The sequence below is a fragment of the Podarcis muralis genome, chromosome 5 (assembly GCF_964188315.1).
Source record: "Podarcis muralis chromosome 5, rPodMur119.hap1.1, whole genome shotgun sequence".
NCBI classification, from domain to species: domain Eukaryota; kingdom Metazoa; phylum Chordata; class Lepidosauria; order Squamata; family Lacertidae; genus Podarcis; species Podarcis muralis.
The window spans coordinates 98376715-98480807 of NC_135659.1; the positions used below are offsets into that span (position 1 = coordinate 98376715).

Below are 104093 nucleotides of genomic sequence, written 5' to 3' on the forward strand. Positions count from 1 at the left end.
CCTCCCCACTGCTTCCCTTCACCTGTGTGAGATCTTCCCATCATAATATATTTTTTTCTAGTTGCTTTAACCAAATAGAACATGAAAACTGTTAAATTATAATTATTTCTTTTGTCCTTACATGCTTAACAATTGCCCATTAAGAGTTCTGCTTTAACACAATATTTCTTCATGCATTCCCATTCGGTGTAGAATTTTTGATTGATGCAGAATGGCAAGTTAAGGTTTGTGAGTTTGCCGAGATGGCAAAAATGACTGAGTCTGCCATTTTCTTGCAGCAGAAATATCAACATAGATTCTGCTTCAGGGATGGGGATCCTTCTTCTGACTGAGAGCCACATTCTCTTCTGGGCGCTTTTACTCTTACACAAGAGTAAGGGAGAGGCAAAAACACTCCAGGAATGTGAGAGGCATATCTGAAGAGGGGTGTGGCCTGGGAAGGATGTGCAAACTTGGGGTGCAGTCCCGAGTGGCCCAAATTTGCTCACCCCTCTTCTACCCCATGAAACTGCCACCCGATCCTCACAATTTTTGGTGGTTTTGGTAAAGCAAAACAACAACCTCTTGTTACTCGAAACATATTCAATAAACATACAAGACATAAGTGGCTGTAGGTTTGAATAAATAAAGTATACTATAAAGGTAAAGGGACCCCTGACCATTAGGTCCAGTTGTGGCCGACTCTGGAGTTGCGGCGCTCATCTCGCTTTATTGGCTGAGGGAGCCGGCGTACAGCTTCCGGGTCATGTGGCCAGCATGACTAAGCCGCTTCTGGCGAACCAGAGCAGCACACGAAAATGCCGTTTACCTTCCCGCTGGAGTGGTACCTATTTATCTACTTGCACTTTGTGCTTTCGAACTGCTAGGTGGGCAGGAGCAGGGACTGAGCAATGGGAGCTCACCCGGTTGCGGGAATTCGAACCGCCGACCTTCTGATCGGCAAGTCCTAGGCTCTGTGGTTTAACCCACAACGCCACCCGCGTCCCCCGAAAAGTATACTATACATTGTATTAAATTGTAGATTTCAACAGCAGCTACTACTATGCTATAAGATCCACTGTCCTGTGATATCATATATGCGTTTGTACTACTGATGAAGCCCAGGATGGCAAAACAAGGCTAATATTCCAGAAATCCTTGTCTTAGACTCTGTGGAACTTTAACAATTTTTCGTGTGGATTGTTGGACTCTATGAACAGAGAGGTGGAATGGACACTTACACATATATGGACCTTATGCATGAACTGATTGGAGAATGAACTGAAAAAAGTCTTCTACTTTTTTCGTCGAACTTTGTGAGCTACTTCTGCTGAAATCTACAATTTAGTACAATGAATAGTATACTTTATTTATTCAAATGTACAGCCGGTTACGTCTTGTGGGTTTTGGTAAAGCTGCTAAAATGAAACCAGTTGTCCGAAGAGACCTTTTTGCCGTTTCCTCAAAATCTGACCCTGCCAAACAGGGATGGTGAGACAGTCAGTGGCAAACATGCTGGCTCTGGGTTCAAATGCTGCCGCCCACACTCTCTGACGTTATTCAGGCAGTGACATCAGCAAGGCTTGTGCAACTTTTCCAGGAGATGCCGAGATCCCATGAGGCAGTTCCTGCAACAGCTGAGAGGTGGGGGAATCCCCGAAGCATGCCCATTCTCCAGAAATCAGGGCCCCGAGTCTTGACGTAGGGAGGGAAGGAAGGCGAGACTTGAGGGACTGAGCCGCCCTGTTCAGGGATCCAGCTGAGAAAACGCTTTTGACCATGGCCCAAAGCATTTCGGTGTCTGAAGCGGAAGCTTAAATGACTCTCACAGTGGTAAATCATAGAACTGTAGAGTTGGAAGGGTCCCCCAAAGATCATCTAGCCCAACCCCGCGCAATGCAGGAATCTCTTACCCAACGTGGAGCTCGAACCCACAGCCCTGAGATAAATAATTTTTGTTTTACAGCATTTATGGGGCAGATTTGAGGGTAAACCATACACAGCACGGGTCTGTCCTTGTGGCTCGTTGGAAGTTGAAACTGCTTCACATGTACTATTACGTTGTCGTCTTTATGAGGATATACGTTTGACTTTTATTACACCTGTTTTGCAAAAGTCCAGGAAAGAATCAGAATACCATAGTTTAAAACTACTGCTAGAGGACAAGAAGCCCAAGACTACATTAAATGTAGCTAAATTCTGTGCGTCTGCAATCAATCGCAGGAAGCAAGTGGTATCCCATAATGTCCAATCCCCTAAACGTTAATTACAGGGGGCACGCTAACAATTAATTTTAATTTTTATATTTAAATCCTTGTTATATTCATATTGTCCCTTGTATTTCTGATATTTTTTATGATCTGTGATATTGTGTGTGTTGACGCTGGTCTGTGACCGTATTAATAAATTCATTCATTCATTCATACAGCATTTATGTATTTCACAACATTTATACACCGCTCGATTGTTAATAAGAAGTACCACGAAGCGGTTTACAAAATGACAAAACCATAAAATCAGAAGAATTATGAAGCGTTAAAATTGAAATGTGGAAAATATGGAAACGACGAGGAGAAGCAGGACTGAAATGTGGAGATATGCTTCAGAGATCCAGACCGTGGGGAGCTTCGAAAAATTAATAAATATAATTTGGTCTTTTTTATTTTAGTTTCTTATTTTAATTGAAGTATTATGATTCGATATATTAATTGGATGTTTTTTTATTGGGAAATTAATAAAAATGATTTTAAAACAACAAAAACCATAAAACCGGGAGTGGTGGAGTGGTGGAAATGGAAACGCATTAAAACATACACAAAGTTAAAATACTAACACACACACACACACACACACACACACACACACACACACACGTAACACTAGGAAGAACTTTCTGACAGGAGGAGCTATGGAATGGACTCCCTTGGAAGGTGGCGGACTCTCCTTCCTCCCTCCAAGGAGCAAAAGGTGACCTACGTGGTTCTTCTCCTCTTCCTTTAATCCCCACAACAATCCTGTGAGGTTGGCGAGGCAGAGAGGCAGTGATCAGCCCAAGGGCACACCCAGTGGCAGTTCCACAGCCGGGTAGGGATTCGAACCCTGGTCTCCCAGGTCCTAGTTTGACACTCTAACCACTGCACCACGCTAGGGCTTGCTAAGATATAATTCTGTTCCACCTTAAAAGGGTACAGGCATGACTGTTGCGTGTCACATGCCTGTTTACTTTCAGCACAGTCTCGCTGGGAACTTCCGTTTGTATATAGCTTTTGTGTTACTGCTGTTTTGCTGGAGACGAAGGGAAGCAGACATGTTTTCCTTTGTTCCTGAACTATGCTGAATAAAATGCTGTACATTATGCTTACACATTTCTCTGACCGCCTCTTCTGCTGCAAAGAGGTCTTATCTCTGCTGGTTTGTGTGCTCAGAGTCTCTAAATGTATCTGAGACTCGTGTCGCTGATTGATGCTGTTCCAAGGGAGACCGGCTGCCGGCCTGGGCTGGAGCCAGCTGGTGGCCTGCCTGATGCCCCCGTCTTGCTGGCAGCATCCCAACAGGGCTGCCATAGATACTGGCAGACACTGGGGAGGGCAGGGGGTGAGGCTGAGCCTGCGGCTGCTTATGGGTGTGGGTGGGTGATGCCAGGAAGGGTGCCACGCAGACTTCCCCTCTGGCCTCTCCTCTTGTGCAATGCCAGGGCTCGGCTCAGCAAATGGGCTCCTTCGCTTGTCGGGTGGGCTAATAATAATAATAATTTTATTATTTATACCCCACCCATCTGGCTCCACAGCTCAAGAGTGCTGAGAAAGACTGCTCCCGACTATTATTTGTATCATGTTCTTTACCTGCTTAGAACCTTTGTAAAGGTAAAGGTAAAGGTACCCCTGCCCGTACGGGCCAGTCTTGACAGACTCTAGGGTTGTGCGCCCATCTCACTCAAGAGGCCGGGGGCCAGCGCTGTCCGAAGACACTTCCGGGTCACGTGGCCAGCGTGACATCGCTTCTCTGGCGAGCCAGCGCAGCACACGGAAACGCCGTTTACCTTCCCGCTAGTAAGCGGTCCCTATTTATCTACTTGCACCCGGGGGTGCTTTCGAACTGCTAGGTTGGCAGGCGCTGGGACCAAACAACGGGAGCGCACCCCGCCGCGGGGATTCGAACCGCCGACCTTTCGATCGGCAAGCCCTAGGCGCTGAGGCTTTTACCCACAGCGCCACCCGCGTCCCTTTGTACCCAACCCTTAATCCAAAATGGGTTCCAAAATTAAAAAGAGGCCATCTTTGTCCACGCGCGCACACACACACACACACACACACACAATCCATAAGACACGACACAAAACGGAAATCGGATGAGGAGAGAAGAGCAAACTCAGACACCGGTTCTTAAAATTAAAGAATGATTCTTATAATGATGACCATCTGGAATGGGAATAATAAATTAAGTACTTACTAAGTTGATTATAGGCACGTGGGTGGCGCTGTTGTCTAAACCACAGAGCCTAGGACTTGCTGATCAGAAGGTCGGCGGTTCGAATCCCCGTGACGGGGTGAGCTCCCGTTGCTCAGTCCCAGCTCCTGCCAACCTAGCAGTTTGAAAGCACGTCAAAGTGCAAGTAGATAAATAGGTACCTCTCTGGCGGGAAGGTAAACGGCGTTTCCGTGCGCTGCTCTGGTTCGCCAGAAGCGGCTTAGTCATGCTGGCCACATGACCCGGAAGCTGTACGCCGGCTCCCTCGGCCAATAAAGTGAGATGAGCACCACAACCCCAAATTCGTCTGCGACTGGACCTAATGGTCAGGGGTCCCTTTACCTTCTAAGTCGATTATTATGATTATATAGAAACATATTTTAAATTTTACACAGTCAAATTCATTGTATGCCATATTTGTGCATAAGCAGTTTTGCACAGTTCAGTCCTTTTCATTTAAACACAAAGAATTAATTGAATTGAGATCAGTGTATGCTAAACTAAGTATTTCCCCCATGTTAAGATACATTTCTAAAACGTTCGGGTTTCACCTCTCTCCCAAGACCACATCAGTCTGCAACGTATCTTGAATTTGTTCGTTGCGCAGAGTAGGATTCAATCAACTGGTTTCAAGTCTTTCTTGACAACCCTCACCAGTTGGAAACTGGACCCTTGGGAGCTGTGCGGCAGTCAGTAGTTCAACCGGTGGAGCTCTCTTCAACTCTGGGCTCCCTGGATAAAGAAAAATAACTCCTGTTGAACTCCTGTCACACACAACTGTTAAAGGCCAAGAAGACAAAAGCTGGGTATCTCCATGTCCCTTCGAATCAATGGAAATCTATGATTCCTGCACTGCCGGGGGTTGGACTAGATGACCCGCGGGTCCCTTCCAATGCTACAATTCTACTGGAACAGGGTCGCAGTGGGATACTGCTGCCCTCTGGTGTCCCAAGGCTTGCATTGCACGCGCTTGTTGATGGGAGCACTAGGCTGGAGAAGGGGAAGGGTTAACGCCAAGCCCCTTGGGAGGCCTGGAAGCGCTTTAATTGCTGCTAATGAAAGCGAGCAGGTGATAATTAGTTAGGGACTCTGCTCCAGCCCTGGAGGCTAAAAGCAACAACAATCCTAATTAACACCAACAGAAAGACCTGTGCTGTCTGATAAACACACACCAGCATCGATACCAGAGGTGGCCCAGTGGATTTATCTCTGGGGAAGGGGGGGTGTCAGAGCAAATGCACCCCCTAAACCAGTCTAAACCTGGACCAGGCATGGGGGACGTGTGGATCTCCAGATGTTGCTGGACTCCTCCCAACTCTTCTTCGCCCTGGCAAACAGCATGGGCAGTGGCAAGGGATGATGGGAGTTGTAGTCTAAAGCTTCTGGATTGGAGTCCTCACTTGTTTGTAGGTCCCCAAGACCCCAGATTTTGCTGTTGAGGCAGTCAGGCTCTGTCTATCCAGGAAAATTGTGGATCCCCTCAGATTGCTGTTGGGGTCTCTCAAGAAGGTTATCCTGGCATCATCTCCTGTCTCGGCCACATCCACACTGGCTCGGTCATGGGCGCAGAATGGAAGATGGCAAGATGCTCAGGGATGTGATCTATGGTGTAATAAACAAAAATCTGCCCTTATTCCCTTATGGGGGACACAAGAGCCCTTATAGAGTCCTTTGTAGGTTCTCCATCGGTCGGAGAAAATAACAGAGGCCAACCAGAGAATATTGAGAAGCAAAGCAGCTCGTAAGCCTGGTCTTTATTGAACTGTTGCAACAGGGTGATCCCCTCACACACAGGAAAGGAGGAGGACCCAGAACAAAGGTGTGCCCGCCCTTATATAGACATTTTAAATTGCCCGCCCTGGAGTCCAAGACCACCCCCCAGATACATCATACCTACATCACAGAAGAGGCGGTCTACAACAGAAATCTGAGTGCATTGTTTATCTCCTGTCTGGCAGGTTACCTGTTAATGGTTGGATTACCTGGGGAGCCTGGCCAGTCTTTTGTAATGATAAATGCTTAGTTCCTGAGCCAGGTCACAGGCTCACCCTATTCCTACACAGACATACCCTTCAGACAGGATTTGTGAAGGAAAAGACAATGGGGAGGCTTTTCCATTTTCCTTTGACCTTGCAGAGAAATATTTGAGGTCAATGTGGGAGGGACAAAATGGTTTCAGGACAGGTGGGGTTTCAGACATGTGGTTTATATATGCAGTTATGAACATTTATTATATATTTATATATATATATATATATATATATATATATATATATATATATATATGCAGGTTTTGGTGTCCTCGGGTATCTTCCCGTGTAAAAGTTGGGGTGTCTAGGCGACGTTTCGACGAGGTCTCACTCGTCATCTTCAGGCTGGTGCTTTCGGCTTCTTGTTACTGGAACAGAGCAGGATCTCAGTGTTTGAGTTCCTATAAATACTGTTGAGGAGGTGTGGCCTCCAATGTTCTGGGCAGAGAGGAAGTTCCCAGGCTAGTGTGCCTTTTCTTCTTTTGTTCCTTAATTGCTTGAGGGATATCTTGAGTGATTTCTTGAGTGATATCCTGAGTACCACTTAGGTGGGTCATTAGGTGTGGATTAGTTGCTAAAGCCTTTGTGTCTTGACCTCTTGAACTTTGTGAAGAGTTTTTCTGAGAAGATGGGTGTACTACATTTAGTTGTGCTCTGGCTTGGCTTCGTGTATAGGGGCGAGCTGTGGTTTTGTGGCCTGTGCCAGCCAGATCTGTGATCTTTCTTGACGTCCTAATCTACAAAAAACCTGATGGCTCCCTAGGACACACTATCTACCGGAAAAAAAACACACACCAACCGCTACTTACATGCACAATCACACCACCACCCTGCACAAATAAACTCCGTAGCCAAGACTCTCATCTCCAGAACCAAACGCCTGGCTGACAAAGACCACTTGACAACTGAGTTACAGAATCTCTCAAATGTGTTAATTGCCAATGGATACCAGCAAAACAGGGTTACGAAGCTAATCCAAAAAGAAACACCCCCCAAAAACCAAGACACAGAAGAAAACAATGGCATGGCCCTCCTTCCTTATATCAAGGGCACTACAGATAAAATTAGCAAAATCCTCCATAAACACAATATCAAAACAGCCTTTTGCGCCAACCAAAAAATAGCCAATATCCTCAGAAACCCCAAGGATAAAATCCAGTTGGAAAACCAAGGGGTCTATGAAATACCCTGCAAAGTCTGCCCAGCCACGTACATTGGACAAACAAACAGACGAATAAATGCACGTATCGCAGAACACAAGAATGCCGTCAAAAAAGAAGAAAAAACTTCCTCTCTCTTCCAACACATGAAAGAAACAGGACACGAAATTAATTTTGCAGATTCCAAATTGCTCTCTAACATGGAACATCACCACAAGAGAATAATCATGGAAGCCATCGAGATAGAGAAACACCCTCACAACATGAACAAGCGTGACGACACATCCCGCTTGCCAGACATCTGGAAATTAGCCCTCCCCACAAAAACTGACACCAGATCCAGAGGCACACAGAACGCCATCACCAATCAACCACACCAGACCCAAACCCAGACCCTCTCCACAGATAAATTACAGACACCATCCAGTAGCCAAACCATGGTGGCACCTCCGGATGCTGCACCCCCCTGCAATCCCTACACAGATCTGGCTGGCACAGGCCACAAAACCACAGCTCGCCCCTATACACGAAGCCAAGCCAGAGCACAACTAAATGTAGTACACCCATCTTCTCAGAAAAACTCTTCACAAAGTTCAAGAGGTCAAGACACAAAGGCTTTAGCAACTAATCCACACCTAATGACCCACCTAAGTGGTACTCAGGATATCACTCAAGAAATCACTCAAGATATCCCTCAAGCAATTAAGGGACAAAAGAAGAAAAGGCACACTAGCCTGGGAACTTCCTCTCTGCCCAGAACATTGGAGGCCACACCTCCTCAACAGTATTTATAGGAACTCAAACACTGAGATCCTGCTCTGTTCCAGTAACAAGAAGCCGAAAGCACCAGCCTGAAGATGACGAGTGAGACCTCGTCGAAACGTCGCCTAGACACCCCAACTTTTACACGGGAAGATACCCGAGGACACCAAAACCTGCATTCCTGTACCCGTGAAAATCTACGAAAGCATATATATATATATATATATATATATATATATATATATATATATATATATATATATGACCTTAATTTTTTTATTTCAACGGGGAATTGGTTTCTGGCACTGGGCCTATTAAGAGACCAACTCTGCACTCCAAAGATGTCTGCAAAGGACACATGCAGAATCAACCTCGCTGTGTGGGAATTCCTTGCAGATTCGAACCCTGCTCTCTCAGGTCCTAGTCCCACACTCGAACCACATCACACCAAATTGACTCTTGTTTCAAACACCTGAGGTTTCCACCAGTGAAGCCCCAAATATATGTGGATGTAGTGCAGCTAGTTAGATTGTGGTGTTAATAATGCCAAGATCCCAGGTTCGATTCCTGTATGGGACAGCTGCATATTCTCGCATTGCACGGGGTTGGACTAGATGAGCGCCAGGGTCCCTTCCAATTCTACAATTTGATGATTTTCTCCCTGCCCCCAAGACAGCAGGACAAAACAGTGTTTTGGAAAGTCGTTCCTCTGACATTTTAGACAAACTCTTCCTTGCTGCCATCGTTTAAATGTTTTTAACACTTGATTGCTGCCCAGAAGCCAATATTTGTAGTCTTTGTTTTCATTTCAATTCTTAAGTCAAATCTGAGCATAAAAGGTGATTCTTTCCACTTTGGCAACAAATGAACCTTTCAGGTATCAAAGAGAACCTCTCCTTTCTGCACAGGAATTCCCTTGCTATACAAAGGAGAAAGAGGAATAGGAATAGGGAGAAATATTATCTGTTCATTCCTAAACTCAATATATAAAGCCCGTCTTTCAATGAATTTGGCTTGTTGGTTATTACTGAAAGCTTTCCTTTTGTGTGTTAATTTTGCCATGTGTGTTGTCTCCCAGATTTTTCTCAACCAGTTCCCTCTATCCTCATACAGGATTTTTAATTTTAATTTTATTTTTTGGTGGGGAAGCCTAACCTGGATCAGTTGCGCCCTCTGTGGGAATTTCCAGGTATGGCTTCCCAAAGGCTGGTTCAGCCCATTAGGAGCTTCCAGCAAAAATAATGGGGCGGATGGGAATGGGACCCCAAAACATCTGTAGGGCAGCCTGTTGGTGAGACGGATCTCCATCAGGGAGCGAACATGACTGCTCTTGCAGTGGCCTAGCCAATTGCAAGCCCAGAGTTAATGCTGGAAGATACTTTCCTTGATTCAACCAGAGATCATTTCTCTCCTGCAACTTATTTCCACACACTTGTCTCTATCAGGATATGTGAGTGCAACACCTATGCACAGGTGTGACGCCCTCGCGCTCAGGATCCGTGCGTGCAGAGGCCTTTGAAGCCAGCTGGAATCGCACCAGTCAGCAATTTGGCAGCAGGGTGGGCCCTCTGCCTTCCGCCCCCTCTGTGCCAAACAGCTGCTTGGGGGGGGGGAATCTCGCTTTCTTCAAAGGCTGCCTGCAATTCAGTCGCAGCTGCTGAGCTAGAATGGCATGGAGAGAGAAAAACTCTTCTGCTCTTATGAGAGAACTCGTGGCCATCCAGTGAACCTGAACATCATTGGAAGATTCAGGACAGATAGACGTCTTCACGCAGCACAGAGTTAGCCTATGGAACTCCCCTCCACAGGAGCAATAATGCCTATTTATTGATCTGCTTGTGCAAAGTTTAGCTGGAGGTTTGGTCATTACGGGGCCTTCATTCTGATTTGCTGGTGTGCTGCTTACCCAACTTTCTGATCATCATGTGTTCATCCCACTCTTTTTACTGCATTTCCCAACTGCAGAAAGTCCTTTTTTTATTAAAAAAAAAGGTGGATTTGTTGTGCCAAAAAAGAACAGTGCTTTAGCTCACCTCAGTTGTGCAAACCTAAAGTTCAGGTATGCTCTTTAATCCCTTGGCAAAATACTGATAGTGTTTATTTATCCTGATTCCTCCTGATTTACTTGTGCTAAGCTTCCACTGCGGTTAAGCCGCACCATGTCTTTATTGAACATTCATTGTGAGTTGTTTATGGGACCCTTATAGGAAAAGGAGCATTCAACCTGATCTGATTGCAGCGTGTTTCCATTCTCCCAATTTTAAAAATGCATTTCCGCCCCCCCTCACTTTGCAATTCACAAAAACACCTCTCTTTTCTCAAAATGGATTTGCTGTGCTGCAGCAACAGGTCTCTGTGCAAACTGAAAGTTCCAAGATATGCAAAAGAACATGAAAAGAGGCGACTGGGTCAGGCCAATGGTCCATCTATTCCAGCATCCTCTTCTCACAGTGGCCAATCAGAATGCCCCACCATTCTGCCCGGACACTGAGGTCCAGCGCCAAGGGCCTTCTGGCGGTTCCCTCACTGCGAAAAGCCAAGCTACAGGGAATCAGGCAGAGAGCCTTCTCGGTGGTGGCGCCCGCCCTGTGGAACGCCCTCCCACCAAATGCCAAAGAGAACAGCTACCATACTTTTAGAAGACATCTGAAGGCAGCCCTGTTTAGAGAAGAATTTAATATTTAATAGACGATTGTATTTTAACATTCTGTTGGAAGCCACCCAGAGTGTCTGGGGAAACCCAGCCAGATGTGCAGGGTATAAATAAATAAATAATAATAATTATTATTATTATTACTCATTTTTACTCTGAGCTAAAAAGTCCCCACCGCTGTATCCTTTCTTCATAGGGGACTTACTCCACCCCCTTGATAATTTTGGTTACCTTTCTCTGAACCTTTTCCAACTCTAGAATATCCCTCTTGAGATGAGGCCACCAGAACCATCCACACAGGAGTCCAAATGTGGTTGCACCACAGACAGGCCATCTAGAGGGGCCCTAATCTCTAAACACTGGCTTTGTGTTGTTTTAGATGCTGCTATGATTCTAGTGTAAGGGACACGGGTGGCACTGTGGGTTAAACCACAGAGCCTAGGACTTGTCGATCAGAAGGTCGGCGGTTCGAATCCCCACGACAGGGTGAGCTCCCGTTGCTCAGTCCCTGCTCCTGCCAACCTAGCAGTTCGAAAGCACACCAAAAAGTGCAAGTAGATCAATAGGTACCACTCCGGCGGGAAGGTAAACGGCGTTTCCGTGCGCTGCTCTGGTTCGCCAGAAGGGGCTTAGTCATGCTGGCCACATGACCCGGAAGCTGTACGCCGACTCCCTCGGCCAATAAAGTGAGATGAGTGCCGCAACCCCAGAGTCGGTCACGACTGGACCTAATGGTCAGGGGTCCCTTTACCCTTTACCTATGATCTAGTGTTAATGTTGCTGTATTCTTCCACTGATGCTGCCCAGATAATATATTTTTTCAGTACAGGAGATGAACCCGCCTTGCTCCGATTTCCAATCCAGCATCTTCCCGACTTCACACGGCTTCATCCAAGGTCAAGGCCAGTTCAGGTCTGGGCGGAGGGAAGCTTTCATCTTCCTCCATCTCTCCTCCCGCCCTTCACCCCGAAAGAAAAACCTTCCTTCCTCCCACCTGCCTGGATTCTGCAGAAACTGGCCTTGCGGGGCGAAGGAACCTTTCATCCCTTTGGGCGCTGCCGATATCAGAGATGGAGAGAGACGGAGGTCTCCGCACCTGGCAGAAAAGGTTTAAAGAGGCTGCTGGTGGTGGCAATTACCGGGCTGCACTTCAAAAGGCGATGTGTGTGTTGGTGTCCATCCCTCCCTTTCCCAGACTTTTCCTTTTCATCAGGCTGTAACTGAGAAACTGGAGACATCAAACGTGTCTCTGGTGTCATCGTCTTTCAAATCATCTCTCCCCCCCCTTCCCCGGGTGTAAACCGCTCCATCTGTCTCAGGCCGGCCTCTGTGCTGAAGGGAGAGGCCCCACAGCTCAGCTCTCCAGGGTGGGAGAGATTCTCCAGCCTGGGTGACCCTCCATTCAGCCTTCCTTCTCATGACGTTTCAGAGCACAATTCAAAGTGTTGGTGCTGACCTTTAAAGCCCTAAATGGCCTCGGCCCAGTATACCTGAAGGAGCGTCTCCACCCCCATCGTTCTGCCCGGACACTGAGGTCCAGCTCCGAGGGCCTTCTGGCGGTTCCCTCACTGCGAGAAGCCAAGTTACAGGGAACCAGGCAGAGGGCCTTCTCGGTAGTGGCACCCGCCCTGTGGAACGCCCTCCCATCAGATGTCAAAGCGATAAACAACTACCTGACATTCAGAAGACATCTGAAGGCAGCCCTGTTCAGGGAAGAGTGGCTGGGGAAACCCAGCCAGATGGGCGGGGTACAAATAATAAATTATTATTATTATTATTATTATTATTATTATTATTATTATTATTATTACGATGTAGGGCTCAGACCGCGCCTGGTCTTTAACCAGCATTCATCCCAATTTTTATTTCTGGGGGTGTGGGGGCGGCGATACGAAAACGAGCATTATCCTGCATTCTGTTGCAGGAATTTATTGTAAGGTTTGGGGGGGGTTGCCCCTCCAGCAGATATCATGCACATGCAGCCAACTACCAAAATCAGCACAATCGCTTTGTGACTTGTCCCCACAAAACACTTCATCGCAGTTTCTTCCTATCTATTCAAAGGGCCTCTGCTGCACAATACCAAATGTAAGAATTCACTGCTCAATGTATCTATGTACTGGCTCACAGAGAAAACTTCAGAAATTCATATAGACATGTGAGCTCAGCTACTCAGCAGCCCCTCTGCCTGAGGGATAATCCCTGGCATCCTGATACCTGAGTGCCAGACAGGTAGCCATTCCAGAAAGAACAAACCCAGATGAAGACAAAAGGGTGTGATTAACTTGGCTGGGAAACAGGGAAATGTACCTTAAATATCTTTTTTGTTTCACTTGATGGGTGTTTGGTGGAGGGCAAGGGGAACCATGGGGCAGGGTCCAGGATGCTCAGATTACTGCCACCAGACCTTCCCTTTCATGATGCAACCATGATGTATGAGTGATGTAGTTTGGGGGGGGTGTAACATGGGGATTAGCAGCTAATAAAAGTTTGGGGGCTCTTTTGTTTGGGGCTTCCATCTTGTTCCACCTGGTGGCAGGTGGGAGTCCTGTCGCGACAGTCTTCAATAAAGACTAAGCCTACCGGCTGCTGTTTTGCTCTGGTATTCCTGGCTGGTGTCCTTGTTTTTTGTCCAAGGGAGCCCTCAGATTTCTCCATTAACAATTCATCCTGCTCCACTTGTGGGGTGTTTGCACACCTGCCCCCTAAAATCATTCATTCATTCCATGCTACATGGTGCATTGTCTGAACCACACAAAGGCCAGAGTTGTTGTTGCTTTTAGGTGGATTTATTGTGTTCAGGCAGCAGAGAGCGTTTCTCCACTTTAATTGCAGCAACAAATGTTATTATACGGTTGCAGAGCCAGCAAATCTAATTGTGCAACCCGCAGTTTCCAGAACACACTTGAATTTTCCCCTCTGCAAAAAAAGAAAAAGGCTGTCTGGAGGCGACCAAAGGTTTCTGAAATATACTTGGAGTCGGGAGTGGATTTCATGCTCTTTATTCAGCTCATAGTGGTGAGGAGGAATGGAAGTTTCCACAGAATGTCTGCTTTATATACATTATTTACACAATATATAATTGGCTAATTCCGGGATTCTCCTGTAGGCCAATCAGGTTGCGGATTCACTTCCACCTGGAGTTGGATTGGGTGGCTCCTGTGGACCAAATCAGACTGCTGCATTCTGGGTCCTATTGTTCTAGGACCAATCAGACTGCTGCATTCTGGACCCTATTGTTCTAGGATCAATCAGACTGCTGCATTCTGAATCCTATTGTTCTAGGGCCAATCAGACTGCTGCATTTTGGATCCTATTCAATTCAGTACATAACAGTTTCTTTGCAAAAGAGGTGCGCACACACATGGCATGACCGCAGAAGCAACCCATATTGTTAGCAATAAGTTCAGGGGCACTAACAAACCAAGGAGCATCCCATTTGAGAGGCCCTGATCCCCTATACAGCCAGTAGAGTAAAGGTAAAGGTAAAGGGACCCCTGACCATTAGGTCCAGTCGTGACCGACTCTGGGGTTGTGGCGCTCATCTCGCTTTACTGGCCAATTGAGCCGGCGTACAGCTTCCGGGTCTTGTGGCCAGCATGACTAAGCCACTTCTGGCGAACCAGAGCAGCGCACGGAAATGCCGTTTACCTTCCCGCCGGAGCGGTACCTATTTATCTACTTGCACTTTGACGTGCTTTCAAACTGCTAGGTTGGCAGGAGCAGGGACCGAGCAATGGGAGCTCACCCCGTTGTGGGGATTCGAACCACCGACCTTCTGATCAGCAAGTCCTAGGCTTTGTGGTTTAACCCACAGCACCACCCGCGTCCCTAGTCAGTAGAGAAGGTTCTCCTTAAAGTCCCTCCAAAGTCCATTCCACCGTAACTCAGAGCATTTTAGTCTAGCTGTCCCATTATCCCTGTTGAGATATGTCTGGTACCCACTTTCCAGAAGCAGCTGAATACATTTTGTTTATTTATTTTTTTAAAGCTAAACAGGGCTTTATTTTTTATTTTTTTCAAAGTTTTTATTTATACTTTTCAAGTCTATACATATCATTAGTTTTACAATCAATTTAATGGATACATTCAGAAAATTACAGCTTAGTGCAGCTTTACATTTCGGGAAAGGTACATTCATGGATACATTTCAGTAAGGAAGCATTCAGATACATTTTTATACATTTCAGTGATACACTCATATATATCTCAGTGATGGCAAAAGGTAAAGAAGACACAGTGAAATGATACATGAAAAAGACATAGTAGCATACATTCTTACACATTTCAGTGATAGCAAAAGTAAAAAGACACAGCAAAATGATTTATTCTCAAACGATGCATTCATTCTCTGAGACACAGTTCATTTCCTTGTGGGTTTGTTTTAGGTAGAACACTATAATTCTCATATTGGTAGGGTCATTTTCCTTTATTCCCCTCTCTGACACTGACTCTCTTACAACACTTTTCAAAGTGTATCTGAAGAAGTGTGCATGCACACGAAAGCTCATACCAAGAACTAACTTAGTTGGTCTTTAAGGTGCTACTGGAAGGAATTTTTTTGTGTTAACACTTTTCAAAGTTTGACTTCCTTCCCCCTGTTTCTGCGGTTCCTTAAATTGGTGTTTTTTTTAATATCTTCTGCAAATCCAAATTCAGTTAATTTGCTCATTTAATTATCTACTTTAAATTGAATATTTACAGATAAATTGTAAACAGATAAAAACATTGGCAGGATTACGAAACTTCAGGTTATTACAATAATCCTGCCAATGTTTTTATCTGTTTTCAATTTATCTGTAAATATTCAATAAACCATTTTAATTCTTTTATAAAAAGTTTGTTATCTTGATTTCTTATTCTTCCGGTAAGTTTCGCCATTTCTGCATATTCTATAAGTTTTTGTATCCATTCTTCCTTTGCTGGGACTTCTGCTTCTTTCAACTTTTGGGCAAGTAGCATTCTTGCTGCTGTAGTAGCATACAGTACATAAATAAATTTCTATACAATTTAGGTCGTTCTGTCCCTATAATTCCCTACATTTTTGTTTTGGAAAGCTTTTCCACATGGGCAAAAACTTCTCTGTCTTGAGTATTCATTTTGTATTGTTTCCAAACCTATCACCTGTTGTTTACTATCCTATTTTTACCTGCTTTTTCCCAGTAGTGATGTGTGGAAGTGAGAGCTGGACCATAAAGAAGGCTGATCACCAAAGAATGGATGCTTCTCCATTCAAACTTCTCCATTCTGAAGGAAATCAGCCCTGAGTGCTCACTGGAAGGACAGATCCTGAAGCTGAGGCTCCAAGACTTTGGCCACCTCATAAGAACGACTCCCTGGAAAAGACCCTGATGCTGGGAAAGATGGAGGGCACAAGGAGAAGGGGACAATGGAGGATGAGATGGTTGGACAGTGTTCTCGAAGCTACCAGCATGAGTCTGACCAAACTGCGGGAGGCAGTGGAAGACAGGAGTGCCTGGTGTGCTCTGATCCAGGGGGTCACGAAGAGTCGGACACAACTAAACGACTAAACAACAACAACATGCTGTGTTTGTAAATACAATGGAGACACGTGCATAAAGCAATTGATTAATTAACTTTAAGGATCCTTTGCCATGCTACAGAGGATTATGAGAAGGGAGCTGTATTTCACGTGTCTCTTGACCCTTGCCAAGGGAGTTGCAGTTCAGAACATCTGGAGGGCACCAGATTGGCAAAGGCTGCAGTGACAGATTATCTGGGCGTCAGTCCTTCTCATGTGTTCCTTGTGAACTGTTCACCACCCATGAGATGAATCTTTGCTCTTGTTAGTTTCGTTGATGTACAAATGGGTGAGTTGGCCAAACTCCTGTTGAGTGTCACTGTCATGCATGCACTTTGCAAATTGTTATTTATAGCCCCGGTGTTGTCAACAGAAGGATGGCATGCTAATTTTAATTATTTCCTTCTCACAGACTTTTTTATGAAGTTTGAGGTTGGGTGATGATGGTTTTGGTCTGGTGCATGTAAAGTCAAGAGTCTTAGAGTTCTTAGCAGACCACAAGCTGAACATGAGCCAACAGTGTGATGCAGCAGCAAAAAAAGCTAATGCTATTCTAGGCTGCATCAACAGAAGTCTAGTGTTCAGATCAAGGGAAGTCATACTCCTGCTCTATTCTGCCTTGGTCAGACCACACCTGGAATACTGTGTCCAGTTCTGGGTACCACAATTTAAGGATGTTGACAAGCTGGAAGGTGTGCAGAAGAGGATGACCAAGAATCTGGTAACCAAAGCCTATGAGCAACAGTTGAGGGAGTTGAGTCTGTTTAGCCTGGAGAAGAGAAAATGGAGAGGTGATATGATGGTCATCCTCAAATATTTGAAGGGCTGTCACATGGGAGATGATTGTCAGCAATGTCTAGGCAACACGATGATCATGTACATACACAATAGACAATCTTTTATAGAATTCCTTCAAACCATAACAAGTCCAAAATGAAATCTTTAGTCTCAAAGTCTCTGAAAATCTTTAAATGAAGGGAGGTACCAGACTTCGTACGATGAAAGACAAGTTGTGAAGCTTTGTGTATTCAGCAAATATGATGTCCAACACTGAACAGTGATTCCGGATATTGACTACTGTTTCGCAGAATTCTTCGTCAGTTTGGTGGGAGGATATAGAATTGCTTCATAAACCCATCTTATTTCGAATGAATGTATGTAGATGAAAATATCAAATGCTGTGGAACAGTGCTGATGCAATTCCATATCCTCCCACAATATATATATTCTTATGAAGCTGCAGGTTATGGCAATAACCCTGCCAATGTTTTTATCTGTTGACAACTGTCTCCTAACAACTCTCAGCACCCTTAAGAAACTACACTTCCCAGGATTCTGTGGGAGAAGCCATGGCGGTTGAAATTGGATTGGTACTGCTTTAAATGTACTGTGCAGTCTCCAAAGCATAACCCTAGACCGCCATCTAGCGTTGGCATGGAAGCTTTCCTTCTGCATCTGAGCCTTGACGGAGGTTTCGCTACCACCTCCTCTCCTCCTCCTCCTCCTCCTCTTCCCTTGTCACCTGAGGCAGCTGCCAATCTGATGATGTTCCCTGCAAATCCAATGAGGTCAATAGCAAGTTGGGCAACCAAGCAGGAAATCCCTTCTCAGGGTGCAAACGTGAGCCCTGCCACAATTAATCTTGCAAACAAAACAGCAAGGTTGTGAAAGAAAAGAGAACGTCCTTGTGGCGGATTCGTCAGTGGCAGAAGTCGGTTTTCGCCATCGTGGCACCCTCCAGACATTTCGGACTCCCATCCGTCTCAGCCAGCACAGGCAACAAGGAAGCGAGCCCTAGCCTGTGAGAAAGGAATTGCTCACTGTTATCTGTATAGTTAAAGCTATGGTTTTCCCAGCAGTGATGTATGGAAGTGAGAGCTGGACCATAAAGAAGGCTGATCGCCGAAGAATGGATGCTTTTGAATTCTGGTGCTGGAGGAGACTCTTGAGAGTCCCATGGAGATCAAGAAGATCAAACCTCTCCATTCTGAAGGAAATCAGCCCTGAGTGCTCACTGGAAGGACAGATCCTGAAGCTGAGGCTCCAAGACTTTGGCCACCTCATGAGAAGAGAAGACCCCCTGGAAAAGACCCTGATGTTGGGAAAGATGGAGGGCACAAGGAGAAGGGGACAACAGAGGACGAGGTGGTTGGACAGTGTTCTCGAAGCTACCAACATGAGTCTGACCAAACTGTGGGAGGCAGTGGAAGACAGGAGTGCCTGGCGTGCTCTGGTCCAGGGGGTCACGAAGAGTTGGACACGACTAAACAACAACAACAACAAATAAGAAAAAAACTGCCCCATTTCCCTTATGGGTAGGGCCGGATTTAGGATAACGGGGCCCTTTATATGTCCAGCTGTCCTTTGTCCACAACAAATTGTCACTATTTTTTCGTGTCGAATATATGCTATATGGTAATTTATGGACCTAATAGGTATCTAAAGCCATTTGCACATAACAAAATATGTACAGTGGACACTTGGGTTGCGAACGTGATCTGTGCGGCAGGCACGTTCGCAACCCGCAGCGTTCACATCCCACAGCGCTGCGTCTGTGCACGCGCGGGTTGCGACTCGGCGCTTCTGCACATGTTCAAAGCACAATTTAGTGTTTCTGAGCATGCGCGAGGGCAGAAACCTGGAAGTAACCCATTCCGGTACTTCCAGGTTTGGCGCGGTGCGCAACCCAAAAACATGCAACCTGAAGTATCTGTAACCCGAGGTATGACTGTATTTTATCAAAGTAATTGTTGAACTGAAATACAGTTAAGAAGAAGTATCCAGTTTTTTCCCCTTTAATTTTTTTTGTGCCCCACCCAAGAGAGTGGGGCCCTAAGCTATAGCTTGTTTAGCTTATACATAAATCCGCACTGCTTATGGGGTATTCCAGAGCCCCTATAGAGTCCTTAAGTAGGTTCCCTAGCAGAAGGAGAAAATAACAGGAGCCAGCCAGAGACTACTGAGAAGCAAAGCAGCTCGTAAGCCTGATCTGTTGCAACAGGGTCCCACTCACCACACGCAGGAGGCAGGAGGGACCCCGAACAATGGTGCGCAAGCCCTTATATAGACTTTTGAAACTGCCCACCCTGTAGCCCAAGACCACCCCCCCCAAAACATCATACATACATCACTGAAGGAGGTGGTCTACAACAGAAATCCTGTTTGTCAGGATACCTGATAATGGTCACTGGTTGCTTTACCTGGGCAGCCTGGCCATTCCTTCTGAGATGCTAAATACTTAGTCCCTGAATCCAGGTCACAGGCTCACCCTATTCATACACAAATACGCCCTTAAGACAAGATTTGTGAGCAAAGAGACAATGGGGAGGCTTCCTCACTGCAGAGAAACATTTGAGGTCACTGGGAGAGTCAAAATGGCTTCAGGGTTGCTCTCCTGCACTATTCCAGACATGTGGCTCATATACTTATGTATGTGTTTACCTCAGTGTTTCCCAACCTTTTTTGGGCAAAGGCACACTTGTTTCATGAAAAAAATCTCGAGGCACACCACCATGCCAGATGGGGAAAGGTCACTTTTTACTTATGTAAAAAAAAATAAAAAAATAGTAACAGCATAGAAGGTAATGGTAGATGACTGTTAGGGTCTCCCCCCAAATGCAGAATTCTATTAATATCTTCCTTAGCGAGCCGCGTTAACCCCTGTAATGCTTTCTATAGAGTAAGCATAGGGGACACTGGGGGATGTGGAACCAAGGGGGCAGTGGGCCAAAAGAGTTCGGGATCTACTGCTTTAAACAGAAATAAGAGCCAGTGGGTTCTTCCTTTTTTAAAGTATCGTTTCAGCGGGGACAGCAGTCCGGATTTCCAAAAAGCGGCGCTTTTTTGCGTCTGAGCAAAGAAGAGAGAGAGGGGGAAAAAGAGAGAGAGATTGATTTGTGGCTGCGCAAAGGGGGGAGGAGCCCAGGAGTAAAAGTAGGAAGGACGAAGGGAGGGGAAAGGAAAGTTAATAGAAGGAAAGGCGGGTGGGAGAGAAAGAGAAAGAAAGAGGGAAGGAAGGGGGGAAGAGAAGTGGAAAGGAGGGAGACCGAGGCGGGGGAGAAGCGTCTGGAGAGTTGCTCCGAAGTTTGGGGGGCCGCGGGGGTGGGCGCGCGTCCCAGGAGGCGGAGGCCAGCCCGGGCTGGGAGCCGCGCCGCGGCCCGGGGGCGGTAGGCGGACCGCGGCTCCTAGGATGTGGAAAGGGGACGGCGGCGCAGGGGGAGGAGACCCGCACGGCTAGGGCAGCGCGCAGGGGGAGGGGAGCGGGCCGGAGGCGGGCGAGGGGGGCCGCGATCCCGCGCGCCGCGAACATGGCCTCCTTCCCCGCGGGCCCCGCCGAGCCCCCCGGCCGGGGAGGGCGGCGCGCCCCCGCCGCCGGAGGAGAGCAGAGGCAGGAGGAGGAGGACGAAGGCGCTGCCGAGGAGGCGCGCCAACTTCTGCCAACTTCGGCGCCCGCCCCGTCGCCGCAGGCTCCTCCCGGCCGAGAGCCAGAGGACGGCGGCGGAGCAGGAGGAGGAGGATCGGGTTTGGCGACGGCTGCTGCGTCCTCTCCAAGCGCGGGGCTGGCCTCCGCCGCGCCCGATCCTCCGCGCTCGCCGCGCTTCTCGGCGGAGCAGGTCTTGTGCGGGTGCGAGGCGCTGCTGCAGGCGGGCGACCCCGGCCAGCTGGGCCGCTTCGTGGGCTCGCTGCTGCCCGACGCCGAGGCGCCGTTCCTGGAGGCGCAGGCGGGCGAGAGCCTGGCCAAGGCGCGCTGCTGGCCTTCCAGCGTGGCAACTTCGCCGAGCTCTACCGCCTGGTGCAGAGCCGGCGATGGGATGTGGGAGGGAGCTCGCTCGCCGCCCCGCGTGTGCCTATGTGGGGCACGTTACAGCCCCGTGACGTCAACGCCACGCAGGCAGCCAGGCAGGCAGACGGCGAGAGCCCCGCGCTGGGCGGCCTCTCCTCGCTGCCGCCGCCCCGCCTCTCGCCGCCCGACTCGCCCGCCTCCCTCCCACGGCACACCAGGCAACGTCTCGCGGCACACTAGTGTGCCGCGGAACACCGGTTGGGAAACACTGGTTTACCTTGTACATTTATGAGCATTTAATTTATATATACTGTATAAAACCTTAGAATTCCTCTAACATCACTGCTAGTTCCACCTGCCAGGTGGGTCCTCAGTTTGCAGAGACATCCATCCTGCTCCACCACCAAAGGTGCTGATACACTGTACCAGGGGGAAAAACCCCAGGTGGAAATAATAATAATAATAATAATAATAATAATAATAATAATAATAATAATTAATAAACTTTATTTATACCCCGCCCTCTCTGGCTAGAGCTGCTAACACCAGTAAAATTACAATAGAAACATAAGGGGGGGGGGAGGGACCCAATTTAAAATACAGGTTAAAATACAATTTAAAATGCAGCCTCATTTTAAAAGTAGCCAATAAATCAAGACCATAATGGGAGGGAAACATAAGGGTCAGACTGAGTCTAAACCAAAGGCCAGGCGGAACAGCTCTGTCTTGCAGGCCCTGCAGAAAGATGTCAAGTCCCGCAGGGCCCTAGTCTCTTGGGACAGAGCGTTCCACCAAGTCGGGCCAGTACTGAAAAGGCCCTCCTTGCGACCTGGGACCTCCAGAATGTTGTCATTTGTGGACCTTAAGGTCCTCCATGGGACATACCAGGAGAGGCGGTCCCGTAGGTACGTGGGTCCTAAGCCGCAATCAAATCTTGTACCACAATCAAATATTGGTCCACCAAGCAGAGAGGCACTGTCAAGTTCCTTTTGATGCAAGTACATTTCAGTTATTCTTAAGTGTAGAGGAAATGAATTTAATTTTATTGGCTTACATGCGGCATGAATCAATAAAGATTTAGAGACTGACGCACGCAGATTTATTGGAATAAATCAGGAATGCCACTTGTGCGTCCGAGTAATGAATTGGCCTACAAATGCAATATGAAAAAGGCAATTGAAAATGGTAGAAATGAAGGAGGAGCCTTGTCTGACTCTTGTTCCCCACCCTAATTATGCCATAATAAAGATTTGATTGACTTGTCTGACGCACCATCTATCCTTTCCACAAGAGGGGCTTCTCCGTGTGCAGGGTGTTCCACTTGAGGATTAGGGTGTTTTACAAAGTTCTTGGTCTACTCTACAGAGATTGTGACTGATTGCATGGGAAGGAAGCGGTTTTCTTAACTTGGACACTTTGTCCCAGGCTAATAAAGGCTTTTGTGTGCAGAGGGGAAAGAACAAACAGGATGTGGTATTTTATGCCGGATTCAGCTTTCTAAGAAGCCTTTTTTTTTTAAGCCATCTCCCATCACTTAGGTCTGCCAAGATATGCTTTTATTTATGTATTTATTCGGCTTCTATCTGGAGTTTTTCTAAGGACCTCAAAACAGCCAAAGTGAAAGGTTCTCTCCCTCCCCTTTTATACTCACATTGAGCCTATAAGGAAGGTTGATTCATTAATTTCAAAGATTTATAACCCTCCCTTCGCTGATAGCCAAGCAGGGTGCAACGTGCTGTGAATTATAGCAACCATCAATAAAACAAGAGAGCAGTTTCTAAAAACATGACATCAGCAAAGGCGGGCAAACTCTGTAGGTAAACAGATGACCTGTTCATTGAGCATGCAACCTGATTTGCTTGCATAAAACGTACACAGTGCTTGCACTATGCCTGGTCTTCATTGAGCATGTCATTGAAATTCTACTCAATATTGATCCAGAGCAGATTCCAATGTATGCTTAGCAGAGTAAAAACTTAAACACGTTGCAGGATTCCCAAAAAATAGACCAGAGGCAATAGTCCCATGGACTGCAAGAAGACCAAACCTTTCCATTCTTAAGGAAATCAGCCCTGTATAGTTCAAGCTATGGTTTTCCCAATAGTGAGGAATGGATGTGAGAGCTGGACCATAAAGAAGGCTGATGGCTGAAGAATTGATGCTTTTGAATTCTGGTGCTGGAGGAGACTCTTGAGAGTCCCATGGACAGCAAGAAGATCAAACCTCTCCATTCTGAAGGAAATCAGCCCTGAGTGCTCACTGGAAGGACAGATCCGGAAGCTGAGGCTCCAATACTTTGGCCACCTCATGAGAAGAGAAGACTCCCTGGAAAAGACCCTGATGTTGGGAAAGATGGAGGGCACAAGGAGAAGGGGACGGCAGAGGACGAGATGGCTGGACAGTGTTCTCGAAGCTACCAGCATGAGTTTGACCAAACTGTGGGAGGCAGTGGAAGACAGGAGTGCCTGGCGTGCTCTGGTCCATGGGGTCACCAAGTGTCGGACACGACTAAATGACTAAACAAGAAACAAATTAATATTTCATCCAGCAGAGCTTTACTGCTTCTGAAGGCAAATGAGCATAATGGTCACAAATCAAATACATTCAGGACTGGCACTGTCCATAAGAAATCCAGTTGCAGCAGAATTAACTTAAACTTACAATAACTTATAATAAGTCTAAACCTTAACACTACATACAGAACACCACACCAGAAGGAAAAACAGGTAGAAAAGAGTGAAACCCAGGCTCCTCCTGGCCTTATTATTATAGTCAGAGATAACAGAACCAGTTTAAGCCAGCTGTACTCAGCTTCTCTGAAGGAATAACCCAAATATCATGAACCTTCTGATGGCTTCTTTCACACAGAGAAGCTTCCAGAACCCTCTTGGATTAATTAGAATAGGAAAGATCTCTACACATCAGATCAATACTTTCTGCACCAAGATATGCAAGCTGACAGAGCCTGCAGTCAGATTTGCTTGCAGAGAGGTTATTCCAGGCATAGGCAAACTCGGCCCTCTAAATGTTTTGGGACTACAACTCCCATCATCCCTGACCACTGGTCCTGTTAGCTAGGGATGATGGGAGTTGTAGTCCCAAAAACATCTGGAGGGTCGAGTTTGCCTATGCCTGAGTTATTTGACAAGGAGCATCCATCCTCGTTTGCTTGCAGGGTGCCTACACATCTTCCCGTTAATTGTCCATCCATTCCAAACTTTTTAGGGATTCTGTAGCTGCGATTCCTGCATTGCAGGGGGTTGGACTAGATGATCCCTTGCAGCCCCTTCCGACTCAACAGTTTTAACGACTCTATGATTCCCCCCACCTAATGCAAAATGAAGCTGCCCCGGCTGTTGCTGTTGATGGGTGGCACTCAATCACATACTGGCAAATTCAGGTGGAGAAATCACAGTGGATTGAGAGGTCTTGCACAACAAGGACATTTCCCCAAAGGTTTTGCAATGAGGAAAGTCACGGATAGGAGTTGCTTTGATGCAATGTCACCTTACCTCCCTGAAAGCAGTTCAGAACAAATGCTTTTTAGCCAACGTCATCTAATCTCGCTGCAAACAAATCAGGACGAGGGCTCCACCAGCAGCTTGGCTGGAAGCCACCCTTGATAAGGCTTCCAGAATGTCTAGGGAAGAAGTTGTGCTTTTTTATGATCATTATTATTTTTAAAAAATGCATTTTCAAAAACAGGAACAGAGAGCATATTTAACCCCCCTCTCCTTCCCTGTCCCCCTTACAACTTCATACGAAATACAACATGTATACAGTGGTACCTCGGGTTACAGATGCTTCAGGTTACAGACTCCGCTAACCCAGAAATAGTACCTTGGGTTAAGAACTTTGCTTCAGGATGAGAACAGAAATCGTGCTCCAGCGGCGCGGCCCCATTAGCTAAAGTGGTGCTTCAGGTTAAGAACAGTTTCAGGTTAAGAACGGACCTCCGGAACAAATTAAGTTCTTAACCCGAGGTACCACTGTATATACCATATGATTTCCCTTCCACATTTTTCCTGGTTCCTTTTGCTTTTCTACTACTCTACTACTACTTTTTAATCATCCAATTTGTTATCTTATTAAATGCTCTTATCTATTTCATCCCAGCTGGATTTACATGAGACCTGCTAAGCTGTGTATTTGTCTATGGTGGTCCCTGAAATAGTCAATAAATATTGTCCATTCCTCCTTATATGCCTTATCTTCGTTTTCTCTTATCCTGTTCGGTCAGACCAGCCAGTTCAGCATATTTGAACATTTCGCACTGCCAATTCTTCCTTAGTGGGTACTAGACTTGTTCTCCACCTTTGTGCCAATAAGGTTCTAGTTGTGGCGGTGGCGTATAGTAATAAACTCTAGTTTTTTGGGAACTCCATTGTTACCATCCCCAAGAGGAAAATTTCAGGTGTTTTGGGGGAAATTTTTCCCCAGTATCTTTTTCATTCATTATATATCGTTTCCCAATATTCCGTAATTATTTTACAGGACCACCACATGCGAATAAAAGATCCCTCAATTTCATTAAACTTCCAGCATATACCTTTTTCTTTTTTAGACATTTTTGCCAATCTGGTGGGTGTTAAATACCATCCGTGGGCCATTTTCATCTTATTTTCTTTTATCGCATAACATGCCAGAAGATTCATATTTATTTCCCACAACTTTCCCCATAATTCAGAGAAGAGGCGATTTTGAATTCGGCAGGATATTATTATTTTTTAAAAAAAATGCTTTTTATTGGTGTTTCATTTAATACAATCAAAATACAGTAAAATTCAATAATCATTTACCCACATTCTCCCCACACACACACACTCTGCTGAGCATTGACTTCCTTCCCTCACTTCAACAGGTTTTCTTATGTCAGTTACTTTTCCACAGTTCCTTATTGTATCCACTATCGTGATATTTATTTCAGTCCTGCCACCGGCAGGATAAATCCCACAGGGCAGTGTCTGGTGGGATTCACCTTTGGGGTTTATGCTGGCTGGATAGCTCCAGTTTCTTTGGAGAGAACAGCGGATGATAAGACCAATGGCCCATCTAGAGCTGCCATATTTCAAAAAGTAAAAATTCCGAAAGCTGTTAAGTTGCAGAGCAAAGCCATCATAACTATCACCCACAATCCAACCGCTCCTCTACAGCTTAAATGACAGGTGTCGCCAGCATTGTTGACACTTATTAGTGTCAGCGCCTAGGGCTTGCCGATCGAAAGGTCGGCGGTTCGAATCCCCGCAGCGGGGTGCGCTCCCGTCGCTCGGTCTCAGCGCCTGCCAACCTAGCAGTTCGAAAGCACCTTCAGGTGCAAGTAGATAAATAGGGACCGTTTACTAGCGGGAAGGTAAACGGTGTTTCCGTGTGCGGCTCTGGCTCACCAGATGCAGCTTGTCACACTGGCCACGTGACCCGGAAGTGTCTGCGGACAGCGCTGGCTCCCGGCCTCTAGAGTGAGATGAGCGCACAACCCTAGAGTCTGGCAAGACTGGCCCGTATGGGCAGGGGTACCTTTACCTTTACCTTATTAGGTTTGGCTCCCTCTTCGTCCCTTGAATACATAAAGAAAACAGATGTTGAAATGGGGTTCTTTGTTACCCAAGGCCTAAGAAAACATGTCTAAGCAGGCCCAGATGTTATGGAATTAATCCCATTCCCTAATTTCAACCCCTAAACCACCATCACCCTTTGCTGGAAATCTCTCCCTGAGGCCATGTTTGGTTTGTCAGAGTGCGGCTCTTGACAGGTGAGGAGCCTTTGGGATGGTGGCGGCTGGGAGGGTTCCTCTGGACACAGGAACCGCTGGTACCCACAGCAAAGGCAACTTGCAAAATGCCTAGATGTGGTTCTAGCACCGTCCTCCTCTTAAAGCAACTTTGGGGTGTCGGTGACTCAGCCGGGGAGGAAATGTCTTTTGGGAAGAAGAGTCAGCACCGATGGAGACTTACTGGTCCAACCAGATTGGGGGAAAGCTTCGCAACCTGTTGGAGAGGTGTGTCCTTGCCAGGATCCTGCCTTGGTTGGGAGCTACTGGTTGGACTCCTTCCTAGTAAGATGCCCTCGGGAAGCAACAGGCAGGTACCTGAACAGGTGTGCTGACAACTCCTTCCATTCATCCAAAGGTTTTTGGGGAAGACTGCGATCTCACCTCTGACCATGGGGCTCCAGGTGAGTTCGTGAGCGGTGGGACTTAGCAGAATCCGAGGCTCTTTTCATCGTGACTCGAGTCCTGAAATTGCAGTGAGGATCTTTCCGCTCCGGGCTGTTGAGGGCAGCTGGCAGACCAGCCTCCGACAATTACTTAATAGCTGTTGAGGTTGGGAAGGAACATTAATCACCGGCTGTGCTGAATGTTTCAAGCACAAGGTGAGGGAGAATTGCGATTCTGCCTTTGGTGTGCTTTAAAGCCCGCTGGAAGAAGTGAGTTCACAGTGCAATAGCCTCTTGGGTGTTTACTCAGAAGTAAGTCCCGCTCTTCTTCACGGAACTTACACCCAGGAAGGTTGGGTGGGACTGCAGCTTCAGTCCATGCCAGGTGGCTTTAAAAGAGGAATAGATAAATTCATAGATGGCACAAAGCTTTACCTATGTCCAAAGACGAGAGAAAAGCCAAGATGTTCTCAGTTAGGGCATCAGTTTGGGATGTGTGTTGTGTGCTTGACTCTATATTTGGCTCTATATTTGTGCTGAATACATTTTAGACTATTTAATTTGGTACTCCTACCCAAGTCTATAAATTTGGGGTGGGGAGACTTGCTGGACATACCAGATTCTAGGATCTATCTTCTCGTTCTGTCTTAGCTACAAAGAAGAATCCTGTACCTTAGAAGGACGACAATGGCAGAGCAATGGGTGGCTTTGGAAGCAGGAGGTCACAACTGTTGTTGTTGTTGTTGTTGTTGTTGTTGTAGTACCCCCTGCCTATCTAGCTGGGATGCCCCAATGTCATCTCCAGGGAGAGAACCCTGCTTGAAATTCCAGAGTGCTGCTGCCAGTCCGTGTAGAGAATATTGCAGCAGGATGGGCCAATCATCTGACTCAGTATAAGGGAGATCCCTGTGTTGTTGTCTTCATGCCAGAGACTCAGGAGGTCCACCAACAGACCTCTGAGGGTCATCTAGTCCAACCCCCTGCAATGAAGAGACCACGGTTGAAAAATCCCTGACAGACAGCCACTCAACCTCTGCTTAAAAACCTCCAAAGAGGGAGAGTCCGCCACTCTCTGCAAATCCGTAAGCAGCAAATTGCAATGTCAGAGCAGAGTCGGTCAGTCGGGAAAACGCTTCTTTTCAGTTGACTATGTTGCTGCAAACTTTGCCAGCCTCTCTCTGTTCCATCTGAGGGAATTTGGGTGCCTTTTCCCTGTGATCAGCTCAGTTTCCAGCAACGAACCCTGACACAGACCAAGATTTCGCCACGTCCTTTTCTAACCAGAAGTTATTTTCTCATTGGTCATTGTCACTTGCATGAACGTATCAGACATCCAGTCCGGTACGTTCTTTGCCACAGCAGCAAAAGCTGGGATTCATTGGAGCCCAAGACCCGAGTGCAGCCCAGAGCTGGGGTGGAGACTACCAATTTCTCACAACTTTCTTGCAAAACCATTTTTTAAGAATTGCTTCCCCCACCAACTGAACTCCACGTTGGTACCTGATGTTATTTCCTTCAACGCCAAATCCAAAATGTTGCCAAATTTCAAATTTGTGCTAAATTTGTTTGTGACCCTACATCCCCTGCCCCGCAAACAAATAAGACCAGGAGCTCAGCCTTAGCTAACCACAAGTCAAGTAGGAGTTATGAGGAGAGTACTTCTGAGAATGCGCAGAATGCTTTGGAGGATGTGTTAGGGCCAGTGCTGTAGCTAGTTATTCTGTGACCAGGGAGATTTAGGCTTTGCCTAGTGGAGTGAACACTAGGGAACGCTAGGGACGCAGGTGGCGCTGTGGGTTAAACCACAGAGCCTAGGGCTTGCCGATCAGAAGGTCGGCGGTTCGAACCCCTGCAACGGGGTGAGCTCCCGTTGCTCGGTCCCTGCTCCTGCCAACCTAGCAGTTCGAAAGCACGTCAAAGTGCAAGTAGATAGATAGGTACCACTCTGGCGGGAAGGTAGACGGCGTTTCCGTGCGCTGCTCTGGCTCACCAGAAGCGGCTTAGTCATGCTGGCCACATGACCCGGAAGCTGTACGCTGGCTCCCTCGGCCAATAAAGCGAGATGAGCGCTGCAACCCCAGAGTCAGCCACGACTGGACCTAATGGTCAGGGGTCCCTTTACCTTTACCTAGTGGGGTGAAGCAATGCATACAAATCTGCTTTGTCTGTCGTGTGTGTTTTACATGCCACACCAATATCTGAGCGGAGAGGCTCCAGCCAGGGTTCAGTTTCCTTGGAATGAAGGCCAACTGAGACTTTAGGATATATGGTTTTATTTGCACACATATACAACCTGAGCACAAGACGGAGGGTGTCACAGCATCAACACCGCAACAGATCTTGTGGACGCTTCTCTGATTCTGTCGAACAAGCTCTACTCAACTGCTCCAGAGATCTTGTTGAAGGAAGGTGGAACCACATCAAAGAGGCAATCTGCAACACAGCCGGGTCTTCCTTTGGCAAAGGACAGATACAGACCCCCAACTGGTTTGGGGTCAACCTAAAGGACATGGAACCTGTTTTTGTTTTTGTTTTGTTTTTTTACAAAACTTAAATTTTATTGGATGAGAAACCTACAGAGGTATAATCCCAAACCACAACACCTCACCCCACCGGGGTGTACATTTACACAGTGGCGTAGCGTGGGGGGTGCAGGGGGGGCCGGCCGCACCAGGCGCAACATCTGGGGGTTAGGGTTAGGGGGCGCAAATCCACGGGTTAAGGGGCGCAAATCCACGGGTTAGGGGGCGCAAATTACTTGCCTTGCCCCGGGTGCTGACAACCCACGCTACGCCACTGCATTTACAAACTCAAAGCTTTGTTGTAAATCATTGGCAGGGCACCCAGGAAAGTGACATATTCCTGGAAGTTCACCAGTTGGTCCCCATTGTGGTGCAGATCTTTCATTAATGCCTGTATCTCTGCGTCCTGCAGTTTCGGCCCAACGGTGAGCTCCTTCTGTATCAGCTCCTTCAATTCCTTCTTGCTTAGGGTGTTCTTGTCGCCATCCTTGCTGGTGTAATTGTGGAAGGTGGCAACCAGCCGGCCAATAGCTTGGTCAAGAGGTGCTGCCATGGCGAGAGATCAGAAGCAAGATGGTCCAGGGCTGAGTGGCAGGAAGCAATGGGGAAAGTGGTCAACATGGAACCTGTTATCTCTGCAAAGAGGCTCTCCTGAACTTCAAGCTTGCACCCTGCTGAAAGATGCTTGCTGTGCTGAGAAGGGCGATGCCCAACAGATTGCCAGACGTTATGCCAATGACTACTGGCTAGAGCTGCGTCAGAGCATCCAAGTCACTGGGGACACTGGAAACTCTTGCAAAATGTACGAAGGCACAAAGAAAGCCTTTGGACCCGCAGTTGGGAAAACTGCACCACTGAAAACCTTGTTGGGAGAGATCATCGCAGACTGCAACAAGCACATGTAGCGATGGGCAGAGCACTATCCTGCACTCACAGGAAAACACAGCCTCTGTCACAGCAATCTGGATGGAATCCCAGCAGAAGTTCTGAAAGCTGTCTTAAATTCCTCCCTCAGGACAACACCTCCACAACCTCCTCTTGCAGTGTTGGGAGCAAGGATCCATGCCACAAGACATGCGCGGCCGACTCCAGCATCGTGACCCTCCACAAGAACAAAGGTGACCGCTAGGATTGCAACAACAACCATGGAATCTCCCTGCTGAGTACTGTGGGGAAAGCTTCGGCCTGGGTAGTTCTCAACAGATTGCAGTCACTCGCAGACAGTCACAATGCAGCTTTAGAGCTCAGGGGTCAACAGTCTGCATGATTTTCTCCCTGTGCCAGCTAGGGGAGAAATTTCGAGAGCAGAGACACCCCTTGTACATCGCCTTCATCGGCCTGACGAAGAAGAAGAAGAAGAAGAAGAAGAAGAAGAAGAAGAAGAAGAAGAAGAGGAGGAGGAGGAGTTTGGATTTGATATCCCGCTTTATCACTACCCTAAAAGGGGACACGGGTGGCGCTGTGGGTTAAACAGCAGAGCCTTGGGCTTGCTGATCAGAAGGTCAGCAGTTCGAATCCCCGTGACGGGGTGAGCTCCTGTTGCTCGGTCCCTGCTCCTGCCAACCTAGCAGTTCGAAAGCACCTCAAGTGCAAGTAGATCAATAGGTACCACTCCGGCGGGAAGGTAAACAGCGTTTCCATGCACTGCTCTGGTTCGCCAGAAGTGGCTTAGTTATGCTGGCCACATGAACCGGAAGCTGTACGCCGGCTCCCTTGGCCAGTAAAGCGAGATGAGCGCAGCAACCCCAGAGTCGTCCGCAACTGGACCTAACGGTCAGGAGTCCCTTTACCTTTAAGGAGTCTCAAAGTGGCTAACATTCTCCTTTCCCTTCCTCCCCCACAACAAACACTCTGTGAGGTGAGTGAGGCTGAGAGACTTCAGAGAAGTGTGACCAAGTCACCCAGCAGCTGCATGTGGAGGAGCGGGGAAGCAAACCCGGTTCACCAGATTACGAGTCCACCGCTCTTAACCACTACACCACACTGATACACACACCGATAAAGGGCAGTGTGAAACAGGACCGTGTTCTTGCCCCAACTCCCTTTGGCATTTTCTTCTGCCTGTTGCTCTCAAATGTCTTCTGCTCAACTGAAGAGGGTGTGTACTTTCATTCAGGGAATAACACACGTGTGTGTGTGTGTGTGTGTGTGTGTGTGTGTTCATCCTGGCACATCTCTGCACCAAGTCAAAAGTATTGGGGGTCCTTATCCAAGAGATGTTGTTTGCAGATGATGCAGCCTTGACAGCGCACTCTGAGGAAGCTCTGCAGAGACACACCAACCATTTTGCCCAAGCCTGCAGGGAGTTACCACCATCCTGACAAAGACCAACATATATATATATATATATATATATAATACACACACACACACACACACACACACATTTTTATTAGTTTTTTTACATATCATTTTCAACCATCATTTAACATAACTTCTTATCTTATACAATATTTTAGACTTCCGTCAACAACCTCTGATGATTTTCCGTTCTTTATCACTTATTCTGCATTTCTTAATTTCTCTATTACTTTAAATTATCATTAACTAATAATTCTCTTCATTGTCTTCCTTGCAATATTTCAAATAATCCTCCTTACAGAACTTCTTGCAGTCCTACTAGCGTAATCTGTTCATTACAGTTGCTTTTCAAATAGCTCATATATTTACTCCAGTCTTCTAAGAATCTCTGATCCCGCAGGTTTCCAATCCTTCCTGTTAATTTATCCAGTTCTGCATAGTCCATCAATTTCATCCGCCATTCTTCTTTCATCGGTAATTCTTCTTGCTTCCATTTTTGTGCCAATAATATTCTTGGACATAATATTCTTGGGTCAGGACACTGCCATCAGCACTGGTGACCTTGAGGTGCCAGAAATGTCTTGCCTACCTGGGTTCCACCATAATCTGATGGGTCCTACTCAGTGAGCAATTACCCACAAGACAGCCAATGTGGCAGAGTGGTTAGAGTGTCAGACTAGGACCTGGGAGAACAGGGTTCAAATCTCCATTCATAGAACCCCAAAGGGTCCTCTAGTCTTGCAGTGCAGAAATTCCTTGCAATCCCAGGAATCAACCTAATTCACAGGGTTGTTGTGGGGACCAAATGAGGAAAGGGAGAACCATGTATGCCCCTTTAGCTCCTTGGAGGAAAGGCAGAATAGAAATGCCACAAATAAATAATAAATAAATTCCCACTATGTGAATATAAGGAGAGCCTGAGAGTTGCGTCCAACGTGAGTCACTCTCAGAGCAAGGATGACAAACTTCAGTCCTTGGATCTCAGAGGCCCTCCTCTGAGTATGAGCACAGTGGTACCTTGGTTCTCCAACGCCTTGGAACTCAAACAACTTGGAACCCAAACACTGCAAACCCAGAAATAAGTGTTCCGTTTGCGAACTTTTTTCGGAAGCAGAGCATGCTCTGTTTTGAGTGCTACACTTCCGATTTGAGTGTTACGCTGAGGTCTGTCTGTTTTTTATTTTGTGTTTTTGTGGTTCTTTTATTGTCGTTGTGACTGTGTGCAACCCAGTTCAGCTATCTATTGATTGATTGATTGATTGATTGTGTGACTGTAGTATATTGTTTATTCCTTTCATTTTATGGATTAATGGTCTTGTTAGATAGTAAAATTCACGCTAAATTGCTGTTTCAGGGGTTGTTTTTAAAAGTCTGGAATGGATTACAGTCATACCTCATGTTACTTTTGCTTCCTGCAGCGACCTGGAAGTAACAGAACGGGTTACTTCCGGGTTTCGCTGCTCGCACACGCGCAGAAGTGCAAAATGACATCACACGCATGCGCAGAAGCGGCGAATCGCGACCCACGCATGCGCAGACGCGCAGACACAGGTTGCGTTCTTTTCAGGTTGTGAACGGGCCTCCGGAACGGATCCCATTCACAACCAGAGGTACCACTGTAATTCATTTTGTATTACTTTCTATGAGAAAACATGCCTTGGTTTTGGAACGCTTTGGTTTTGGAACGGACTTCTGAAATGGATGAAGTTTGAAAACCAAGGTACCACTTTAACACTGCATCCAAGCCAGAGTTGTGTTTTTCAAAAACAGAAGCTAAGTGTCTGAAGGAGGAAGCGAGGAATCTCCCCAAAGGGTCCCCTCTGTAGTTACAGCCTTCCCTGGGAGAGAGGGAGGGGTCATTCCCCAGACTGGTTGCTAAGTCAGCAGCACAACTGACTCCAGAGCAGAAAATGTGCAGCTTGAGTCTGAGACCACACTCCTGCCTGCTGACGGACACATTTCTCTCCTTTAAAAAAAAAAAAAAAATTATTAACATATAAAACACATACATATACATTTACACAATTACACAATGCACGTACATAACACATTACCTTATTTTCATAACATAAAACACACCTACATTACTCTATATAATACCTACCTATACTATACATATCAACATACCTACACTCCTACCCCACGCACAAACACCCACCAAGTGACTTGACTTCCAGCCGTTCTTGTTACGCTACTTTATATTTCCAACTAGCTTAAACACATTTCATTATTTCTTTAATCTCTTCTTCTATCTTAACTTTACTCTCCTTTCACTCTATTCATTTTCTGGATTCACTCAATATGTGTCAGAAATTCTACTTTTTCCACATAAATTTTGATGTATTCCTTAAAGATAGCCCATTCTTTACTCACTTTTTATACCATATCTCCTCTTATTCTTCGTTAGTTCGGCAATATGGAAGTATTCCATCATTTTAGATAACCAGTCTGTTTTGGTTGGGACGCTACTGCCTTCCCAATTTTTGGCAATCAATAACCTTGCCGCCGTAGTTGCATACATAAATATTGGGCTGAACGTTCTTTTTATTTCCTCTGACATGATATCTAGGAGAAAGGATTCTGGGGTTTTTTCAAATGAAAATCTAAACATCTTTTTCAGTTCATTATAGATATTTTCCTAGAATCCCACTATCTCTTTGCACTCCCACCACATATGTAGAAAGATTCCTGCCCCATTGTTGAATCTTCAGCAGATATCACTACTGTTTTTATACTTTTTTCCCAGTCTGACTGGGGTCAGGCACCATCTATATTGCATTTTCATTACATTCTCCTTTAAATTATAGCATGCCGTAAAATTTGATATCTCTTTTCCACAGCCATTCCCATTGGCTCATCATAATTGTTGTTTAGTTGTTTAGTCGTGTCCGCTTCTTCGTGACCCCCTGGACCAGAGCATGCCAGGCCCTCCTGTCTTCCACTGCCTCCCGCAGTTTGGTCAAACTCATGCGGGTAGCTTCGAGAACACTGTCCAACTGTTGTGACGTGGGGTTTGTGATTTCAGCTCTCTTGACATAATATGCTGGAGACAGTTCTCTAGTAACACTTCTTTATTACAGCAAACAAGACTGAAGACTGAGGAGGGGAAAGCTACATTTATAGGGACAGGGGACTAGCTAGAAAGGATACATTTTGGAGGGAACAATATCAGGCAATCACAGTCCTGCCTTTTGGAGGGAACCAATAAGACGGAGGATCCAAATACAGCAGTTTAAATGAACCAATAGTAGCTGTACCCTCTGGAACCAAAAGGCAGTTACTTTACCCTAATGCAAATACAGACAATAATAATACAGATATAAAATCCTTTGACTCAATACACAACACCAACCATCTCGTCCTCTGTCGTCCCCATCTCCTTGTGCCCTCCATCTTTCCCAACATCAGGGTCTTTTCCAGGGAGTCTTCTCTTCTCATTAGGTGGCCAAAGTACTGGAGCCTCAGCTTCAGGATCTGTCCTTCCAGTGAGCACTCAGGGCTGATTTCCTTAGGAATGGAGAGGTTTGATCTTCTTGCAGTCCATGGGACTCTCAAGAGTCTCCTCCAGCACCAGAATTCAAAAGCATCCATTCTTCGGCGATCAGCCTTCTTTATGGTCCAGCTCTCACTTCCATACATCACTACTGGGAAAACCATAGCTTTAACTAGACAGACCTTTGTTGGCAAGGTGATGTCTCTGCTTTTTAAGATGCTGTCTAGGTTTGTCATTGCTTTTCTCTTGCAAAAAATGCTAAAGATCTCTTTTAATAAAAAACCAGAGGCCTATCTCCTGGGAGTTACAGATTTGGACATTCCACAAAAAATGAAGGGTATCTTTTTATACGCCATGGCGGCAGCAAGAGTCCTTATCGTGGCAAAATGGAAGCGTATTGAAATTCCCTCTATACATGAATGGATCCAAAAGCTGACAGAATATGCCAAATTAGACGGTCTAGCAGAAAAAATAAAGAATAAACCAAAACAGGAATTTGTCTCAAAACGGGAGGTTTTCAAAGAATATTTGAAATATAAATATAGTAGTTTAAACTCTGTTGCAGCTTTCGAGGAACTTCAGTAGTAGTTGCAAGTTAGACATAAGAGTTAAGATATATTAAGAAAAAGTTAAATTATGATAAAAGTGTGTATTGGCAATAAGGAATATGAAATTGAAATAAGGAATAGACGGGAGGTCAGGTCGATAGTGTAAAGACCATGTTTTATTGTTTGTTAAGAAAATTTTCTGTTTATTGTTATTCCTATGTGTAATTCTGTATCTGTGTTTTCTCTTTCTCTTTCTCTTCTTGCTGTATTAATAATAATAATAATAATAATAATAATAATAATAATAATAATAAATAATATGACGATACCCATTCCAGCCGTTCACCAACCTGGGGCCCAAACCACTGCTGCCCTGAGTGAGCCTCTCTTAGCAGAGCAGCGAGACCAGAGTTCTTTGCAGCAGCGATATTTTGAGCAGCGCCGGTGAATCACAGAATTGTAGCTTGGGAAGGGATCCCGAGGGTCATCTAGTCCAACCCCCTTGCAATGTGGGAACCACTGCAGGATTCCAAGCGGCTCAGGACCTTTCAGACGATGGGTTTCTTGGGCGTTTACCCTGAATCGTTTGCAGGGAGGTTAGACAATGCCAGCTGCTTCGCGAGCATTCGCTCCTGATTTGTTTCAAAGCAAAGGCAATCCTACACTTCCCAGGGCATTGCGATTTCACTTTCCTCATAGCGAAAAGTCCAGTGATTAGGGGAAGTGGTCTTGTTGTGCAAGACCTCCCAGTGAGCTATAGTTGCACAACCTGGGTTTGCAGGCGTGTGATTGAATCCCACCTGAAGATAGCGACAGTCAGGAAGTGTTTTGCGATTCTGGTACAGTGGTAGCTCAGGTTACAGAAGCAAAGCTACAGGGAACCAGGCAGAGGGCCTTCTCGGTGGTGGCACCCGCCCTGTGGAACGCCCTCCCACCAGATGTCAAGGAAATAAACAACTACAGTGGTACCTCGGGTTACAGACACTTCAGGTTACAGACACTTCAGGTTACAGACTCCGCTAACCCAGAAATAGTACCTTGGGTTAAGAACTTTGCTTCAGGATGACAACAGAAATCGCGCGGCAGCAGCGGAAGGCCCCATTAGCTAAAGTGGTACCTCAGGTTAAGAACAGTTTCAGGTTAAGAACGGACCTCCAGAACGAATTAAGTTCTTAACCCGAGGTACCACTGTACTCAGGAGATAAGTCTCTGACTTAGATTGAGACAGAACTCTTGCCTAGGCAGAAATGGTATTCTTTCTCACACAAACAATTAAACCTGATGGTGTGCAGTTTCACTTGCTAATTACACAACAGGGCTATGCATATTTGATGCAATCTCCAGTAATTGGCATCCTGAGAACCCCAGTTTTCATTCTATTTCTCCCCTTTTCTTTTTAAAAAAGCAAGTTTCTAATCTCTAATGCCACTGAAGAAAGCATGAAACTGTGAATCAAAGCTTGGCGAATCTGTATTAATTTTGCTGACCAGCGCTGAGGAGTTGCTGACTTGCAGACCTCTGCATTAACTAAGCCGCTTCTGGCGAACCAGAGCAGCGCAAGGAAACGCCATTTACCTTCCCGCCAGAGAGGTACCTCTTTATCTACTTGCACTTTGACGTGCTTTCGAACTGCTAGGTTGGCAGGACCAGGGACCGAGCAACGGGAGCTCACCCTGTCATGGGGATTCGAACTGCCGACCTTCTGATCGGCAAGTCCTAGGCTCTGTGGTTTAACCCACAGCGCTACCAGCGTTCCCTAGAGAGACTACCTTACACTGCATTTAAAACCAAAATCGCATTTGGGTAGAAACTGTTTCTCCGGCGGCTAGTCCTGGTCTTTATAACCCTGGACCTTCTTCCAGAAGGAAGAAGCTGAAGGAGACCATTTCCAGGTCCAGGGTGCGCACTATCCTGTGCTATCTCTGCAGCTTTCTTATGGCACCTGGAAGCATAGATTTGATCCAAGGTGGGAAGAGTGCGCCCAATTCTTCTCTCCACAGTCTTTACAACCCTGGACAGCATTGTTTTTTCCCTGACCGTGCAGCTCCCAAACCACACAGAGAGACCATAAGTTAATACACTCTCCACAGTACAATGGTAAAATGCCATCAACAGGTCCTTTGAGAGATTGTTTTCCCAGAGGATTCTCAGAAAATATAACCTCTGCTGTGCTCAGGTCTTCATCAGGTCTTTTCTCCCCAGGTTAGGTCATCTCTCAACTCCATTCAAACTTTGAGGGTGATCGCCCCCCAAAAAGATCAACAACTTGCCACTGCCAATCATCCAGATTTTCACTTCTAGTTTAGGGTTTCATTTTCTTTCTTTTTTAAAAAATTGTTGTTCATTTTCCTTTTTCATTCATTACATACACCTCAAATTCTTTCCTCCCCCCCAATTTTGTTTATTCATTTTATAACACAAACAGAAAAACAAACAATAAAAACATATTCTTGTCTTATCCTTATTTTTTTCTAAACATTGTTAGCTGGGCTTCCCCAAGTCCCCCCTATCTGATTTTAATTTTACCTCATCTTTAGCAGTTTACATATATCATAATTTCTAACCATTTTTTATCACACTTACTTTAACCATAAAAATCTTCACATTTTATCGCTTACAAATAATTCTATTTTAAAATACACTATCTTCTACTTCTAACCCTACAGCCTAAATCCACTTCCAAAGCTATTCTAAGATTTAAATATTAACATATTTTTTCAAATATTCCTTAAACTTCTTCCAATCTTCTTCCACCATCTCTTCTCTCTGGTCTCAGAGTCTCCCGGTCAGTTCGGCAAGTTCCATCTAGTCCATACATCTCAAATTCTCAACATTTACTATATATTCCTCCCTCCTTTCCCTCCAAGGCTTCCTCCAACTTCTGCTTCTAAACATTTTCTAATGCTAATAATGTGAATGTTTATTTAAATCCTGCCACCAAGTCTATTGACTTTTGTTGTTTCTGCAAATATAATATGAATGGTTCCCAATCTTTTTCAAAGTCTCTGTTGTCTTTTTCTCTTAGTCTACCTGTCATTTTTGCCAGTTCCACATAGTTCATCAACTTCCCTTGCCATTGTTCTTTCATTTTCTTAATTTTGGGTTCAAGGAAACAGGGGTCGTCTTATACAGGGGGCGTCTTATACATGGGAAAATACGGTATACTTTCCCCCCCAGTTGCTCATCAGGAGTTCAGACCACATCATTGCATATTTGAACTTAGGATGAATATTATTTTGCCCGAAGGTTCATCTCATTACACTTCCTTATGCTGAACCTGACATGACATTCAGGCTGCCCACAAACGTCGAATATATTGGGCAACCTTCATCTGTGTCAATATCAAAGACAATCAGCCTTTCGTCATCCCGCCGGAGTTCCTTCGATGATAAATGATGTGGTTGGATTTTCTCACGAGAGAAAGAACACCCCAGAGTACAACACCCAGATAAAACAATCATCACTTCCTTTCTTCCTCTCCGGTGGTGTGACTAGAGATTGGGGAACTGTGGGGGCATTCCACGGGCCCCGGACTGACGAATTACCGTCAATCACTTGCAATATAGGGAAGTCTAGGAATGGCGGGGAAGAATTATAAAGGCTCCAGGAGGGTTGATAAGATCATCAGATAGTGTCCAGATGATCCTTTGGAGCTCAAGACTCTCGTAAGTAACACTTCTTCAAGATTTGCATTCTAGGGTTTCAGGAGGTCTGGTGGCCCAACTGACTGGGTAGCCCACTGGCTACTTGGGGTGGCTGGGCTTCTGAATGTTTGGTCAAGGGAACAACTCCCCTATGGAGAAAGGTTGCAGAGTTTGGGACCTTTTACAGAAAAGGAAGAGGAGACATAGAATCATAGAATCATAGAGTTGGAAGAGACCACAAGGGCCATCGAGTCCAACCCCCTGCCAAGCAGGAAACACCATCAGAGCACTCCTGACATATGGTTGTCAAGCCTCTGCTTAAAGACCTCCAAAGAAGGAGACTCCACCACACTCCTTGGCAGCAAATTCCACTGTCAAACAGCTCTTAACTGTCAGGAAGTTCTTCCTAATGTTTAGGTGGAATCTTCTTTCTTGTAGTTTGGATCCATTGCTCCGTGTCCGCTTCTCTGGAGCAGCAGAAAACAACCTTTCTCCCTCCGCTATATGACATCCTTTTATATATTTGAACATGGCTATCATATCACCCCTTAACCTCCTCTTCTCCAGGCTAAACATGCCCAGCTCCCTTAGCTGTTCCTCATAAGGCATCATTTCTAGGCCTTTGACCATTTTGGTCAACCATATGCCAGGAGTGCTCTGATGGTGTTTCCTGCTTGGCAGGGGGTTGGACTCGATGGCCCTTGTGGTCTCTTCCAACTCTATGATTCTATGATTCTATGGTTGCCCTCCTCTGGACACATTCCAGTTTGTCAGTGTCCTTCTTGAACTGTGGTGCCCAGAACTGGACACAGTACTCCAGGTGAGGTCTGACCAGAGCAGAATACAGTGGCACTATTACTTCCCTTGATCTAGATGCTATACTCCTATTGATGCAGCCCAGAATTGCATTGGCTTTTTTAGCTGCCGCGTCACACTGTTGGCTCATGTCAAGTTTGTGGTCAACCAAGACTCCTAGATCCTTTTCACATGTACTGCTCTCAAGCCAGGTGTCACCCATCTTGTATTTGTGCCTCACATTTTTTTTTTTTTAATAACAGTCTCTAAGATGATGCATGGCAGGCAGAAAGTAGACAGAGAAAAGTTTTTTTCCCTCTTTCACAACACCAGAACAGTTACAGATAGGTAGCCGTGTTGGTCTGCCATAGTCAAAACAAAAAAATTCCTTCCAGTAGCACCTTAAAGACCAACTAAGTTAGTTCTTGGTATGAGATTTCGTGTGCATGCACACTTCTTCAGATACACTGAAACAGAAGTTGCCAGATCCTTCTATATAGTGAGAAGGTGGGGAGGGGTATTACTCAGAAGGGTGGTGGGAATGGGTGATTGGCAGATGGCTGTGATGAGCCTGTTGACGACTCTTAATGACTGCAATAGATCTTACAGGAAAAAGCAAGGGGTGAGAAGGTGAAAAATGGCTTTGTCATGTATAATGAGATAAGAATCCAATATCTTTGTTCAGACCAGGTCTCTCCAGAACAGACGTTTTCAACGAGTGTGCCGTGGTACCCTGGGGTGCTTTGAAGGATGGTCAAGGGTGCCACAGGCACCCTCTTTCCTTCCTTCCCTCCTCTTACGCCCTCTTGCGCCTCTGCCTCCCAAAGGCTTGCAGGGCTGTTTGTTGCAACAGCCCCAGCTACAAGCTCCACAGGCGAATGGTGCCTCTGGGGCTGGCCAGGAGCTGAGGTTGCACTGAGGTATGCAAGGAAGTGGGCGAGGGAGCCCAATCCACCAGCACTTGCTGTTGGGAATAATGCGACTCGTGCAACACATTGGCGATTCATATACACAGAACAATAATTATACATTCTTTATCAACCTTCGGAGAAAAATACAAATCATCAAACAAAGCCACAGAGACTAGCAGACTACCCAACCTAAGATGAACTTATAATGTCTGGTTTCAATAGATTTTTCAAATGCTTAACTCGGTCTTTTAGATAAGTTCATGAGATACCAACAGAAGGTAAGTTAGATGTTATTCACAGTACCGAGAGATGCTAGTGGAGTTGTAAAGGTAAGGTAAAGGGACCCCTGACCATTAGGTCCATTCATGGCTGACTCTGGGGTTGCGGCGCTCATCTCGCTTTATTGTTCTTGCTCCAAATCAATCTTCATCTTCTCAGGTGGTCCATCGTAATTTCATGGAATTAGTTGGAATTAGTTGGCTATGTTGGTCAGCTGTGTCTGCTTGGCCTGCAGAGGGCATCGACTTTTAATTTTTTGCACAATGAGAAGAGTCTTGCTGGGTCATTATAAAATTATAGAAAAGCTGTTTGCACATGAGCTCGGGGTTGCACAATCCATACGCAGAGCCACACATACTCAGATAGGAAGCCTTGGCTCAGTGGTAACTTGTGCTCTGCCAGTGTTATAAATGGATCCGCACCTGAGACTCTAGAGAGCAGTGTTACAATGTATCCCTGAATCATGCTTTTGTTATCAGGATGGTAGACTGCACCTGAGAAAGAAGCTCTCTTTTGGCGTCGAGAAGTAAGACAAGAGATTCTGTTGCATTAACTCAGGGAACAATTGCAGCACCTCTTGCTAAATCCTTTGTTTTAGCTGCAAATCTTCCCACCCTCCCTTATCGTTTGTAACTATAAAGTTAAAAGCCAAGAGGATGATAACTTCTTCCTTTTCCCTCCACCCCCCATAAAAACCAGTCAAGATCTTTCAATGGCCTGAGGCTCCCCTTTAGAAGTTACCCAGACATATTGCTTCAGCTGAATTATTGCTTCCTTCCTTTTATAATTAAGAGACATGATAGCAAGGCATTTTAGGGCAATCTTTATTTCCAGATACGACAGGCACCAGCTATCTCCACTTTCTGGAAACTATTCTGCCAAGAGGAATAGGTCTCTGCCCCTGGGTGTCTGCTCAGTATGGCTTCTAAATTTGCCTGCTATTATTTACTGTGTTGCTTTAAACCGTTCTTAGCTGGAATCAGTTTCGGAAATCCGTTCAACTTCCAAAACATTTGGAAACCAAAGCACAGCTTCTGCAGCCAATCGAAAGGAGCGCCGGATGTCTGGCTCCCAAAAATCATTCGACAACCGGAACACATGCTTCTGGTTTCCGATCTCTCAGGAGCTGAAACATACGAGTTCCAAGGCGTTCAGCAACCAAAGCATGACTGTGCTGCTTTATTGTAAAACAAGCAAGCAAGCAAACCTCAAAGCAGTTTACCCAAAAAGGATAAAACAATAAAAATATCACTCTCCAGAGTGCAATCCTGGGCAGTGTGTCTGGAGGTCCTGAGGCTGGCTTCACTGATGTTGTCCAAAGAAAAGTAGAGCAATATGTTTGGCACCAGTTTGGCTGCAGGAGTTGCTGGAAAGAGGCATACAAGGCACTGTCCAATCAATTTAGGGACTCCACTCTAACCTTGTGTAGGGTTTTCTCCTTGGCTGCTTTCCTCTGCCCTTCAGATAAACTGTTCCCAAGCTACTAAGTACAGTACTTTCTCTTTATACTACTACTACTACTACTAATAATAATAATTTATTATTTATACCCCGCCCATCTGGCTGAGTTTCCCCAGCCACTCTGGGCAGCTCCCAATCAGTGTTAAAAACAGTACAGCGTTACATATTAAAAACTTCCCTAAACAGGCCTGCCTTAAGATGTCTTCTGAATGTCAGGTAATTATTTATCTCTTTGACATCTGATGGGAGGGCGTTCCACAGGGCAGGCGCCACTACCGAGAAGGCCCTCTGTCTGGTTCCCTGTAGCCTCACTTCTCGCAGTGAGGGAACCGCCAGAAGGCCCTCGGCGCTGGATCTCAGTGTCCGGGCTGAACGATGGGGGTGGAGACGCTCCTTCAGGTATACAGGACCGAGGCCGTTTAGGGCTTTAAAGGTCAGCACCAACACTTTGAATTATGCTCGGAAACGTACTGGGAGCCAATGCAGATCTCTCAGAACCGGTGTTATGTGGTCCCGGCGGCCGCTCCCAGTCACCAGTCTAGCTGCCGCATTCTGGATTAATTGCAGTTTCCGGGTCACCTTCAAAGGTAGCCCCACGTAGAGCGCATTGCAGTAGTCCAAGCGGGAGATAACCAGAGCATGCACCACTCTGGCGAGACAGTTCGCGGGCAGGTAGGGTCTTAGCCTGCGTACCAGATGGAGCTGGTAGACAGCTGCCCTGGACACAGAGTTAACCTGTGCCTCCGTGGACAGCTGTGACTCCCAAAATGACTCCCAGGCTGCGCACCTGGTCCTTCAGGGGCACAGTTACCCCATTCAAGACCAGGGAATCTAATACAGTGGTTCTCATCCTGTTCTCATCCTGAAGCAAAGTTCTTAACCTGAAGCACTATTTCTGGGTTAGTGGAGTCTGTAACCTGAAGCGTATTTAACCTGAAGCGTATGTAACCTGAGGTACCACTGTAGTGGCACCTTGATCTCTGCCTGGTAACAAATCATCATCTGGCGCAGACCTGTACAACCTGACAGGGTCTCACTCCCGTCAGCAATCGTGCTGCAGCATTCTGATTCGCAAAGGCAGCTACTGGGTGAAGCGTCACATGCAGGAAAACAACTTTCAATCTGATGATACTGGGATAGAGGTTGTCCCTTAAAAGGCTTCCTGGAAATGGACAGTCTTCAACAGATGATAGAGGTGGCGCCTTATCTGGTCGGCGTCTACAGACCTCCTGATAAGACGGTATCTGCAGGGTGCCTTCTCCTGCAGAGCACAATGGCCAAAGGGCCATATAAGTAGCTGGTTCTTTTTGCAGTGGCATTAACAGGGTAGCAGTAGGAAGACCCAGCGAATTGTTGGACCATTGCCTTCTGCATCAAGGGCTGGAGCTCCTTCCATCTAAGACACCCTCAGCTCCAACACATCAGGCAGCTGCTTTGCAGAAACACGGACAGGTATGCATTCTACCTCCTCTGGCTACAAGTCCATCAGCTGGCAGAATTCTCTCCCCCCCCCCCCCAGAATTCTCTCTCTCCTGTCTTCTGTTTTTGAGCCTGACCAGGCCCCTGTCATCTTGGGGTGACACGACCCCCTCTTTGCTGTGCATACCCTTCTCCTCCTTCTCCTTTCCTTGGCTGTGGCCACATTCACACCAAACATTTAAACCACCCATGATGCCACTTCAAAGCGCCGTGGCTTCCCCCAGAGAATTCTGGGATCTGTAGTTTGCTAAGGGTGCTGGGAGTTGTTTGGCGGCCTCGGTTCCCCTCAGAGAGAGACCGTTCCCAGAGTTCCCTGGAAAGAGAGATTGGCTGTTAAACCACTCTGCAAAATACGCCTCTGTGAGGACAACAGGCATGTGCCATCTCTGTTTTCAGTGAAGGTTTTCTGTATCCTTGCTTTTTGTTGGTCTGCGTATTTTAGCCAGATTATATGTTTATATAATTGAAATTGTACGTCGCTTGGAGGATTGTTCTGTTTTCTTTTTGAGCAAGGGGTATACAAATTTTATGATTAATATAAATTAATAAGCATGTTGACACAGATTCACAGAGACTTTGGGGAGGCACTTTGCACATGGTCAGAGGTTCTCATATCACATTTCCAGGAAGGAACTGTAGCCCTGAAAACAAATGAAACAATTATCTCTTTATGTCATCTTGTGGGGGTATATGCCCTGAAAAGACAGAACAACAAAAAAATATTGTGGTGCTGTTGTTACTTTAGAGGGGAAACTGGTTTGCGGTTTGAGAGGTTGAAGTAATGGAATTTGCCTTTAAAATAAATATCACACCAAGTGTTTCATGTGCCTTCTAAAGGAGTGATTTGCTCACTCCTCTTTGGAAAAAATAAAGTGCATGGGTTTTTAAACAACTTCATGGGAGGTAAATGTGCCGATTCTGCAAAACCTTTACCTCTCTGGGTGCAGCTTCTGGCGCTACTGGTTTATCACTAGATTACACATTCAGATGTGTGTGGGAAGCTGCAGTCTGACTTGCAGCACAAATGAATGTCTATATCAGCTGGGTTTTTATAATTGGCAAAGAAAGCTTTGCACAGCTCATACTTAAACTATGGAACTTTCTCCCCAAAGGGGCAAAAATGGCCACCCACCAAGATGGTTTTAGGAAGATTGGAGAAGAGGGCTATCGATGGCTATTTGCCATGAAGGTTTGCCTCACACAGAGGCAGCAGTTTCTTTTGTTACAAAAGTTGGGTGCCTCCCCCTTTCTCTGCCAAATGGCAGCAAGATCCGAGGGGGTTCCTGGCACTCACATGGGGTCTGTGTTCCTTTGGAGAATTGAGACACGGCGGAGACGGTCGTAGCTTTACGAAAAGTGGTTTATTTATATCTTCAGTCTGCGTGGAAGGAGGTCAGATCTTACAGCATGGCCATTTCAAGAGGGGCTTGCCCCACACTGCAGTGCAACACTTGAATCAAAAACATGTTTCCCAGTCTGCCTTCAGCCAGCCTGCCCAAGATGGATCTCTCCTTTTTCTCTCCCCTCCTTCTTCCCAGAACACCTTGCTAAAGAAACTCTTTCCTGTTGCTTCAAACACACACACCCCATGACCTTGGCAACATCTGTTTCCCCAGGCCAAAAGATTCCTCTCTGATGGCCCATCAACCCCTTTTGTCATGTTAACAGATTTGCACTTCATCAGGCCAGCCAGGCTGGTTTGCATCAGCCAGCCCTGGGGTTCCTTCTCTGGCATGGCTCTGCAGATTGTAAGGTAAAGGTAAAGGGACCCCTGACCATTAGGTCCAGTCGTGGCCAACTCTGGGGTTGCGGCGCTCATCTCGCTTCACTGGCCGAGGGAGCCGGCGTACAGCTTCCGGGTCATGTGGCCAGCATGACTAAGCCGCTTCTGACAAACCAGAGCAGCACACAGAAATGCCGTTTACCTTCCCGCCAGAGTGGTACCTATTTATCTACTTGCACTTTGACGTGCTTTTGAACTGCTAGGTTGGCAGGAGCAGGGACCGAGCAACGGGAGCTCACCCCGCCGCGGGGATTCAAACCTCCGACCTTCTGATTGGCAAGTCCTAGGCTCTGCGGTTTAACCCACAGCGCCACCCGTGTCCCTACGGTAACCTTACTCTTTGCTTTACCTGAACTTTCCAGGCTAAACATACCCAGCTCCCTCAACCTTTTCTCATAAGGCTTAGTTTCCAGACCCTTGACCATCTTGGTTGCTCTCCTTTGCACACCTCCCAGCTTGTCAACATCCTTCTTAAATTGTGGTGCCCAGAATTGGACACAGGACTCCAGGTGTGGTCTGACTAAGGCAGAATTGTTGTTGTTTAGTCGTTTAGTCGTGTCCGACTCTTCGTGACCCCCTGGACCAGAGCACGCCAGGCACTTCTGTCTTCCATTGCCTCCTGCAGTTTGGTCAAACTCATGCTGGCAGCTTCGAGAACACTGTCCCACCCAAAATCTGTAACACCATAATACCCGTGTTTCATATAACACATATTGCACCTGTGCTTAGAGACCTGTCCTGGTTGCTGATTTGCCATTGAGCCACATTCAAAGAGTTGCCATTAGTATAAAGTCTGGGACCAATTTCCCTGTGAGATCACCTTACCATAACTCTGAACTTCTTTAATATGTGGAATTGGCCCAGTTCTGTGTTTGTAAGAACTTGATATTCTGGCAGCTGCGCTTTGGAACTCCCTGCCTGTTGACCTCAATCAGGTGCCTTCACTGTACTCTTTTGCTGCCTGCTAAAAACATATTTGTTTAGGTAAGGCGTCCCAGACATGGAGAAAGAGGCTGAAAATAATACAGTGAGGATGCCTGCTTGAGATCAAGAGGCAGGGAGTTCCAGGTGCCGCCACACTAAATATCAAGTTCTTACAAATGTGGAACGGGTGTTTTGCAGCATCTACATTGGTGTCATCAAAAATATTCAGTACTTTGAGATAGTTCTTGTGCAGCTGTGCTCCTTTGCACCCGTCTTGCCAAATGCAAGGTGGTTCTTTTAAAAATGGAGATTCAGAAGCAATGCAAAACACAAGTGAGTGGGAAGAAGAAGATTCTCGGAGTGACTTGGAAACTACAGCTAATCCAGAATGCAGCAGCTAGACTGGTGACTGGGGGCGGCCGCCGAGACCACATAACACCGGTCTTGAAAGACCTACATTGGCTCCCAGTATGTTTCCGAGCACAATTCAAAGTGCTAGTGTTGACCTTTAAAGCCCTAAACGGCCTTGGCCCAGTATACCTGAAGGAGCGTCTCCACCACCATCATTCTGCCCGGACGCTGAGGTCCAGCGCCGAGGGCCTTCTGGCGGTTCCCTCATTGCGAGAAGCAAAGCTACAGGGAACCAGGCAGAGGGCCTTCTCGGTAGTGGCGCCCGCCCTGTGGAACGCCCTCCCATCAGATGTCAAAACGATAAACAACTACCTGACATTCAGAAGACATCTTGAGGCAGCCCTGTTCAGGGAAGTTTTTAATGTATGATATTTTAGTGTTTTTTGGTTTCTATGGAAGCCGCTCAGAGTGGCTGGGGAAACCCAGCCAGATGGGCGGGGTACAAATAAATTATTATTATTATTATTATTATTATTATTATTATTATTATTATTATATTTCAAAACAGCAAGCAATATATACATACCAAGCATGCACTTCTATCTGCCACTTGGAAGGCCTCAAGAAGCGGCAAAGTGACTCCACCTGGTAGCTTCAGTTTGCACAGCCCTGCGGCCTATCAGTCCGTGCAGGAGCTTCTGAAAAACTCTGCCCAAACCATCCGATTTTATAGATAGCCACTCACTTTCCCACAATAATTTCCAACATCAAAGAAGCTTTCCAGAACTACTGTATCCTCCACAGGTGATTAAGGCTTGGAGGGGGGAGCCTTCACCTCCTCCCAGCTGATTAGGACATTAAAGACTGTTCTCACATCATCAAAGAACTTTACAAGAGCGAGGGAGGGGGAAGGAACAGAGGCAGGAAGGGCTCTGTGTTAGATCACTAACTCTCAGAAACATTTTTTCCGTCTACCAGGTGCATTTCTCATACAGCATCATTTTAAGTACCTTTCCCCGCTTTCTCCTCCAGGTAACGCAGATGACCTTCGCACGCACCTTGGGCCTACAGAGGATGCTCTGGCCAATTTCTATGGCTCTTTTGGCCTCTTGCGTGCAAACAGCCATGGGAGCGGATGGAGGCTTGAAGGTCCAAGTGACCCAGAAGGGGCTGAATTATGGTGCGTGACTTCAAGGCAATCTCCGTACTTGGCCTTGAGCAAAATGGAAGGGGGAGATTAAAAAGAGAGGGAGTCTCCCAGAAATGCTCAAATTGAGAACTTGTTGGTGCAGAAAGTACTTTTAAAAATGTGATGTTTGCATTAAGTCAGTGGTTCCCAAAGGGGGGGGGTGGTCCTACCCGCCTGGGGGGCAGGATTACCTACCCTCAGAGGCAAGGCATGGGGCGCCAGAGGTGCAAACGACAGACTTTTAAAAGCTGCTATCACTGGATCAAGTTCATCAATTCTGTCGAATTAATTAAACTAAATAGTTTTAATTGAATAAATGTGCAATTAATCGTTACTGCTTTGAAGTTTATTGCGCTATTATCTTCCTTAGTGGGCTATGCAAACTGCTATTCTGAAACAAAAATGTTTTTTCTTGGGTACGACAGTGCTTTAAAAAAAAAAAATGTTTAGGGGTACTCTCATTTTGACTCAAGAAAACCACCATTTTATAGTTTTATAGTTCAAGTCGGGGGAAATAAATACAGGAAATAGACAAAAGTACGAAGATTCACAAAATGTTTAGGGGTGTGTGCATAGCTGCCAACTTTTCCCTTTTCTTGCGAAGAATCCTATTCGGAATAAGGGAATTTCCCTTTAAAAAAGGGAAACGTTGACAGCTATGGGTATGTGTCCCCCCAGAAAAAAGGCACTGGGGTTGGGGGGGTGGCCCCAAAAAGTTTGGGAACCATTGGATTTTCCTGTGGGGCAAGGGCTGTCGGTCCAGGTGAACCTCAGAACCTAAGATCTCAGGGCCCAAACCTGAGAGCCAAGGGCGACCCCTAGTGATGTCATGAAGGGTGGGTCCTGAGGCTTCTTCCCAACACTGAGCACTGGAGAGGGAGGTTAATTGGGAGAGACAAGGAAGGCAGACCTCTCTCATTCTGCCCCTTCCCCCCTCTTTACAGCAAAGGAACTTGGAATTGAGATATTGAAGTCAGCGCTGAAGAAGGAAACGTTCCACAACATAAATGGTTCTTACACTGTTCCGCTTGCTGGGAAAGTGCAGTATTCTGTTTCTGGGTAAGTGAGAGTGTGTGGCTCCCCACTTCCCTCCCCTCTTCTTGGCTCCGGACCACCAGAGTGCCCCCAAATACAACCTTCACCCCCAACTCCTCCTCCTCCTCCTCGTCTTCCCTATCAGAGCTGGATTTGGTTGGCCACTGGCAGCTCACAGGAAGACACAGCAAGAAATCCCGAGTTGGGTTGGCTGGAGGAGAACCCAAAGGACATCTAGACACCCCCCCTGACCCCAGTGCCTTCCTCCCATGGGGAAAGGCTGTCCCTCTGGGGTAAAGGATGTGCTTCACGTGCAGAAGCTCCTGGGTTAAATCTCAGAGCACCTGTGGGGGAGGGAGGTGAAGGGAGTAATTGAAATTGTTAAAAATTGGTATAGGATTTAAGAGATTTACACTTTTATAAAGATTCTATAAGGAAAGCAGAAAGCAGCAAGAAATATTAAGTAAAGGTATTGGCGAGGAAATCAGTGTAAATGAAAACATGAGACTTATGGTTTTGTTACATATGATTTTATTTTGGAGTTGTCTGTTTATTTTGGAGTTGTTTGTTGTAAAGTATGTATATTACATAAATAAAATAATAAAGGATTTGGAAATTTTTTAAAAAAGGAAAAGGAAATGTTCATCAGGAAGGTGACCCTTCTTCGTGTCTCTCTGTTCTACTTTTTAGGATCCAGGTCACTGAATTCCAGGTGAACCAGACAGGCGCTGAGTTTGCTGCTGGGACGGGTGTCGACCTTTCCATCCAAGATGCCGAAGTCTTGATGAGCGGTAACTGGAAGTTGGCATCCTTTTTAGGGTAAGAACTGCCTGCTGTCAGGGAGCTGCTTCCGACTTCCAAGCAGCGGAGCTGGGAGGAGGGAGAGTGTTGCTGCCGCTGTTGGGGCTTAATCCGCACTGTACATTCAAAACACATGGCTCCTCCCTGCTTACAATTCTGGGAACTGTAGTTTACGGGTTCTGGGAACTGTATTGTTGTTGTTTTTTGAATTAAAATATTTTATTATTTAGAATGCACATACAACCACACATTTTTTGTTGTTGTTGTTTAGTCGTGTCCGACTCTTCAAGGCCCCCTGGACCAGAGCACGCCAGGCACTCCTGTCTTCCACTGCCTCCTGCAGTTTGGTTAGACTCATGCTGGTAGCTTCGAGAACACTGTCTCACCATCTCGTCCTCTGTCGTCCCCTTCTCCTTGTGCCCTCCATCTTTCCCAACATCAGGGTCTTTTCCAGGGAGTCTTCTCTTCTCATGAGGGGGCCAAAGTCTTGGAGCCTCAGCTTCGGGATCTGTCCTTCCAGTGAGCACTCAGGGCTGATTTCCTTCAGAATGGATAGGTTTGATCTTCTTGCAGTCCACGGGACTCTCAAGAGTCTCCTCCAACACCATACAATTACACCAACTCAAATAACGACAATACAAAAATGCAAACATAAATGCTACACTTACGTGACTTCCCTCCACCAGTGTTCATCATTTTTTACTATTCTTAAATTTGTAACTCTCATCCTTAGTATTATTTCTTAGTTCTGGGAACTGTAGCTCTGTGAGGCGCAAAATACATTTCCCAGGATTCTTTAGGGGGAAGCTGTGTACTTTTGTGTGTTTGCAGCTGTCCTGGCTGAAAAAGATTCAGTTGCTGGTTCAGTCAAAGTCTCTATCTGGAAATGGAAGGGGCGGCCATCTTTTCCTTCACATCAGGACGCACATCATATCCCTCTTGCAGGCTTTCTGGGTGGGCATTGTGCTCCATCTACCTGGGGAACAGAGCCAGCCCAGACACCCTTTCAGTTTCTCCATCCCATCTTCAAGAAGATTGTTCTGGCTGTACACCGTCACTGCTCTCCTTGCCTCATTCCGATGCAATGACTGCATCTTTCCCCTACAGAGATGACAGTGGCACTGTTGACATCAGCATCGACCGGCTCACCATCTCTACTGTCATGGGAGTGGACAGGGGCGATGAAGGACGGCTTCGGGTGTGGTATGAAAGCTGCCGTTCTGCCATGGGGGACTTCAGGTTGAAATTCTACGGGGGAACCAGGTACCTCTAATTCCTTATTTTCCTAGACACTGAAATGCAAAGGGCTACAGCTCAGTGAGAGAGCACCTCCTTTGCGTGTAGAAGGTCCTGGTTCAGTCTCCAGCATCTTCAGGTATTGGTGGGATAGACACCTGCTTGAACCCCTAGAGAGCCATGACTGAGCTAATGGACCATTTTTTTAAGAAGAGCTTGTAACTTGGGTGAGTTAGATTGAAATTCTGGAGTTTAAAGGCTTTATTCATGCAGGAGCAGATTTATCTTGGTAGGAACTATTTACAGGATCAGTAGAGATGAAAAGAGAGAAAATGGATCAGCTTTTAGGGGTGGAGTTAGCTTAAAAAGAGAGGCTACAAACAAGTGCTGGCTATATTGCTAAACAAACAGTACCCTCATGTGGTTTAAAGTAACACGTTGCCATTGTTGGAATAGCTCAGCCAGTAGTAGAGCATGAGGCTCATAAACCAAAAGATAATCTCTCTTCCCTACCCAAAGCTTGGGCGATGTCTCACAGAGAAGGGGCACCTCTCTTGCTTAGGGCACTGCAAAGCCCCTCCTCTAGGTTGGAAGAACAGCAGTGTTAGATTAGCCATCATACTGACATTTGCTGCTTCTTTCTCCCACAGCTGGCTGTACAACATTGCAGCATCTGCTCTCAGGGACATGCTGAAGTCAGAAGTCAATCAACAAGTAAGATTTTTGAACTTCTAAGGTGAAGGACTATTACTGCTGCCCGTCTCCATTGACCTGCCTGGCCCTGCCCTGCTCTGCATGTGAAGCCCTGGTACATTAAATCAGGGACAGGGAAACTGTAGCCTGGTGCAGGCTGTTGGACTACAATGCCCATCATCCCTGAGCATTGGCCATGCTGGCTGCAGGGGCTGATGGGAGTTGGAGTCCTTCAACATCTGGGAGGGCCACAGGATCCTTTGCCCCCAGCATTAAATGCATATGTTTGTAGTGGAGAAATCACCTAGTCCCAGAGCGGAATAATAATAATAATAATAATAATAATAATAATAATAATAATAATAATAAAATTTATTATTTATACCCCCCCCATCTGGCTGGGTTTCCCCAGCCACTCTGGGCGGCTCCCAATAAAATATTAAAAACACAATACAGCATCAAACATTAAAAACTTCCCTAAACAGGGCTGCCTTCAGATGTCTTTTAAAGATAAGATAGCTGTTTATTTCCTTCACATCTGAAGGGAGGGCGTTCCACAGGGCGGGTGCCACTATTGAGAAGGCCCTTTGCCTGGTTCCCTGTAACCTCATTTCTTGCAGTGAGGGAACCGCCAGAAGGCCCTCAGAGCTGGATCTCAGTGTCTGGGCTGAACGATGGGTGTGGAGACGCTCCTTCAGGTATACTGGACTGAGGCCATTTAGGGCTTTCAAGGTCAGCACCAACACTTTGAATTGTGCTTGGAAACGTACTGGGAGCCAATTCAGGTATTTCAGGACCGGTGTTATATGGTCTCGGCGGCCACTCCCAGTCACCAGTCTAGCTGCCGCATTCTGGATTAGTTGTAGTTTCCAGTCACCTTCAAAGGTAGCCCCACGTAGAGCGCATTGCAGTAGTCCAAGCAGGATGATGATGATGATGATGATGATGATGATGATGATGATGATAATAATTAATGTGCTGGTCCAGGGGGGAGCTTACCGTGGGGCGAGGTCCAGAACCTGAGTTGAGGGTCGGCAGACAGTCCTCCACGGGCGAAGCGGGGTCCACAGTGAGGAGCCAGGCAAGGACAGGAACTCTGGGGGAACCAGACTGGGTGCTGGCCGAAACAGCTCTTCAATGACGTTGCTCCTGCAACCTGGGACCGGGCTGACTGGCCTTTATCTTCTCTGAGGCCAGGGGCAGTCCCGGCCCCCAGGAGCCCCGCCTCTCCTGGCTTTAAGGCGAGCACTCCTCCTGGGAGAAACTAGTTCCCTCCGCCTCTCTGCCCTGAGCCTCTACAGTTCAGGAGAGGCTGAAGGGTTACTGGACCCAGGTGGAGACTCACCTGTAGGCACTGAGTCCTCAACCACCTCCAGAGCCAGAGTGGATTCACCCGGTGCCTGCTCCTGAGGATCCGGCACAGGTGAAGGCGCTTCACAATCAAGGCCCTGCCCCAGTTCAGCCGGCCCTGGAGGCGGGGACTCCTGTGCAGGCTGGGATTCCTCCGGTTCAGCCTCTGAATCAGATTCCCAGGCCATCACAATTAATAATAATTTATTATTTATACCCCACCCATCTGGCTGGGGTTCCCCAGCCACTCTGGGCTGCTTCCAACAGAATATTAAAATACAATAGTCTATTAAACATTAAATGCTTCCCTAAACAGGGCTGCTTTCAGATGTCTTCTAAAACTAGAGCATGCACTGCTCTGGCGAGATCGTCTGCGGTAGAGCATCTGTTCTTTGTGCAGAAGGCTACAGGTTCAATCCCTGGCGCATGTAGGAATGGGGGAGATCCCGAACTGTTTGAAATTACGGAGAGATGCTGCCAGTTAGTGTAGACCTTATTCAGCTGGATACACCAATGGTCGGACTCACTTCCTACCTTCCTAAGTGTCCCCCCTTTCAGCTGGTTCCAGTTTCCCCTCTCCATTTGTGATGGGAAGAGAGCTTCAGGTGACATTCACTGTCCATCCCTCTGATTGTTATGGGCTTTCTCCCCTTCCAGCTCTGTTCGGAGGTCAAGAAAGGAATCGGCAAGGTTGCGGAAATCCTGAAATCCATGAATGGTAAGCTTCTTGTATGCCTGGAGCTACCAGCTCAAAATCACCCTTCTGGGAATAATTTTTGGCACACTGGTCTGCACCTTGCTAAACATTGGCTTTCTCTGTGTCCTTTTCCAGTCTCGGTCCAGTTGGACCCCATTGCAGGGATAGACTATTCCTTGGTGGAGAAGCCCGTGATTGATGTGGATCAATGCAATGTGGACCTGAAGGTAATGATAACCTTGCGGGGGTGGAGAGAGCAGGGATCCAGCAGATCATTTCAGATTGTCTGTGGATCTGCAAAGCCTTTTTTCAAACCTCTTCCATCCCAGCCTTCTGGTGAAGCCTGGTCCCAAAGTAGGTAGAGCTTTGTGGCACTGTGAGATTGAATAGCTGTTTCTCTTTCTGTGCGGCCTTCCGAAGGTGGAATGGGAAGCAATTGTCCAAATTGTCCAATTGTCCAGAGCGGTTGTCCAAAACAAGAGAGACTGGAGAGGTGGTTTGATGGAGATGGATTGAGAATTCAATGGGTAAATTTAAATTTTAACCTCCTGTGTGTGAGAAATATGAGAGTAAACAGGCTGTGAAGCCCTTTTAGCAGAGTAAAAACACTTGCACACTTTTGCAGCCTACTGGAAGCTAGGAATTAGGCAGTTCCCTTCTTTATCCCCGTTGCTAAGAATAAACCACACATTTCAGTAAAAGCGAAAAGCTTTACTTACATTTCAACACAGGCAGCAAATACATCTAAGGAGTATTTGTCAGTTTGCATTTCCGTGCGCTGCTCTGGTTTGTCCAAAGCGGCTTAGTCACGCTGGCCACATGACCCGGAAGCTGTACGCCGGCTCCCTCGGCCAGTAAAGCGAAATGAGCGCCGCAACCCCAGAGTTGGCCACGACTGGACTTAACTGTCAGGGGTCCCTTTACCTTTACCTTTATGTCACATGTCCACCACATGTGGAAGAAACTGCCTTCTTTCACCCCACACTTCCAACAGGTTTCTTGCCTGGGATCTGCCTTCAAATTTTTCCTTCTTTCTGAGGCAGGTGGCAATCTCACTGTGGAGCACCCTACAAAATTTGACCATCTTCTCTCCTCTTCTTTCCTAGGGTCAGTTCTACACGGTGGGAAAGACTCTCCATGATGGCCCCTTCCACCCTGCCCCCTTCCTCTTACCCAACCAGACAGACTCCATGATCCTCCTGGGTATCTCTGAACTCGTCGCCAACTCAGCTGCCTTTGTGTATTACACTGCAGGGGCACTCAGGGTGAACTACACAGATGCCATGGTAAGGAGGTGTGGATGTGCACAAGGCCCGTCAAGCCCATCATGCAGGTACACGGTCCCAGGTTCGAATCCTGGTGTCACCAGTTGACAGGCTACGAGGCTGAAAATACCCCGGTCCAAATCCTTGGAGACAGAGGTGGAGCTAGCTGCTCCGGCACCTGGAGCGGTGCACGGGGGCGGGGCTAGCTGCCTGGGGGCGGGGCTAGCAGGGGTGGGGCCAGCATCCCAGGGGTGGGGCCAGCGTCCCAGGGGGGCGCCGCCCGCAGCGAGCGGTAAGGACCCTCGTACCTAGGGGACCGCCTCTCCTAGTATGCCCCGCGGAGGACCTTAAGGTCCACAAATGACAACACTTTGGAGGTCCCAGGTCACAAGGTGGTTAGACTGGTCTCAACCTGGGCCAGGGCCTTTTCAGTACTGGCCCCAGCTTGGTGGAACGCTCTGTCCCAAGAGACAAGACAGAGCTGTTCCGCCTGGCCTTTGGTTTGGACTCAGTCTGACCCTTATGTTTCCCTCCCCTTCTGGTTTTCATAGAATCATAGAATCATAGAGTTGGAATAGACCACAAGGGCCATCGAGTTCAGCCCCCTGCCAAGCAGGAAACACCATCAGAGCACTCCTGACATATGGTTGTCAAGCCTCTGCTTAAAGACCTCCAAAGAAGGAGACTCCACCACACTCCTTGGCAGCAAATTCCACTGTCGAACAGCTCTTACTGTCAGGAAGTTCTTCCTCATGTTTAGGTGGAATCTTCTTTCTTGTAGTTTGGATTTTAATAGTAGCCCATTGGTTTTGACCTATGGGCTACTATTAAAATGGGGCTGCATTTTAAATTGTATTTTTAACCTGTATTTTAAATTGGTTCCCCCCCATAATGTTTGTATTGTAATTTTACTGGTGTTAGCCACCCTGAGCCCGGCTCTGGCCGGGGAGGACGGGGTATAAATAAAAAATATTATTATTATTAAGTGTGCCAGGGAGCGATTGGTACAGCAATCGGCGCCCATTGGGGGCGATTGGTGCAGCAATCAGCACTCGGGGTAATTGGTGTGGTGACTGGTGCCCAGGGGGGCAGCGTGGCAATCTGCCCAGGGGGATTTTGTCACCCCCCCTCAGGGATGACACTCGGATTGGGCCGCCCCCCTTCCCCCCTTCCTACGCCTCTGCTTGGAGACCTGGTATGAGTGTAGACATTCAGACATATAGACACACAGACATACAGAGTAAAAGGTAAAAGTAAACTCTCTCGCATTGTTTAATATATGATTTTATTGCATTGTGAAAGCTCTTTGAGATGCTTCATATGAAGCGCTCCGTAAATTAATTATAATTATTAATTCTGAGCTAGATGGACTGATGTCCTGACTTGGCAAGAGGCAACTTCTCAGGGTCTGATGGGTCTTGACTTGCCATAGGGTTGCCATATTTCAAAAAGTAAAATTCCTGACTCCTGCAAAAATTTGTGAGCTTTTTTTTTAGGAAACCAGCTTTTTGGGGGGAACAAGCCCAAATTCCCCCCCAGATAGTGATTTTAAGCTTTTGGAGCTGTTTCCAGTGCTTTTTCCATCGCATTGCCATACATCCGGGTTTTTGCTGACATTTTGCCAATTCAGATAAATTCCCCCCTGACGCCATACTTACACCCGAAAACCAGGACATGTCAGGAATTTTCCCGACGTACGGCAAGCCGATCCTTGCCTGAACCGCTCTTAGGGCTGATTCAAACCCCTGAAGTTGTGGCTCTACTATGGAACGAATGAAGCTTCTAACTCCCACAACCGTAATTCGAAATTAATAAGGCATAGAAAATGTTTATTCACACCAGTGACTATGGCATGTGAGATAATCCGGTGCAGCAATTTTAATCAAAATAAGAGGTGGTGTAGTTAATTTTTTTTAAAAAAATGTGATCTGTTATGGAACAACCCCACAGAAAACAGTAGCAGTGGTTGCCCAGATCTTGTTGCTGGTTGCAAAGGGCCCCCCAAATGTAGCTCTGCCACTGCACCTCCGATTGCCCCCCCCACACTTCTCCTGGAGAAATGTGATATTTAGCACTGAACAAATGGCAATTGGGTTTTCCGTGGATGGCTGTTTGTTCCAATTTAGCACTAAAGAGCAGCTCATCTAAGTGAGAACTGTGGGGCAAAGGCAAGACCGCACATACCTGGTCCTAGACAACACAGGACAAGCGGAAAACCTTTCTAGGCCCAGAACAAGAAGAAGTGTGGATGGTCCCTGATCTCCCAAGATTACGGAGAGCAAATCCAGTGCGTCAGCCTGGAAACTGGGGCTGTCCCAATCGAACATTCACACGCGTTGTCGTTTCAGGTCCCCCAAAGTTTGCCTTTGCGTCTGAACACCAAGAATGTGGGGATATTTGTACCAGAGGTGAGTTTAGTCTTGTGAAGGTGGGGGAATAATTGCCCAGGGTGGGGAGGAACAGAGGGCAATGTGATTGCCCCACCCAGTCACAAGAGCCAAATGCAAAACTGAAAACCTCTTGTGAAATCCTTTCTCTCGTGAAATATTCTCTCTTTTGGAGCGATGGACCACAAAAAGGTCTTGTTCGTTGTGTTGTAGAATCATAGAATTGCAGAGCTGATCACAAAGGTCTCCTAGTCAAACCACCTGCAGCACAGGAATCACAGCCAAAGCTGATGCTGCATAAAATTTGCATGTCCTAGTTGCACGGGCATCATTTAAATGGCCCATGAGCTGCCCCCGAACTGAGCCACCACTCGCGAGTCCCCATGCACTGCGCTAAAGTGGCGCAGCGTGGAGCTGAGACTCGCTTCCGCTGCAGTGGAAATCATGTCTGCGCAGATGCAGATACCAGAAATCGCATCTGCACAGACCCATGGAGCGATCTCCGCAGGAGTGAACCAGCCCAGGCGAGGTAAACCTTGCCAACCCCTGCTGTAGGTTGGCGATTAATATGCACAGAACAATAATTATACATACTTTATCAACCTTCTGAGAAAAATACAAAACATAAACAAAGCCACAGAGACTTGCGAACTACCCAACCTAAGATGAACTTATAACTTCATTAACATCTATCTACAACTCCACTAGCATCTCTCTGTATTGTGAATAACACCGAACTTACCTTCTGTTGGTATCTTCATGAACTTATCTAAAAGACCGAGTTAAGCATTTGAAAAATCTATTGAAACCAGACATTATAAGTTCATCTTAGGTTGGGCAGTTCGCAAGTCTCTGTGGCTTTGTTTATGTTTTGTATTTTTCTCAGAAGGTTGATAAAGAATGTATAGTAATTATTGTTCTGTGTATATGAATCGTCAATGTGTTGCATGAGTCGCATTATTCCCAACAGCAGCACAGGTTGCATTTCTCCAGCATAACCCCTGCTATAGGGGAAATCTTTTCCGGAAGATATTTGTATTTCAAGGAGTTTAGTGATCAGACATGGCCATTTCTTCCTGCCTCTGTTTACTTCCCCTCTCTATCTCTTGTTCTGCTCTTTGACGGCTGAGAACAGCCTTCAATTTGTTGGAAGGAAGTGATGATGCAGGGCACCTTCTGACCTCCTTTGATGTTAGACATTCTTTGGAGGAACGTGGGGTATTGGAAGAGGGGGCTAGCTAATTAATAATCTGCACTAGCTAGCTACGCTTGGTATGTATATACAGTGGTACCTCGGGTTACATACGCTTCAGGTTACAGATGCTTCAGATTACAGATGCTTCAGGTTACAGACTCCACTAACCCATAAATAGTACCTCGGGTTAAGAACTTTGCTTCAGGATGAGAACAGAAATCGTGCTCCGGCGGTGCGGCAGCAGCAGGAGGCCCCATTAGCTAAAGTGGTGCTTCAGGTTAAGAACAGTTTCAGGTTAAGAACGGACCTCCGGAATGAATTAAGTACTTAACCTGAGGTACCACTGTATTGCTTGCTGTTTAGAAATAAAATCTTCTTCTTCCCGCTCACTTGTGTTTTGCATTGCTTCTGAATCTCCATTTTTAAAAGAACCAACTTGCATTTGGCAAGACGGATGCAAAGGAGCACAGCTGCACAAGAACTATCTCAAAGGACTGAATATTTTTGATGACACCAATGTGGATGCCACAAAAATACCCATTCCACATTTGTAAGAACTTGATCATTTAGTGTGGCGGCACCTGGAACTCCCTGCCTCTTGATCTCAAGCAGGCATCCTCACTGAATCTCATTAAAAGAACCACCTTGCATTTAGCAAGACACACCCATCCCATAATAATTATCATGTGGAAGCACCCCCGGGCACAGAAATATTGATCTCTCCCCGTGCGACTGACCCAATCGTAATGAAACATCCGTTCCATCGCAGCGCCTCTCTTTTCTCCCCTCCGCAGCTGAATGAGCACTTTCCAAATATGCCCATGGAGTTCCACCTGGCTGCCCAAAAGGAACCTGAGATACGCTTCCAGCCCACTGGAGTGGAGGTCACGCTCTTTGCGTCTGCAGAGGCCTTCGTCATCCTCCCGAACGCCAGCCTGGCCTCCGTGTTCCTGCTGAATATTGTAAGCATCGTTAACAGGTGGGGTTGGTGGAGGAACGGAGATCCCTGCCCTTCTCTGAGGTGGTGGGGAGAGGCTGCAGTGTGAACCGTCTTAAAGGACGAGTGTGCTGGTCCCGGGGGGAGGTTACCGTGGGGCGAGGTCCAGGACCCGAGTCGAGGGTCAGCAGACAGTCCTCCACGGGCGAAGCGGGGTCCACAGGGAGGAGCCGGGCAAGGACAGGAACACTGGAGGAACAGGACTGGATGCTGGCCGAAACAGCTCTTCAATGATGACGTTGCTCCCGCAAGCTGGGACCGGGCTGACTGGCCTTTATCTTCTCTGAGGCCAGGGGCGGTCCCGGCCCCCAGGAGACCCGCCTCTCCTGGCCTTAAGGCGAGCACTCCTCCTGGGAGAAACCAGTTCCCTTCACCTCTCTGCCCTAAGCCTCTGCAGTTCAGGAGAGGCTGAAGGGTTACTGGGCCCAGGGGGAGACTCACCTGTAGGCACTGAGTCCTCAACCACCTCTGGAGCCAGAATGGATTCACCTGGTGCCTGCTCCTGAGGATCCGGCACAGGTGCAGGCTCCTCAGAATCAAGGCCCTGCCCCAGTTCAGCCGGCCCTGGAGGCGGGGACTCCTGTGCAGGCTGGGATTCCTCCGGTTCACTCTCTGAATTGGATTCCCAGGCCATCACAACGAGTGTGTTGGGAGGTGTGCGTCACAGGTCTTCTGCTGCTACTAGCACAGCAAAACAGTGCCTGTGTCGCACGGGGTTGGACTAGATGACCCTAGGGTCCCTCCAGCTCTACAATTTTATGTGTGCTTTTGGGAGCTGTAAGGGGAGGCTGCCCCTGCTTTCTTACTTAAAGCTAGCCCAAAGAGTGATCTTGCCTGTCGGCTTCTTCCCTCCCCGGCTCAGGGTGGATGGGGACGAAGCCCGAACGAGTCGGCCCTTGCTGCCGTTGGCTCTGGCTTCCTCCATCGTTGGTTTAGCGCCACCTGCTGTTTGGCTCCCATCCTTCTGCCCTACCTGAAGTGAAGGACGTGAGGCAGGAGTTGATAATGCAGGTGAGCTGTGCACAAGCAAGCTGCTGGCTAGCTCTGCTGAGGCTCCTTTTATTGGCACAATATGCAAACCCAGGCAGATACATTTTGAGCTCTGACCTTTACACATCTTCCAGTCCCAAGATCGTGGGGTGGTACAAAGTTACTTTAGCACCTGTTTCCACTGCATCATTTCCCCCTTGCACAATGTATGACGAAAGAGACAAAGGTCTCAGAGACAAAGGTCACAGACAGGACACGGCAGACTACTGAGACCGCAAAAGGTTAGACAGAGGGCAAGATGTTCAGACAGCTGTGGCCTTATCTGTGAGGGAGAGTGTGCTCCGCACCCCAAGGTCTCGCGTGCAGACAGCTGAGGCTGTCCGCGGGCGGAAGTGTGCTCTGTTAGTTTCTGTTGCTTAGAGTCACAAGGCTCTGTTTACATTCCAGAGACAGTCCAGGCTATTGGAAGTCTCACGGGAGAAGGGAGAAGGATGTGACGTACTGGTTTCTCTGTTCCTTTGTTCCTTTGGTTCAGTTGCTCTCTGCTCTCACAGGGAGAGGATGTCTATTTCGTTGCTGTCTGCGTAGCTTAGAAATAAAGCATAGCATGTAGCCATAAATCTCCTCCCTTCCGCGTGCTGTTTTGGATTCTCTGCTGAATGGGGGAACGTGCCTTGGAGCCTCATCAAAGGCTCAGGTTGTTAATTATTCGTCGGGAGGGTGATTCCAGAAGATGAGCTTTATCAGCTTGGCCGAGCGGAGATCCCGACATTCTCCACAACCCAGCGATCATTCCTACATACCATTCCCCGATGCTCACAGGAAGCATGAACGGCCTTAGGTGCATCACCCAACCCAGACTCTGCTCATCCTCTTCTAGCTATTCTCTCACTTTGGCTTACAGGACGCCAACCTCACGGGACAACCCCTTCTTAAGCCAGGGAAGTCTGGGAAGCCCCTTGGCTATGCCGGGGCATCTGTGGCCTTGAAAAAGTGAGTATTGCTCCTCTTCTCTGGCTCCAGGGTCTTCCTCTTATTCCGCACTCCCCTTCCCCAATCCCCAGGATTAGCGCAGGATTCCTGTCTGCTATTCTCTCACCTTTAATGCAGGCCTCTGTGCAATTATTATTATTATTATTATTATTATTATTATTATTATTATTATTATTATTATTTGCCCCTGCCCATCACCACCTGCTTTGCATGCAGAAAGCTCCGAGTTCGGTCCCTGGCATCGCTGGGTGGAGATGGAAGGACCTGGGAGACGGGAGTTTAAATCCCAACTTGACCATTAAGCTCATTGGGTGACCTGAGGGGCCAGTCACTGCCTGTCAGCCTAACCTACCTCACAGGCTTGTTGCGAGGATTAAATGAGAACAATGCATATACCCCCTTGAGCTTAACCGGAGGGAAAAGGTGGGATATAAGAAATGGAATGAAGAAGCAAATGTTCCCAAGAGCATAAAACAGGGGTCAGCAAACCTACTGCACTTTGGGCTGGTGTGTCCAGCGCCGATCGTGCGGCGGGCCAGAGGATGGGGGAGTGCGTGCCCACATGTATGCGCACATGCTATTTCCAGCGCACTTCCAGGTCGGAGGAGCAATGGAAATAGCTTGTGCGCATGTGCAGGGGCCTCCTCCGACCCAGATGTGCACCAGAAATAATGCTTGCACATGCACAAATAATGTTTGCGCGTGTGCACAAGCTATTTCTGGTGCTCATCTGACCCGGAAGTGGGCAGCCGCGCAGTGCAGCACCGGTAAGAGTGGGCGGCGGCGGCGGGCAGCGGGTGTTGCTGCGGGCCAGATAAACGAGTCCCCAGGGCCTTATCCGGCCCGCGGACCTTAGTTTGGGGACCCCTGGCATAAATGAACCCCGACTTGGTGCTTTCTCATCCTTCTGTGTACCCTGCAGGTTGCGCCTGTCCAAGGAATGGTCCAAGGTTGGCGAGATCAGGGTGAGTATAGAGGAGGAGCTCAGGAGAATGAAGGAATGGGTGGGGCTTGGAATCTGGAGACTGGGATTGTGAGATGCACCTAGCTGTGCACATTAGGGTGGGTCACAAAAAACTTTTTTTAAAAAATGTGTGCTCCAAAGGTCTTATCTTACTACACTAGGGATTATATAGCTATACAGTCATACCTCATGTTACATCCGCTTCATGTTACGTCCTTTCAGGTTACGTCCCGTGGCGACCCAGAAGTACCAGAAAGGGTTACTTCCGGGTTTTGCCGCTCGCGCATGCGCAGAAGCGCAAAATGACGTCATGCACATGCACAGAAGCGGCGAATCGCAACCCGTGTGTGCGCAGATGTGCAGCTGCGGGTTGTGTTCTTTTCATGTTGCGAATGGGCCTCCGGAATGGATCCCGTTCGCAACCAGAGGTACCACTGTATCTGAAATTTCGTGCATATCAGTTAATATCTTGACCGTCCTCCATGAAAATAGCTGTTTACTAGGGCCGTTTTCCTATGTCGTGAAGGCTGAAATTTCAATTCAGTGGAGCAGGGTCAAGATATTAATTGATATGCATGAAATTTCAGATATAGCTATATAATCCCTAATGTAGTAAGAGAAGACTTTTGGAGCACGCGTTTTAAAAAAAAAAGTGCACACACACTCTTCCCTCCTTAAAACCAGTGCTTCTTTTCTGGGGGGACACAGGGGTACGCATACCCCTCAACTTTTTGTGAATCTAAGTTTGGCCTCATTGAGGGGCAGTATTTCAATATGAGTAGGAAAATAAGAATACCCCTAAACATCTTTTATATACATTTTTTTTAAGCACTGCTTAAAACTATACGTCCGGGTTCTCAAAAGAGATAGATAGATAGATGATAGATAGATAGATGATAGATAGGAAGGGGCAGACGTCTGGGGAAAACGATTCCCCCCCCCCCCAATTTTTTAAAATTATTTTTCCAAATTATTACAAATCAAACCAAATTAATTTCATTTAATACAGTGGTACCTCTGGATACGAACGGGATCCGTTCCGGAGCCCCGTTTGCATCCAGAGCAGAACACAACTCGCATCTGCGCATGCACAGGTCACGATTTGCCATTTCTGCACATGCGCGCGACGCCATTTTGACCATCTGCGCATGCGCGAGCGGCGAAACCCGGAAGTAACGCGTTCCGTTACTTCCGGGTCGCCACGGAGCGCAACCCGAAAGCGCTCAACCTGAAGCAACTTCAACCTGAGGTATGACTGTACAATTCCTAAAAATCAGGTTTCCCGCTCCTGTTCCAAACATATGATCACCATCATTTCCTCGCATAGCCAAATCATTGCTCAGTTGACATCCTTCAAACCATTCTTCCAGCTGGCTACTTTTTTCACCTTACAAACAGCACCTCAGTTACATCTTATTAAAAAAAAATTCCCTTTCACATGTGCAGTCCTTCATGTACATTGTTGTTCCAGGTGCGTGCATTTTATGAAATAATAGAATAAATAAAGTTTGCATTGGTTTCCCGGCCTGCTTAGCCTCTGGCCCTGCCCAACACTGCCATGTGGCCCCCAGAAGAAGAGAATGTGGCTCTCGGGCTGAAAAGCTCCCTGCTTCCTGTATGGTGACCCTACATTTCTAGATGTTTGATTCCTCCACTTTTCAAACCCACTGTATTTGTGCTACACAGGTGACTGTTTTGGAGGCGCTGCTGAAGGCAGCCAGCAACTTGGGGATGTCAAAGCTCAACAGTAAGTGCACAACAGTTTTCCTCTCCCGCTTCTGCTGGGGGGTCCCCCTTCCTCTGCCACCTCCCACCTTATTTGGGATGGAGCATCTGCTTTGCATGCAAAAGATCTCATTTTCAGTCCCCTGGAATCTCTTGCCTGAAGTTGTGGAGAGATGCTGCCAGCCAGTGTCAACAGTACAGAGCTAGATAATAATAATAATAAATAATTTATTATTTATACCCCACCCATCGGGACGTGGGTGGCGCTGTGGGTTAAACCACTGAGCCTAGGGCTTGCCAATCAGAAGGTCGGCGGTTCGAATCCCCGCGACGGAGTGAGCTCCCATTGCTCGGTCCCTGCTCCTGCCAACCTAGCAGTTCGAAAGCACGTCAAAGTGCAAGTAGATAAATAGGTACCACTTTGGCGGAAAGGTAAACGGCGTTTCCGTGCGCTGCTCTGGTTCGCCAGTAGCGGCTTAGTCATGCTGGCCACATGACCCGGAAGCTGTACGCCGGCTCCCTCGGCCAATAAAGCGAGATGAGCGCCACAACCCCAGAGTCGTCGGCGACTGGACCTAACGGTCAGGGGTCCCTTTACCCCTTTACCCCGCCCATCTGGCTGGGTTTCCCCAGCCACTCTGCGCGGCTTCCAACAGAATATTAAAATACAATAGTCTATTAAACATTAAAAGCTTCCCTAAACAGAGCTGCCTTCAGATGTCTTCTAAAAGTCTGGTAGTTGTTCTTCTCTTTGACATCTGGCGGGAGGGCGTTCCACAAGGTAGGCGCCACCACCGAGAAGGCCCTCTGCCTGGTTCCCTGTAACTTGGCTTCTCACAGTGAGGGAACCGCCAGAAGGCCCTCGGCGCTGGACCTCAGTGTCCGCGCAGAACGATGGGGGTGGAGACGCTGCTTCAGGTATACTGGACCTAGATGGGCCAATGGCTCCTGGCTTGGAATAAGGGCACTTCCATGGTCTTTAAAATAGGATCCCATGAACCTTTTAGACTCATGGGATCCTATTTTTAGATTCACAGCTAAATAATCCCTGACAGGTGGCCACCCAACCTCTGCTTAAAAACCTCCAAGGAAGGAGAGTTGACCACCTTCCAAGCCATCGATAGGCCTCTTCTCTTCCATGAATTTGTCTAATTCCCCTTTAAAGCCATTTAGGTTGGTGGCCACCACTGCCCCTTGCTATTTACCTGGTGTTGGGTGTCTTGGGAAAGGCGATGTTAAACTTTCAGCTAAACAAATCGTTTGCATTTCTGTAGAACGGCTGGAGCAAGCGATTGCTCTTCCAAACATGTACGGCTCCAGTTTACTGAACGCCACCGTCATAATGAACAAGGTGAGTTCCTAGTGGCGGGACAGGTGTGGCGGCTTCACTTTGCTAGTGAACCAGACTTTGTCAACCCAGAAGATAGGAGCAGTCAATAATAATAATAATAATAATAATAATAATAATAATAATAATAATAGTACCCGGCCATCTGGCTGGGTTTCCCCAGCCACTCTGGGCGGCTTCCAACAAAGATTAAGAATACATTAAAATGTCACACATTAAAAACTTCCCTGAACAGGGCTGTCTTCAGATGTCTTCTAAAAGTCGGATACAGTGATACCTCAGGTTAAGAACTTAATTCATTCTGGAGGTCTGTTCTTAACCTGAAACTGTTCTTAACCTGAAGCACCACTTTAGCTAATGGGGCCTCCCACCGCCATGCAATTTCTGTTCTCATCCTGAAGCAAAGTTCTTAACCCGAGGTACTATTTCTGGGTTAGCAGAGTCTGTAACCTGAAGCGTCTGTAATGCAAGGTACCACTGTAGTTGTTTATTTCCTTGACATCTGGTAGGAGGGTGTTCCACAGGGCGGGTGCCACCACCGAGAAGACCCTCTGCCTGGTTCCCTGTAGCTTTGCTTCTCGCAGCGAGGGAACCGCCAGAAGACCCTCAGCGCTGGACCTCAGCGTCCGGGCAGAATGATGGGGGTGGAGACGCTCCTTCGGGTATACGCTCCTTAATGCCAGGCAAGCAAGCAAGCCATGGCAATGAGGAAGAAGAGGGTGTTCAGCAGGAGAATGGTGAGAATGGGAGTGAGGAGCAGAGCTCTCTGCAGGTTGGAGGCTGTCTGGCCCAGGAACAGGAGAACCTGGATCCAGCATGGGTTGGGATCAGGACCCTCCTCCCAGGTAGGTGAGGCAGAGTGCCAAGCAGCGGACTTAGTTCAAGACTGGCTTTATCATCTGGACAAAACAGGGTGTTCTGACCAGGGGAGTATTCAGTCCAGAGAGGGACTCTGATTTTCCCCAGAGCCAAGAAGGCACAGCTGAAATTCCTTTTTGCACAATGGATCTTGATAGTGTCGCTTACAATGGGGTGCAGAGAACAAAGGGTTGCTCTTTTCAGCTCACGGCTTGATCTGATTAAGTTGAAGCAGGTCCGTCGCGTTCGGGCAAAGTCTGAGAATGTCACCGGCAAAAAATGTCAAAAGGCGGCGCCGTTAATTCCGCTCGAGGAGTCGAGAGAGCTTTGATGGTTCCCTTTGGTCATGCTCAGACCAGGTCATGTTTCTGGGTGATTACGGTCAGTTAGGAAGCACGATTTTTGATGGCATCATTCAGGAGCTAAGATGGCGCCCGGGATCCAAAATGGAACCCAAGAGAGATTGGACAAGACAAGGCTCAGTCGCATGCCAAGGTCAGATGCCAACACAAGGCGATGCCTTCTGTGAGGAGAAAGCAAGATATGACCAGGCAGAGGGCCTTCTCAGTAGTGGCACCCGCCCTGTGGAATGCCCTCCCATCAGATAGAATCATAGAATCATAGAATCATAGAATCATAGAGTTGGAAGAGACCACAAGGGCCATCGAGTCCAACCCCCTGCCAAGCAGGAAACACCATCAGAGCACTCCTGACATATGGTTGTCAAGCCTCTGCTTAAAGACCTCCAAAGAAGGAGACTCCACCACACTCCTTGGCAGCAAATTCCACTGTCGAACAGCTCTTACTGTCAGGAAGTTCTTCCTAATGTTTAGGTGGAATCTTCTTTCTTGTAGTTTGGATCCATTGCTCCGTGTCCGCTTCTCTGGAGCAGCAGAAAACAGCCTTTCTCCCTCCTCTATGTGACATCCTTTTATATATTTGTACATGGCTATCATATCACCCCTTAACCTCCTCTTCTCCAGGCTAAACATGCCCAGCTCCCTTAGCCGTTCCTCATAAGGCATCGTTTCCAGGCCTTTGACCATTTTGGTTGCCCTCCTCTGGACACGTTCGAGTTTGTCAGTGTCCTTCTTGAACTGTGGTGCCCAGAACTGGACACAGTACTCCAGGTGAGGTCTGACCAGAGCAGAATACAGTGGCACTATTACTTCCCTTGATCTAGATGGGCCTATTGATGAGGCCCAGAATTGCATTGGCTTTTTTAGCTGCCGCGTCACACTGTTGGCTCATGTCAAGTTTGTGGTCAACCAAGACTCCTAGATCCTTTTCACATGTACTGCTCTCAAGCCAGGTGTCCCCCATCTTGTATTTGTGCCTCTCATTTTTTTTGCCCAAGTGCAATACTTTACATTTCTCCCTGTTAAAATTCATCTTGTTTGTTTTGGCCCAGTTCTCTAATCTGTCAAGGTCGTTTTGAAGTGTGATCCTGTCCTCTGGGGTGTTAGCCACCCCTCCCAGTTTGGTGTCATCTGCAAATTTGATCAGGATGCCCTTGAGTCCATCATCCAAGTCGTTGATAAAGATGTTGAATAAGACCGGGCCCAAGACAGAACCCTGTGGCACCCTACTAGTCACTCTTCTCCAGGATGAAGAGGAACCATTGATGAGCACCCTTTGGGTTCGGTCAGTCAGCCAGTTACAAATCCACTGAGTGGTAGCATAGTCAAGACCGCATTTTACCAGCTTCTTTACAAGAATATCATGGGGCACCTTGTCAAATGCCTTGCTGAAATCAAGGTAGACTACATCCACTGCGTTCCCTTCATCTACCAGGCTTGTAATTCTGTCAAAAAACGAGATCAGGTTAGTCTGACATGACTTATTTTTCAGAAATCCATGCTGACTATTGGTGATCACAGCATTCCTTTCTAGGTGCTCACAGACTGTTTGCTTAATGATCTGCTCCAGAATCTTCCCTGGTATTGATGTCAGACTGACTGGGCGGTAATTATTTGGGTCCTCTCTTTTCCCCTTTTTGAAAATAGGGACAACATTTGCCCTCCTCCAGTCTGCTGGGACTTCGCCTGTTCTCCAGGAATTCTCAAAGATGACTGCCAGTGGTTCTGAAATCACATCTGCCAGTTCTTTTAATACTTTTGGATGCAGTTCATCTGGCCCTGGAGACTTGAATACATCTAGACTAGCCAAGTATTCTTGTACTATCTCCTTAGTTATTCTGGGCTGTGTTTCCTCTGCTGAATCATTTGCTCCAAATTCTTCAGGTCGGGCATTGTTTTCTTTATCGGAGAAGACTGAGGCAAAGAAGGCATTGAGGAGTTCAGCCCTTTCTGTGTCCCCTGTTTGCATTTCACCATCTTCTCCTCTGAGTGACCCCACGGTTTCTTTGTTCTTCCTTTTGCTACGAACATACCCATAAAAGCCTTTTTTGTTGCTTTTAACCTCTCTAGCAAGCCTGAGTTCATTTTGTGCTTTAGCTTTTCTGACTTTGTGTCTACACGTGCTGGCTATTTGTTTGAATTCCTCTTTGGTGGTTTCCCCCCTTTTCCATTTTTTGTACACATCCTTTTTTAATCTTAACTCAGTTAAAAGTTCTTTAGATAGCCACCCTGGCTTCTTTAGGCACCTTCCATGTTTCCGTCTCATTGGTATTGCCTGAAGTTGTGCTTTTACTATCTCCCTCTTAACAAACTCCCAGCCATCTCAAGGAAATAAACAACTACCTGACTTTTAAAAGACATCTGAAGGCAGCCCTGTTTAGGGAAGTTTTTAAATGTTTGATGTATTTATCGTGTTTTTAATATTCTATTGGGAGCCACTCAGAGTGCCTGGGAAAACCCAGGCAGATGTGCGGGATGTAAATAAATTATTATTATTATTATTATTATTATTATTATTATTATTATTACTATTACTATTATTTTATTATTACTTGAGATGCACTTTGAGGACGCCTGAGGGCCTTTTAGGAAGAGTCGGCAGCGAAAGTGATAAAAGAAAAGAGAAGCTTTCTCCAACTACAACTCCCAGTAGCTCCAGCTGTGCTCACTGGGGCTGGTGGGAGTTTCAGCCCAAACATCTGGATGGCTGTACTGGTTGAGGAAAGCTGGAACAGAGAATTTTGCAAATGTCTTCCTTCCCTGAAAAGGTGAATCCACACAGCCCTCACAAACAATGGGTAAGGATACAGCCCTTGCCGAAGTATTGCGCTCTTTGGAATAAACTGAGGCAGTGTGGTGCAGTGGTTAGAGTGTTGGACTAAGACCTGAGGGAGCAGGGTTCAAATCCCCACACAGCTATGAAGCTCTCACTGGGGATGACCTTGGGCCGGTCACTGCCTCTCAGTCTACCCTACCTCACAGGGTTGTTGTGGGGATTAAATGAAGTGGGGGGAGAGAACCATCAAGGGCACCTTGATCTCCTTGCAGAAAAAAGTGGAATATAAATGCCCAAAAGTGGCATACATTGTTACCCTGGGTTAAGTACTTAATTTGTTCCGGATGTCCGTTCTTAACCTAAAACTGTTCTTAACCTGAAGCACCACTTTAGCTAATGGGGCCTCCTGCTGCTGCCATGCCACCGGAGCACAATTTCTGTTCTCATCCTGAAGCAAAGTTCTTAACCTGAAGCACTATTTCTGGGTTAGCGGAGTCTGTAACCTGAAGCGTATGTAACCTGAAGCATATGTAACCCAAGGTTCCACTGTACAGTAATACCTCCACGAACGTCCACCTTGTCTAGCGTCCATTCCAGCAAACGTCTGTGGCAAACCCAGAAGTACCAGAATGGGTTACTTCCGAGATTGCCACTTGCGCATGCGCAGAAGCACTAACTTGCACTTTGCACATGTGCAGAAACACTAAATCATGCTTCGCACATGTTCAGAAGCACAAACCGCTCTGAGCGCATGGATAGACATGGCGCTTTGCCCTGTGTCCTTTTTGGCTAGCGGCCAGGGCTCCGGAATGGATCCTGGCCGCAAAACAAGGTACGACTGTATATATAATGCTTTATTTATGGAAGTTTGCAGAAAGACTTGGGTACCACTGTACAGTAATAGCTCCACGAACGTCCACCTTGTCTAGCGTCCATTCCGGCAAATGTCTGTGGCAAACCCGGAATGGGTTATATCCGAGATTGCCGCTCACTTTCAGATTATCTAAGACACTTCAAGATGGTTGCGGTTTCTGCTTTCTCAACGGCATACCTGCAAAATCAGGTGCCACCGTCACTGTTGATGGTGAGGTCTTGAGTGACAAACCTGATCAGAGCAGGAGTGCTCTGATGGTGTTTCCTGCTTGGCAGGGGGTTGGACTCGATGGCCCTTGTGGTCTCTTCCAACTCTATGATTCTATAAACCTGCTCCCTCCAGATCAGCCTTTTTGCGATAAGGAAAATGACGCGAAACACACTGGACACTGTGGCTTTGACCCAACGTCATCCGGCCTCTCCTAAGACAAATCAGCTAGAATGCTTAATAAACAGGTTTCTTATTTGGTTTGTCTACAAGGAGGTTAGACAACATTGACTAGTTACTGATTTGTAATGAGTGATTTGTTTGGGGGGGGGGTTGTGTATGGTGTTTCACCAAGCAAGAGATATCCTCTGTTTCCTGGTGCATTTCCCTCCATCACTTTCCTTATGTCTAAAAGTCCTCTTTGGAGTGGTGGAAATTGGTTTGCAGTGCAAGACCTCTCAATGCACTATAATTGCAGAGTCTGAATCTGCTGGTATGGGACTGGATCCAACCCACAAAATAGGGGCTGTCTGGAAGCACCTTTTTTGGGGGGGTGCTTTAGCTTTCTATGGAATTTCACTGTATAAAGTGCCTTTAAAAATGATGCAAAAGGGAAAAGAAAGAACAACTTCTTTTTGCAAGCTGTTAAGAAGAAATTGCTCAGGAATTAAATGTAAAAAAAAACCACCTTAATAATAGTAATAATAAATTTATTATTTGTACCCTGCCCATTTGACAGGGTTGCCCCAGCCACTCTGGGCAGCTGTCAACAAATATAATAGCATACTAAAACATCAAACATTAAAAAACTTGATTTTAAAGCAGACTGGAGATATATGAGGTGGTGCAGAATCTTTCTTTCCCTGATCTGGCCACAGTGATCCATGCAACGGTCACCTTCAGGCCTGATTATTGTAACTTGTTCTACGCGGTGCTGCCCTTGAATCTGACCCAGAAACTCCAGCGGGTGCAGAATGCTGCTGCGAGGCTCCTTACAAGGATCACATTCATCCAGTGCTTTACCAACTGCACTGGCTCCCAGTGGAGTACAGGGTCAGGTTTAAGGTGCTGGTTTTGACCTTTAAAGCTCTACGCAGCCTAGGACCCTCATACCTACGGGACTGCCTCTCCTGGTATGCCCCGCAGAGGACCTTAAGGTCCACAAATGACAATATTCTGGAGGTCCCAGGTCTCAAGGTGGTTGGATTGGTCTCAGCTAGGGCCAGGGCCTTTTCAGCACTGGCCCCGACTTGGTGGAACACTCTGTCACAAGAGACTAGGGCCCTGCGGGACTTGACATCTTTCCGCAGGGCCTGCAAGACAGAGCTGTTCCGCCTGGCCTTTGGTTTGGACTCGGTCTGACCCTTATATTGCCCTCCCCTTATGGTTTTGACTTTTAAAATGAGGCTGCATTTTAAATTGCATTTTAACCTGTACAGTGGTACCTCGGGTTAAGTACTTAATTTGTTCCGGAGGTCCGTACTTAACCTGAAACTGTTCTTAACCTGGAGCACCACTTTAGCTAATGGGGCCTCCTGCTGCCGCTGTGCTGCCGGAGCACAATTTCTGTTCTCATCCTGAAGCAAAGTTCTTAACCCAAGGTACTATTTCTGGGTTAGCGGAGTCTGTAACCTGAAGCGTATGTAACCTGAGGTACCACTGTATTTTAAATTGTTTTTTTCTTATTATGTTTTTACTGAAATTTTATTGATGTTAGCTGCCCTGAGCCCGGCTCTGGCTAGGAAGGGTGGGGTATAAATAAAATTTATTATTATTAATATTATTATTAGCATTGTTGGTTTTTCCACCCTCTGCAGGGACACATGTTCATCGCCACTGACCTGGTCCACGAGCCCCAGGCTGCTGTATAGCCGTGAGGGGCACCCAGAAGGAAGAGGAAAGGCAGCTGCCCCCTGTTCTTGCCTCAGGGTTTTTTCCAAGATGCTCACCTTGCACGCTCAGGAGTCATTTGAGGCAGTGATGAAGGACAATGTGGGGACCTTGGGCCTTTCCTGGGGAAGTCAGGTTTGGGCAGAGATGGGACAGTGCAGAGCCAGCCCAAAACATTTTGCTGCCTGAAGCCAGAGGACAAGATGACCTCCCCCTCCAGTTCCACGTCTAAAAGCCAGCAGGACTGAAAGTTGCATCTTCCTTCAGATACTGGGATGCTACCTTCTGCCCCGCCTGAGCAGAGCAGAATAGATTAAGGAAATGCAGAACAGAGCCCGTTTCACGCACAGCCTTGTCCTCCACCTCTTGGTGCAAAAGAAAAATATTGTTATAGAAGCTGGGTACCAACCCCACCCTCTGCTGAGCGATAGCAAGATCCCAGGGCGTTCCAGGCACTCGCCCGGGGTCTGTGCTCCTTTGGAGAATTGAAGACACGACGGAGACTGCCGTAGCTTTAAGAAATATGGTTTATTCACATATGGACACATTCAGTCTGCCTGGAGGGAGTCCAGATCTTACAGCATGGACATTTCAAGAGGGGCTTGTCCCCAACGGCATTGCAACACTTGAGTCAAAAGCATCTTTCCCAGACAGCCTTCAGCCAGCCTGCCCAAGATGGATCTCTCCTTACTCTCTCTCTCTCCCTTCTTCTTCCCAGCACACCTTGCTCTAAAGATCCTCTTTTCCTGACACTTCACAGCCAGTTATCCTGGCAACCTTCTGTCTCTCCAGGCCCAAGATCAACACCCTTTGTCCACCATCATCATAATTTATTACTGTCAAAGACCACCCTTTGTCCTGTTAATGCCTCTATCCCAGGTGAGGCAGTGGCTTGGAAAGGAAGCTTAGCTTGTATTTTTCCACTGGCCTGTAATCTTCCTTCAATACCCCAAATAATCAAAATCCTAGACTTTCTTAATTTCTTAATATATATAATGGGAGAATTCCTAGATGCCAAGATCCAAATTTGGGGCAAGAACCCGAGCAGAGTTTAAAGCCACAAAAACAAGGCTGTTAGACCTTTCAAGTGAGTTCCAAAAAATGTCCCTTTTAACAGTTAAAAAGTTTCCCTTTTCCCCTAGCATAGGTAAAAGAGATACATTTGGTCAGTTAAACATTGGTTTACTTACAAACTTTTCAAAGGTCGGGTTCATGGGCTTTAGCAAATTTGCACAGGCAGTGAAACTTAGCTTAGTTGGAAAGTGGTAAAAGTTCCTAGATTATTGGTATTATAGGAACTCAAGAGAGGCTTGTTAAAGCCATGTGGGTGGAAGGAGCAGCTCAGAACTCCTCACACTCCAAAGTTCACATGCAGTCTGGGGGTGAACAGAGGCTTGATTTCCTAGTTCCTCCCAAGGTGAGGGAAAGAGGACTTAGCTAAGCCTGGCTGGACAGCTTACTCTATGGTATTAACCCCTTCATGTTGGATGTCTGAGACTGGTTATCCCACAATTGTTATCCTTCAGCAGCTGCTGCCTAAGGCAGTTGCCTCACACTGCCTAACAGTAGAACCGGCTTTGGCACAGCAATTGATCTTACCAAGGCAGGAGAGGTTCCCCTTGGCTAGCTCATCTCTTGCTAGGAAATGGAAGCCACTCACCTCCACCTGCCCCCTTCCCTCTTAGCACCCATCTCCAGTAATCCCACAACGCCTTTTGGAAACCACTGGGGAAATTCTACTGGTGGCACCACGCCCTACAGAATATCACAGTGTGGGGTAGCCTGACAAATTGGCATTTTCCACCGCTGCTCCTGTGCCGTGAATGCCCTTAACCTTTGCCCTGTTAATACCAAGTTCCTTTTTAAAGCTTGTATTTATGAGACTGCTTTTACTGGTTTCCATGTTGTGTACCTTCTTTTATGACACTGTTTTTGGTTTTTGCATGTTGCTTTTGTATCTGGCTAAGATGTTTTTAAATGCCAAGTGGTTTCGAAACGCTAATAAAGAAATAAAGAAGATTTCTCTGACCCCTTCCTCAAGCCACCAGAAATAAAACAACATTAGAACTTGTTGTTGGCATCTGTCTGTCTTGGGAGGCAATGGGAGAGTGCTTCTTTGGGGGAAACGTCAAACCGCTGGAGAGTCACAGCGCCTGCTGTGGCTGTAGAAACTGATATGGGAGAGATGGGCTTTACTGCAGGTGGGGCAGATGAAGACGTCCGGTTTGGCTGAAATAGGTGCACCTTGGTGTTTCTTCTCTCTGCAACTAATTTTGGGGTGACCAATACAGTCTACTTGCTACAGCATTCTACCTCCCCACCCTACCCCCGAATGTTATTCAAGTGCTTATATAAAACGTTTTATCCCGCTCTGAAATGGTTCCCATATAAAGGTTTGCATACAATTGGTAAAGAGAAAAAAACAACAACCCAAAGACCATCCTTTCCCACAGGCTGAGACTGTTAGAATTCCTGCTCCGTGATTGCAGTCATGGGATTTTTGTCTATCACATGACGGTGTATGTTTTGACTCCACAGAGTGGGAAGTGATGGAGCCAGGATGTTTGTGTTACTGTGTTCTACGAAGTGGGACTATTGTCCTTTGTTCTCTTTCTCTTTGCTGCCTAATGCTAGAGAGAGAGGAAGCCATGTTGCAGTGCTCCGTGTGTGTTTATATGTAAATAAAAGTAGATTAGCCAAAATGCTGAGTTGCTGGGGTTCTGTCACGCGCATGATGCGCAAACTCTGCGAATCCCTAAGTGTGCCGGCATCAGTTGGCATCGGTTGCTGTGATGTTCGGGCAGAAGAAAGCTTTCGAAGCTCCCAAACGATCAACCAGGAGGGAGGGAACATGCCAGTTGGGCATGTGTCTCTGCCAGGGTCCTACTCGAGTGTAGGCTGAACTCCTGACAGAGACATGGCACAAAAGGAAAAGGGCCTGGGAGGAGGGAGGAAAAATGCAAACTGGTTCCTTGTGACAAAGTTCTTGTAAAACACCAGCTGGAATGGAAAACAGAGAGGGGTGAAACTGTCTTGGTCTCCAAGCTGAGCAGATGGAGTGGCCCTGTTGTATTTCACTTTCTCCGCTGCAGGTGATGGAAGGAGAGCCTTGGCGGAGCTGGTCTCTCAGCAGAACCAGGGGAGAAGCCATGCTGGTCCATCTTGTCCCTCTGATAGAGCCTTACCATATCCCTGCCCAGGATGCATCATATTGTTACAGATTTGGGGTGGGAAGAAATGGAGGCAGTGAGAGATTTTACTTTCTTGGGCTCCATGATCACTGCAGATGGTGACAGCAGTCACGAAATTAAAAGACGCCTGCTTCTTGGGAGAAAAGCAATGACAAACCTAGACAGCATCTTAAAAAGCAAAGACATAACCTTGCCGACAAAGGTCCGTATAGGGCTCTTGTGTCCCCCATAAGGGAATCAGGGCAGATTTACATTTATTACAGCTTTAAAAAAGAATTGGACAAATTCGTGGAGAAGTCTTTTGAGAAGTCTGATGCAGCAAGGCTTCTGAATCCCAGTTACTGGAAACTGCAGGAGGGGAGAGGGGTCTTGTGTTCGAATTCTTCTTGTGGGTTTCCCATAATGGGCATCTGGTTGGCCACTGTGAAAACAGGATTCTGGACCAAATGGGCCACTGACTTGTTCCAGAAGGTTCTTCTTATGTTCTTAACTCTCTTCTCTTGGGGGTGAGCAGAACAGGCCGGGATTGTTTTTGCAACAGGTGACAGGGAAATTAGCTGGAAAATGTCTGACAACACTGGTTTTGATGCACCGCTGTCTAACCTCCCCACAAACAATTCCAAGCGGATGGTCATTGGACCACCGCTACGTCATCTCCCTGCAAAAAATCCAAGCGAAGGCATATTAAATCGCCAATCCTGTGTAATCCCCCTGAAAAACAAATCCAGATGAATGCTCAGTAAACAGGCCATCTGGAAGCTCCTGTACCTTTAAAGCACATAGGATGCAGAATTCAAAGAATTAGGGGCACTGGAGTTTGTTAAGGGCTGCCAGGAATTGTGAGGGGCAAACTACATTTGCTCTCTTTGGGCAAATGGGGCAGTGACCCACCAGGCTCAAATCTGTCATTTGGCAGCGATCGCCAGCCCGCCTTCTCACTTACAACCGCCAGTCCCCGGGGTGGCACTGCCCATCATATTCCTTCTCCTCCATCTCCGTGTCGCCCTTGTAAGACTCAGCAGGGATCAGAATTAGTTGGACCTGCCTGTCATTGCCTCTGGCGCCACCTGCTGTTAACCTCCTTGCTTTCCGTCCTACCAGTCCCAATGGGCTAAATGCTTGACTTGAACATTCCCCCCTACCCATTTCCTGAATCCCTTCTTCTGTTTACCTTCCAGTCCAGCCATTCTCAAACTTTGGTCACCAGATGTTGTTAGACTACCAACTCCCATCACCCCTAGCTAGCAGGACCAGTAGTCAGGGATGATGGGATTTGTAGTTCAACAATGTCTGGGGACGCAAGGTTGAGAAAAAGCCTGACAAAAAGAGTTCTTCTTTTCCAGCTCTACCTGGACTTGCCAGGAATCGAACCAGGTACTGGGAACAAGGCTTTCTTGGTGGTGGCCCCATCTGGCCCCATCTGGCTCCATCACTGCTGAGTTGTTGTTCTTGTTGATACTCCCTCTACCGCAATACTAAAACCCAGTGGGGTCACCCAGTGACTTGTTCATTTATCTATTTATTTTATTGAATTTTTTATACTGCCCTTCATCCGAGGATCACAGGGCAGCTCACAACACGAAAAAAGAAGAAGAAGAAGAAGAAGAAGAAGAAGAAGAAGAAGAAGAAGAAGAAGAAGAAGAAGAAGAAGAGGAGGAGGAGGAGGAGGAGGAGGAAGAAGGAGAGGAGGAGGAGGAGTTTGGATTTGATATCCCGCCTTTCACTCCCTTTAAGGAGTCTCAAAGTGGCTAACATTCTCCTTTCCCTTCCTCCCCCACAACAAACACACTGTGAGGTGAGTGGGGCTGAGAGACTTCAGAGAAGTGTGACTGGCCCAAGGTCACCCAGCAGCTGCATGTGGAGGAGCGGAAAAGCGAACCTGGTTCCCCAGATTACGAGACTACCGCTCTTAACCACTACACCACACTGGTGTACAAATCACACAAATCATAATGACAAATGAAAGCAGGCATGAATCATAGAATCATAGAATCATAGAATCATAGAGTTGGAAGAGACCACAAGGGCCATCGAGTCCAACCCCCTGCCAAGCAGGAAACACCATCAGAGCACTCCTGACATATGGTTGTCAAGCCTCTGCTTAAAGACCTCCAAAGAAGGAGACTCCACCACACTCCTTGGCAGCAAATTCCACTGTCGAACAGCTCTTACTGTCAGGAAGTTCTTCCTAATGTTTAGGTGGAATCTTCTTTCTTGTAGTTTGGATCCATTGCTCCGTGTCCGCTTCTCTGGAGCAGCAGAAAACAACCTTTCTCCCTCCTCTATGTGACATCCTTTTATATATTTGAACATGGCTATCATATCACCCCTTAGCCTCCTCTTCTCCAGGCTAAACATGCCCAGCTCCCTTAGCCGTTCCTCATAAGGCATCGTTTCCAGGCCTTTGACCATTTTGGTTGCCCTCCTCTGGACACGTTCCAGTTTGTCAGTGTCCTTCTTGAACTGTGGTGCCCAGAACTGGACACAGTACTCCAGGTGAGGTCTGACCAGAGCAGAATACAGTGGCACTATTACTTCCCTTGATCTAGATGCTATACTCCTATTGATGCAGCCCAGAATTGCATTGGCTTTTTTAGCTGCCGCGTCACACTGTTGGCTCATGTCAAGTTTGTGGTCAACCAAGACTCCTAGTCTAGGCTGATGCAGCAGCCTGCTTCTTCTGATAGTCTCAAATAAATAAAGCCCTTGGAACAATTATTGATTTGATTGTAATAAACAAAAATCTGCCCTTATTCCCTTATGGGGGACACAAGAGCCCTTATAGAGTCCTTTGCAGGTTCTCCATCGGTCGGAGAAAATAACAGAGACCAACCAGAGAATATTGAGAAGCAAAGCAGCTAGTAAGCCTGATCTTTATGGAACTGTTGCAACAGGATACTCCCCTCTCACGCAGGAGAAGGAGGAGGACCCAGAACAAAGGTGTGCCCACACTTATATAGACATTTTAAATTGCCTGTCCTGGAGCTCAAGACCACCCCTCCATACATCATACATACATCACAGAAGGGGTGTAACCCAAGACCACCCTCCACAAACATCATACCTACATCACAGAAAAGGCGGTCTACAGCAGAAATCTGAGTGGGTTGTTTATCTCCTGACAGGTTACCTGTTAATGCTCACTTGATTGGATACCCTGGGGAGCCTGGCCCGTCTTTTGTAATGACAAATACTTAGTTCCTGAGCCAGGTCACAGGCTCACCCTATTCAAACACAGACATACCCTTAAGACAGGATTTGTGAAGGAAAAGACAATGGGGAGGCTTTTCCATTTTCCTTCGACCTTGCAGAGAAATTTTTGGGAGGGACAAAAATGGTTTCAGGACTTTTCCTGTGGGGTTTCAGACATGTGGTTTATATATGCAGTTATGAACATTTATCTTTTATAGAAGACCTTAATTTTTTAATTTCACGACGCAGTTAAAAAACGGTGACGTCCCAAGGCAGCAGCAGGGGGAGTGCAGCTCTTGGAAATGGAGCCTGGGGGAAAAAAAACCTCTCTCCAGCTCTTCCCCTCCTTCTCCAAATGCTGCAAAGGACTCTTAGCTTGGAGTGTGCAGCTGTGTTTGCGTACAGGAAGGGGTGGGGGTGACTGTCCGGCCTCTGGCCGCTGTCCAAGTTCTGCTTTCTTCTGTCCTTGCTCCTCCTAACTGGCCGCCCTTGCAAATTCTCTATACTGGGGGGGGGGGGTGTCTGCAGATGAGGAGCCCCCCTTGTTGTCCTCCTCCTCTCCTGGAGCCAGGGGGCTGCAGAGGGGAAGGGGCCGGCCAGCCAGCCAGCCAGTGGCCTGGTACATCCCTCCATCTGCCTGCACCAGGGTCTGTTCTATAATAAGAGTCTTTGGCAGCTGTTTTGTGCCTTGGCTGCTTGCCAGCCTCCCGGCAGTTGCACTTGGAGAAAGCCTGTTGCCTCCATTTCCCACCTCGTCCGCTCCAGCTCCTTGCTTGTCCCACGGTGAGTACCCTCCCGCTCGCCCTCCTCCAAGCTCTACCAGGGGCACAACGGCCTGGCTAGGCTAGGTAGGTGCTGGCACCTCTGAACCACCAGGCTGGGAGAACTGCCTTCCTGCTCGGCTCCCCGGCACATAACGGGAAAGTCCGGTTGCCATCTGGCTCTAGGGAGGCAGATTTGCCCACTCGATGCCTCCTCTGCCCCAGATTTCTGCTCGCCGGGCCCAAGGTTTGGGCACTGCGCTCCCTCGACGCATTTTCCCCGCTGCGTCTCTTGTTTCCTTTCGCCTTGGAAACTTTCTTTGCTCTCCTCCAGGCCTTGAATGGAGGAGGCCAGAATTTCTCCAGGAACAAAGTAACTTTGTAAGAGTTTGGCATTACAAGGCAAAGCTTGGCTTCCGTTCTCCTCCTCATGCAATGCCAGTGCAACTCCCCTTCTTGTGCCCCCCACAAATTTCCGCTTGGATCCCCGAAATGTCAAACAGATGGATCCTATCCCTGCTTTAAAAACTGTCTGGAATCCTCCAGGGCAGAAGAAAGTCTCCTCCACAGTGCCCAGCAAGAGATTTGGGGTATCTGTTGCCCAGTGCCAGGGCCATCCGGAACCCTCTCTCTGCCACGGGTGCCTTTCTCCGCGTCTAGAGGTCAGACAGGACGGGTCCTCCTCAGCGGCCACCTTCTCTGGTGGCTGCCGGCCAGGACCAGGGGCTGCTGGGACGCTGGAGGGCCGGGGTGTGTGTGCCAGGCCACTTTCACTCCTGCTGGCCGAGCTACTGCAGGTGTGGCCAGAGAAAGGCGGCTTCAGGTGTTTAGGATAGCCAGATCTCTAGGCCTCTGGCACCAAGGAAGCTGCCATTGGGGGGACTATTTATTCTGCCACCGTCTCTCCCTTCCACCCACCCACTGCCTGTCTGATTTCGGAGACAGGGCTTGTATCTCGGTCAGCTGACACCCTCCAGGCGTCGACAGAAGCTGGGTGGAAAGAGGGCTGTGATGTGACTTGCAGGATTAGGGATGCTTGACCTAACCAGGGCTGCACAAAAGCATGTGACTTCCCCCCAAGGATCCTGGGAACTTTAGTTTGTAAAAGAGGCTGGGAATTGGAGCTCTGTAAGGGGTGCATTGTGGGTTAAACCACAGAGTCTAGGGCTTGCCGATCAGAAGGTCAGCGGTTTGAATCCCTGCCACGGGGTGAGCTCCAGTTGCTCAGTCCCTGCTCCTGCCAACCTAGCTGTTCAAAAGCACATCAAAGTGCAAGTAGATCAATAGGTACCACTCCGGCGGGAAGGTAAACGGCGTTTCCATGCGCTGCTCTGGTTCGCCAGAAGCGGCTTAGTCATTCTGGCCACATGACCTGGAAGCTGTATGCCAGCTCCCTCAGCCAGTAAAGTGAGATGAGTGCCACAACCCCAGAGTCGTCTGCAACTGGACCTAATGGTCAGGGGTCCCTTTACCTTTAAGGGGTGAACTATAGTACCAAGGACTCTTAGGAGGTCCAGAGGCTGGGCGACACAAGAACGGGGCCTTTTCATTGGTGGCTCCCCGCTTGTGGAATGCTCTCTCCAGAAAGGTTCACCTGCCGCCATCATTACATATCTTTAGGCACCAGGCAAAATGAACCCTTTTTTGTCTTTGGATTGGCTTGGGATGGTTTAATGTTCTCAGGGCCATCTTTACCTGGGAATGTAATGGGTGCAGGGCACCTGGGCGCTGAATTCTGGGGGGCACCAGGTGCCCGCTGCTGAAGCTGCCTGAGCTCTTAACTATCTACCTGTTATGAAATAACAAATAATTTTGATCAAGATACATAAGTATTACCGAAATGTATATTTACTGTTTCACAAAAGGACTTTTGACTTTGTGCGCTCATTTAGCAAAGATGTACCATGCCGGTGCTTGTCATTCACAACAGCGGCACTTGTCATTCTCAACGGTGCCATGCACGCGAAATTAACTAAATTTGGGGGCTCTGGGTGGTTCTTTGCACCCTAGCGGCACATATGCTAAAGACGGCCCTGAATGTTGCTCAAAAAAACCAAAAAAGATTTTGCCTTTAAGATTTTTTAAGGCTGGTTTTAATGTTCGCATGAGAAATTGTAAGTCGCTTGGAGCTGCCGTGGCAAAAAAGCGACGAAGAAATTTAATAAATATTAATAACAATTTATTGTGATGATGATGATGATGATGGAGTGGCAATGTGCTTTAAATGTGCTTTGAAGGCTTGGTGTGCACATAGCCCTGGATACGTTAGGGTCCCCTGATCAAATGAGGCTCATAAATATTAGAAAATTAATGGAGAGGGCTGTCGAAGGCTACTAGCCATGACAGCTTTGCTCTGCTCCACAGCTGGAGGCAGCAATTCTTCTGAATACCGGTTGCTGGAAACTACAAACAGTGGTACCTCGGGTTAAGAACTTAATTCGTTCCGGAGGTCCGTTCTTAACCTGAAACTGTTCTTAACCTGAAGCACCACTTTAGCTAATGGGGCCTCCTGCCGCTGCTGCACCGCCGGAGCACGATTTCTGTTCTCATCCTGAAGCAAAGTTCTTAACCCGAGGTAATATTTCTGGGTTAGCGGAGTCTGTAACTTGAAGCGTCTGTAACCTGAAGCATCTGTAACCCGAGGTACCACTGTATAAGTGCTGGAGATGCAAAGAGGTTGAAGGAACGCTTTTTCATATGGGGTGGACTTGTAAAAGGGTAAGAGAGTATTGGGAAATGATCCATAATGAATTGAAAATGTTTAAAAGTACTTTCCAAAAAAACCCCAGAGTCCTTTCTGTTGGGGATAACTCAGACAGAAATTCCCAGGCATCAAAAAAGGTTATTATGTATGGCACTCATATGGGTGGGGTATAAATAAAAAATAATAAATATTATAATAAATATAATCATTATCATCACTTCTGCAGCCCGTGGTTTGTTAGCCCCAAAATGGAAAACGAGCGAGGTCCCAGCCAAAGAAGAATGGCAACTTAAGCTGACAGAATATGCGCAGCTTGCAGACTTAACATACAGAATAAGAGAACAAAAAGAACATACCGTACGCTTAGAGAAGATTGGAAAATATTTATTGAATATATGGGAAATAACTGTGTACAGATGAAAACCGGCAGCATTAAGATAAATAACTTATGATGGATGCAATCTTCTTCTTCTTTGGTGATCACTTGTAGCCAAGTAAGATTGTCTTCCAAAGACACGGTTTTAACAATGAGTCCGTAAGTGACTGTGGAGGCCAATTCTGGATCCACACGTCCTTCCACAGTGGGGACATTGGTTTCCGGGCAGGAATTGATCACGGTGTGGGTTTGCCAAGCATGCCTTCCTCTTAGCACGTTTCTCCCTTGCGTCCTGAGTTTGAGTGACTTCAAAGCCCAGGACACCTTTGGTCAAGGCTGTTCTCCAACTGGAGCGCTCGCAGGCCAGTGTTTCCCAGTTATCAGTGTTTATACTACATTTTTTAAAGATTTGCCTTGAGACAGTCTTTCAACCTCTTCTGTTGACCACCAGCATTACGCTTTCCATTTTTAAGTTCGGAATAGAGTAGTTGCTTTGGAAGGTGATAGTCCAGCAAGTGTGCATGGATGCAATGATGGAATACTGAATGGTATAGTTTCTGTAAAATATGCAGGGACTTATAATGTGTAAAATGAACCGAGGAAAGAGAGGAAAGGAAGTCATTGATATATTAAGGATGTAAAAATGAGTACAGTGGTACCTCGGGTTAAGTACTTAATTCGTTCCGGAGATCCATTCTTAACCTGAAACTGTTCTTAACCTGAAGCACCACTTTAGCTAATGGGGCCTCCCGCTGCTGCCGCGCCGCTGGAGCACAATTTCTGTTCTCATCCTGAAGCAAAGTTCTTAACCTGAAGCACTATTTCTGGGTTAGTGGAGTCTGTAACCTGAAGCGTATGTAACCTGAAGCGTATGTACCCTGAGGTACCACTGTACTTTAAATTGTGAAACAGAAAATATAATAAACAAATTATAGACAAAAAAAGAGAAAGAAACTGCAACCAGGGAGAAATGTTCTTGTGCCTGGGTCCTGCTTGCAGATTTCCCATAACAGGACCCTGTGAAAACAAGATACTAGCCAAGATGGGCTATTGGGCTAATCCAACAGAGCCCCTTTCTTATGTTTTTCTATTCACAACAATCCTCTTTCTACTCGGCCACTAGGAAAGCAGCTTCTTCTGCCATGTGGCAGATCTTGGAGGGTGTCAGAAGGGTGTCCCTCTGTCCAGGGCACGATGCGCACCCCGCACAAGTGCTCTGCTTGGCCGATTTCCCACACATATCCCTGGGCCCCCGGGTCCTGTGTCACAAAGCGCTGGACTTTGGAGCGTAAAAAGCGCAATTCCCGGAAAATCCACCTTGCGCCGCATTCCGAGCCCGGCTGTGGCCAGAAAGCTCACAAGCGGAGCAAAAGGCTTCTACTCTCTTGCTATTTATTCCCAGCATCTGGTCACCAGGGGTAGAGATCCCCTGAATATGGAGGTTCGGCTTTGCTATCATGTCCTTGCTTTGAAAAATTTTGGAGTATGAACCGTATCCAGACGACACGGTTACCAGTCCTTTCCAGATATTATTTTTTTCCTCTTCCCCCCACTAAATTAGCATGTTTATTTGTCAGTTGGTAAGAAGTTTGTTAGTTAATGGAAGCAGCCAAACAAAATCAGAGCAAGAATGATTCCTATGCAAAATCACTGTGAGCAACAGCCTCTGCAGTGACCATTACACTTCTTAACCAAACATACAGAATATTGCCATATGAAAAAGTTACTACCTGAACTACGTGCATTAAATATTGGGAGGAAAAAAGGTTTACATTTTTATTATAATTTACTTTAACAATCTAAGAAGTTTGCGGCCATCAGCAATTCCAGTGCAATTTCAGGTGCAATTGGAAATTCAGGGTTCTCTGTACAGCTGTTAGTGTAGCGAACTTTATAGGTGAAATACATGCATATTTTGGATAGGACGTGGGAAGGAATCTCTCTGAAATTCACTTCATTTGTTTCATTTTCGGCAAATTGTCCTGGACCGCTCAACATAGCTTTTATTGTTCCCGATGTGAGTGCAGGCTCTCTTTTAACTATGAACTCATGGCCGTCCGAGGATATCAATTTCAGGGCCTTCACAGCCCCCATATGTCTTCTCTTCTCCATCCATCTCTTCTTATCAGATGGTTGGTTCTTTACCCCTGGAGCCTTTGCAATAATATCTCTGCCCTGCCAGCGCCCGAAAGATATTCGCCGATGAAATATACTCAGAGTTGAGAGTGGATTTCATGCTCTTTATTCAGCTCATAGTGGTGTGGAGGAATGAATGTTTCCCCAAAGTATCTGCTTTATATATACCGGGTACATTATTTACACAATGGGCTGCACGTGATTGGCTAATTCTGGGATTCACCTGTAGGCCAATCAGGTTGTGGATGCACTTCCACCTGGAGCTGGATTGGGTGGCTCCTGCAGACCAATCAGACTGCTGCATTGTTCTAGGACCAATCAGACTGCTGCATTTTGGATCCTATTCAACTCAGTACATAACAGCCAAGTAGCTTCTCAGGTCCCTTACGGTTCCAGCCGGGACAACCCCCCCCTGCCCAAAACCCTCCAGATATTTCTTCAGAACATAGATTTAATGTGCACAGGGGTGCGTGCGTGTGTGTGTGTCTCAGCCTAAACTACCTCACAGGGTTGCCGTGAACATAAAATGGGAAAGGGAGCACCACGTGCACCATCTAGAGCTCCTTGGAGGAAAAGGTGGGATAAGAATGTAAAAAAATCATAGAATTATAGAATCATAGAGTTGGAAGGGACCCAAAGGCCATCTAGTCCAACCCGCTGCAATCTCAGCTGGATGCATTGCTGAGGGTTGGACTAGATGACCCCTGGTGTTCCCTTCCAACCCTAAAATTGTGTGATTCTGTGATTATTGCTCTGGTCACTGACTTATGTACACCACCCTAAGTGAGAAAAGGGTGGGATAAAAATATGATAAATCAATAAGTAATAAATTCCTTTTTTTAAAAGGCCTTAGTGAAGACTTGACATTTTCATCCCCCAAAAAGTTCTTGATTTCAGTTCCTACTGAAATGAGGCTGCATTTTAATGTTTCATTTTAATCTTGTTTTTAAGTTGTGTTTCAATCAATTGTTTTTATACCTGCTGTTAGCCGCCCTGAGCCCAGTCTTGGCTGGGGAGGGCGGGGTATAAATAATTTTATTTTTATTAAAAATTATTTATGCTTTTCATTTTACAATGAAAACAAAACATAAATTTGAATCCTTCCACATCATATTTCGACTGCCCTCACCCCTTTTCTTCGGTTTCTTACACTGTTTTTTACTGTAATAAAATCCCTTGGCCCTGCAGATGCTGTCGCTGCCGTCCTTGCGGGTGGGCATCCTGACCGGAAGAAGGGTCCTGGCTGCTGCTGGTGTCCGAGCAGCCCATGGGCATGGCGGGCATGGTAAGTGATGCTCCTGCTGTCATATCTTGCTCCCGTTGTCCTTGGGACGAGTGGTCCCCTTCTAACGGGTTTGAGTTCTCTTAGAGGATTAGGGGCATCCTAACAGCTCTCAGCCAACAAAGGTCCGTATAGTAAAACAAAGGTCCGTATAGTAAAAGCTCTGGTTTTCCCAGTAGTGATGTATGGAAGTGAGAGCGGGACCATAAAGAAGGCTGATCACCGAAGAATGGATGCTTTTGATATATGGTGCTGGAGGAGACTCTTGAGAGTCCCATGGACTGCAAGAAGATCCAACCGATCCATTCTGAAGGAAATCAGCCCTGAGTGCTCACTGGAAGGACAGATCCTGAAGCTGAGGCTCCAAGACTTTGGCCACCTCATGAGAAGAGAAGACTCCCTGGAAAAGACCCTGATGTTGGGAAAGATGGAGGGCACAAGGAGAAGGGGACGACAGAGGACGAGATGGTGGGACAGTGTTCCCGAAGCTACCAGCATGAGTTTGACCAAACTGCGGGAGGTAGTGGAGGACAGAGGTGCCTGGCGTGCTCTGGTCCAGGGGGTCACAAAGAGTCGGACACGACTAAACGACTAAACAACAACAACAACAGCTCTCAGCACCCAGAACAACTTCAGTTCCCACGATTCCCTGGGGGAAGCCAGGACTGTTGAAAGTGGTGTCCTGTTGCTTTAGATGTAGGGGGAAAATGTGGCCTGCTTTTTAAGGTGCAGGTAAGGATGTGGGTGGTGCTATGGGTTAAACCACAGAGCCTAGGACTTACTGATTGGAAGGTCGGCGGTTCAAATCCCCGCGACGGGGTGAGCTCCCGTTGCTTGGTCCCTGCTCCTGCAAACCTAGCAGGTCAAAAGCACGTCCAAGTGCAAGCAGATAAATAGGTACCACTCCAGCGGGAAGGTAAACGGCATTTCTGTGCGCTGCTCTGGTTCACCAGAAGCGGCTTAGTCATGCTGGCCGCATGACCTGGAAGCCGTCTGCAGACAAATGCCAGCTCCCTCAGCCAATAAAGCGAGATGAGCACCGCAACCTCAGAGTCGGTCACGACTGACCTAATGGTCAGGGGTCCCTTTACCTTTACCTTAAGTGTGTTGCCCAGCCCTGGGTGTTGTTAGTAGGGATGCGGGTAGCACTGTGGTCTAAACCACTGAGCCTCTTGGGCTTCCCGATCAGAAGCTTGGTGGTTTGAACCCCTGCAATGGAGTGAGCTCCCATTGCTCTGTCTAGAATGCAGATCCTACCCAGGGCCAACCCGGGACATTTTGGCAGCTGAGGCAAACCACAAAACGACGTCCCTTTCGATCCCCATAGGAGACAGCTGCATATTCCTGCATTTCAGGGGGTTGGATGAGGGGGTTGGATCCCCAGGGACCTGTCCAAATCTTTCCATCGTTCTGCCCGGACGCTGAGGTCCAGCTCCAAGGGCCTTCTAGCGGTCCCCTCGCTGCGAGAAGTCAAGTTACAGGGAACCAGGCAGAGGGCCTTCTTGGTGGTGGCACCCGCCCTGTGGAACGCCCTCCCACCAGATGTCAAAGAGAACAACAACTACCAGACTTTTGGAAGACATCTGAAGGCAGCCCTGTTTAGGGAAGCTTTTAATGTTTAATAAGTTATTGTATTTTAATATTCTGTTGGAAGCCGCCCGGAGTGGCTGGGGAAACCCAGCCAGATGGGTGGGGTATAAATAATAAATTATTATTATTATGACTATTATTATTCTATTATTCTAAGTTATGAACCTACCCAGATCATCACTGGAGGCCCTTTGTCGTGTGCCTCCTCCATGAGAGGTCCAGAGGGTGGCAACATGATAATGGCCGTTTTCATTGAAGGTTTCTAAGGAGAGATGGATGGTCATCTTCCATGGATGCTTCAGCTGAGATCCCTGCATGGAGGGGGTTGGACTACATGATCCTTGGAGGTCTCTTGCAACTCTACAATTCTACAATTCTATGAAGGCTGCATTAAGCAGTGTGACCCAGTTACAAAACCTTTGCAGCTTGTTGAACCCAGAGAAGGAGGCGGAAAAGAGGGAGCCAGCCTCAAGAGATCTTCCCTCCTTACAACTTGCACTTGAAAGCTAATCGCCGTAATGGCGAAAACAGTAACATTGCGTTGACACAGTATAATTAAGGAAGCAAACTACACTGGTAATAATATATTTGGAAGAACTGCAAAGACAACAGATAAAACATTGAAAATGCAGCAGCAATCCCACCATCACCCCCCCCAAAAAAAAACCTCCCCACAAGCAGCACATATAACTCACCAGCATTTTGCAAACAAAATTAGGGACATGCTTTTGACACCCCAGTTTCCATAAAAAGGATCTCTGCTGAGGCACCCCCCCCCCAAAAAAAACCATTGCATATTGCAGAAGGCTGAACGTGTAGCTTCTGGCTCTCGTTATATTTATTTACTCAGCAGTAGTAAATGCTGATTTCAAAGCCGAGGCGGTATGTTTGTTGAGTTAAAAATACACTAGAATACTAGTCATCCGACAGTGGCTTATCAGCAGTTTTAATTGCAAGGTTCTGCAGGAATAATCAGATGCACAAATAGAGGCTGGGGGACGCCTGGTTTAGCGGTACAGGTGAAAAGGATCTAGAGATCTTAGTAGACCAAAAGCTTAACATGAGTCTACAGCATGATGCAACAGCAAATAAAGTGAGTGATATTCTAGGCTGCATCTACAGAAGTCTAGTGTCCAGATCAAGGGAACTCATTTTGTTGTTTAGTCGTTTAGTCGTGTCCGACTCTTTGTGACCCCATGGACCAGAGCACGCCAGGCACTCCTGTCTTCCACTGCCTCTCACAGTTTGGTCAAACTCATGCTGGTCGCTTCGAGAACACTGTCCCACCATCTCGTCCTCTGTCATCCCCTTCTCCTTGTGCCCTCCATCTTTCCCAACATCAGGGTCTTTTCCAGGGAGTTTTCTCTTCTCATGAGGTGGCCAAAGTATTGGAGCCTCAGCTTCAGGATCTGTCCTTCCAGTGAGGACTCAGGGCTGATTTCCTTAGGAAAGGAGAGGTTTGATCTTCTTGCAGTCCATGGGACTCTCAAGCATCTCCTCCAGCACCAGAATTCAAAAGCATCAATTCTTCAGCGATCAGCCTTCTTTATGGTCCAGCTCTCACTTCCATACATCACTACTGGGAAAACCATGGCTTTAACTATACGGACCTTTGTCGGCAAGGTGATATCTCTGCTTTTTAAGATGCTGTCTAGGTTTGTCATTGCTTTCCTCCCAAGAAGCAGGCGTCTTTTAATAGTCCTACTCTATTCTACCTTGGTCAGACCACACTGTCTGGAATACTGTGTCCAGTTCTGGGCATCACAATCTAAGAAGGAGGTTGACAAGCTGGAAGGTGTGCAGAGGAGGGCAACCAAGAGGGTTTTGGCAACCAAGCCTTATGAGGAGCAGGAGCAGTTGAGCACAGAGCTATTCCCCTATAGATTGATCTCCACCACAGACAGGCTAAGCTTCACCCATCCAATGGCCTGTGATATGGACAGAATTCTCCTCTAGGGAATGCAGAATCCCCTCTGAGCAGTTTAACTCCAGGCTCAGAAGAATGCAAGGCTTAAAAGCAATCCTGTTTTGAGCCGGCTGTCGCCGTAGGGATTGTGTTCTGATGACGTCTACGATGCTGTTTTTACTGCCGTTTATTTCACGGTAATATTCGGCTTGCTTGAGTTTCTACAAGCCTCCCTGAGTTTCATTTTATCTGAGAAAATGGTTACCTTGACTGTGGGATGTGCTCCTTGGAGATGATGGTGCAAAACATCTGGAGGGATGGTTTGGCACAAGGGAAAAGGGCAAAACACACTTCTCTCTCTCTCTCTCTCTCTCTCTCTCTCTCTCTCTCTCTCTCTCTCTCTCTCTCTCACCACGTGGCTCAAAGTTGCATAAAACCCAGTTCAATCCCCAGACAGAGTCAGCTGCAGAGGGGCTGGTGGTCTCTAGCTTGGCCATGTAGCTTGCTTTAAAAGTTAAAGGGACCCCTGACCATTAGGGCAGTTGTGACTGACTTGCAGCGCTCATCTCACTTTATTGGCCGAGGGAGCTGGCGTACAGCTTTTGGGTCATGTGGCCAGCAGGACTAAGCCGCTTCTGGCGAACCAGAGCAGTGCACGGAAACGCCGTTTACCTTCCTGCCAGAGCAGTACCTATTTATCTACTTTCACTTTGACGAGCTTTTGAACTGTTATACAAGCCTCTAATTTGAAGGAGTGTCAAGAGCAGGGATGTAGGGGGTGGGCTGCCCAGGGTGCCACTCAGGGGGGGGTTGACAAGATGGCCCCTGCCTCCCCCCGGCTGTAGAGCGGACGAGGGCGCACTTAGTCTGTATGGGCACCGCTTGCACGGCATCCGTATGGGCTACTTCTTGCACAGTGACCGTACGGGCTGCCACGCATGCGCACTCTGTATGGGATGCCGCACATGCGCACGTTGTAGAGGATGCCGCTCGTGCAACAGCCCGAACGGTCGCTGTGCAAATGGCAGCTCATACAGAGTGCTCATGAGCGGCATTCCGTATGGAGTGTGCATTCGCGGCAGCCTATACGGTCACTGCACATACGCACTCCGTACGGGATGCCGCACATGCACAGTCTGTACAGATGTCATGCATGCATCACTGGCCGGTTCGCCCCGCTCCGGGTGCCAGAGAGGTTTCCTCCGCCACTGGTCAAGAGTACAGGTCCTCTATTTCAGAGGCTCCCACAGACCACTTGAAAGTGGCTGAGGGTCTTGGTTTTTCTGCCCGTTGTAGCAATAATAATGTGCCAGGCTAGATGCAGCAGGCTTTTCAGTCGTAATCTTTATTGCTTCTTTTATTTCTTACATATATATTGCAGGCTGCTGTATTGCAGTTTTCATTCCATAGAATTAAAATTGCAGTACAATAAAAAAAAACATAAGAAACGGAGCCATAAAAACACAATATAAATCAATTGGGTTCTTTGTTTATTTTGTTTGAGAAACTTTATACACCGATCGATTGGTTTTATAAAAAACCAACAACCCTCAAAGCAGTTTACAAAAAGATAATGCAAGAAAAAATGACAACCATACAAAAGTTAAAATACTAAAACAGATTAAAATTGCCTCAACTTCCTAAATATCTGGCTTGTCTTGTCTAAGCAAGTATGTTGTTTGAAGCTCTCCGCTATGTTTGCTCAGTTTGAAGCTCTCCCCTATGTGAAAGCCCTGCCAATACAATTGCGGTTTCAAGATAAAAGACCCCTGAGAAGGGGGACCTGCAGGGCTCTTGCAGGGGTTGCCTACCCAGAGTTTGCAGCACTTGGACAGCTGACTGGGCAGGTTGATGAGTCACCTGGTCACAGCCTCCGCTGCTATTAGCCGAGATTCCTGCATTGAAGGGGGTTGGACTAGATGATCCCTGGGCACCACCCATCTCTACAATTCTGTGATTCTATGGTGAGACATATTGTACAATTTAAATGATAGAGAAAGGCAGTGCACCAATTAAAAGTGAAATGAAATGAAAAACATTTTAAATTTTTGGTATTTTTTTTAATGCAGTGGTGCCAATATAATTAGTGTAAAAAATGGTAAAGGTAAAGAACCCCTGGACGGTTAAGTCCAGTCAAAGGCGACTATGGGGTTGTGGCATTCATCTCGCTTTCAGGCCAAGGGAGCCAGCGTTTGTCCACAGACAGCTTTCCAGGTCATGTGGCCAGCATGACTAAACCGCTTCGGGTGCAATGGGACACTGTGATGGAAACCAGAGCGCACGGAAAAGCCATTTCCCTTCCCACCAGAGTGGTACCTATTTATCTACTTGCACTGGCATGCTTTCAAACTGCTAGGTTGGCAGGAGCTGGGATGGATCAATGGGAGCTCACTCCGTCGAGGGGACTCGAGCCGCTGACCTTCTGATTGGCAAGCCCAAGAGGTTCAGCGGTTTAGACCACAGCGCCAGCCGCATCCCTATAATTAGTGTATGCAATTTTAATGCAAAAATGACAACTTTTTAGCTTGGGGGCGGAATGTATAAGTGGCCACCCTCATGGCTGGTGTGGGGATGTGCCCTAGCCATACTGAGGTTCCTCTCTGCTGTTCCTCTTTCTCCCTAGTCGCAGCCCAAGAAGATCTCTCAGTGCCTATGTATTATGACAAGCGCAGCTACCCGCTCCCGGACGTCCCCTTCTGCAAGGAGCTGGACACTTCGCAGAACGCCCTCAAGGAGAAAGAGAAAGGATCCTGGAAGCAGCTGAGCAATGAGGAGAAAGTGGCCCGTACGTAGCAACAGACTGGCCCATCCAGGGATGACCTGCTGGGCTGGAGGAACCTGGGCATCCCCACAGGGCCAGGACGATGTTTTGTGGGCAGCCTCTGTAGGGTCAAGCCACACTAGACAGACAAGATAGAGGCTGCACCCTAAGTTGCCAGCCTTTGGGGATGTGGGAGTAATTTAACTCCCATTTAAAGCTGAATCACACTTTCTGCCATAAAGGGAGATACGGCCACCCTTGGAAATTCACACACCTGAATTTTGCAATGCAACACTTACCTGAATTTTGCAATGCAATTCTCCAAAGGTATTGCTCTGTTTTCCTTTGGACCCCTTCAGCAAGGCCAAGAGGGGGGTGGTCTGGGCAGCCCAGGACCTCCAGACCCCAGGGAGGTCACTCCAGTGTTGCTTATGCAGCTGTTTGGCTTCACCCTCAGAGGCACACTCCATTGTCTCTCGAGACAGATGGCTGCCCACTATACAGGTGAAACTCAAAAAATTAGAATATCGTGGGAAATTTCATTTTTTTCCATAATTCAACTTGAAAGGTGAAACTAATATATGAGACAGACTCATGACATGCAAAGCGAGATATGTCAAGCCTTGATTTGTTATCATTGCAATGATCATGGCATACAGCTGATGAAAATCCCAAATTAACAATTTCATAAAATTAGAATATTCACGGAAATCAGCAAATCAAGCAAGATTGGACCTCTGAGCAGTAGAAACATCTCTCTCTTTGCATGTCACGAGTCGATCTCATTTATTAGTTTCACCATTTAAGTTGAATTACTGAAATAAATGAACTTTTCCACGATATTCTAATTTTTCGAGTTCCACCTGTAGTTCTCCAGCCATGCCACGTGTATAAAAATGCATGCATTGAGGGAAAGTGAGCGTATTAATGAAAGTTAACCTACAAAATGCATCTTATCTGGAGCAATTGCTCACAAAAATATGCAAGCAAGCAAAAACTGCAAACAAAAATTTGGAGATTGTGTGCTCCAAAGTGCTGAAGAATTTTCATCAGCGTGAAAGGAGAGCTTTGAAGCCAGTGAGAATAGGTTTTCTCACCCTGAGAGGTTACTCAGAGCCAATCAGAGGGAAAGGAGATGAGTCGGCCACTGAGGATGGGCTCCTGGGGTTACTCTGGAGAAGGTTTGCAGGAAGGACACGGAGGAGTTGCTGTTCTGTCTGCTCCAAAGCTAAGCATTTAGGAACATTGAAAAGACAAGGCACTTCGTTTTCAAGAGAATGGAGGGCAAGTTCTGTTATGTATAAATGTACCTTCAGGGAAAACACACCTTAAGGCGCTCTAAAATATCAGAGCACTCCAAATCATTTGCAGAAAACGAATCTAGCTGGAAGGCATCCCTTAGAGATCTGATTCAATTCTTGCACTGCATCTCTTAATTCTTATTACAGTGGTACCTCGGGTTACAAACTTAATTAGTTCCGGAGGTCTGTTCTTAACCTGAAACCGTTCTTAACCTGAGGCTCACTTTCACTAATGGGGCCTCTTGCTGCCGCCACCCCGCCGGCGCACGATTTCCGTTCTCATCCTTGGACAAAGTTTGTAACCCGAGGTACCACTTCCAGGTTAGCGGAGTTTGTAACCTGAAGTGTTTTGTAACCTGAGGGGTTTGTAACCCAAGGCACCGCCGTATTGTATAATGATAGGATTTTGCATCATCTTAGAAAGGGGCATGGCTGTGATGTTCACCAAGGGGACCCTGTACTTCTGAATTTTCTGTTCCACTCCTGCCTGGAGTTGCCATTGTTGGCTGCCCATCACACCTGCATGGGAGACGGAACAGCCGGGGCACCCCTGCCAATCATTTGGAGCAGGGGTCTGCAACCCGCGGCTCCGGAGCCGCATGTGGCTCTTTTACACCTTTGCCGCGGCTCCGGGGCGGATACTAGCGAGGGGAGGAGGCGCATTGTGCACCCCGACACTCCCCACTGTGGCGGGCGCTGTACTGGCTGTGACGTCGCATGGGGGCGGTGCGTGCATTAGTCACGCACTGTCCCGACGTCACCTTCCCGCCCGCTGTCAGATCGGACATTAAGGTAAGAAACAATATATGCAGTGTTATATTTGTTTGAAATGTCGCAATGGTTTTGCGGCTCCCAGTTTTTTTCCCTTCGGAAACGGGTCCAAGTGGCTCTTTTTGTCTTAAAGGTTGCAGACCCCTGATCTGGAGGGACAGGCAAGTGAAGGCACAGAGAGCCTGAGCAGGGGAGGTGGGTGGCGTGGATCCTGACCCTGCTGCGCTTGCCTTGCAGTGTACCGGCTCAAGTTCCACCAGAGCTATGCAGAGATGAACAGGCCCTCTAGCGAGTGGAAGACGGTCCTCGGAGGAATTTTCTTCTTCATCGGATTCACGGGATTGATTGTCTGGTGGCAACGGGTCCATGGTACGGAAGTGGGAAGAGGAGGAGGAGGAGGAGGAGGAGGGGGATGGGTGGCTGTGGTGTGGATGAGAATCCCAGTGGTGTTTACAGAGCTCCCGCCCTTTCCTGGGCATCTGTGAGTCTTCCAAGGCGGGCAGAAATACAACCGGTGCTGCCTCCTCCAAGGCTGGGCCAGATGGTGGCTTCACCTGTGGAATTTTGCTCCTACGTACAACTGCTGAAAGCACAGAGCCTTACCTGTTCTGGGGGAAGTACTTTGGATACAGGGTTTTTTTGCTTTCCAAAGCTACTGTATACTGAGCCAAATCATGGGCTCATCTACTCAAGAGTGCTGGAAGCCTCTCTCACAGGGAAGGACCATAGTTTGAACATCCGCCTTGCAGGCCAAAGGTCCCAGGTTCAATCCCCAACATCTCTGGGTAGGGCTGCGAACGCCCCTGCCTGAAATGCTGCAGAGCTGCTGCCAGCCAGAGTTGACAGCACTGAGCTAGGTGGAACAATGGCAGACTCAGTATAAGCTGGCTGGCTGTGTTCCTGTGTAAAAATAGCCCAACTCGGAAGGTGCTGGACTCTTTGTTGCTGTTGTTTAGTCATTTACTTGTGTCCGACTCTTCGTGACCCCATGGACCAGGGCACTCCTGTCTTCCACTGCCTCCCGTAGTTTGGTCAAACTCATGTTCGTAGCTTCGAGAACACTGTCCAACCATCTCGTTCTCTGTCGTCCCCTTCTCCTTGTGCCCTCCATCTTTCCCAACATCAGAGTCTTTTCCAGGGAGTCTTCTCTTCTCATTAGGTGGCCAAAGTCTTGGAGCCTCTGCTTCAGGATCTGTCCTTCCAGTGAGCACTCAGGGCTGATTTCCTTCAGAATGGAGAGGTTGGATCTTCTTGCAGTCCATGGGACCCTAAAGAGTCTCCTCCAGCACCATAATTCAAAAGCATCAATTCTTCGACGATCAGCCTTCTTTATGGTCCAGCTCTCACTTCCATACATCACTACTGGGAAAACCATAGCTTTGACTATATGGACCTTTGTTGGCAAGGTCATGTCTCCGCTTTTTAAGATGCTGCCCAGGTTTGTCATTGCTTTTCTCCCAAGAAGCAGGCGTCTTTTAATTTCGTGGCTGCTGTCACCATCTGCAGTGATCATGGAGCCCAAGAAGGCAAAATCTCTCACTGCCTCCATTTCTTCCCCTTCTAGTTGCCAGGAGGTGATGGGACCAGTGGCCATGATCTAAAGAGATTCTAAATAAGAGTTTGCAGGGGGTTAGGCTAGATGACACGTGGGGGTCCCTTCCAACTCTACCATCTTTGATTCTGGGATTCTACTCTGCCTGGCAGAAATTCTCCACCCCAGAGGGCTTTCCCCACGGGAGATGTAAGGATTGAACCATGGACCTCTGGCATGCAATGCATCATCTTTACCACTGAGCTACGCAGCCCCTCCCCAAATTGAAGCCCAAGGTAGACATCTCACTCAGAGCAACACCTACCCAGATTCCCCTCCCAGGCAAAGATTCCTTGTACAGGACCTCTTTCGCCCTTTGTGTCTGAACCAGACTGGATTTATCTGTCTCGGTAGGTGAGGCATCGGTGGAAATCCAGCCAATTTGGCTGCTTGAATCCTTCCCCTCCCTTTCTTCTTTTTACCATTATTGGTGGGTGATTTTTCCAGGCTGTCTTAATGCTTCCCCTTCGTTTCGTCTGGGTCGTGCTCCCACTGCCCGGCTGCAGACGCAGGCTGTGCTAAGACATAATAGCTTGGGAAAAGAGGTCTTGAGGCAGGCAGCCTTCGCTCCTGGTTCACGCTGCCCGTGATTCTGTAAATGCCATTTCCCCACTTAGGCCAAATCTACACATGAAGCAGAATGAGGTCAGAATTAGGTGGGTCAATTAGACTGGGCTGCTTCAGATTGCTAGTGGAGGATAATGCATCTGAACGCTCATGGGTGTTGAACCAAGCAGAAATATAGCACACCAGGGAAAGAAAACCAGTAGAAAACCAGCGTATCACTGGAACCTGTCTTGATGTGCTGGATTTCCAAGTGCAGGCAGATTATGATTATTTTACATTTATAACGGAGCGTTCGAAAACAGGGTTCCAACCTCTGCAGCTTGAAGTGGAGCAGTGCATCTGGCCAAGGCAAGACTCAAGGCTTCATTCTGCTCTACTGAACATTCAGCCTCCACCGACTTAAATATCAGTGTGTCAGAGAGTGGGTGGATGTGTAAATTAAAAAGCCTCAAGCTTTCCTTTCTACGGATAATCCGAGCTGCCCTCTTCTGAACCATTCCCAGCTCTGCACAATCCTTTGAGAGACAGGACAACCAGAGCTCTCCTGCTCGCCTGGAGTTTCCAGAAGCGAACCTACCATAAATGTAGCCTGGATGTGGGGAGTTGTGATTTCTTAAGAACGTAAGAAGAGGGTCTGGTGGATCAGGCCAACTGGCCCATCTAGTCCACCATCCTCTTCTCACAGTGGCCCACCAGACGCATGTGGAATCTTCTTCCAATGTTCAGCTTCACTACTGACTCCGACAGGCCTGAGCATTTAGAAGATCGCTTTGCCCCCATGTCAGGCACTGTGCTGGTCCCGAGAGGCGAGGTCCAAGTCCGGTCCGGGGTCAAAGGTGCAACACGGAGGCAGTCCGTAGTAGCTGGAGCTGGGTGCAGGGCAGGCAGTCGGGTGAAGTCAGGAACAGGCTTGCAAGCAGGGAGCCAGGGCAGGTCGGGAGCTCAGGCACGAAAGCAGGACAGGGTTCACGCAGGAACTAGCAACCAACAATGTTGCTCCCGCAACTTGGGACTGGGGCTGGCCGGCTTTTATCTGCCCCGAGGCATAGGGCAGCCCCGAACTTCTGGTGACTAGCCTCTCCTGGCCTGGAGGCGAGCACCTCCTGCGGGTTCCCTCCGCCTCTCTGCCCTGAGCCGCTGCAACTCCGGAGGCTGGAGGGTTACCGGACCCAGAGGCAACCTCTGCTTCCTCTGACGGGGCTGAGAGTGGAGCACCTGCAGGCAATGGGTCCTCCATCACCTCAGGAGCCAGAGCAGACTCAGCTGGTGCCTGCACCTGAGGATCCAGCACAGGTGAGGACCCTTCAGGCTCATGCCCCAGCTCCGGCTCAGCTGGTTCTGGAGGCGGGGAATCCTGTGCAGGCTGGGATCCCTCAGGTTCAGCATCCGAGTCTGAATCCCAGGCCATCACAGGCACAAAAGCAAACAACTTGGAAGGTGTCTGCTTCAAGCCTTGCATCCACGGCTGGGAAATGACCTGCCTAAATCAGCCCTGAAAAAGCTTTTTGGTTTCTGCAGCGTTCCTGCTGCTGGAAGATGCTTTCCAGCAGAGGGAGCACATGCTTCTCCTAGCTGCGCACCCCAGCCATTCCCCAGGCCAGGCCTCTCTGCCCACAGCTGATGTTCCTGGACCATTGGGGAGTAAACAACCCACAGCCAGCCATGTCAGCCCTGCGCTCCTGGAAATCAGGGTGGGGAGGAACAAAGGGGCCGCTGTTTTCCTCGCACTGGTCTGATGCCCATGGAGCTGTTTTCCTGGATTTGCAATAACAGCCCATCTGCCAAGTGAGGGGTGTGGAATGGCGGGGGGTGGCGGGCTCGGAAAGGAGGAGAAAGGCCAGTTCTGTTGCCTGCCTTTGCAGCAACAGCAGCTCTGGGCTGTTCCCCTTCACGGGGCTCGCCTGGTGCGTAGAAAACCCACAGGGCCGGTGGGGCCCAGTTTGTGTGCACAACCCAGCGGCAAAGGCCGAGGAAATGAGCGCGCCCATTTTCTCACTCTGCATGATGTGCTGGATGTTGCAGAAGAAAACTTCACCCCAGGCAGAATTCAGTTTGTTTGGATGCAGAATTGCATTTTATTTTTTTTAAGTGCACCTGGAAAGCTAAGGGATGAATCACTTGCCACGGATTCTCACAGGGCAGGCAAACAGAAAAAAAGAGGATGTTGCAGAGCTGGAGAAGGGCAATGGATGCAGCAGTTCCCCTGTAGGAACGTAAGAGGAGCTTGCTGGACCAGGCCAGTGGCCCACCTAGTTCAGCATCCTGTTCTCAGAGTGGCCAACCAGATTCTTGTAGGCACAAGAGCATCTCTTCCCTCCTGTGGTTCCCAGGAGGGAACCTGCTTTTTAGTTCAGAGAAAAGACAGGTGAAAGGGGTCATGATAGGTAAAGGTAAAGGGACCCCTGAACATTAGGTCCAGTCGTGGCCGACTCTGGGGTTGCGGAGCTCATCTCGCTTTACTGGCCGAGGGAGCCGGCGTGCAGCTTCCGGGTCATGTGGCCAGCATGACAAAGCCGCTTCTGGCGAACCAGAGCAGCGCACGGAAACGCCGTCTACCTTCCCGCTGGAGCGGTACCTATTTATCTACTTGCACTTTGACGTGCTTTCAAACTGCTAGGTTGGCAGGAGCAGAGACCGAGCAACGGGAGCTCACCCCGTCGCGGGGATTCGAACCGCCGACCTTCTGATCGGCAAGTCCTAGGCTCTGTGGTTTAACCCACAGCGCCACCCAGAGAAAGGTTTTTTCCTCCCTCTCTCATAACTCTAGAACTCGGGGACATTCCACGGAGATGAATGCTGGAAGGTGGTCTGATAGCGCAAAGGTCACAGGTTTGATCCTCGTATGCGACAGCGGCATATTCCTGCATTGCAGGGGGTCAGACTAGATGATCCCGGGGTTCCTTACTATTCTATACTTCTAGGATTCTGATTCTATGCAGGACAGATAAAAGGACTTCACGCAGCACAGTTAAAACTCTGATAGTGACGGCCGCCAAGTTGGATGGCTTTGAAAGAGGATTAGACAAATTCATGGAGGAGCTTCGTTATTGGAAGATGCAGGTCTCTTGCTGGGAGTCAGAAGTGAGGCGGCGGCTGTGATATTAGAGTCCTTCCCATAGGCATCTCCTGAGCTGCTTTGCGAAAGATGTTGCTGCACTAGGTGGACCTTTGACGTGCTCCAGATGCAGGGCTCCGTTTGTGTTGAAAGAAATCTTAGCAGACATGCGTTTCACTCCATTAGCCAGTTGATTAAACCTAAACACTTGTCCTGCAAAGCACAAATACTAACAGAATTGTAGAGTCGGAAGGGACTCCGCGAGCCATCTAGTCCACCCGCTGCAAGAATCCCTGACAGATGGCCATCTTGTTTAAAAACCTCAGATGAAATGGCTTTGCTTTTTGTTAAGGTGTGGCTGGGTCTTAAGAGGATTTGTCTTAAAACAGGCTAAGATGGCACCCACAAGCTGCAGGTTTTAGAGGTACTTACAGGATACTTACCAATTAAAGCTTCCATCGTACACATCCTTATCCCTTGAACTCTCTGGGACTGACATCTGTGCAGGGATGTGGTCCAGGTTGTGGCCCAACTAGGAACTTTGCTGTGCTCTATTCTGCGTTCCCAAGGCAGGGTGTGTGTTTGTGTGTTTGGGGCCCCGTCCACTTTTTGGTCTTACATATGGAGTAACAACCATACACCGGGGTGGGAACCTATAGACCAGCGGTTCTCAACCTGTGGGTCCCCAAATGTTGTTGGACTACAACTCCCATCAACCCTGAGCTCCGGCCTTGCTAGCTAGGGGTGGTGGGAGTTGTAGTTCAACAACATCTGGGGACCCACAGGTTGAGAAAGGCTGCTATAGACCCTCCAGATGTTCCTGGACTACACGTCCCATCATCTCACATATCTGGAGGGCCACAGCTTCCAGTCACCCCCCCCCCAAAGAAAACAAACTACTTATTGTCTTTCTACCCCTTGACAACCCTGGAACAGGATTTGGGAGGCATCAAGGGTCTCCTAACCAGTGCGGGAGACCTGCTTATGATCTTTCTGTTGCCCTCCTCATTCGGCCTTCCCCCATTGCCTTGACAGTGTTCCCCCCGAAGCCGCACACCTTGACCGACGAGTGGAAGGCCAAGCAAATCAAGCGCATGCTGGACATACGCACCAACCCTGTGGACGGCTTCTCCTCCAAGTGGGACTACGACAAGAACGAGTGGAAGAAGTAGAGCGCGGAGGCGGAAGTTGGGGAGAGGCAGCCGCGGATCCTGCACGTTCAAGGCAGAATTGACCGCCCCGAGGGTGGCAGCTGGGGCGACGCCTCCCACACTGCCCATGCCCCTACCAGCCCCCTTTGGATCACCTCCCCATGGCCTGAGCCTTCCCAAATCCACCCAATGTGCCTTTGCCTTCCTGGAGCTGCGGGAGGTTGGGCATGTTCACCTGCCGTCTCCGTTCCACTGCAGAGAGACTGGCCCAGCCTCTGCCAACCTGGTGCCCTCTGGCTGTTCTGGACTACAGCCCCCGGCAGCCCTTGCCAGCACAGCCAAGGTCAGCAGGTCAGCCGAGACTGGATTGGACCCAAGCCTCTTTGCGTGGCCTTTCCAGCGGCTCCTCTTAAGCAGCCTTGCTCTTTCCCTCCATGCAATAAAACACTATGTTGTACATCAGGCTGTGGTTTGCATCTCTCTTGGGTAGCCATAGGTAAGAGGAAAGGGGGAACCACCTGGGGTTCTGGCAGGATTGTCACTGCCTTTGGTCAATGGATGCAAAGCTGCCTTATCCCGACTCAGTCCTTGCAGCTTCCAGCAACTTTGGATCCAAAAAGAATCCCCCGCTCCTTTTAGGAGCTCAAGTCGCTGGAAGCACCAGGGATCACATATCAACAGTCTGCTGGATCAGGCCAATGGCCCATCTAGTCCAGCATCCTGGTCTCACAGTGGCCAACCAGAGGTGTGTGGGAAACCCAAAAGCAGGATTTGAGCACAAGAACATCTTCCCTTCCTGTGGTTTCCAGCAAATGGTATCCAGAAGCACTGCTATCTCCAACTGAGAATAACCATCATGGCCAGTAGCCTTCAATAGGCCTCCTTGTCTAATCCTCTTTTAAAGCTACCCACGCTAGTGGCCGTGGCCATGGCTGCCTCCTGTGGGAGAGAGTTCCAAGGTCTGCACAGTCCTAAGTACGCGATTGTGCATTACTGCTGGTTTAAAGGTAAAGGGACCCCTGACCATTAGGTCCAGTCATGGCCAACTCTGGGGTTGCAGCGCTCATCTTGCATTCTTGGCTGAGGGAGCCGGCGTACAGCTTCCGGGTCATGTGGCCAGCATGACTAAGCCGCTTCTGGCGAACCAGAGCAGCGCACGGAAATGCCGTTTACCTTCCCGCTGGAGCGGTACCTATTTATCTACTTGCACTTTGACGTGCTTTCGAACTTCTAGGTGGGAAGGAGCAGGGACCGAGCAACGGGAGCTCACCCCATCGCGGGGAATCGAACCGCTGACCGTCTGATCGGCAAATCCTAGGCTTTGTGGTTTAATCCACAGCGTCACGCGCGTCCCTACTGCTGGTTTAGATGGACTTTTCTTCTGACCCAGGTTATTCCTGACCATGAAAGGCAAGACAGTCTTGCCAGGTTCACACAGCTTGCTCATGCTCCCCCTTAAAGAGTACACAGAGAGGACAGTGCTTGAAAAGACTACTGGCCTGCCCCGCAGTGCCCAGTTGCCCGAGAGCAGCGAACCGGAGATCCCAGCCACCTTTCTCCAGCAGGCTGTGATGCAAACATCTGCCTTCCACTCAGCCCGATACTCCAATGTCCTCTAAGCATGGAGGCTGCAGTCATCACTTCTCCTGCAAGCCAGGCCTTGACAACCCTGTGCCTGCCATGTTTCAGAATAAAACTCCCATCAGCCCCAGCCAGAACAGTTGCGCTGACATCAACTCCAGCATCCCACAGCCATGCTGGCTGTAGCTGATGGGAGTTGTGGTCCCAAATATCTGGAGAGGGCAGTAGGTTAGCAAAGGTGGCTGTTTGTGTTCATTGAATTCTTTGCTAAAGTCTCCCCCCCCCCATTCAACCATCATCTAGAAAAGTGTTCCCCAAATTTGGGTCT

General features: G+C 47.5%; 2 protein-coding genes and 2 pseudogenes across 2 annotated transcripts; 2 read left to right on the plus strand and 2 right to left on the minus strand.

Moving 5' to 3' along the window:
- Nucleotides 1-30331: 30331 nt before the first annotated feature.
- LOC114598389 (protein S100-A6 pseudogene) lies at nucleotides 30332-30618 on the minus strand (annotated as a pseudogene).
- Nucleotides 30619-49040: 18422 nt separating this feature from the next.
- On the plus strand, nucleotides 49041-75870 carry LOC114599955 (bactericidal permeability-increasing protein-like). Its single transcript, XM_077929454.1, has 15 exons — nucleotides 49041-49200; nucleotides 50154-50268; nucleotides 50935-51063; nucleotides 52153-52308; nucleotides 52932-52995; nucleotides 54982-55042; nucleotides 55157-55248; nucleotides 56128-56307; nucleotides 58635-58694; nucleotides 60663-60830; nucleotides 62760-62848; nucleotides 63771-63813; nucleotides 65499-65559; nucleotides 66812-66888; nucleotides 73777-75870. The coding sequence occupies exons 1-15, from the start codon at nucleotides 49062-49064 to the stop codon at nucleotides 73828-73830; spliced, it is 1488 nt and encodes a 495-aa protein (XP_077785580.1). The 5' UTR covers nucleotides 49041-49061; the 3' UTR covers nucleotides 73831-75870.
- A 4953-nt stretch (nucleotides 75871-80823) lies between these two features.
- On the plus strand, nucleotides 80824-102646 carry COX4I2 (cytochrome c oxidase subunit 4I2). Its single transcript, XM_028735574.2, has 5 exons — nucleotides 80824-81015; nucleotides 87398-87494; nucleotides 93611-93772; nucleotides 96058-96189; nucleotides 102069-102646. The coding sequence occupies exons 2-5, from the start codon at nucleotides 87398-87400 to the stop codon at nucleotides 102203-102205; spliced, it is 528 nt and encodes a 175-aa protein (XP_028591407.2). The 5' UTR covers nucleotides 80824-81015; the 3' UTR covers nucleotides 102206-102646.
- LOC114599825 (elongin-C pseudogene) lies at nucleotides 85076-86270 on the minus strand (annotated as a pseudogene).
- Nucleotides 102647-104093: the final 1447 nt, after the last annotated feature.

Coding starts and splice junctions, on each gene's coding strand:
- COX4I2 (XM_028735574.2), top strand. CDS start 87,398: ATGCTGTCGCTGCCGTCCTTGCGGGTGGGCATCCTGACCGGAAGAAGG. Junction 87,495..93,610: donor CCATGGGCATGGCGGGCATG/GTAAGTGATGCT, acceptor CTTTCTCCCTAG/TCGCAGCCCAAGAAGATCTC. Junction 96,190..102,068: donor CTGGTGGCAACGGGTCCATG/GTACGGAAGTGG, acceptor TTGCCTTGACAG/TGTTCCCCCCGAAGCCGCAC.
- LOC114599955 (XM_077929454.1), top strand. CDS start 49,062: ATGACCTTCGCACGCACCTTGGGCCTACAGAGGATGCTCTGGCCAATT. Junction 51,064..52,152: donor AAGTTGGCATCCTTTTTAGG/GTAAGAACTGCC, acceptor TTTCCCCTACAG/AGATGACAGTGGCACTGTTG. Junction 52,996..54,981: donor AGTCAGAAGTCAATCAACAA/GTAAGATTTTTG, acceptor CTCCCCTTCCAG/CTCTGTTCGGAGGTCAAGAA.